The sequence below is a fragment of the Haliotis rufescens genome, unplaced genomic scaffold (genome assembly GCF_023055435.1).
Source record: "Haliotis rufescens isolate VD_foot unplaced genomic scaffold, xgHalRufe1.0.p SCAF_7, whole genome shotgun sequence".
In the NCBI taxonomy this organism is placed as follows: Eukaryota; Metazoa; Mollusca; class Gastropoda; order Lepetellida; family Haliotidae; genus Haliotis; species Haliotis rufescens.
This window is the reverse complement of record NW_025964361.1, coordinates 25,459,168-25,588,286: the sequence shown is the minus strand read 5'-3', so window position 1 is coordinate 25,588,286 and position 129,119 is coordinate 25,459,168. Positions and strand designations below refer to the sequence as shown.

Below are 129,119 nucleotides of genomic sequence, written 5' to 3'. Positions count from 1 at the left end.
CAGATCTTCAGCATCAACAACAGAAGAATCCAAGATCTCGTCATGTGAACTCTGGTCGGGATTCTTTCAAGCCTCTACATGGAAGGACAGATCTTTCCACCCTAAGTATAGGAACTCCAAAGATGATCATCCCACTTCACAGAGAGGAAGAGGCAGAGGCAGTCTCCGAAGGGGATACCGCCGGAAATGACTCAACCAGAGATCTACAGATTCCTTCAGATCCTACCGACATTGCCTGCCCAGTGGACAACGATTTAGAACTACAGAAGATCAACGATACAACCACATTGGTTCCAGTCGAACTAGCCCGTCTCACAGACATCGACCCAAGACTGTCCAAGTTCAGCACTCCCCCTACTCAGGGACCAGGAGGTCGCCTTATGCAGTACGCATGCAGGCAACTGAGAAGCCCTCACAGACGACTCATGGCTGCTCGAAATATTTCAGATGGGGACCTATCAAGAAGTTGAAGAATGCCTTAAGACAAGCAGATTGGATGATAAGCCTGGACCTCCAGGACACTTATCTTCACGTCCCCATCCATCCAATTCATTGTCGATATCTGCGCTACCCAGTTAACGGCTAGAGATACCAGTTCAGGGTACTTCCATTCGGCATCCATCACCTCATGATATCTAGCGCACTCGACCAGCCCATCAAATCAAGACGCTAGTGGATGTCTTGCCTGGGCACGCTCACCTCCATCCAAGATCTGACCTACAGAGGCAGACTGCAGTTAAGGACCCCTGCAAACTGGATGAACATCACCAAAATCCTAGAGCTAGAAAACACCAATTCAATCTCCGCCAGTTCGAATCTCAGAGCTAACTGGTGGCTTAATCGTCAGAACGTCATGCCCGGTAATCCACTCTCATATCCACCCCCCTCTCTACATTAACTCTACACAGACGCGTCAGGAGAAGGGTGGGGTGCCCATGTGGACGATATTACAATACAGGGAAAATGGTCCACCCAAGAAAAGGAGTTACACATCAACTGCCTAGAAATGAGAGCGAGGTATCTAGCTCTAGAAGCATGACTAGATCGCCTGTACCACTCGTCAGTAAAGATTGCTACAGACAACTCGAACGTGGTTGCTTACATATAGCACCAGGGGAGCACAAATGAGCACCTGGTGGTTAAAGCGTTCCCTCGTCACGCCCAAGAACCGGGTTCGTCCCCCGACATGGGTACAATGTGTGAAGCCCTTTATCTGAGTGATATTGTTGGAATATTGCTAAAAGATGTGTAAAATCAAACTCACTCACTCAACAAAAAACTAGCAGTCTACGTCAGCCCTGTACCAGACACGCTAGCTCTCCAGGTCGACGCTCTTTCTATTGACTGGGAGAGAATGTTCGCTTACGCATTTCCCCCATGGATTCTTCTAGACAGATCTCTGAAGAAAATAGAAGAGACAGACTGCGTCATAGTTTTAATAGCCCCGGCATGGCCAAACAGGGCTTGGTTTCCAAGGTTACTACCCCTCCTAATGGAAGAACCTCTGAAACCCCCGGTACGTCACGATTAATGAGACAACCGGAATGGGACATAAAAAATATATAATCAGTGAGTTGCAGGATCGAAGCAAGACATATACCGGGCAAGTTAAATATCCTAGCAGATTACCTATCCCGGAAAAACAAGATTGTACCCACGGAATGGTCACTACATCCCGAAATATTGAAATGGATAACCTGCCTATGCGATACTCCAAAACTAGATCTATTCGCCACATGTCTCAACAACAAACTAGCAGTCTACGTCAGCCCTGTACCAGACCCGGTAGCTCTCCAGGTCGACGCTCTATCTATGGAATTGGAGGGGATGTTTGCGTACGCATTGTGATGTGTGAAGATTTCAGTATACCTCATGAACTCAGGGTAAGTTGACCTTTGTGCTTAGTTTGCTATTGGATAGTAGACAAGTCAAGTGGCAACACTGAAATCAGAGATCGAAGGATTTAGTGATATACGGTTTCTACATGATAATTTAGGATGTATTATGTACATATTGCACCGGAAGTGACGTCATGGGAGACCTCGCGCCGGACCAACGTCAAAATACGTTAAATATCACTATCCAAAAAGGGCATAACGGAAAACCACGTCATAAAGTGATGAGATCATAGAAGACATATACCACAAACGTGGGCATTGAATGACAACCGGAAGTGACGTCATAATATGTCTAAATATCACATTGGTGGCTATATACATGGATATTATACCCATTATATGACGCTTGTTTTTTCACTATGTCTAGCCTTGTAAGTAGACTATTAGACATATTCAGTTTGGCTACTTTTTGGCATACAATCCTTGGGTTACCACTTCACAAAGCCAAATATCTAAGGGATGCTAGATACCAGATCCCACCGGTCCCTCTGGTGTATACTGGCTATGATGTAATAGAGGTAGGGTATTCACAAGAATTATCAAACAATAGGTATCATTGTGTATAATTCTAAGTGAGTGAGTGAGTGAGTGAGTATGGTTTTACGCCGCTTTTAGCAATATTCCAGCAATATCACGGCGGGGGACACCAGAAATGGGCTTCACACAATGTACCCACGTCGGGAATCGAACCCGGTTCTTCGGCGTCACAAGCGAACGCTTTAACCACTAGGCTACCCGACCGCCCCGTATAATTCTAAGAATAATACCTCTATTACATCAGGAATTAATCCCTCCCACCTCCCCAAATGTCTGCATGTAGTTGTTGAGGATAATGGGATGAAAGAAGTGAGGTGAATCCCGCCTTGCGCATGCGCAGTGGCGCCCCTGGCGAGGGATAGGGTTTCCCTCACAACTATTAGATATGTTGGCAGTGAAGGGGACGTCTGTTGAAAATTTATTTAAAAAATTGGTAGTGTGGTTCTCAGCATAAACAGGAATTTATGGCTATGATGTAATAAAGGTAGTATTCTTAGAATTATACACAAAGATAACTATTGTTTGATTTATGACAGCTGTACTGCTGAGTCCGCTCTGGGGAACATACTCTTACAACTATCTATTACTTGATAGAAACTTGATGACCATTCTTTTCCATTTCTGTGTCCATTTGGACTCCTATCACCTTCAACTGTCTGCCACTGATATACAAACGGCCTCAACAGAGTAAATACACTTGCAATTAACCACACAAACAATGTACTACATTGACTAGTTCACTTTGTTATGGCTCAAAGTTGAAAGTTAATCAGATTTAGAATTTTTTGACCAGCCCTCGTATAAATGGATCTTTACCTCCTATGTCTTTGCTTGACTGACCTTTGTAAGATTGGTTGCACAACGTCCGGTGGTCAAAATATAACTTGGACAATATTTTAAAGAACGCAAATAGTAACCTTGAGAGATTCTGGTATGTCATGGAAGAATGTAACATGTTACATGTTAACAGGCACAACGATTGCTTGGTTTCAGTTTAGAGATTGATGAATCTGATGGAGAAATTCCAACTGACTGGCACTGTTAACGGCGGTAGGAGATCTGGAGACAAAATGTACCACATGGCGTGAAGACAAACACATCAGAAAAGTGTGTCTTAGAAAACGGTACGCTGTCCTCGACATTCTGCGTTGACAATTACGTAGCACAATAGGAAGGCGTATAAGTAACTTAGTATTTGTCTCTCGGAGACTACATCAATTTGGCATCCGATGTAATGTTTAAAATAGGAATCCTCTTCTTAATAAGATATTTCTCTGGACAAGACAACTTATGGGTGAAGAGTTGGAGCAAGGTTCTTATATAAGACGAATCAATCTTCAGATATTTCAGTAACCGTATGAAAAGGAACGCCATTTCTGTCTACAGTCTACTGTAAAACACCGACCCCAGGCACCCGTTTAGGTGGTTTGTGTCACGGTCAAGGAATTCTGAAGAGAAAGTGCCGGGTACAGCTAAGAGCGAAATATATCTGCAATTTATCATCAATGATATCAAACAGTATGGATCTTGTTTAGATTTTTCGGAGAAAGATTTCAATTTCCAGACCCCGGTCATAATTCACGTTCAACTCGTGGGTATTTGACTGCCAACAGTGTGAAACTGTTTGATTGAAATTCTCTGTCAAGATTCCTATTGAATCCTTTTGGGATTTTATCGGAAAGAAAACTGCAAGGGATATGCCAACATCCAGCAAAGAAATCTTAAATCACTGGTGTTTCCTCACAAATTGCACCCTCCAAGCATTTTACGACGACATGCCCAGAGGAATCAAGGCTGTATTGCATGACAATGGTAGAAGTACTCAGTACTGATGTGGCAACATGGTGTACTATTCTCTGAAACTATATCCTGTAAAAAATAAAACCTCATTCCAAAAGGCTGTTGGCATGCTTCAAGCCGGAAGAACTTAGCATGAGGTGGCCAATATGTTCAGTGTGTTTGCAGCCACAAAATGTTAATGATAGGTCAGGATCGATTAATTAGAATGAAGGCTTTATGAAATCGAGTCCAAACTGCCAATCACCTGCACCAGTCCAGCGGAGTTCCAATTACTTACCAGACGATTAGAATTCGCCCACGTGTTGACAACCGTTAAGAAATCGACACATTCTTGCCGAACGCCAATGGTGTTTAGAGCATGAAACTGGAGGAATCGCCGATTGTCTCGTGTAAACTTTTCAGATGAGTCCAGATTCACTCTGGACTTTCAGGAGAGACTGACGTGAACGTGTCTGGAGGCGTCCTAACGAACGTCATGGGAACATCAAAGTAAGGCACCATGACTAAACTTGGGGTGGGTCGATATGGGTCGGGATCACTGACTGCCACTGCATATTGTCCATGGAATGGTCACAGAACAATACTCCCGAGACAACATATATGCGCCAATAGTTGTACCGTTTGCGCGCCATGTTGTTTAAGGTTTTGTCTTTCAAGGCGATAAGGCTTGTGCCTATTGTGCACATATCGTAACTGATTACCTTCGGAAGACGTGTACGCTGACGTGAAAGGCCACACTCTACGATTGCCGAACTGAGCCAGACTGCAAGATTTTGTTTGGTGTTTAACGCCACACTCAGCAATATTCCAGCTATATGTCGGCGGTCTGTAAATAATCGAGTCTGGACCAGACAAACCAGTGATTAACATCATGAGTATAGATCAACGCAATTGGGATATGATGACATGCATCAACCAAGTCAGCGAGCCTGACCACCCGATCCCGTTAGTCGCCTTTTACAGCAAGCATGGGTTGCTGAAGACCTATTCTACCCCGGATCTTTACGGGTCGGCGCTGCAAGAAGGGTGGACAAGACTCCCTCAAATTGGATTTGGGAGATTGATTCGGACAATGCCACGCCGAATGTCACGAATGTTTGACCAATCGAGGAGGCATAACTCATCTTTTGTCAAGTCATATCAAACGTTCGTGGACACGTCCCTGTCGTTTTCCTTGGTTGTTACACCCTTACAATACACAGCCATCATGTTCTGTCGAATGTCATGTTCCTTCCTTTTCTTATCGACCCGTGAAGATCCGGGGTAGAATAGGTCTTCAGCAACCCATGCTTGTCGTAAAAGGTGACTATGCTTGTCGTAAAAGGCGACTAACGGGATCGGGTGGTCAGGCTCGCTGACTTGGTTGATGCATGTCATCAATCCAAATTGCGTGGATCAATGCTCATGATATTAATCACTGGATTGTCTGGTCCAGACTCGATTATCTTCAGACCGCCGTCATATAGCTGGAATATTGCTGAGTGCGGCGTTAAACAACAAACCAACCAACCAACAACCCTTTTCTTATCCATCCATTATCATCACTCGATATTGGTCTTCAGCAACCCATGCTTGCAAGAGGCGATATACGGGATCAGGTGGTCCAGCCTCTCTGACTTGGTTGATGCATGTCTTTCGTATCCCAATTACGTAGATTGATGCTCATGATGTCAATCACTGGATTTTCTGGTCCATAATCGATTATTTACACACTGCCATCACATAGCTGGACTATTGCTGCGTGTGGGGTAAACAACAATCAAATAATGTAATTTCGAATATGCCCTACTTTTGTGTAACCTTGATCAAACAACTTCGGAATAAGAGTCATATGACGCTCTTTGAAATCTTGGGAGAAAGATAACGCTCGATTGTACCTCAAAGGTTGTGAAATATAGACACCAACGACTGGAGCTGCAGGAATATTGCTCGACATGAAGGTAAAGTTGACTATTGGAAAGTTGAAGTCATCCCTCTTGGCATACAGTCTTGTGGAGAGTGTTTTGTCACTCTGAATCTTTATGCATTGATCTAAATATGAAACAGATGAGGCGGTCTCACTGGTGTCCTTTATTTCTAGTTCAGGGTAATCGGAAGAAGGGAATTGGCTACTTGATAGTTATATATATTATTGAACGATGTCAGATCATCGGTAAAGTTAAACTTCTAGGCCAAATTACCTTGTTTTGACTTGCCCATCCGAGCTTTATGGGGTGTTCCGAGGGTGTTCCGAGGGTGACGGGTAGCCTAGTGGTTTAAGGGTCCATTCGTCACGCCGAAGACCCAGGTTTGAATCCCAACTTGGGTATGTGTGAAGCCCATTTCTGGTTTCCCCCGTCGTGACATTGAAGGAATATTGACAAAAGCGGCGTAAACCATTCTCACTCTTCTGTGCCGTCTAAAAATAGCTCTGTGTCTTCAGCATATTGTCCAAGTTTGTTTTCAACATCATTCAGAGTAATTTCGTAAATGTTACTATTTTTCACACGTTAGTAGTTTTACTCTAATGTTATTTTTGTTTTTAGTTAACATGTAATTACTCCTCTTTTCATTGTTATGGTCATATATTCTGAATATATGTTTGCAGGTTACGTACGTATGTTGGGGGCGACCACATGCAGTAGATGTTGGCGTGGTTCTCTGTCCTTCACCTGTCTCTGTACCACCCATAATCTACTGGTGTAGTTTCTATTCTCTAAGTGATAAAAAAAACAAGATGGTTTCCCCCCTGCTCTTACCATTGTACTTGTTTCTTATTTGGAGTCCTCTAATTCCCTTTTCTGTTCCAAATGAGCTTCATATTGTGATACTTCTGCAAGTTTAGCCTCGCTAATATTTTGGAAATCTTCTCTTATACAACATTATAGATATATATTTTATCATCTAACGCTTTACATTTATTATGCTTGGGATTAAAAAGAGATTGACATCTTATTTTTATAAATTACATTTCAAGAAAAAAGCGGTTTCTAAATTTGAAGTTAGATCATTTTCGATGTATTTTCCAATCACTTCATATTCATTTTCTGTTTCTTCAGTATTGGCCCATGTTCGAGTATTCGTCGTGATAAAGAAGTGACGTCACATCTTCAGTATCCCTTCCTCTGTTATGACTCATGGATTTGAGTCAGTATAAGTACTTGCTGAGTCATCAGATTTATAATCTGGTGAGTCCTCAAGAGCGATTCGCTGTGCGGAGTTGTGTCCCTTGGGCACGCCAGAAACCTATGATTGTGGGTTTGAATCCCGGTTCGCCCCGATTATGTTTCTTGGTTTGTCAGCACCATACCCGTGCTCGTGGGTTTCACCGAAGTGGTAAACGTCTGAGACCTGCATCACTTCGGGCTTTCCTCCCACATTAAGCTGACACGCCGTGATGTAACTAGAATACTGTTAAAAGCGGCGTTAAATCCAACTCACTCACTCACTCACTCACTCACTCAAGAGTTATATTATAAGTGTCTTGGGACACAATGTATTTTGTTTGTTTCTGTATTCATCTCTCTCCATACAGGTGCGGTCGGGTAGCCTAGTGGTTAAAGCATTCGCTCGTCACGCCGAAGACCCGGGTTCGAATCCCGACATCGGTACAATGTGTGAAGCCCATTTCTGGTGTTCCCCGTCGTGATATTGCTGGAATATTACTGGAATATTACTTAAAAACGGCGTAAAACCATATTCAGTCTCACTCACTCACTCCATACATCAATTATATTGTACGATTCCCTGTTTTGTTTCTTGTTTTTTGGGTTCTTCTAGTTTTGCAGATCTATTAACGGGTTCAGGGCGAAATTCCATTCTCAACAGGCCACAGTGGAATTATTTTCGAATTTGTCAGTATTTCCATAATAAGTTTGGTCCATAAATATTCACTAAAGTTATTTAAATACTATCTATAGTGACGTTTGTCAGAATATGATCTTCTTCGATCTCAACTTTATGTATTTGTATTTCCAAGGTATTACCAAATGATATTGTTATTCCTCCAGCATTAGATAAATACAGTGTGATAATATTTTGAGACATTCCATAGTTACAGATATCATTTATTCATGGACATCTTTACTGACGTACTTGATTCAGTGGTGAAATCTGAACAGCTTGCACTCCATCCTTTACTATCTCAGCCCCTGGCCATCCTTTACTATCTCAGCCCCTGGCCATCCTTTACTATCTCAGCCCCTGGCCATATTTTACTATCTCGGCCCCTGGCCATCCTTTACTATCTCAGCCCCTGGCCATCCTTTACTATCTCGGTCCCTGGCCATATTTTACTATCTCATCCCCTGGCCATCCTTTACTATCTCGGCCCCTGGCCATCCTTTACTATCTCAGCCCCTGGCCATACTTTACTATCTCGGCCCCTGGCCATCCTTTACTATCTCGGCCCCTGGCCATCCTTTACTATCTCAGCCCCTGGCCATCCTTTACTATCTCAGCCCCTGGCCATCCTTTACTATCTCAGCCCCTGGCCATCCTTTACTATCTCAGCCCCTGGCCATCCTTTACTATCTCAGCCCCTGGGCATATTCTACTATCTCAGCCCCTGGCCATATTTTACTATCTCAGCCCTGGGCATCCTTTACTATCTCAGCCCCTGGCCATCCTTTACTATCTCAGGCCCCTGGCCATCCTTTACTATCTCAGCCCCTGTTTATACTTTACTATCTCAGCCCCTGGCCATATTTTACTATCTTAGCCCCTGGGCATCTTTTACTATCTCAGCCCCTGTTTATACTTTACTATCTCAGCCCCTGGCCATCCTTTACTATCTCAGCCCCTGTTTATACTTTACTATCTCAGCCCCTGGGCATCCTTTACTATCTCAGCCCCTGGCCATCCCTTACTATCTCAGCCCCTGTTTATACTTTACTATCTCAGCCCCTGTTTATACTTTACTATCTCAGCCCCTGGGCATCCTTTACTATCTCAGCCCCTGGCCATCCTTTACTATCTCAGCCCCTGTTTATACTTTACTATCTCAGCCACTGGGCATCCTTTACTATCTCAGCCCCTGGCCATAATTTTACAATCTCAGCCCCTAGGCATCTTTTACTGTCTCAGCCCCTGTTTATACTTTACTATCTCAGCCCCTGGCCATATTTTACTATCTCAGCCCCTGGGCATACTTTACTATCTCAGCCCCTGGCCATCCTTTACTTTCTCAGCCCCTGGGCATCCTTTACTATCTCAGCCCCTGGCCATATTTTACTATCTCAGCCCCTGGGCATCCTTTACTATCTCAGCCCCTGGCCATAATTTTACAATCTCAGCCCCTAGGCATCTTTTACTGTCTCAGCCCCTGTTTATACTTTACTATCTCAGCCCCTGTTTATACTTTACTATCTCAGCCCCTGGGCATACTTTACTATCTCATCCCCTGGCCATCCTTTACTATCTCAGCCCCTGGCCATATTTTACTATCTCAGCCCCTGGGCATCCTTTACTATCTCAGCCCCTGGCCATATTTTACTATCTCAGCCCCTGGCCATATTTTACTATCTCAGCCCCGGGCCATATTTTACTATCTCAGCCCCTGGCCATATTTTACTATCTCAGCCCCTGGCCATCCTTTACTATCTCAGCCCCTGGCCATATTTTACTATCTCAGCCCCTGGCCATCCTTTACTATCTCAGCCCCAGTTTATACTTTACTATCTCAGCCCCTGGCCATCCTTTACTATCTCAGCCCCTGTTTATACTTTACTATCTCAGACCGTGGGCATATTTTACTATCTCAGCCCCTGGCCATCCTTTACTATCTCAGCCCCTGTTTATATTTTACTATCTCAGCCCCTGGCCATACTTTACAGCTCAGCCCCTGTTTATACTTTACTATCTCAGCCCCTGGGCATATTTTACTATCTCAGCCCCTGGGCATCCTTTACTATCTCAGCCCCTGGCCATAGTTCACTATCTCAGCCCCTGGCCATACTTTACTATCTCAGCCCCTGGCCATATTTCACTATCTCAGCCCCTGGCCATATTTCACTATCTCAGCCCCTGGCCATACTTTACTATCTCAGCCCCTGGCCATACTTTACTATCTCAGCCCCTTGCCATATTTCACTATCTCAGCCCCTGGCCATACTTTACTATCTCAGCCCCTGGCCATCCTTTACTATCTCAGCCCCTGGCCATCCTTTACTATCTCAGCCCCTGGCCATCCTTTACTATCTCAGCCCCTGGCCATCCTTTACTATCTCAGCCCCTGGCCATACTTTACTATCTCAGCCCCTGGCCATCCTTTACTATCTCAGCCCCTGGCCATCCCTTACTATCTCAGCCCCTAGGCATCTTCTACTATCTCAGCCCCTGGCCATACTTTGCTATCACAGCCCCTGTTTATACTTTGCTATCACAGCCCCTGGGCATCGTCAACTTTGTCAGAACTTGAGCACCCCGTTTTTGTCCCAAGGGTCAGTTGTTTATGCCACTAAGCCATATGGTATGTAAGCAAAGTGGAAACATAACCAAGTCATGTTTGTAAGACAAATAAGTTTAATCATAATGAAGCAACTGATTATATACAAACAATACTTTCTCTCATTCATGACCTCCGCTTTCATGTGTAGCAATTAAATATCAACATGATTATAAAAATACATGCACTTATCCAATCCATTTCAAACTGTGGTAAACAAAAACAAACCTTTAACAAGTTCCACAAGTTGGACAAGTTTATTCATTGTTTGGACATCCTTTGAGTAATGTAATCCTATCTCAACATTCTTCTGCTGGTAATCAAAGTGAGTGGCACAGACACTTGGTTTCAGGAAATATCTCATGAAAAGAGAGGTGTCAACAAAACGTCCAACTACATTAAATATCCACTTCTCAATAGTGATGGCAAGTCTACACAGTACCAAGACATCCAAGCACCAGTCATTTAAGACATCTAATTATTGCTCATCAATTATATTTGTATTCCCAATAAATACTTAAGGAATATTTTCATGTCTACACTGATTTTGAAATGTCTCCCACACAAATGTATGAACTACTGACAATACATCATGTCAATTTGTTACAGCTTGTGACTCTCTATCTCCATCAGGGCTATAAAAATTGGATCCTACTATCCAATATTCCAAACATGACATGGGACTGTTGACCTACCTGGAAACTGTTACATAGCCAAACAGCCTAGAAAACATCAAGTTATGGAGCATGTAGATTTACTGGTGTAATATTGAACAAGGGAGAACGTTCTCTGGATATACGTCTTTATCTACACTGAAACGTCGCTTTCATTGTAACAATGAAGTTGTATCTCCATAGACCTATCTCCTTGTTCCTCATACCACTTTGTAAATGCCACTTACAGACAATGGAGTGATGTTGGCAAGAAAAAGGAGCAGAAGACAAAGTAGACACAATTTATGGATAACAACTTCTTTAATACTATAAAAAAGCGACATTTTGGTATAGATCCTTATACTGTTGTCAAGCAAGACAGATATAAGGATCTATACCGAAATGTTGCTTTTTTACGGTATTAAAGAAGTTGTTATCCATAAATTGTGTCTACTTTGTCATCCGTTAACTTCTAAGTAATGCCTTGCAAAACAGCACTTTGACACTAATTGTCGCCGACTCCGTTCTTTACTACATTTGACAGTGCACTTAAATAACATCCATTCCTGTTGCCCATTCCTGAGGTGAGATGAATGTCTGTTTGTCCAATTTAATCATAACACAATCTAATACTGAAGACATTAAGTAGCAATAAAACAACAACTTCTCCTGGAAGTGATAACTCAAGATTTAGCTACACATACTAAGGAACTCGAAATATCAATGTGATTCCACTCTTTTTTATTTCCTGTGAGTTTCAGAAAGGATGACAATTTCTTTATTATGCAAGTTCATGCTAGTTGTGACATCACCATTCGATGTTTGTAAAACAAGCATTCAATTTACAATAATGAAATCATTACATGTCAACATATATTGACACAACAGCAGTTTTAATTACAAAAGCAGTATGAATACTCCAATAACTATCAAAACAAATATACACATAAAAAGATATAATAAACTGATCAGTAATTTAAAAATGTATAAAAGCACAGGAGTGAATGATACAAAACTGCCTTAAAGAGTCTCTAACCTGAGAGATCCTCAATTGATTACAGCAGAAAAACGCATAAAATCCTACAGAATTGTTGATTTTGTGTATTTTACAATTTGAGTAAGCATGATGCTATACAGAGGCTGCCATTTTGTGTTACAATTAAAAAATGACATTTTGGAAGAATTCTTTAAACTCCAGACAAAAATCTGATAGCTTAAGAACTCAAAACCTATAACATATATGGAACATCTAACTTAAGTCCACATGATAACAGTTGTGAAGGTACAAATTATCAAAATTAGTTTGATTTGAAATAAATATGAATACACGTCTTTGTAATAGAGTTGTTGACCATGTGCTTGTGGATATTACACTTTAGTTGAGTGAGGGGTGAGAATAACTTCAAATTCAAAGCAGATGCATTTATTGCTAAAATATTCTGCAAATTCAGTTTTGGTTTTGATTTGGTCTACTGGCAATTTGTGGGTCAGTGTAAAACATTCTACATTGGTGTCGTAAATGAAGACATGTTCAAACGTTGCTCTGTAAAGAGAACCATGGAAGCCCAGGTGAGTTGGGAGTCGTATCATTCAGTGATAACTATGAGCTGCATCCAAGTGGGTGGACACTCCAGTCACTCTGACAACTCTCAGAGTTCTCATAACTGTATTTCATGACATTTTTATGACATTTTACTCCTAGCAAGAAGAAGCCGAAGTTACTTTTTTCAAGACATTGTTTGCATATTTTGTGTGTATGCCTAGGAAAGATTTCTAACCCAAGAAGACTTGTGTCAAACAGCTATCACTGATCTGTTTTCTGGTGTTGAAAACCTATACTACAGAGGCTCTGAGAAACTACTTATAAAATACCAAATACATAATTGCCAAATATATGATGATGGTCCATAGATTCTGTGATAGTGTCTGTGTAGCAAACTTCTCAGCTCCCTGGGAGTTATACAGTTTCTTGTGACTAACAAGCTGGAGCTGTATAACACTTACATGAATATGTAGTACTGCTTTCATGAGTGTACAGTACTGCTTTCTTGTTTACTTCAATCAACCAAACCCTGGCTAACATGTTGAGTACACAGCTCGAAGATCGATCAATCTGTAAACCCATAATCCATCATAGGCTCCTGGGTTAGCGTCACCTATCAGTTAACATATTTACATGATGAGTTATTTTTGCCTTAGAGCATACAGTCAAAACAATATTGGTGGAAGGAACATGCTCTTTGGCTTGGCTGGAAACAGCAAGACTTCTCATTTCACTGTAGATATGTAGTACGAAAGTCAGGCCTCGTTTTTACTGACTGGAAAACCGTTGGGAGGATAACAATATTTCAAAATTGAAATTCTGATTAACCTGTCAAATATATGTCATGTTTTTCATTCCAAAAAACTGACAAATATAATTCCTCGACCTGTGATATTACTTTTCTCACTTGTGTAGATATTATAAAAAAAAATCAATTTCACCAATTTCTGAACTTTCCCTTGCTGTTTTAGAACACCAACATGTAACTGTTCTCTGCTCCTCAATGTTTTCATTGGTTACAAAGCAACAAGAATACTCAGCCTGACGGTAATTGCGAAACACTACAATACGCTCAACGAGAAACCTTCCTGCCAACAAAAGTTGTAATTCTCTGACTTCCAACACCAAAGTTTGAAGATCTAATGAGGTAGAACAACATCTCTGGAATTATTGGAGTAAAACAACATGTCTCCACAGCAGGAATACCAGCTCAAAGTTCACAAATGACTTCCCATCTCCGCAGGAGCGCCCTGTCTTGACGATCTACATTCTAGCTGCTACTGCTATGTCTTGGAGTGAATTCCCCACTGAAGTCTCCCAGCTGGCCATCTGAAGGTGGGTAATAAGAGCTGAGTCTGCAGTAGGACTGGGGAGAGGCTGATGGGAGTGGGGGACACAGTGTTTTGTCACTTGTTAGTGGGAAAACAGGTTCTGACTTCATTAGATGGCTGTGTTCACACTCGATGATATTGACAGTGAGTGAGTGAGTGTGGTTTAATGCCACTTTTGCCAATATTGCAGGGGACACCACAAATGGGCTTCACACATGTGGGGAAACAAACCCAGGCCTTTGTCCTTGAGTGATAACGCTTTAACCACAAGGCTACACTGCTCCCAGCTAACAGACAACTCCTGACAAGAAATGAGAACTTGGTTGTAACTGTTCGCTTGCCATTTGCGACTTGGTAGAGTTTTGATTATACATGTGTTAAAGATTGCTAATATCTAGTGAGAAGCCTTAATCTATCAAACCAGTACAAAATAGTACAAAAGTAGCTGACTTGACTAAAATGTAAAACATCATTAATGCAACCATACACAGATCATCAACACTGTCATCTTCTTCATACAAGGGACTTGTATTTACACAGCGTATTCAACCTATACTGACATACTTACAGACAGTCATACAGTCAGTTTGTGGCACAATACACCAAAACATGACAAATTACTCTTTGTTTCAAACTATCATATTAACATGTATTTTTCCAAAGTTGAGTCAGTAGAAATCAAAAAGTAAAAAAGTAAATTGAGTTATGTGGTCATCAAGTATTTTGAATATTGTCCTCATAAGGAAAACCTGTAAATGTATAACACTAGCAATATTCCAGCTATATGACAGCGGTCTGTAAATAGTCGAATCTGGACCAGACAATCCAGTGACTGACATCATCAACATCGATCCACCCAATAGGGTCATAACAAGGCACCATCTTAACTCCAAACAAACGAAGATACTTGGCTCCCCTGTTCTACAGATGTACAACAACCTTAAAGTACACAAGACCCCATAGTAACCTTCTATTACCATATTTGACGTAATAAGCGCCCAGGGCGCTCTCAAAATTAGAAAGAGGGGGCTCTTATTAGAATATTATTTTGGTGAAATAAACAGAGTTGGAAGATAAATTTTGTGGTTTATGCTGACAGCCTGAAATACGTTTATATACGACAGATATATCTTTCCAGAATTTAAATGCCCATAATTAAGGGTGCATATAACACACGAGTGCATATTATACACGAATAAATAAGTCTATTGTACATTGACCAATCGGAAGGGGTGCTAATTGGGATTGTTGTTCACTAGCCAATATATTTGCAAATGTCGCCGTGGGCGCTTATTAGAGCAGGGCACTTATTACGTCAAATACGGTACTTGTCTGATGATGCCCTGAGCCCTAAATTCAAACCACTCAGTCTGCAGTCAGCAGATTTTATTGAGAAAAAAAAGAGATCATATCTGAGATAAAAATACTGGTCTTTCTCAAAACAATGTAGAAGCAAAAGTATTATCAAAACATTGGAAAATTGAAAAATAAGGTTGCTACAAAGGTGATTGAAGCTAGCCATTATAGTGATATCACAGCAAACATGTATAACTCATCCTCATCCTATCCTTAACAGTGTACCAGCATGTATTGGGTCATTCGGAGTAACATTCCACTACGGTAATTACATTTTGAGCACAACTTCTGTAAAATGTAAGCACTATAGCTAAAACCATAAAACTGATGATGAAGCACTTTCTGATTTTGACAAAGAGATGAAGTACTACAGCCTTACCTGTTCCTACACAGCCCTAAACAAGCTGCTATCAACATAACAAGTGTAAGATATCATATATTAATATTATGTAGGAAATCTATTTACATTATGTGCAGTACTAATAGTAACAAGTGAGACGTTATACGGTACCAACTGAACTAACATGGCCGATGCATACTTTGACTTTGACAGTTTCATTTCAAATAACCCGATGTACGCAACACAAAGACGTATACAGTATTTACAATTTGCTAGAGTGTAAAATGAACATAAGAACATAATGAGTGTAAGTTTGTGAACGTAATGCCTCAAATTTGGATAAAATGATTCTCCTTAATTTAATCCTGAAGACTTATTGTGATTAAACGTTTGTTTGATGCATCTTGTACACAATCTAGTTTAATTCCAAGTCTGGGTTCTTTACATGGATAATTCCCCTCAACAGACACAGCCAAGTATTGTCAGGTTGAGGAAGTTTGTTTCAACTTTCAAGTTCCATTTATGGAAGTTGAGGATACCATGATCTGTACATTTCATCCCAGACTGAAGTCTTCATGTATATCTCCACACGGGAGAAGAAAGCTCTGCATCGGCCACGCACCAGGTACTAATGATGCATGTGTTCATCCTTCCACTTCTTGGTGTTGCTGAGAGCCTGCGTCTTGACAAAGTCGATCTCGCGGTACTCGGTGGGGGTGGAGTGGGGGAGGTGGACGGAGGATGGGGACCGGGTGTTGGTCTCCTGGGTGTACTCATCCAGTTCCAGATCCAGGTACTTCAACTCCTTGTCCTCCGACACCTGGGGCGGCGGCGGTACCGCACGCATACCCTTCGGCAGCTGGAATATACAAGACAACAGTTGGACAACAGGCACTGGGTTTCTTTTGTCTCCTACAGTCAGTGATAAACGCCCACAAGTGTCAGTATAGCTGTGACCATTATAACTGTTACAGGTGGAACTAACAGGCTGTTTGAATGGATGTTGTTTAGTGCCACCATCAGTGATATTCCACCTCTATCACAGCCACTAACAAAAACAGCGACGTACACTACGGGACACCATGACAAGATTCCAGGCCTCTCTTGCACAAAACGATCTTTGCGCTAAGACCATTGTAAGCCAATGTTAAAGTATCGGAGTTAAGATTATCTTAGCGCTAAGATCACTTTGAGCAAGTGGACCCAGGTGACTTACATGAATCCCTCCATCAGCATCCTCCTCTTCATCAGAGCTAGAGACGGTGTCATACTTAGAAGGCAGCTGCAGAATTGGCTTCGACACTGACAATGACTTCCTCGCATTACTGTAGAAATGGTAGAAATAACAGTGAGATGACATCAGAATTAAGGCACTGTCATGGAAGGATCATTTAGTAAACAGTTGGAATTAATTTTTCAAGGAAAATATTTCTCTAGGGACAGCATGACGCACCTGGGACTGCCATGGTTGTTGATCCGATTCTGCTCATTGCGTTTGAAGCTCTTGGTCCGAGTAGAGCTCCAGATTTGATTCTCGTAGGTATCTGAATCTGTGAACAGATACAAAGCGAAGGTCAGCACAACTCAGCAAGGTTATAGTCAATGAAAGTTCATTCTGCAATATACATGATGAATCATGACGACCTGATGCATGCAAACTAGTGGTTGATGTTGTGAGCATCGATCCACACCACAGCTAGGTTGACACACTGACTCAGTCAGGTGATAAGTAGGTCTTCCCCGGCATGTGTGTGGCTGCTTGTACTTGTACTTGACTAATACCAGTCTTATAGAGCTAGCTCACTGTGATACCATGCTGTAGTTTAACATGAACGCACATTCAGTATACTGAGTGACTCCAAGAAAACCAGTCCTTGTTTTATCCACTTTAAGCTGAGCGTCATTTGGTATGACGCAGATAGGGTATCAAACAACCCACCTTCCACTCTCCAGACAGACACTCTACCCACTTTCCCCGGGAGGTGGTCAGTCATACAATGATAAACATAACCAGATATAGCCATCATCAAGGATTGGTCTTAGTCAAATATGTAATGGATGTCTGCCGTCATGTATTGAGAGTACTTAACAGCGTCTAAGATGGCATCTTTCAAATCTCAATGATTTAATCTAACCTTACAATTGTAAAATGAAGGGTTAGTGTGCATTCTAGCGCAGTTATAACGTAGCATGCCAACTTCCCACATTACTACTGCAGCATGCCTGGTGCAGGGAAACACTGTTGACAGCAAAGCATACAGATAATGAGGAGATAGCGTAGCATTGTATTCAAATATTCATATCGCAAGGGTTTCAGCACATATTTTTCTGCTAAAGACTTGCTCTAATACGACTACACAAAGCTTCTTATTCACATGCTTATACTTCAAGTGTTTCTGTAACAAATCTTCATGGAGCTATCTTGAGATTTATGACATTCTTACTGTATCTTAAGTCTATAATACTTTCGGAAAATTAACTTAGTATGATTTCCTTACAAAAGCTTTATTGGCTAAACCACATTATCGGTGGTTCAAAAAGGGAGTTAGCTCTGCTTGACCTAACAAAAGTTTGAGATGGGCCATAATTCAAAACTAAACGCACTTGTTGTAGAAAATATGTGCAATGTCCAAGAAAATATTGAATTACAAACTACTATTTTGTTTATTTAATATCATTTTTGTGACTTTTAATTGGATTAGAATGTACAAATGTGTAGAAACTACAGCACAACTCATTTCTACGAACATCACAAAACTAAGGAAAAAGGAGTTATTCCTTTTATGGACCAAGTTCCCAGGAAAAGTTTGAGGTAATTGGTCATAGGCTTGTCAGACATAATTTTCAGGTTCATATAGCCAACGTCTTTTATGATCAGATTGATGTGTCATATTGGAAAAAGAAGACTGACTGCTATTGCTTCTAAAAAAACTAAGTCAACCAAATGAAGCCTAGAAATTACAAACGTAACCACTGAGATGAGGTTTCAACGCACTATTCATGTACTAGTATTGTTATTTTAGAAACATATCTCAGAAACCTAACATCTTCTTTATGTGTTTGGAAAATGGAAACTTTTCCGATATGTCCAACATTTTCCTTTTGATTCAAACAAACTGAAATTCACATCACGTGTTGCCCAGCAAGTATAATGTTTTGTACAATATCTGGGTAGTTTCCAACTATTTGTCCATGTCCAGTTTGGAAAAACGACATATTGAGGCATAACCCTATCTTAATTATGCCCAATAATGACAATGATTCAACAAAGTCTCATAGTGGTACTCAAAAATAATAATCATTAAGTTATTAATAATAGTAACACATTTCTGTTGTTGATATGCATTACCATTTAAGAAATTTCATCAACAACATTTTACAAAACAAAGGTTTGTACTTGACAACATTCAGTACACTGACAGGGTAAGGAGAACATGCATGCAGAATTACCTCCCTTAGTTCATACAAATGCAGTTGTTACCTCCCTTAGACCATACAAAGCAGTAGGTAGGTAACCCCCAAGAGTGAGTGAGTGAGTTGGGTTTAACACCGCTTTTAACAATATTCCAGTTATATCCCGGCGTGTCAGCTTAACGTGGGAGGAAAGCCCGAAGTGATGCAGGTTTCAGACGTTTACCACTTCAGTGAGACCCACGAGCACGGGTGTAGTGCTGACAAACCTAGAAACATAATCGGGGCAACCGGGATTCATACCCACAATCATAGGTTTCTGGCATGCCCAAGGGACGCGACTCTGCACAGGGAATCTCTGTGCCTTAGACGACTGGGCCACCCGTGCCCCCTGAAACCCCTGACAGCCCACCATTATACCTTGATCTGCAGCCATGCCATGTACACCTACAACATGCTTTGAAAAACAACATGCCTCTACACTAAGCACAACACTGAACAACAGAAACATGCCCTAGACAACAACATGTCTTGAACTACAACAACATGCCTTGAACTACAACAACATGCCCTGGACAACGGCAACATGCAATGTACATGCCATGAACAACGGCAACATGCCTTGAACTACAACAACATGCCTTGAACTACAACAACATGCAATGAACAGCAACATGCCCTGAACAGCAACACGCCCTGAACAACGGCAATGTGCCATAACTATAACAACATGCAATGAAACAACAGCAACATGCCTTGAACGGCAACATGCCCTGAACTACAACAACATGCCCTGAACTACAGCAACATGCCCTGAACTACAGCAACATGCAATGAACAACAGCAACATGCCCTGAACAATGGCAATGTGCCATGAACAACACCATCACATAAAGCATCTGCAGACAGTACCAACCTGTACAGAGATGTTGTGGGAGGTGATGGTGGTGCATATGATGGGGATGACGATGCTGATGCTTGTGGTTATGACCTGTTGACAGACAGCAAATTCTCCGACATAAGTACATCCCCACAACTACAGGAGGTCGGACAAGACAGGTGACCATCTACACCTGGCTGTCAACTCAACTAATACCAAAACAATCAACATGTCAACCGACCCTTTCAACTGCCAAAATACCCAGCAAACAGCAAATGTCCCCTAAACAACTCCCAACCTTCAAGTACCCTAGCAACCCCGCAAACATTCAAGTACCCTAACAACCCCAAACTTTGAATTTCTCTGACAATCAACAACCCTGAATATCTCTAACCCAAACCTTGAATTTCTCTGAAAATCCCTGACCTTGAATTTTTCTGAAAATCCCTGATCTTGAATCTTTCTGACAATCCCTGACCTAGACTTTTTCTGACAATCCCTGACCTTGACTTTTTCTGACAATCCCTGACCTTGACTTTTTCTGATAATCCCTGATCTTGACTTTTTCCAACAATCACCAACATTTAATTTCCCTGACAACTCTGACCTAGAATTAAGCATGACCTGAAGGAAGTCTGCTCTCCATCAGGTCCACAAGAACTGACAGACAGCTCTCTCTGCCTCACACACTCCACCAGCTTCCATTATCAACATTACTTCAACTTCACATACAAACATTTATCATCATGGATAAGCAGGCTGAAATGAGCAAGATGATAGTCAAATCCTAAATATTTTTATACTATTAAGAAAAGAAGAAATCTTAATTCATTTCCAATTTGGTAACTTTTGTCAGCTGTCAATTTTCATTTTATTTGGCTGTATCGACATAGAAAGAATTGTGCTTGAGTACTGCAATGAGAGGTTATACCGACATGAATGTATAATGCAGACATGAGCCTCACTGTGAGCATGAAAGTGTAAATACTGTTTTCTGACAATATGTACAGGAGTTCTCATGTTTTGTCATACGGGTTACCAACCAATGTTTCTGGGTCTCCTATGTCCCATATCTCGACCTATATTGTTCACTAATGTGCCACTACAGTACTAATCTAAATCAAACCTCATTAAATTTGGTTTGTTGTTTAACGCCGCACTCAGCAATATTCCAGCTATATGATGGCGGTCTGTAAATAATCAAGTCTAGACCAGACAATCCAGTGATTAATATCATGAGCATCGATCCATGGCAATTGGGATCGATGACATGCATCAACCAAGTCAGCAAGCATGACCACCTGATCCCGTTAGTCGCCTTTTACGGCTAGCATGGTTTGCTGAAGACCTATTCTACCCCGGATCTTCACGGCAAACCTCATTAAAGAAGACCCAAAACTGTTGTAATATAATTTGTTTGTTTGTAGTTTAATGCCACACCCAGCAATATTTCAGCAATGTGACATCCACCTGTAATTAATCAAGGCTGGACCAGACAATCCAGTGATAGAATTGTGAGCAACGATCCATACCATCGGGGTATGAGGACACACTATCAACCAAGTCAACGAGTCTGACCCCCCGATCCATTTGGTCATGTCTTATTATGACATGCATAGGTTGCTGGAGACCAAAGTTCTAACTCGGAATCCTCCCCTCAGGAGATGTGAAAACTTTGGTAGGTAAAGCTCACCTGGGTTGGGGCAGTGAGGGGCTCGGACGACGGAGCTATTTGTCCTGGGGGGTATCCGACATGGGGGTGGAGACTGGTACAGACTGGACATCCTCTCCGACATCCGCATGTCCGACATCTTCATGTCTGTGTAAACCACGTCCATGTCTGTGTACACAGTCTCCTTAGTGGAGTCGGATTTGTCCATTGGCACATACGTACTATCAGTCTTTGGGCTCTGCATCACGCCCTCTGCAGCGTTCATGTATTTGTGAACATTCCGGGTGCTGCAGCTCTTGGGGGGTGGGGGTGCCACATTTAGAGAGGTGACACGAGACCCCACGGAACCTGAGCGGGGGATGTCGTAACTGTCTAACGGAAGAGGCCGCTCAGGGGGTTTGGGGGCACTAGGCACAGCTGAAAGATCTAAATTATTGAATGATTTGCTATTCTTGGGCACATTCATATATACAGTCTGATTCAATGTTGCTGGTCTTGGTGGCCGGGGAGGAGTCTGGTCTGGTAGTGACCCTGAGCCAGACCCTGAGCCACTGGAGGTCGGCCGGGCTGGAGGTGTATCGTAGGTAGGTTGTAAGTCTTGGGGTGTCACGGGGCGACCCATGGATGCTTTGTCACTTCCGCTGGACCTTGGGGTGCTCGGGCTTCCACGTCTTGGCGGCACATCGTACGCCAGGCCGTGGCTGAAGTCCTCCATCTGCCCGCCGCCGTACGGACGACGAGGTGGAACCTGGTACAGGTCGTCTGCATTGTGATTCGGTGGTACGTCGTAGACATCAGAGATGAATACACTGTCTTCCTGGCTGTCCCGAATCCCATGGGATTTACCTCCCTTGTCTGGGGGAGGGGGCGCCACCTCCTCAGGCACACTGTCCACACTTTCTCGCCTTTCATATTTGGGCAGTGTCTGCCGCTGTTTCTGTGAGCCACTTCTGCAGGTGTTGAGGGGGATGTAGGAGGGGGAGGTGGAGACATTGGTAGGGGCGGGGGGAGTCTTCAGGGAGGCACTGATAGACACAGGTTGGCTGGTTGCTATGTGGTGAGCAGTGGTTGCTATATGGTGAGCATTGCCGTTAGACGACACTGTAGGCGGGGATGTTCCTGACAAGCTGGATGTCTGCTGTTGCTGCTGCTGCTGTTGCTGCTGCTCGGGGGGTATATCAGTGGCTGAAAGATACAAAATTATAGGTCAGGATGGGACACTACAAGTGGCCCTTGGTTACTTTTAAAAAGCTATTGTTTCACATGCCCACAGGCAATAAAGATTTTCCACCGCTCCACACACTAATGTGTAAACTGAAGCATGTGAGGTGAAATGGGGCTCAACATCGCGGTCAAGACTATTGCACTTATATAGCGATGTGCATGTACATGTGAGTGTTGCTGCTTGTACTAGTTCGGACTGATGCTGATTTTAAAGTACTAGCCCACTGAGACATAATGCTGCAGTTAACATGAATAACCCACTCAGACAGAGTATACAGACTCCGAGACGAGCAGTCCTTGTTTTAGCCCCTTAATGCTGAGCGCCAGGCAGGGTAACAAGTACCATCTTTTTACATCAAAACCTGGATCTTCCACTTTCTGGGTGGACGCTCTACCACTTGACCACGGAGGTGGTCTGTACCCATGTGCTGAATAGTGTACCAACCATGTGTACACTGAGGTCCATGTGACCATATATCAACGTTCACATTCATCATTATCCATCAACAGCCACAGCAACCACCAACCCACACAACACCAACATCTACAACCACACAACACCAACATCTACAACCACAACATCTACGACCACACAACATCCGCACCAACAACCACACAACAGCAACATCTACACCCACACAACAGCAACATCTACACCCACCCAACAGAAACATCTACATCCCCACAACAGCAACATCTACAACCACAACATCTACACCCACACAACAGCAACATCTACACCCACACAACAGCAACATCTACACCCACACAACAGCAACATCTACACCCACCCAACAGAAATATCTACACCCACAACATCTACACCCACACAACAGCAACATCTACACCCACCCAACAGAAATATCTACACCCCCACAACAGCAACATCTACAATCACAACATCTACACCCACACAACAGCAACATCTACACCCACCCAACAGCAACATCTACACCCACCCAACAGAAACATCTACACCCCCACAACAGCAACATCTACACCCACACAACAGCAGCATCTACAACCACCCAACACCAACATCTACACCCACACAACACCAACATCTACACAACAGACACATCTACAACCACCCAACACCAACATCTACAACCACAACAGCAACATCTCGAAGCAAACAACAGCATCTTCATTCACACAACAGCATCCACAGCCACACAACAGCCACACCAACAACCACACAACAAACAACTGTAGAACAACTTCACACATAAACAGAGCCCTACCACACAGAGCTGGAACAATGTTCCTGTGATTACACATTCTGGACACAGTGGTTCAAAAGGGAAGCATGTAAGGGAGACAACTCACGGCTCTCTTCCTGCTTGAGGTCACAGGCTCCACACAGGTTGCGTACCCAGGCTGTCATGTCTTCCTCAGAGTCTGCAGCTAAAAAGTAGGTGCGTTCCTTGCCGCGACAGAATGTCTTGATGGCCAGCAGGTAGTTGAACTGGTCGGAGTCCAGAGACTCGATGATCTGTTCACACTGGTCCAAGTCGATGGAGCCCTTCTTTTTGCTACAATGCTCATCGTTGAAGTAACTCAACTCATACTGGCCCGGCAAGCTACCTGATGGCTTGAACAGCACAAAGAACCGACGTTTCCATTTCTGAAACAGACAACGTTCAACTTAGTGTCAAGCATGCCAGACAAATCCGGAATGGCTGAACAGACTGCAACCACAATGTTCTCAGTTCAAGTCTTCATACAGCTGATAACTTGCTGGCATTGGTGACATGAGTTTTGTGAAACAATCAAAACTAGACGAAGTAGGCACAATTTATGGACAACAACTTCTTTAATTACTTTAAAGGCGATGTTTCGGTATAGATCCTTATAGTTATACTGTTGTCAAGCAAGACACAGTCCATCCATAAATTGTGTCTACTTTGTCATCTGCCAACTTCTAAGTAATGTCTATCAAACATTAAATCTAAACAAGATCACATCAAACAGTGCATATACTGCATCTTCCCATCTCACCCGGCTTCCCATCTCACTTTTTGTCTTCCCATCTCACCCTGTCTTCCATCTCACTCTGTCTTCCATCTCACTTTCTCTTCCCATCTCACCCTGTCTTCCATCTCACTCTCTCTTCCCATCTCACCCTGTCTTCCCATCTCACCCTGTCTTCCCATCTCACTTTCTGTCTTCCCATCTCACCCTGTCTTCTCATCTCACCCTGTCTTCCCATCTCACCCTGTCTTCCCATCTCACTTTCTGTCTTCCCATCTCACCCTGTCTTTCCATCTCACCCTGTCTTCCCATCTCACCCTGTCTTCCATCTCACTTTCTTTCTTCCCATCTCACTCTGTCTTCCATCTCACCCTGTCTTCCCATCTCACCCTGTCTTCCATCTCACTCTGTCTTCCCATCTCACTTTCTGTCTTCCCATCTCACCCTGTCTTCCCATCTCACTTTCTGTCTTCCCATCTCACCCTGTCTTTCCATCTCACCCTGTCTTTCCATCTCACCCTGTCTTCCCATCTCACTTTCTTTCTTCCATCTCACTTTCTTTCTTCCCATCTCACTCTGTCTTCCATCTCACCCTGTCTTCCCATCTCACCCTGTCTTCCATCTCACTCTGTCTTCCCATCTCACTTTCTGTCTTCCCATCTCACCCTGTCTTCCCATCTCACTTTCTTTCTTCCCATCTCACTCTGTCTTCCATCTCACCCTGTCTTCCCATCTCACCCTGTCTTCCATCTCACTTTCTGTCTTCCCATCTCACCCTGTCTTCCCATCTCACTCTGTCTTCCATCTCACCCTGTCTTCCCATCTCACCCTGTCTTTCCATCTCACTCTGTCTTCCCATTTCACTTTCTGTCTTTCCATCTCATCCTGTCTTCCCATCTCACCCTGTCTTCCCATCTCACTTTCTTTCTTCCCATCTCACTCTGTCTTCCATCTCACCCTGTCTTCCATCTCACTTTCTGTCTTCCCATCTCACCCTGTCTTCCCATCTCACCCTGTCTTCCATCTCACTTTCTTTCTTCCCATCTCACTCTGTCTTCCATGTCACCCTGTCTTCCAATCTCACCCTGTCTTCCATCTCACTCTGTCTTCCATCTCACCCTGTCTTCCCATCTCACTTTCTGTCTTCCCATCTCACTCTGTCTTCCCATCTCACTTTCTGTCTTCCCATCTCACTTTCTGTCTTCCCATCTCACCCTGTCTTCCATCTCACTTTTTGTCTTTCCATCTCACCCTGTCTTCCCATCTCACCCTGTCTTCCATCTCACTTTCTATCTTTCCATCTCACCCTGTCTTCCCATCTCACTTTCTGTCTTTCATCTCACTTTCTGTCTTTCCATCTCACCCTGTCTTCCCATCTCACCCTGTCTTTCATCTCACTTTCTGTCTTCCGAACTCACCTTGTCTTTCCATCTCACCCAGTCCTTCAAACTCACCTTCTGTCTTCCCATCTCATCCTTTCTTCCCATCTCAACCAATTTTCATACATCAAATCAAACCCTACACATCTAAACAATTTCAATCTTATCACAACATTCCAAATTTCTGTAACTGTCAATTTTGTTACAATAAGATTTACGTTTTACTTGTATCAAAGTCCATTGTCCATTACCCAACAGAAGGCATGACAAACTTCCTTGTAAGAACATAGATACTGCCTTCCAAACAACCGTACACACACACGACAAACAATACAAGCAAACATGAGAAATCCAAGGTTACAACATACTCTTCAAACAAAGGCAAGTGGAGCCCAGTCTGGTCAGAATATCACAGCCAATGTCACAACTCAAGTCACATAATCTATTGCCACATCGCAATAGCACAGTACCATCAAATCTAACCAATTAAAAAATGTTGACTTCCAAATCCTTAAACAGATTGTCCCCAGCCTGACAAAGTCTCACTAAATATAACACATTCCTCGGCTGAAATAACCCCCCCGAATGCTTCACTCATTATTTGACAGTCATCCACAACACACATCTTATGAGAAAAACTTGCAGCAGCATTCAATCGTCAAAAGCTTGTCGCAAAGTTACCACAAACAGTTTACCACCATCTTTTTAACAAAGAGTTTTTCGCGACAAACATAGTATTTGTTTTTGTGTATGTGGTGTGCTTGCCGCGACTTTAAGCAAGGTCAGGGCGATAGCGTATTGGAGCCTTTTCTTCTCTCCTGGAGAACGGACATGACTTTACACCCAACTTTGCGGACCTCGACGCCATGAACATCATGCACCAACACTTGGCTACTGCACTCACAGGCTCTTTGCTCTTCAAAACGTTTGCCTTTGTGACTCCCATATGATGATGAACTTTTTGAAGGGGAGAAAAAGAGTTTACACAACATGATTATACCCCCTGCAGTGAGTTTGAATAACATCATCACATGTAGTCTCTTTCAGTGTGGTCGCAGCAAACTATAACAGCCCTACATGCTGATTGTCAACCAGAGTATCAGTAAGGTTCTCTATCAGTAAGACTCACTACAGAAAACAACAAATAATTTATGTTCAAGATGAGGCTGTATATAGTATACCTAAATCTTTAAACTTTAAACTTCGGGCAATGATGAGGTTTCATCTGACCCTATCTTCCCATCTCACTTTGTCTTTCCATCTCACCCTGTTTTTCTATCTAAACCTGTCTTCCCATCTCACCCTGTCTTCTCATCTCATCCTATCTTCCCATCTCACTTTGTCTTCCCATTTCATTTTCTTTCTTTCCATCTCACTTTGTCTTCCCATCTCACCCTGTCTTCCCATCTCACCCTGTCTTCCCATCTCACTTTCTTTCTTCCCATCTCACTTTGTCTTCCCATCTCACCCTGTCTTTCCATCTCACCCTGTCTTCCCATCTCACTTTGTCTTCCCATCTCACCCTGTCTTCCCATCTCACTTTGTCTTCCCATCTCACCCTGTCTTCCCATCTCACCCTGTCTTCCCATCTCACTTTCTGTCTTCCCATCTCACCCTGTCTTCCCATCTCACCCTGTCTTCCCATCTCACTTTCTTTCTTCCCATCTCACTTTCTTTCTTCCCATCTCACTTTCTGTCTTTCCATCTCACCCTGTCTTCCCATCTCACCCTGTCTTCCCATCTCACTTTCTGTCTTTCCATCTCACCCTGTCTTTCCATCTCACTTTCTGTCTTTCCATCTCACCCTGTCTTCCCATCTCACTTTCTGTCTTCCCATCTCACTTTCTGTCTTTCCATCTCACCCTGTCTTGTCATCTCACCCTGTCTTCCCATCTCACTTTCTGTCTTTCCATCTCACCCTGTCTTCCCATCTCACTTTCTGTCTTCCCATCTCACTTTCTGTCTTTCCATCTCACCCTGTCTTCCCATCTCACTTTCTGTCTTTCCATCTCACCCTGTCTTTCAATCTCACTTTGTCTTCCCATCTCACCCTGTCTTCCCATCTCACCCTGTCTTCCCATCTCACTTTCTTTCTTCCCATCTCACCCTGTCTTCCCATCTCACCCTGTCTTTCCATCTCACTTTGTCTTCCCATCTAAACCTGTCTTCCCATCTCACTTTCTTTCTTCCCATCTCACCCTGTCTTCCCATCTCACCCTGTCTTCCATCTCACTTTGTCTTCCCATCTCACCCTGTCTTCCCATCTCACTTTCTGTCTTCCCATCTCACTTTCTGTCTTTCCATCTCACCCTGTCTTCTCATCTCACCCTGTCTTCCCATCTCACTTTCTGTCTTTCCATCTCACCCTGTCTTCCCATCTCACTTTCTGTCTTCCCATCTCACTTTCTGTCTTTCCATCTCACCCTGTCTTCCCATCTCACCCTGTCTTCCCATCTCACTTTCTGTCTTTCCATCTCACCCTGTCTTTCCATCTCACTTTCTGTCTTCCCATCTCACCCTGTCTTCCCATCTCACTTTCTGTCTTCCCATCTCACTTTCTGTCTCTCCATCTCACCCTGTCTTTCCATCTCACCCTGTCGTCCCATCTCATTTTCTTTCTTTCCATCTCATCCTATCTTCCCATCTCACTCGTCTTCCCATCTCACTTTCTGTCTTCCCATCTCACCCTGTCTTCCCATCTCACCCTGTCGTCCCATCTCATTTTCTTTCTTTCCATCTCATCCTATCTTCCCATCTCACTTTCTGTCTTCCCATCTCACTTTCTGTCTTCCAATCTCACTTTCTGTCTTCCCATCTCACCCTGTCTTCCCACTTTACTTTGTCGTCCCATCTCATTTTCTTTCTTTCCATCTCACCCTGTCTTCCCATCTCATTTCCGTCTTCCCATCTCTTTCTCTCTCTCACACACACCACTCGCACACATACACACACACAAAAGTGGTAGGTAGGTAGGTAGGCACGTTCACAAAGTAACAGGAAATACCCTCCCTTGCAAGTTGTACCGCCCAGAATACCGTACATACCATACCTGATACCTGCCCTACCTGAGATTACTCGTGTGGCATAACCACAATCTTCACCTGACAATCAACTGGATCCTTCAGGTTTATTGACACCGGAATTTAATAACCCCAGTATATATTTAAGTTTTAACATCATGGCTATGCCAGAGAGCCTTCTCTGCGAGTGTGTGAGCTGGTGAAGCTCCCCCTGGTCACTGAGGGTACATTGTTATTCTTCCCTAGATTCTGAAACACTGTTGTTACCATTAGCATCACAGCGCCACACCCTCCACCAGGAAACAATAGCACCGAAATATGGTTAATCTTTAGACTTCATAGCTTTCATAGCTCTGAATTTCCTAGAAACTCATACTTACAGTTATTCTCGATCTCAGGGAGTCAAGCATATGTACTTACACCGGATTCAGGAATTAAACATTCCTTCACTTTAAGAATTTTAGTTACGTCAAACAGCCTAGGATTCAAAATTGCTACCATCTGTTCCAGCCTAAACAACACATCCTCCTAGACCTCCTCCGACACAATGGAGGTGTTCTGTGGAACGATAAAGCTGTTCACATGCACCCATCCATCCACAAGCCAGCTGAGGAATGTCCACGGTCTTATGTAACAGTTCTCATGTTGATGTTGTAAGTAACATTGTCTCAGTTTTAAGAAATATTGCTACCAGACTCGTCCAAATAACCACTTCACATTTCAATAGCAACCCAAATAAAACAAACACCCTTCAACATGTGACCACACACGGAAAGTCACCCATTTACCTCCAAACTGTCCGAGGTAACACCTGACCTCACACACGTACCTTGCAACAGCTCTGACCTCGATATTGGTGAAAATATCCCAAACTGACAGAACCCACAATACACAATCAGCATATAAGTCACAATAAGCGCTTCACATTTCCACATAATCCTCATTCCCAAGCAGCGATGACCTATCTATTTCCTCACAACTATCCCAGGTATTTTCCCGACCACTTCCTTATACCTGGGCTGTGATCATCGCGAGATGGGTGGAAATGGCATCAGTCATGAGTAATACAACCCATCTTGCACTGGTGGCTATATCCCCCGTGCCACACTGTTTGAAATGGGACGCCATTTCCTCGCGCGGCTATAAGCAAGGCTTGTGAGGAGCAAGCACACCTGAGTGCCATCATTCTGGCAGGCCTTCCATGACAGGAACTGAGACACACGTTAATCATACTCCTCATGGGAGACGTATCAAACTGTTGCATGTCACCAGTGGAACAACATCTGGGTCCAGTGTTAGTGTTAAATTAGCATCTGCTTAATTACCATGTGATTACTGGATATTTATGCAAAGGATTTCTAATATCTACTAAAAACATGTCATGGACCAAACCATCCACTAAAAGGTTCGGTCCACTAGATCAGTTCACTTTTTCGGCCGATTTTTCATTGGGGGATTTTCATCTGAAATGTCCTCAGATTTTTTTTCAAATAGGTGATGATACAGAAAGTCCTATCAAAATGTCCCAGTGATGTTTGTGTCCAGAAACATCACGTACATTTCATTCATTTCTGATGAGTATGGAAAGGGTTTTGCGCTAATATTTACATCAATTTCAATGACATTTGAGTATAAGAGTCAATGGATCTTTATGTAACCATGGCAACACCTGGACCCCCTTTCATTCCAACTCTGACATGGGTAGTGATGATGATCCTACTTCAGGAGATCCTGCACTGAGACACGATTCAAGTATGTGAGTAACAAGGACATTGTCAGTGAGAGTGAGAGAATTAATGGGTCATCCTGCCAGCAATGGATTGTCACAGCAACATCTGTCAGTACTCCACCCATGACACACTAACCAGAGGTCAACAGTCGCAGAGAGGAGGCACAAGAAAATTACAAAAAGGAAACTACCTGTGCTTCACCATGTTTACATATCATATTGTCTCCATTACTTCACATACCACAGTCAGTCTTCTTACTTCACATACCACAGACACTGTCTCCAATACTTCACATACCACAGACACTGTCTCCAATACTTTACATACCAAAGTCACAGTCTTCTTACTTCACATACCGCAGGCACTGTCTCCAATACTTCACATACCACAGTCACAGTCTTCTTACTTCACATACCGCAGGCACTGTCTCCAATACTTCACATACCACAGTCACAGTCTTCTTACTTCACATACCGCAGGCACTGTCTCCAATACTTCACATACCACAGACACTGTCTCCAATACTTCACATACCACAGTCACAGTCTTCTTACTTCACATACCGCAGACACTGTCTCCAATACTTCACATACCACAGACACTGTCTCCAGTACTTCACATACCACAGACACAGTCTTTTTACTTCACATACCACAGACACTGTCTCCAATACTTCACATACCACAGTCACAGTCTTCTTACTTCACATACCACAGCAATGGCTCAATAATTCAGATACCACAGACACTGTCTCCAATACCTACATACCTTAGACACTGTCTCCAGTACTTCACATACCACAGTCACTGTCTCCAATACCTACATACCACAGACACTGTCTCCAATACTTCACATACCAGTCACTGTCTCCAGTACTTCACATACCACAGTCACTGTCTCCAATACCTACATACCACAGACACTGTCTCCAATACCTACATACCTTAGACACTGTCTCCAGTACTTCACATACCACAGTCAGTCTTCTTACTTCACATACCACAGACAATGTCTCCAATACTTCACATACCACAGACACAGTCTCCAATACTTCACATACCACAGTCAGTCTTCTTACTTCACATACCACAGACAATGTCTCCAATACTTCACATACCACAGTCACAGTCTCCAATACTTCACATACCACAGACACTGTCTCCAATACTTCACATACCACAGTCAGTCTTCTTACTTCACATACCACAGACAATGTCTCGAATACCTACATACCACAGTCACTGTCTCCAGTACTTCACATACCACAGTCACAGTCTTCTTACTTCACATACCACAGTCAGTCTCCAATACTTCACATACCACAGTCACAGTCTCCAATACTTCACATACCACAGACACTGTCTCCAGTACTTCACATACCACAGACACTGTCTCCAATACTTCACATACCACAGTCACAGTCTCCAATACTTCACATACCACAGACACTGTCTCCAGTACTTCACATACCAAAGTCACAGTCTTCTTACTTCACATACCGCAGGCACTGTCTCCAATACTTCACATACCACAGACTTCTTACTTCACATACCGCAGGCACTGTCTCCAATACTTCACATACCACAGACACAGTCTTCTTACTTCACACACCACAGTTTTCTATACTCCACAGACAGTGTCTCCTCTACTTCACAAACCACCAGACTGATCTCTATCTACATCAGAATCCCCCCACATCAGCGAGTAGGTGGCCAGGCATTTCCTCTGGGTACAAGTCACACATACTCCTTACATACAATCTCAAGCATGACTCACTTCCGTGTTCACCTAGTTCTAAAAACGATGTCATATGAAATGTCGTCTTTGTGTAGACAATCTGAGGCTTATCAATCTCCTTTTCCCCTACACTCTCATCTGACACGATTCTCTTATTAACCTAGTTCAGTTACGTCAGGTGGAGCTCACATTGGGGTATTGATTAATCATGTTATTGTTGGGGGCACTGGCATGACTTTCCATGTCAACTCTGTCACAAGATCTATCTGACGAAATAAAGCAGTCTGTTTGTTATGTAACATCCTTTATCAGATATGTATTGGTTCATATTTGTTTATAAGTACTGCTTACAGGCGCGAAGTGAGATTTGGAAATATGGACTAAATGGGTTACTGTTTTCATCCAGTCCTGACCAGTCACGATAACTTTCAAATCTCACACGAACAAACAGTTGTGAATATTTGAAAATGATATGTTTCCAAAGATTAACTTAAACTCTAGCTAATGGCTTAGTCACGATCATGTCAGGCAAGTAACAAGAATAGTGTACAAATCAATTCCATGTTAGTAGCGACAAAATTGTGAAAACAAAACAAGAAACATTAAAAAACATTCGTTTTTTCAGACTACCTGTTTTTTCCTTCTCTTTCGTTGTGTATCTTTGATGTACGCTTAAGGCAACCAGAATAAAGGAATTTATACAATCGTCGTTTCATATTATGCTTCAATCATTTTTCTTGACAATTTTGAAAAAGTTGAAAAAATATTATTTAAATACTGTGCACTTGCTTGATTGGAATTATATCTATAAAAAATCTTTTTGCTTGCATTTTAGTCAAAGTTTTTGTTTGATGGGCACATAGCTATTTACTTTTCCTCCTCACTCTTGTTGTTTTCCATTGTGCCTCAGAAACTATGTAATACAACCAAATGATTTGGTTTGAATATCTCTAACCAATCATGTAATTAGCATTAAGAACAGCCTTCAATATTTTTGCATTTGTGGAGTGAGCGAGTTTCATTCAACGCCAATTTGAACACTATTCCAGTTATATCACAGCGTGTCAGCCTAATGTTGGAGCCCAAAGTGATGCAGGTCTCAGACGTTTATCACTATGATGAAACCCACAAGCACAGGTGTGGTGCTGACAAACCTAGAGAAGAAATCAGGACAAACCAGGATTCGAACCCACAGTCATAGTGAATTACGGCGCCTTAGAGGACTTGGCCACCTTGGCCCCTTGCATTTATGGAGGTTAAACATAATAACTAGTGTGTAAAAAGCAGCAATAGAAACTGTTTTAGTCTATAAAGTCCTTATAATGATAACACATAGCAATATCCTTAAAAATGGCAAATTTCTACTAGTCCTAATGATACCTTAACTATTGGGCAGTTTGGCAAGGACTGTTGGACTAATGCCATTGTCTAACGCTGAAAAAATGTGTAAAACAAAAACAAATTGGAGTCGATTATCATAAATAGATATGTCAACAATAAAAACTTCACAGACTGCTTATTTAATCATTACCATACAAGAAAATATAGACAGACTTACGAAATCAGTGCCAGCGTTCAACCCATTAATGCAACACAAGCCCCGCCCATTTGGTCATCAACCTTTCAGTAGTCCACTGGTGGGCGTGGCCTTCACCCCCACCCCCCACCCACCCCCCGATTTGGGAGCATAAAAACACACCAAGTCGCTTGGTTACTCAATCAAATGCTATGGAATCACTTGCAATTTATTTATTCTTGAAATTCTCAACAAACGGGGACAACAAGAATCTCTTTTTAAAAGCAGTTAGCAAAGATTCTCTCAATTCAACATTTGATAATAATTTGATCTATTTCTTGCCAGCACACTTGCTGCGCATATGACCATGATGACAGAGTAGCAATAAACGTACACCATGTGTAGCCAGCATTGGCGGAGTCAAGGTGAGTGTACACAAAGTTGACAAACTAAATTGTCGCTGTCGCCGATGTTGACATTCATTACAGTCTGTATTTTGATGACTGTGGGAATGTATACATAAATGTTCCCGGGGGGGGGGGGGGGGGGGGGGGGGGGGGAGATCCAGCTTTGCAACACATAACATGGAAGACAACACTGTTGGTTTAAAACTGATATGCTTAGATTTTCCTGTCACTTTTCTGACATGACAATTTGCATTTGTATTTGTTGAACAAACAAGATAGGAACAAGATCAAAAACAAAACAAGTCGACCCTATATATCTGAACAATATCACACCATTATATAATTCTTGACCTATATGACCCCATGTTTCTGAACAATATGACCAGATATTTCTGGTATTTCTTGACCAATAGTAATGAAAAGTGATGATGATGATGATGACGACGACGAGGCTGGTAATGTATGACTGTAAAAAGTGTTTCTCTAATAGGTCCATAGTGTCATCAAATCTACGTCAGACCATGATTCATGATAACGATCACTGGATCGTCTGGTCCAGATGCAATTACTTACAAGAAGCCCCCATATGGCTGGATGATCGTGAAAGTGGAGCAAAACTTAAAACAAGCTGTGAACATAAACAAATTAAGTCTTATCAATCAGTGAAGAGTGAAAACAGTTTACAAACCAACGCTGCTGCATCCAACTGCCATCCAACACAACACTTATTACAGTAAGCTACAACAGTCCCTTTAACACTGTACTCTCAACCTGCACATACAGCTCTCCAAATATTAGTCCGTTTGTCCTGACTGTCATTCAGGCCGTGAACAAACTCATTACTCCGACACAACCTCGCCTTCATAACCAACACATGTAATCACTTTGATGCTAACATCCTTGACCAGCGGTCAGCTGCAAAGGCAAAGCACTGCAAGCACGACACTGGTCCAAACAATGAATGAACCTACAAAGGTTGTAATTGCCTTTGTAATGAGGCGTACATCTCAGTTGTTAGCTCTGACAAGCAGGTAGGCAAGTATGTGCTATATATACACATAGGAGAACACTTTCCCTTTGCTGCGACATGCATGACGGAGGATTGGTGGGTCAAATGATACGCAAATTGTTTATTCTTAAACGGGCGAGTGAGTGAGTGAGTGAGTGAGTGAGTGAGTGAGTGAGTGAGTGAGAGAGAGTGAGAGTGCTTTTTCAGCCATATCATGGAGAATACAAAGAAAAAGAGCTTTTTTGTTGTTGTGACAGGCATGATGGAGGATTGGTAGAATGTTTGTCAAATTGTTGATTCTTGAAAGGACGTTCTTACCTTCTAGCATGTTCTAGATACACAATTATTTAGTGAGTATGGTTTAACATAGCTTTTAGCAATATTCCAGCAATATCACGGCAGGGGACACCAGAATAAGGTTCGCACATTGTACCCATGTTGGGAATCGAACCCGGATCTTGGGCGAGACGAGTGAACGCTTTAATCACCAGGCTACCCAACCGCCCAAGGGTGAGGTGAGGTGAGGTGAGGTGAGGTGAGGTGAGGTGAGGTGAGGTGAGGTGAGGTATGGTGAGGTGAGACGTCGCAGATTATTGCACTTTTACAGCATCATGAATGCATGTATGAGTGTCGCTGCTCTACTACTAGTCTGGACTAATGACGGTTTTATAGTGCTAGCCCGTTGAGATACAATGCTGCAGTTTAACATGGATAACCTACTCAGACACAGTGTACGGACTCTGAACAAACCAATTCTTGTTTTATCCCCATAATGCCGAATGCTTGCCTGTCAGACACTCTATCCACTACACCATGGAAGCGGTCCCTAAAATGGATTTCACATTTTAACCATATTTAGAACTGAACCTGGGTCTTCTGTATGACAAACCTAAACTTTAAGCAAAACCTTTAAGATAAAGATCAGTTTCTTCTGTCCTTTTCAATACTGTGTTTTGGGGAATTGTGATTTGTTAAATTTTATGCCATAGAATTGCATGCATCTTAATCAGTAGGCACTCAACTGAATCTTTCAAACTACAATCTGTATACTTAAGGGGAGTGTTTATTTGATGGTCAAAACGAGTAGATCATCTACTCTTGACACCGTCAAGGTCAGTGAAGGTCAAATGAACAGCCATCCAGGGGAACACTCATTCCCATGGCAACTGTTACACTCCCACCCCCACAATACAAAAGCCCCAAAAGCAAAACAAATCCACTCTGTTAACTCTCCCTCAAATCTGATTATTCTGCAAACGATATGTTGTTTTCACTTGGTTTATTTTTTCCCACACTGACATTCAGTGACTGATGATTAGATATAAGTAAACAAACTCTAGCATCAGTTACACGATATTGTTTTATTGGTATGTACTTGAAAGATTCGCTATACAGTTTATAGTAATAAGTGAATATGTCAAACTTCAAATAATGCTCAGGATGTGAATGTTTTATCAAAATCTCAAGTGTTTCATCTTTATGGTTAAAATGATTACTTAACCATCAACCCACATCCTTGTTCATGCTTGTTTTCTAGAACTTTTGCAGGAGTAGATAAATACTGCGGACTACAACGTAATGTAAATATAGCTTACGTCATAACGTGACACTGCATATACAGGATCTGTGGGACGATCTGAACTGAACAAACTTGATGACGATTCCATTTAGAGTGACTTATTAGGTGGTGTGGAAACTCGAATCCAGTGAAACAGTTGATGTCATACTTGCTGAGATATTATTACATCTTGCACACTGGCAATGGTTATCAAATGTAATGTATTACTGTGACTGCATGTATTGTAGTTTTGATATCACAATCTTTCAAAGATTCTAATTAGGAAAACTATATAACTTTACAGCAACAATTGATAACAAGTTAATATGCTATTAAACATATTTTATAATAACACCACAGACACTTGAGACAAGGATATTTAAATACCAGTAATGGATTTACCTTACATAAAATTTGGAAAATAAATAAAACTTCATAAAAGTAAAAGTTGGATAACAAAGATCAAATTAATGTAATAGAGAAGAAATATAGCAATAGAGTGTCACCATTTTGAAACTTTAACTAACAAAAAAAATTCAGCTAACAGCTAGAAGGAAGGGGGCAACTATTTACCCTGTGCAACTCCTGTTCCGTATCAGTTGTTTATGCAACATTTCTCTTCAGCTATCTCGACACTTCCCTACCACACCTGCACAGTATCCAGTATGGAAAAATATTTCTAAATTAACTATTTAGTCACGTAGGTATGCATGAATTTCACGTATGCAACCCCTGGGTCTTGCAATCAGATGTAACAACTCGTTGGCTCACGGGCAGTGTGACTGTTGTTCGTGTGTCGTTTGTATAAACAAAACAAAGACATAACATCAAATGAGCGGAGTGTAAAGGGCCTTAGAACAAACACTTCCACTTGATAACGGTGTTGACATTCACAACCATCAAGTAATCATTCGACTCCACCCTAGCACAACATGATGTAAGCTGTACATTCCTAGTTATTGACATGACACGTTGAACACCTTACAGGGCACCTGTAACTCGTGATGACAAACAAATGTAAACAAATTCACAAATGTTTTGATGAGACTGATGTTGAATAGCTTCATTCAGCAATATGACAGCGGCCTGTAAACAATTGAGTCTGAACCAGATGTACCAGTGATTGATGTTACAATGAGTCCAGACACCCAATCAACCAGGTGGGTGAGTCCGGACACCCGATCAGCCAAGTAGGTGAGTTTGAACAACCAATCAGCCAAGTAGGTGAGTTTGAACAACCAATCAGCCAAGTAGGTGAGTTTGAAAACCCAATCAACCAAGTGGGTGAGCCTGAACACCCAATCAACCAAGTGGGTGAGTCCGGACACCTGATCAGCCAAGTGGGTGTGTCTGGACACCCGATCAGCCAAGTAGGTGAGTTTGAACAACCAATCAGCCAAGTAGGTGAGTTTGAAAACCCAATCAACCAAGTGGGTGAGCCTGAACACCCAATCAACCAAGTGGGTGAGTCCGGACACCCGATCAGCCAAGTGGGTGTGTCTGGACACCCGATCAGCCAAGAAGGTGAGTTTGAACAACCAATCAGCCAAGTAGGTGAGTTTGAACAACCAATCAGCCAAGTGGGTGAGCCTGAACACCCAATCAACCAAGTGGGTGAGTCCAGAAACCCGATCAGCCAAGTGGGTGTGTCTGGACACCCAATCAACCAAGTGGGTGAGCCCGAACACACAATCAACCAAGTGGATGAGCCTTGACACCCAATCAACCCAGTGGGTGTGTCTGGACACCCAATCAACCAAGTCAGTGAGCCCGAACACCCAATCAACCAAGTGGGAAAGCCTTGACACCCAATCAACCAAGTGGGTGTGTCTGGACACCCAAATGCTTAAGTCACCTTGTATGAAAGAATTAAATAAATTAGTGTATGTATGAGATTAGTACATTTATCCCGATACAACATGGTGGACATTTCCTTCTAGAATGTAAGGGCGCTCCGCCTATTACTGAGCATCTCCCACTGTGTCTTAATCTTACATCCCCCAAATCCTTATCTGTTATCGTCAGGGTTGCGACAAGGTTCCCTTAATTTACAAACTTAGTTTCTACCAATGAGGTCCAGGTAAGGCTGCAGGTCCCAAGCAACCTATGCTTGTCGTTAGAGACGACTAAATGGATTGAGGACCCGTGAGGATCCGGGGGTAGAATAGGTCTTCAGTAACCCATGCTTGCCGTAAAAGGTGACTATGCTTGTCGTAAGAGGCGACTCACGGGGTCGGGTGGTTGGGTGGTCTTGGTTGATGCATGTCATCGATCCCAATTGCGCTGATCGATGCTAAGGATATCAATCACTGGATTGTTGGGTCCAGACCGCCATTACATTGTTTGTTTCACATTGCATCCATAGCACCACGGTAGCAAAATATAATTCTAACAAAATATGGCTTCATCACCTAATCACAGAGTGAGTGAGTATGGTTTTACGCTGCTTTCAGCAATATTCCAGCAAAATCACGACGGGGGACACCAGAAATGGGCTTAACACATTGTACCCATGTGGGGAATCGAACCCAGGTCTTCGACGTGATGAGCGAACCTCAAGGCTACCCCACCACCCCCCCTAATGACAGAACTTTAGCCTGAAACCCGGCATGATGACCAACTGCCTTAACCACTAGACTACCCCGCTGCCGAATCCATCGAGTGAAGCAAGAAAGACATCACTTATTTCAGGATGTATTGCAAATGGCAATATATTTTAAGTGTCAAAGTACCACCTAACCTTTCCCCTTCCTCAGTAATAGGGTATCAACTAAGGCTCATTTTCCAATAATTCTGCTTGACCCTTGATGCTGTGATAATGACCCATAATGGCCACCTTGTCATTGTACAATCCACCAGAAAGTCACATTCATGAACATACTTAGTTAAGGTTTGTTTGAAAAAAGCATGGGCCTTTATCTTGTCAAAGGTTATGTGTTTGTTTTTTTAAGGCATGTATTTTTCTGTCACTGTTATTACATTTGAATTGCTGGAAATATTTCAAATACTTTTCACAGTTTAGCTTCAATTATCTTTTTTAAAAGCATGACCTTAGGAAGTCAAACTATTTCAGCCTGTTTAACCAAAACAATTTGGTAAATTTTCTAAATCACCTCTTTATTTCTATTGTGTTATATTTCGAATTCTGACTTGAAAAAAAACAAAACAAATTGGGCAACTGAATACAACATTGAAATCATTCTGTACAAGAGAGCTGCATTAACCACATTTCACAACTACGCACCTAGACTTTTCAAGCCCATATTTCAATTGACACTCACAAAAGTCAAACAAAACGAAGAAATAAGCGGATATGAAAACCCCGTACAGTAGACCCACCTGACAGTGAGAGAAGCTAAGCACACTCCTAGCGTGTCCTACAAATCTATATCATGTAGTGTAGCCACTAGATAAAGCGCTGACAAGGTGGCTATTGAGGTTGATAAGGTATCGGGGCCTGTGCTGGTTGGTGTGTGGGTGAGGGAGGGGCCCAGAACACACACTGGAGTGGTGGATATTGTTGTGTTTATCTTCAACACTCACCTACAGGTTGCGGTTGAGTAATACAAGGCTGGAACGTGCAGTCTCACTTGTCATTGCCACAATAGTGGAAATTGTTTAAGAAGTAGGGGTGCGCCAAGGTGGTGCTGTTCAATCGATGATTTGATAGTTTCAGATTCAAAAGGATTAATTATATTGTTTTTTAAAAGTAGCTGGAGTAATCTGGTGCTGTTTAATCGATGATTTGATAGTTTCAGATTCAAAGGAATCAATCATATCGTTTTTAAAAAGTAGCTAGGTTAAAAGTGGAAATTGTTTATGAGGTAGGTGCGCTAAGGTGGTGCTGTTCAATCGATGATTTGATAGTTTCAGATTCAAAAGGATCAATTATATTGTTTTTAAAAAGTAGCTCGATTAATCTGGTGCTGTTGAATTGATGATTTGATAGTTTCAGATTGAAAGGGATCAATCATTTCGTTTTAAAAAAGAAGCTGGGTTTATCTGGTGCTATTCAATCAATGATTTGATAGTTTCAGATTAATAGGGATCAATTATGAAATCTGTGATTGATTATTTTAGAACCGCATATATGTTCACATCAATGAATTTATGGAATAAAAGCATGGGTGGTATGCATAGGCAAATTTATCCCAGGGCCATTTCTGTGACAAAGAAAGACCCCAGTACACAATGTTTCTTTCAAAATCTGACTTAATCAAGATCTGGTGGTCACAACATGTGCCCTGTCTGTGTGTCATCTTACCTAATGCAGGGGACAATACTCATTATATCAACCACTGGTTTGGCTAGTCCAGCCAGTTGTGAACAGACATGATGATGCCAAAACAAATAACCCCAAGAAAGGGAGTCGAACCTTGAAACAACTTTCTTACCTACTGGGACCTGTGAATAGGTCTTCAGCAACCCATGCTTGCCGTAAAAAATGACTATGCTTGTCGGGAAAGGTGACTAACGGGATCGGGTGGTCAGGCCCGCTGACTTGGTTGATGCATGTCATCGATCCCAAATGCGTGGATCGATGCTCATGATATTAATCACTGGATTGTCTGGTCCAGACTCGATTATTTACAGAACGCCGTCATATAGCTGGAATATTGCTGAGTGCGGCGTTAAACAACAAACCAACCAACTTACCTACTGGCCTAAACACACTCAGGGTTTTAGTGTATATTTTGTTACTCTCATCAAAGGCGATTCTATGCTATCCCAGCAGTCACCGTCTTCCGCCAATGTCAATACAACTCAAGGTGAAACATTATCACACCAAAGTAACACAAAGAACAATGACTTACTGAACATCATGCACTTTCTCAAAAACTGTTCCTGAAATATTTTTTCATCCAAAGTGCATAAAAAGTTAGTTTGAACAACAGGATATGTCTGAAGGACTGAGACAACATGTTTGTGAAAGGGAATGGCCATGTCTTTACCCTGCAACGGTTAAACCCCCCAAATCCTGCAGCACTTTCTGTTGACATGTTATACTTGACAGAGTCTTGACAATTCCAAGGGGAAAAGGATTTTGAGTTTTAACAACTCAAGTATTTCCTTAATTAAGCAATAGAGACATGTGAAATTAGTAACCTTCGTCATTGTTGTATAGTCTTTCTCCTTACCTCAGTACTTAGAACTCGCCTAATTACTACCACAAGGTCATAACAATCTTTTCATTTCATTATGGATATAATACATTCTATTTTTCTGAATTTAACAAACAAATGTTGACTAAGAGTATTTTTTCAAATCTCAACTGAGATTTCTAGCATTCCACATCTTCTTTACGATCTATTTCTAGACCAGCTGCATAAGATCAACAGCATCGTACTCGTTGGGAAACGAACTATTTCGCACTGTCACATTATTTCTAAAATTATCTCACAATTGTTAATAAAGTTTTAAACTATCTTTCATGATTTTGCAAAACTTGTCATAAACAAAAACTAATTTCATATATCATTATATAAATATTAATTCATTGAAAAAACTATATGGGAAATTACAACTTCTTACTTAGTCTGCATGTCACAACCATAACGCTGAACTAAGCATGCTAAGTGTGTTTGTTGTTAACAGTAAATTCACAAACACATGAAGACCATAATATCCCAAAGCCCCAGATGTGGACATAATTACAATAATGACCACAACACCACAATGAGTAAATGAAGGTCACTGTAACACAGACACACTGTATTTCTGTAACAAGTCACATCTACATCTGGGAGTCGAATCGCCCCAAGTAGGAATGCATCAACAAGAGTTGGGGGTTGGGGGGGGAGTAAGTGGAGGGGGGTCTTGGAGAAATGTTACGTAAATGTTAATCTCACCTTATACCACTTGGAACGCGTGATTCTCGACCCAAAACACATTCAACTTGTATGGAAGATCCGGAAGGGAAGAGGTGGTTGACAAACACCCAAATGACACTGTAAAATTCCGCAACTTCTAATTTCACCGTGTCATTCCAAGTTGGGAATGATTGGCACGATACTCTGGCAATCTGTACCACAGCCTGCAGCTAGAACTAATGCCACAGGTGGAATCTTGTTTTACACATTTCAGGCCAAGGGCTAGATCCTCTAGTTATTCAGATGCCGCCTTCTCTACACCTCTACAACTGACAATGTGTGTGTGAACGTCAGCTGGACAGAGAAAAGCTATTAACAGGCTTGACTGTTTCTCTGCTTGAACAAACGCATGGTCTACACAAAAATATCACAGTATTTATACTCCCAACATGACATCACAGTTCAGCCAATCAGCTGCCACCAGACTGGGCTCCCGAGGAGCGGGCTTGCAGCTTGTGTTGCCCTGTTGTACAGCACTGCGTGGCACGGTGGAAACTGTTAGGTAGTGTTGAGCCCCACTACAGAGACATTAAGGGAAGGGTTTAAATATGACATTGTCAATCAGTGGGTCACTGGGCATCAATCCCTTTTTATCTTTCTTATCAGGGACCAAAAAATTAAAACAAGTAGGTCTTATTCATGTCATAAATAAAAGAAATTGGACAAAAAATCCTATTCCAAAATTCTAAAATGTTTATTTAAATTCTTTTCAAAAAAAGAAAGAAGGCAAACATCACATTGTACAATTTAACCTCCATTTTGTCTACTCTTGACATGTTTGTCATAAGAGGTGTTTAAAAGGTATCTCTGCCTTGGTTGATGTATTTTGTATCCCAATTGCATAGATCGATGCTCATGATGTCAATCACTGGATTGTTTGGTCCAGACTCGATTATCTAAAGACCACAGACAAATAGCCAGAACAATGCCTGGTGTGGCATTAAACAACAAACAAACAAACAGGGCCAATTAATGGAGCCTGAAGATGGCCACCATTCCAGTCACAGAAATCAAGGCTTTTAGCTTCAGTATTCAATAACAGGACATCCTGTATCTTGAAAATGGAACATTAGGGACCAATATCTTTAACTAATGTTCAACCCTACCCCCTCACGTCCATGCCCCACCCAACCTCAATCAATGCCAACCCAACTCTTGGTGTCAACCCCACCCCCTCACGTCCATGCCCCACCCAACCTCAATCAATGCCAACCCAACTCTTGGTGTCAACCCCACCCCCTCACGTCCATGCCCCACCCAACCTCAGTCCATGCCACACTATCTCATGCAATCAAGCCACCCCCCTCACGTCCACCCCCCCACCCAACCTCAGTCCATGCCAACCCAACTCTTGTTGTCAACCCCACCCCCCTCACGTCCATGCCCCACCCAACCACAGTCCATGCCAACCCAACTCTTGGTGTCAACCCCACCCCCCTCACGTCCATGCCCCACCCAACCTCAGTCCATGCCAACCCAACTCTTGGTGTCAACCCCACCCCCCTCACGTCCATGCCCCACCCAACCTCAATCAATGCCAACCCAACTCTTGGTGTCAACCCCACCCCCCTCACGTCCATGCCCCACCCAACCTCAGTCCATGCCACACTATCTCATGCAATCAAGCCACCCCCTCAGGTCCACCCCCCACCCAACCTCAGTCCATGCCAACCCAACTCTTGGTGTCAACCCCACCGCCTCACGTCCATGCCCCACCACTTCCTTGTGCCATCCTCACCTCTGACCAGCGTCACCAGCAGGTGCTACAGTTCACACATCAGTAACCATAACGACACATCATTGTCCAACTCTCTCCACCGTTCAGCCTTCACTGGAAAATCATCTTTGCATGGAACTTTATTCAAAACAACCCGCTCGTGCGTCCCGTCATTCCACATCTCATCAAACACGGCTTTATCAGAAAATGAATTATCATCTCTTTAATGATACAGCAAAAAGTTTGAATCAAAAGAGACAACTGAACTGATTCTATTTCCCCCTTAATGTTCCTCTAAGCAAGTGCAGTGAAATGATTACAGGAGAAAGACCTTTATTTCTGTATTGTGCCATGAACACTAGCCAAATGTTTGGGCCTTCGTGACATAAAACCATCACTGTTAGGTACAAACAAGTAGCTCTGTCAGTACATGTATAATAATCATTATCTTGCAATCAAATACATCAAAGTAAGAGTAGTATAACCCATAAACAAATACAGACACCTGCCATCATGTAATTGAAGAGCGGAAGGTCGGTGGTTTGATCCCCTGGCCACGGCATATCACAAAATGTTAAAAGATGGTACTTGTTGCTGCCCTGTCTGCCAATTGGCATAAATGGGATAGGACTGGAATCTCAGTTGTCTAGAACTATAAAAGCAGCATAAATCTAGACTAATATGGCCAGCGACTCACATGAATGCATTCACGTCACTATATAAATGCAACATGAAACCTCACCTCACCCTACTAGAGGTGCACGGTATTATCAGTATACAATAGTTTGAAATACTAATGAATACATATCACAATACGTTTGGAAACTACCTGTATATTGCGTTTTTCAAACTCATGCATATTTTCATTTTGTTGGCAAAATTTACATAAGTGACGGGTCGAATTGAAATTATGAACTTCAGAAATTAGAAACTAATTCCTGTGATTAAAATAGCGAAACTATTTGCGACTAGCCTCCTGTACAGAATGAAGTTGTCAAACTGTGCAGGGAAAGGCTACTCTGAGAATATTCCCTACCTTATCATTCAGATCTGGCTTGTTTCTCACCGGTTACTCTGAGAATATTCCCTACCTTATCATTCAGATCTGACTTGTTTCTCACCGGTTACTCTGAGAATATTCCCTACCTTATCCTACAGATCTGGCTTGTTTCTCACCAGCTACTCTGAGAATATTCCCTACCTTATCCTACAGATCTGGCTTGTTTCTCACCAGCTACTCTGAGAATATTCCCTACCTTATCCTACAGATCTGGCTTGTTTCTCACCAGATACTCTGAGAATATTCCCTACCTTATCATTCAGATCTGGCTTGTTTCTCACCACATACTCTGAGAATATTCCCTACCTTATCATTCAGATCTGACTTGTTTCTCACCAGCTACTCTGAGAATATTCCCTACCTTATCATTCAGATCTGACTTGTTTCTCACCAGCTACTCTGAGAATATTCCCTACCTTATCATTCAGATCTGACTTGTTTCTCACCAGATACTCTGAGAATATTCCCTACCTTATCATTCAGATCTGACTTGTTTCTCACCGGTTACTCTGAGAATATTCCCTACCTTATCATTCAGATCTGACTTGTTTCTCACCGGTTACTCTGAGAATATTCCCTACCTTATCATTCAGATCTGACTTGTTTCTCACCAGCTACTCTGAGAATATTTCCTATCTTATCATTCAGATCTGACTTGTTTCTCACCAGCTACTCTGAGAATATTCCCTACCTTATCCTACAGATCTGACTTATTTCTCACCGGCTACAGATCTGACTTGTTTTTCACTGGCTAAACTGAGAATATTCCCTACCTTATCATTCAGATCTGACTTGTTTCTCACCGGTTACTCTGAGAATATTCCCTACCTTATCATTCAGATCTGACTTATTTCTCACCGGCTACAGATCTGACTTGTTTTTCACTGGCTAAACTGAGAATATTCCCTACCTTATCCTACAGATCTGACTTTTTTCTCACTGGTAAACTGTGATAATATTCCCAACCTTACCTTACAGACCTGACTTGTTTCTCCCCGTCTACAAATCTGACTTGTTTCTCACCAGAGACTCCGAAAATATTGGATACCTTATCCTACAGATCTGACTTGTTTCTCACCGGTTACTCTGAGAATATTTCCTATCTTATCATTCGGATCTGACTTGTTTCTCACCAGCTACTCTGAGAATATTCCCTACCTTATCCTACAGATCTGACTTATTTCTCACCGGCTTCAGATCTGACTTGTTTTTCACTGGCTAAACTGAGAATATTCTCTACCTTATCCTACAGATCTGACTTTTTTCTCACTGGTAAACTGTGATAATATTCCCTACCTTACCTTACAGACCTGACTTGTTTCTCCCCGTCTACAAATCTGACTTGTTTCTCACCAGAGACTCCGAAAATATTCGCTACTTTATCCTACAGATCTGACTTGTTTCTCACCAGCTACTCTGAGAATATTCCCTATCTTATCCTACAGATTTGACTTGTTTTTCACCAGCTACTCTGAGAATATTCCCAACCTTTTCCTACAGATCTGACTTATTTCTCACCGGCTACAGATCTGACTTGTTTCTCACTGGCTAAACTGAGAATATTCCCTACCTTATCCTAAAGATCTGACTTGTTTCTCACCAGCTACTCTGAGAATATTCCCAACCTTTTCCTACAGACCTGACTTGTTTCTCCCCGTCTACAAATCTGACTTGTTTCTCACCAGCTACTCCGAAAATATTCGTTACCTTATCCTACAGATCTGACTTGTTTCTCACCAGCTACTCTGAGAATATTCCCAACCTTTTCCTACAGACCTGACTTGTTTCTCCCCGTCTACAAATCTGACTTGTTTCTCACCAGAGACTCCGAAAATATTCGCTACCTTATCCTACATATCTGACTTGTTTCTCACCAGCTACTCTGAGAATATTCCCTACCTTATCCTACAGATCTGACTTGTTTGTCACCAGCCCCTTTGAGAAAATACCAACAGTACTAGGTCAAACCTACAGTCAGTTCCCTCAGTCCGGTCTGGTCTGGTCCAGTTCAGTTCCCTACAGTGCTTGCGTCATCCCAATACCTCCTGCATGGAGGGTCAAGATGTGTCACTGCATTAAGTAGAGTCAACTCGTGACGCTTGTCTCATTACAGAGTCTGTGCACACACGACATGTCTTTATTGCCCAATCTCACAATGACCTTAACCTTGCACTGTTTCCAAGAAGGAAAGTTTTATAATTTGGAAAAGCAATGTAAACAAGTTCATTGTACGCTAAAAGTGTGAACCTGATGGATATCCTGTGTATGTATTGGGTGGTTTGAGCAAAATATTTCAAGACAGCAATTTTTCAGTTATATTTCATGTCACACCAGTGATGTCTCACATGGACAGGGTAGGATGACACACGTTCAGGCAAGTCACTGAGTGACCACCTGCTCCATGTAGGCGCCTTGAACAACAAGCATTGGTTGTAGGGTTGTAGCATGGGTTGTAGGGTTGTAGCATGGGTTTTAGTGTTGTAGCATGGGTTGTAGGGTTGTAGCATGGGTTGTAGGGTTGTAGCATGGGTTGTAGGGTTGTAGCATGGGTTGTAGGGTTGTAGCATGGGTTGTAGGGTTGTAGGGTTGTAGCATGGGTTGTAGCATGGGTTGTGGGGATGTAGCATGGGTTGTAGGGTTGTAGCATGGGTTGTAGCATGAGTTGTAGGGTTGTAGCATGGGTTTTAGTGTTGTAGCATGGGTTTTAGGGTTGTAGCATGGGTTGTAGGGTTGTAGCATGGGTTTTAGTGTTGTAGCATGGGTTGTAGGGTTGTAGCATGGGTTGTAGGGTTGTTGCATGGGTTTTAGTGTTGTAGCATGGGTTGTAGGGTTGTAGCATGGGTTTTAGTGTTGTAGCATGGGTTTTAGTGTTGTAGCATGGGTTTTAGGGTTGTAGCATGGGTTTTAGTGTTGTAGCATGGGTTTTAGGGTTGTAGCATGGGTTGTAGGGTTGTGGGGATGTAGCATGGGTTGTGGGGTTGTAGCATGGGTTGTAGGGTTGTAGCATGGGTTGTAGGGTTGTAGCATGGGTTTTAGTGTTGTAGCATGGGTTTTAGTGTTGTAGCATGGGTTGTAGGGTTGTGGGGATGTAGCATGGGTTGTGACGTTGTAGCATGGGTTGTAGGGTTGTAGGGTTGTTGGGTTGTAGCATGGGTTGTGGGGATGTAGCATGGGTTGTAGGGTTGTAGAGTTGTAGCATGGGTTGTAGGGTTGTGGGGTTGAAGCATGGGTTGTGGGGATGTAGCATGGGTTGTAGGGTTGTAGAGTTGTAGCATGGGTTGTAGGGTTGTGGGGTTGAAGCATGGGTTGTAGGGTTGTAGCATGGGTTGTAGGGTTGTGGGGTTGAAGCATGGGTTGTGGGGTTGTAGCATGGGTTGTAGCATGGGTTGTAGGGTTGTAGAGTTGAAGCATGGGTTGTGGGGTTGAAGCATGGGTTGTGGGGTTGAAGCATGGGTTGTGGGGTTGTAGCATGGGTTGTGGGGTTGTAGCATGGGTTGTAGGGTTGTAGCATGGGTTGTAGCATGGGTTTTAGTGTTGTAGCATGGGTTTTAGTGTTGTAGCATGGGTTGTAGGGTTGTGGGGATGTAGCATGGGTTGTGAGGTTGTAGCATGGGTTGTAGGGTTGTAGCATGGGTTGTAGGGTTGTAGGGTTGTTGGGTTGTAGCATGGGTTGTGGGGATGTAGCATGGGTTGTAGGGTTGTAGAGTTGTAGCATGGGTTGTAGGGTTGTGGGGTTGAAGCATGGGTTGTGGGGTTGAAGCATGGGTTGTAGGGTTGCAGCATGGGTTGTAGGGTTGTGGGGTTGAAGCATGGGTTGTGGGGTTGTAGCATGGGTTGTAGGGTTGTAGAGTTGTAGCATGGGTTGTAGGGTTGTGGGGTTGAAGCATGGGTTGTGGGGTTGAAGCATGGGTTGTAGGGTTGTAGCATGGGTTGTAGGGTTGTAGGGTTGAAGCATGGGTTGTGGGGTTATAGGGTTGTAGCATGGGTTGTAGGGTTGTAGCATGGGTTGTAGGGTTGTGGGGTTGAAGCATTGGTTGTGGGGTTGAAGCATGGGTTGTGGGGTTGTAGCATGGGTTTTAGGGTTGTAGCATGGGTTGTGGGGTTGTAGCATGGGTTGTAGGGTTGAAGCATGGGTTGTGGGATTGTAGCATGGGTTGTAGGGTTGTAGCATGGGTTTTAGGATTGTAGCATGGGTTGTAGGGTTGTAGCATGGGTTGTGGGGTTGAAGCATGGGTTGTGGGGTTGTAGCATGGGTTTTAGGGTTGTAGCATGGGTTGTGGGGTTGTAGCATGGGTTGTAGGGTTGAAGCAGGGTTGTGGGATTGTAGCATGGGTTGTAGGGTTGTAGCATGGGTTGTAGGATTGTAGCATGGGTTGTAGGGTTGTAGCATGGGATGTAGCATGGGTTTTAGGGTTGTAGCATGGGTTGTAGGGTTGAAGCATGGGTTGTGGGATTGTAGCATGGGTTGTAGGGTTGTAGCATGGGTTGTAGGGTTGTGGGGTTGTAGCATGGGTTGTGGGGTTGTAGCATGGGTTGTAGGGTTGTAGCATGGGTTGTAGGGTTGAAGCATGGGTTGTAGGGTTGTGAGGTTGTAGCATGGGTTGTGGGGTTGTAGCATGGGTTGTGGGGTTGTAGCATGGGTTGTAGGGTTGAAGCATGGGTTGTATGGTTGTGGGGTTGTAGCATGGGTTGTGGGATTGTAGCATGGGTTGTAGGGTTGTGGGGTTGTAGCATGGGTTGTGGGGTTGTAGCATGGGTTGTGGGGTTGTAGCATGGGTTGTAGGGTTGTAGCATGGGTTGTGGGGTTGTAGCATGGGTTGTGGGGTTGTAGCATGGGTTGTAGGGTTGTAGCATTGGTTGTAGGGTTGTGGGGTTGTAGCATGGGTTGTAGGGATGTAGCATGTGTTGTAGGGATGTAGCATGGGTTGTAGGGTTGTAGCATGGGTTGTGGGGTTGAAGCATGGGTTGTGGGGTTGAAGCATGGGTTGTGGGGTTGAAGCATGGGTTGTAGGATTGTAGCATGGGTTGTAGGGATGTAGCATGGGTTGTAGGGATGTAGCATGGGTTGTAGGGATATAGCATGGGTTGTAGGGTTGTAGCATGGGTTGTGGGGTTGAAGCATGGGTTGTAGGATTGTAGCATGGGTTGTAGGGATGTAGCATGGGTTGTAGGGATGTAGCATGGGTTGTAGGGTTGTAGCATGGGTTGTAGGGATGTAGCATGGGTTGTAGGGATGTAGCATGGGTTGTAGGGATGTAGCATGGGTTGTAGGATTGTAGCATGGGTTGTAGGGATGTAGCATGGGTTGTAGGGATGTAGCATGGGTTGTAGGGTTGTAGCATGGGTTGTAGGGATGTAGCAAGGGTTGTAGGGATGTAGCATGGGTTGTAGGATTGTAGCATGGGTTGTAGGGATGTAGCATGGGTTGTAGGGATGTAGCATGGGTTGTAGGGATGTAGCATTGGTTGTAGCACACACACACACACACACACACACAACTTACTTCAAGCACATATTTCCCCTGTGCAAAGTTGCATTAAATTGACACCCATACACAGCTAAATTTAAATACATGTGTACTATGACAACTGTCTGCTCCATTTTTCATGTCAGTGTCCCAAAACTAGGTCCATGCCCTCAGGACATCAATGATCAACAATTTACAAACTATTTCATACTAATACAACTACTGTCAACACAGACTACCAAAACCATAAACTGTCATCAAAGCAACACTGACTAAGAACCACACAATACTCCACAAACATGCAGTCCTCTATAGAAAACCACGACAGACACCAGATTGCAGGCGAGGCCTCCCTACAATAGCCCGGAGAGCCCCCATCCCCCCACCCCTAACACAGGTATCACAACCTCATCTCAGACACCTCCCTTGTAAATTTCAAATTAAACAGTTTAATACGAGGAATACATATTACTGAAAAACCCAAACACGAGATGAAGTCTGGAGTTATGATCCAAGCCACCTGCCCGGCATCAAGTACAACGCTGTGAAGAAATGTGGGTTTACGGTCGCTGAAGCACATCGTCACCTCGCCTACCATATGGTGTGCAAGTCATGTGACGGGTATCCTTGCATACAATTGGGCTGTGATTGTCGTTATTGAATCCAATATGATTACCCGCACTATCCATAGTATCAACATCTGATGTTTTCTCTTCTGGGGGTTGGGCTAGACGTTCAAACACATTATGTAAATTGCTACTTTCTACATGAAAGCTTGGTAGTTATCAGGCGCTCTGCTGTCCGCAATCTGTTGCTGAACTGAAACATTTTTTTCAGATTTATTATCTCTACTTTTATAAACCACATTTTTATCAGAAATATATAATATGTCATTCATAGTAACGCCGGATTGTATTTACAAAAGGACAAAGTTTCCAGAGAGTTGTCTTGGCCACGCTCAGCTTCGCCACGCTCAGCCTCGCCTGCTGGATCTAATTGCAGGGATGTTTTAACTGTTCCATTGAGGAAATAATTGGCCATAATCTATAGAAATGTGAACAGGTGATTCCATTCCACACTAAGGAACCAGCCAAATAATATTGGAGACAGGGAGGGGGGAGGGGGGAGTGGGGGAAGCAGATTGTTTTGAAGCAGTGTCTGATAAAATATTGGGGGTGAAACGATACTTTGGTGCATCGCGAGGTTTCATGCCCTTAATACGATACACAAAACAAATTCTGTATCGATACAAGACGATACACTTGCTGAAATGAACGATGTAGCTTGTTTTCATAACAGTGAGGGAGAACCTGTCGTACAATGATGCATGACGATAAGAAAACACACAACTTTATGGATAACAACCTCTGGTTTGTGTATTTTTTGCTAAATACAATAAACCACAAGTTGTTGTCCATCAAGTTGCATGTTTACTTATTTACTCACCAACTCTTGGAATGCCAATCAAACAGATGCATGAGGATTCAGAAACATGCTCTGAGATATATATATTCAAGAAGTTAAATATCATATCATGACCTTGTATCGTTTCAACCCAATAAAATATTCTGTCCCAGAGGAGTGAGTGAGTGAGTATGGTTTTACGCCGCTTTTAGCAATATTCCAGCAATATCACGTCGGGGGACACCAGAAATGGGCTTCACACATTGTACCCATGTACCCCGGGCCTTCGGCGTGACGAGTGAACGATTTAACCACTAGGCTACCCGACTGCCCCCTGTCCTAGAGGAGCAGATGAAACAATTGGAGGGTACTAAGTAACCATTGCCATGAAACAGTTGCAAAACCTCATTAACATTATCATATAGCTCATTTCAGTTCTGATCCGTGAAGATCCGGGGTAGAATAGGTCTTCAGAAACCCATGCTTGCCGTAAAAGACGACTATGCCTGTCGTAAGAGGCGACTAACAGGATCGGGTGGTCAGGCTTGCTGACTTGGTTGAAGCATGTCATCATATCCCAAATGTGTGGATCGATGCTCATGATGTCAATCACTGAATTGACTGGTCCAGACTCGGTTACCTTCAGACCACCTTCATATAGCTGGAATATTGCGGTGTGTGGCGGTAAACAACAAACCATCACCATTTCAGTTCTGTATTTCTCACATTGAAATCCCCCAAATATATATTTTGCCATAAAATGAAAAAAAAAGTATAAAGGATCAACAACATAATACTGGCAATTTTATATGAACACATTTAGCAAGTTGGGCTAAAAGTCTTCTAGATGTATAGAAAAAATATACACTGACACTGAGCGAGTGAGTGAGGGAGTGATCCATGAGTGAGTGAGTCAAGCTCCTGTTGGAGAGGGAGTGAGGGAGTGAGCATGGTGATTATGGTATAATGCTATTTGAACAGTATTTCCCAGCATAGATCAAAGAGGTATGTACGTAGCTGAGAGTGGGGACAAAAAAACTGCAGTTAAAACCAGAGAAACAATCCCCATCATCAGCGCATCGTCAGGGCATTGTCAGGGCCATGGTGAGTGAACAAGCCATTGGTAGGTTGGCAATAAGAGGGTAAATAATGACAGAAATGAACTCAGTGTTGAATGAAAACAACACCAATTTATCTGACTTTACTAAATACCTTCCCCTGTCAGTCAATGTACACTTAACAAGAAGACAAAGTCATCAATATCCCCTGCAATGGTAAATATATTTTGTTGCCACGGAAACTTGAAAAATATTGTATTTAAAAATCCTAATTTATCAAAAGGCACCAGTTCACCCATAGACCTATCTATGTACCAAATTTGGTGAAGAAATTTTGTACGTTTTTCAAGATCTGCTCTGTTAATGAGCACTACCGCAATTTCCAGCCTACATCAAAGCTGTTGCCATGGAAACTCAAAAAACATTTCATAAAAAATCCTGAACTATTAAAAGGTACTAGTTCACCACTAGACCTATCTATGTACAAAGGTTGGTGAAAGAATATTGTACGGTTTCCAAGATCTGCTCCGCAAACAACCTTTGCACGGACACATTCTAATTTATTTTGTTAGTCCATTTTAATGCCCCCGCCTCCTCAAAAACAAGCGACGGGGGATAACCGAGGAGCAATCTTGGTGTTAAAAACAATAATAATCAAGACACGAAAGTCTTTGCAATGGAAATTTCTTGGTTCTTCATCAATTCAGAAGGCATCACATTTAGGCAAGGAGAATATTACACTCTGCTAAACCAATCTGTCTTAACTGATGACCGTGCGAGCCATAGGGAAGTGTAAACCAAACAGATAGAAATGCATCTCCATGCCACAGGGCACTCGTAAAGATACCTAGATGTGCCGTTTCAAATTGAAGTGTGTCAACAAGAACAATACATTTTATGTGACCTCGGTGACTATCATTTCACCATGAGCTAGTTTCCCACCTTCCTTTCTTTGAAAAAGATAATACCCTTTTTCACTTTGTGAATCCCTGGATTACCTTCTGAATCATAATGTCCATTAATCATACTTATATTTTCCTCGTTCATGTGTATCAAGTTCACTTTTGTGAAAGTAGCTTTGCCACTGCCCTCATAAAATGATAAATCTATCTCCTAAAGCAATAGGATTTCTACGTGTGTGGTTCAAGCACAAAGAACTTATTTTAACTGTGCCATTAAGATTGTAGCTGTGCTATGGCACTGTCATACAAGGATTTTTGAACTCTGCCAAGTAATTCTTCGTTTCAGAATCCCATGGGAAATCCGGGTTAGAACTGGCACCCACCGGCCTATGACTGTCGCAAGGGGACTTAATGGATCAGACTCTCTGACTTGGTTGATCATGCGTCATCATCCCCCCATGGCGTGGGAGGTTGCTCATAATATCAATCACTAGTTTGTCTGGTCTAAACATCACAGCCCCCTGTGTTCCAGATTCGGGCCTGCATGTTGGAGTGAGGGGAATACCTTGAATACTGTATTTCCTCTATTAGATGCCGGGCCTCTAATAGACGCCGGGTCGATCAATTGATACAATTAATGATCCCTTTTTGGGACCTAAATTCGTGGTCATAGTGAAATGGGGGTTTAATAGAAGCCGGGCCTCCAATAGACGCCGGGTCTCTAATTGACGTCGGGTCAAAGGCTTGTCCGAAATAAATAGAAGCCCGGGCGTCTAATAGAGGAAAAACGGTATTCAGAAAGACAAACCCAGGCCTCAATTTCATGACAGCCGTTTATTTTCTCATCCCAACATAATCGCTTGTTGTTTTGGTAAAAGGTTTTATCTTCCGATAACCCGACAAATAGTATAAATATTAAAATAGACATACAGAAAATTTAACTGACCTTCAGAATTAATTTTTATTGAATTTTTGTGAAATTTTGTTGTGAACAAGTATTTGTCACAAAGTGACGAAATGTCCCCCGCCGCCTTATGCGATATGTGTTTTTTTTCCAAATATTTTATTCCTTTTGAATAATATTATTTTCTGTGTTAGATACGTCCATGGAACTATTTGTCGTAAATTTTGGATATATCGAGGCAACACCCGTTTTCCAACTCCAAAAGCCAATATCATCAAACATGAAGGAATCCAGAAATTAGTTCTTGAGATATCGCAGCAACACTGTTTTCCATCTCGAATAACAGATTTCCCTGCTGTTACCTTGAAAATTAAGTTAAGGTCTCCAAAATCGACTGGTGTCTGCGGAGTCTGTATATACACCATAGTACCAAATATGAAGACAATCCAGCAATTAGTTCTTGAGATTATGCGGCAACACCGTTTTCCAACTCCAAAAGCAGATTTGCCTGCTGTGACCTTGAAAATGGGGTCAAGGGCACCAAAACCAACTGGTGTCTGCGGTGACTTTATATACACCATAGTTCCAAATATGAAGACAATCCAGCAATTAGTTCTTGAGATATCGCGGCAACACCGTTTTCCAACTCCAAAAGCAGATTTGCCTGCTGTGACCTTGAAAATGGGGTCAAGGTCACCAAAACCGACTGGTCTCTGCGGAGTATGTATATACACCATAGTTCCAAATATGAAGACAATCCAGCAATTAGTTCTTGAGATATCGCGGCAACACTGTTTTCCAACTCCAAAAGCAGATTTGCCTGCTGTGACCTTGAAAATACTATTGCGCTTTCGCGCGGCGGGGGACAATGAATTCATCAAGTAATATAATATACTCTTTGAATTAAGTCCAACTTGTCCTTCAAACGTCAAACAACATGTTTATGTTCATAAACAGCAACTTTAAAAATGGGTTGTTTCCATAGTAACCTCAAAGAATTTGATTATTTGCATAATTAATTCCTTTTTCTCATGACAAAGAAAGTCATTTTCACAACCAAACTAACACTTGGGGCATTTCATTTTTTCACACGATGAGGCTGAATTTCCGCAATCGTGAACTGAAATGACATAGTGCCTTGGTATTGACAGATTAAAAATATGGATTGAATAAACATGAGGTTTCATGAAAACTGGGAAACATGAATCATCTTTATTTCATGACATTACCACTCAAAAGTAGTTAAAGAACACACAGTTCTTTCTAATACTCTAGTTAATCTGTCATGCCATGTTAACGCAGAAGAAGTTAAAGAGCACCCGATTCTTTCATATTACTATCATAATCAGCCATGCAATGTTTACTCAACAGAGGTAAAAGAGCACCCGATTCTTTCATATTACTATCATAATCAGCCATGCAATGTTTACTCAACAGAAGTAAAAGAGCACCCGATTCTTTCATATTACTATCATAATCAGCCATGCAATGTTTACTCAACAGAAGTAAAAGAGCACCCAATCCTTTCATATTACTATCATAATCAGCCATGCAATGTTTACTCAACAGAAGTAAAAGAGCACCCGATTCTTTCATATTACTATCATAATCAGCCATGCAATGTTTACTCAACAGAAGTTAAAGAGCACCCGATTCTTTCATATTACTATCATAATCAGCCATGCAATGTTTACTCAACAGAAGTAAAAGAGCACCCGATTCTTTCATATTACTATCATAATCAGCCATGCAATGTTTACTCAACAGAAGTTAAAGAGCACCCGATTCTTTCATATTACTATCATAATCAGCCATGCAATGTTTACTCAACAGAAGTAAAAGAGCACCCGATTCTTTCATATTACTATCATAATCAGCCATGCAATGTTTACTCAACAGAAGTAAAAGAGCACCCGATTCTTTCATATTACTATAATTATCAGTCATGCAATGTTTACTCAACAGAAGTAAAAGAGCACCCAATCCTTTCATATTACTATAATTACCAGTCATGCAATGTTTACTCAACAGAAGAAAAAGAGCACCCGATTCTTTCATATTACTATAATAATCAGCCATGCAATGTTTACTCAACAGAAGAAAAAGAGCACCCGATTCTTTCATATTACTATAATTATCAGCCATGCAATGTTTACTCAACAGAAGAAAAAGAGCACCCGATTCTTTCATATTACTATAATTACCAGTCATGCAATGTTTACTCAACAGAAGAAAAAGAGCACCCGATTCTTTCATATTACTATAATTATCAGCCATGCAATGTTTACTCAACAGAAGTAAAAGAGCACCCAATCCTTTCATATTACTATAATTATCAGTTATGCAATGTTTACTCAACAGGAGTTAAAGAGCACCCGATTCTTTCATATTACTATAATTATCAGTCATGCAATGTTTACTCAACAGAAGTTAAAGAGCACCCGATTCTTTCATATTACTATAATTATCAGTCATGCAATGTTTACTCAACAGAAGAAAAAGAGCACCCGATTCTTTCATATTACTATAATTATCAGTCATGCAATGTTTACTCAACAGAAGAAAAAGAGCAACCGATTCTTTCATATTACTATAATTATCAGCCATGCAATGTTAACTCAACAGAAGTAAAAGAGCACCCGATTCTTTCATATTACTATAATTATCAGTCATGCAATGTTTACTCAACAGAAGAAAAAGAGCACCCGATTCTTTCATATTACTATAATTATCAGCCATGCAATGTTAACTCAACAGAAGTAAAAGAGCACCCGATTCTTTCATATTACTATAATTATCAGCCATGCAATGTTTACTCAACAGAAGTAAAAGAGCACCCAATCCTTTCATATTACTATAATTATCAGTCATGCAATGTTTACTCAACAGAAGTTAAAGAGCACCCGATTCTTTCTTATTACTATAATTATCAGCCATGCAATGTTTACTCAACAGAAGTAAAAGAGCACCCAATCCTTTCATATTACTATAATTATCAGTCATGCAATGTTTACTCAACAGAAGTTAAAGAGCACCCGATTCTTTCTTATTACTATAATTATCAGTCATGCAATGTTTACTCAACAGAAGTAAAAGAGCACCCAATCCTTTCATATTACTATAATTATCAGTCATGCAATGTTTACTCAACAGAAGTAAAAGAGCACCCGATTCTTTCATATTACTATAATTATCAGCCATAGAATGTTTACTCAACAGAAGTAAAAGAGCACCCAATCCTTTCATATTACTATCATAATCAGCCATGCAATGTTTACTCAACCCCTAACCCTAACCCTAACCCTAACCCTAATGGTGTCTAGGGACTCAAGGCTTATTGGCTGGTATACTGGCCTGTGGTGTTGAAATATTATTATGCCATGACACTGGTATATTGGCCTGTGGTGTTGAAATATTATTATGCCATGACACATTAACTATAGTAATATGAAAGAATCGGGTGCTCTTTTACTTAGGCCGGTAGTCACCTCAAAATAGTTTATAATTTTCTGAACCTACCAGTCATATAATGCATTTATTAAATCTATCAGATTTCACAATGTCTGAAATACATATTTTATTTCAATTTATCATATTTTATGGATAGATTAAAAAATTATTTACTTATTCTCGCAATGTTATTGCAAATAAAATTCTTGGACACACACTTCGACAACTTTGACAACGGATCCACATGTGAAAGAGCAAAACAAAGACGTTTCAAGAAAATCTTTAAACGTTTTATGTAAAGTAATAAATAAATCAACAAAAATATATCTAAATGCTCTCAAACTTATATCAAAGTTATTATTTCCATCTTTTCATACGGTTGCGTGTATTGTAAGTCAAATGACATCTCGGCTTTCATTTTCTTGATTTCTTGGCTCGTACACAATGTTTAATGCCAGAATATGTCCATGAGAAATTTTTTGCACAGCTCTAGCCTAGCAGAATAACATGATTTACCCCAAAACTTTCACCAAAATCGGAAAATGATCACCAGGTACCATTGCTGTCATTTGATTGGCTACTTTAGGTCACTTGCTTAGATTTGACCAATCACAAACCTTGTTGCATATTTCGGCAAGAAAGCATCATTAGAAACCAATTTCCATCCAATAAAATCGCTTGTTACAGCTACAAAAAGACTCCAGGCAAGGTTACTATTGTGTAGATGGAAATTTCAGCTTTCTAATTGTATGTGATTGCAGTCTTCGATGCATGTGTTATTCATACGTAGCTTTGAAAACAGAGGTATTTCTTCATGTTACTGGGTGAAATTGGTGATGACATATATTATTTATAATTCTTTTTAAAATAATTTTCTGATTACATAAACAATGAAAATAACAAAGAAATAGGTAAGTAGATTTAATGAAATCTCATATTTGTTGAAAATCGTCAATTTTTTTATTCCTTGGTCCTTAATCTGGACGCTAAGAATGTGTCAGCTGAATTTTTTTATTAACAACAAAATTAATTAAGTTGTAAATGCATTATTTAAATAATGTGATGAACATAACTGTCATATTTATAAACAGTAGGGTTAAATGTTTCAAATGGTGTATAACATGTAGTAGCAAAGATGTTTTACAAGTAGATAATTCCCTTGATAAATATAGGCTTCATCTATCACCCTGAGTTTCTGGGAACTCAGTGTCACAGCAGTAAAAGCTTCTGGTTGACAGGTGTTGAAAGAGTTAACTCAACAGAAGTTAAAGGAACCTGATTCTTTAATATGATTATAATGATCAGTCATGCCATGTTAACTCAACAGAAGTTAACTCTTTCAACCCGAAAGAAGCCTCGGCCAAGCGTAGTCACGTCAAAATAGTATATCATTTTATGAACCTACCTGTCATATCATTCATTTATTAAATCTATCTCATTTCGCAATGTCTGAAATACATATTCCATTTCAATTTATAATTTTTTATCGATAGATTAAAAAATGATTCACTATTTCCCGCACTGTTATTGAAAATAAAAGTCTCGGATGCACACTTCGACAAAGGATCCACATCAAACATGTGAAAGAGCAAAATAAAGACGTTTCAAGCAAATCTTTAAATATAGTAATTAATAAAGTCAACAAAAATATATCTCAAAGTTGTCAAACTTACATCTTAATTATTATTTCCATCTTTTCGTGCGATCGCATGAAATGTAAGTCAAATGACATCTCAGCTTTCGTCACCTTGATTTCTCGGCTCGAACACAATGTTTAATGCCAAAATAAATGCATGAAAAATCTTTGTCACAGCTCGTAACCTAGCCTTATACATCCACGAAGCTCCAGATGTTTTACAAGCAGATATTTTCTTTGATAAATGTTGGCTTCATTTATCACACAAGAGTCTCTGGGAACTCGGTGTCACAGCAGTAAACGCTTCTGGTTGACTGGTGTTGAAAGAGTTAAGGAATACCAAATTCTTTCATATCACTACAGTTAATCTGTCATGACGCTCTCCGGTGGACGCTCTACCACTAGACCACAGAGGTGGTTGGTTGACATATGAAAAGTCAACATATTGCAATAATAAAATCTTCCCCCCAAAAAAAGGCTTGGTTTTCTGGCAGAAACTGATGACTGTGTGTACTTTTTTCTGAATATTTCATATGAAATATACCTTTCAGACTATTAAGTGAAGTTTCATAAAATCTCAGAATTTTTCAGATGATGTCAAACTGATGAATCAGGTGAAATGGAACTGAATTCTTTCAAACTATTGAATGGGGATATTTAGTATCAAATTATATTTAAAAAATTAAAACATCAAAATCAAAATTTACATGTCAAATAGCTAATTTACCAAGTTCCAAGCTGACAAGAGTTATTTCCCTTGTATCATAAGCTGAGCTTTTGAAACCAGCTTGGAAACAAAAACAACAGAATTATTGGGACCATCATACACCCTACCTGATCATGTCCATAAGTCGCCAAGGGTTGGAGCCATGATATCCTCAGAAAGTGCACAATGCAGGGATCGAATACACATCATATGTGTGCATGTTTGAGTAGTGGGACAGTATTCACTTACTTTGTTTGTTTGTTTGTTGTTTAACGCCGCACTCAACAATATTCCAGCTATATGATGACGGTCTGTAAATAATTGAGTCTGGACCAGACAATCCAGTGATTGACATCATGAGCATTGATCCCCGCAATTGGGACCGATGACATCCATCAACCAAGTCAGCGAGCCTGACCACCCGATCCCGTTAGTCACCTCTTACGACAAACATAGTCGCCATTTACAGCAAGCATGGGTTGCTGAAGACCTATTCTACCCCGGATCTTTACATCCCGTATTCACTTACTATCCTATTTGGTGACTAAAGATATACACAGTGTAAAAACTATACAAAAGAAGTTAAAGAACACCTGAATCTTTAATAAAACTATAGTTAATATATCGTGCCACGGCAGATTGACAATATAATACACCTTATACAGTATCCTGCAGGAGTTTTATGTACCAAACCATTTGCTGGATCACTCAACACTAGCACTGTTACAATTCACTCACGTATTCGGTGAATCGAACCGTATCCATTCATGAATTGAATTCATTATTTGTGGCCACTAGAATCAAATATTTATGAACATGCAATCATGTGCATTTACATACCCTGTACCTAAAAATATCCATAAGAACATATTATATGCATAGATGTCTTCAAAAGACAACACTCTCATAATATTTATTGTGGTCAATGGTCATTGTCGCATTTGTGCAGGTACTAGTTCCTGGATAAGTGCAGTATATAAATGTATAATATATTAATAATTAACAAACCATGTCAACTAATTTATGTTGTTATTGTTTCACTGAATATAACAAATAATACATCAACTGCTGACTTGTCATTGTGTTCATGAATTGCTATTCGTATTCGTTACCCTATATTCGTGATAAGAATCGTATTCGTCTCATAGTGTATTTGTTGCAACCCTACTCAACACATATCTAAGTAACATGGTGTCCAAACATGTCATACTATTTAACAAAGTAAAACTGAAATTGTCAATAAATAATACAAGTAGGATGTGTTAATGACATTTTGTTCGCCATTTAAACTTAAAATACATGTGTCAGTATCACAACAAAAAACGATAATACTGTTTTTAACATTACCACTGATATTATTGGAACACGGCTCAACAATTATTCCTATGTTGCACTTAATGTAGTATTAGAAGTCTACTGATGAAGATGGCGTGAGAGTTCCAGGAATATGCCATGAAGGAAGACAGCTGCAGATGAAGCTTACATTTTACATACTGGAACTGTATACTTCAAAAGATTAACCATTTACGTAAGCTGGACACAAACAGGCGACACAACAAGGGAGAATAATAGTATGACGCTATTTTATCTCGGTATCGGTAAATCTCGTAATCCACACCCCCTGTTGACTGTTAACTCATGTAAATCTAATCACGATATTTCATCACTTGATCGAATACAGGATTGTTGTGGTATGTCACGGCTACTCGAAAGTATACACGTTAACATTTTTGTGATAGTTTCTGGAATATTTTTGAAGTCAGATTTTCCCTTCGTCCATACGGAATTGATTAGAAAAGAACCCATTTGTTTCGACAAAGTCCCTTGACCAAACCTAGGTCGTATGCATACTTAGAAACCTGAAGTGATGTAAAACAGTGATACTGCGATAATAAAGAGTTGCCCGCCCTTGAATCGCTAATGACACATACTTTGTTTACCGTACTCAGTAAAAAAATCAGCATCAATCAATCCTAATTGATGTGTCATAAAAGTTGAACAAAGAACAAGAAACATTTTGCGTTTGACATTTAAAAGGTTGTGTACACTATTAGGATCCATCATAAACTAACTACCGCGATAATATAACATACCATGCTACATCACATGACTGGCAGAATACGCTTTCTAAGTAACTATGACAATAGTTTCCTGCTGGATGTGAGATACTTCTTCAGCAACCAGACCATCAACATTACACAGCTTAAGGCCTATTTGGACATCATCATGATTTCATGCACTGTCCAACTATTAATACACTGCCCTATCTTAAACAAAAGGACTTTCGTAGCTATCATATATCGTATTACAAACATATTAGCATAGTAATCAGTAACGGGATAGCCATTGATTACCATGATTAGTCATTTATATAACCGTATTCTATGTAATAAGCGCCCAGGGCGCTCTCAAAATTAGAAATAGGGGGCTCTTATTAGAATATTATTTTGGTGAGAAAAACAGAGTTGAAAGATAAATTTAATGGTTTATGCTGACAGTCTGAAATGTTTATATACGACAGATATATTTTTCCTGAATTTAATTGCCCATAATTAAGGGTGCATATAACACTCGAGTGCGTATTATACGCTAACAAATAAGTCTTGTGTACATTGATCAATCGGAAGGGGTGCTAATTGGGATTGTTCACTAGCCAATATATTAGCAAATATCGCCTTGGGCGCTTATTAGAGCGGGGCGCTTATTACCATGATTACGTCAAATACGGTACTTGACTTTCCTTCCGAGCTGGATCAACAGTCAACAGACAGAAGAGTCGCCATTAGCCTTTTTCCTAAACATGGCTGGGTCATAAAGATTTGAACACTGATAATAACTTAGGCCTATACTTGATTATCATTTAGTTTACAGATCCAACAACCTACATTTTCACAAATGTGGAATTGAAAACAAAATAATAGTTGTCTTCATACCTGTGCAATGAGAGTTGACAATTGATAATGTTAGAATCTCCACAGTGGATGACATTGGAAGGGAAGTAACTCTTCACATCATCATTCCAAGAAACACTTCAAGCAGTGATGTTCTGCAGGTCTCAAAATACAGCTATGACGTCACTCAAGGTCAAATGCAGCACGCAGATCGAAGCATGGAGTAAAAGATTTTCATGTATTACTAATGTACTGCATGAAATTTCCTTGCATCATATTTGTGTTATATTTATTTTTTTAAATTTTATATACTAATTTACTTATTTTAGCTTTCAGGTTGTATTTTAAATCTGATAACACAGTTTTTTGTTACTTTGATGCATTTTAGTCTGATAATACACTAAAAACTTAATCTTTGTTACAAAAAATGACACTGGCCAGCTTCATAGTACATTGTTTGTATCGAATGTCCAGTTACACAGTGACATGGCCCATGTGATCACATCCTCGAAATGTTTTTCAATACAGGGTTCAAATTCCTTGTATTTTAATGAAAATGGTATGGCTAAAATCATAAAGGAACGGGTGAGACAAGTCCCCAGTACCTGAAGGGCACACTAAGAAATCTTATACCAAAACCTGGGACACTGTTTATTTATCATGTTTATAGGAAACCCCACATAAACACCACGAACACAGGACAATGATGACCATGTGACCACAGTGAGTCTGAATGCATTGTCTACTTCACAACCTGTATCAGTGGATTCAGGTACTGAAAAGGGCATCAATATCAATAAAAAGAAAGGGGGTAAACTTTCATAATTACAGATGCTTATTACATGTATTATCTAACCGTGATGAAATGATATTCACTGAGTTTGAAGATGGATCAAATTATTATCTTAGTTGACACACTAAATTTCCAAAAGCCACATAAAGATCTAGATACTACTGTGGCCTTCAAAACAAAAACAATTCTATCCCTGCAATAAATTCCTGTTTCTATTCCAAACATCACTTATTCCAAATAAATTATAAAGCCCCAATAAAGGCAATGAAATATATTTATACACAGGTTGAAAGGTTAAAACAATTGTTTCACCCAAATCCTTAACTCAAGTCTAAGTCATCATGGTCATAGAACTTGCACTCAGGTATATTCTAGCTGTTTGATGCCGGCCTGTAAATAATCTAGTCTGGGCCAGATGATCCAGTGATTGATATTGTGAGCAACATTCCACGCCATCAGGGTATGATGACCCACAATCATTCAAGTTACAGAGCCTGACCACCCCATCCATTAAGTCGCTTCTTATGACCAGCATGGTTTGCTGGGGCCCATTCTAGCCCAGAATGCCTACTGTTCTGTTCCACCAGTGACCCTTCAACTACTTTCAACACTGCTCCTTCAAGCCTTCTGTACATCAACTACAACATGACAAACTGACTGGAAGATAACAGTGTTAAGGCAAGAGCTGTCAACAGGAAAAAGCAACTGATAGTCCTGCAATATTTCCTGCTATTCAAATGCATTACAGAAGCCAACTCAAGATAGAGAAAAGACACTCACCCAAGCATAAAAAAATGGATCCTTCAAGGCAACAATATTTCTTGTTCTCAATTGGATGCCTTTCTGTTAATCAAAACAACATTATTGCTGAGATGTGACTGACACCTCTAGTCTGAAGCAAGAGTCTAGCAGGTTTTTACCTGACACAAACTATTGCATGGTACAGTCAAACAGCGTTGTGTCGAAGTTGAAGGGACCTGCTAAATACATTGAGTCATCCGAGGTTCGACACAACCAGAAATGATGAATACTTCGAGTCATCCAAGGTTCGACACAACCAAAAATGACGAATAAAGAATGAATACGCATGGAACGCGTTTTTACTTCAAGACACCCGTAAGTTCGACCCATCAAAGTTTGACACAACAGTGTTTGACTATATACACACACTATTGTGAACGGACACAAATACTTTACAAAATAGTTTAGCTGTTTCAATCATCAATTAATCAAAACTGCAGGCTGCTTGTATATAACTGACATGTCTGTTCTAGTAAGAGACACACTCAGACAGTCAGGGTGTCAGTGGTTGACTTTCTCCAGTATAATATTGAAATCACCATCAATAATACCCTGGAAAGCTTTGAGCATGTCAACTGACACATCAGTAACATTGATGGAAATCTAGTAAAGCATGCCCCATGTCACCAGCCTGACATCCACTTGTTCATTCCAGAGCCCCGATATTTCAACTGCGAATCCTCTGGACTAAAAAATAAACTGACATAGGTAAATATCTGGTCTAGTAACTTCTTTCTGTTCACTGAGCTCAGATAATGACAGTTTTTATCTAGGGTATGCTTACCCTTTTATGTATTGGAGAACTGGGAATTATGCATAACACAGGAAGGAGGGATGGCAATCGATAAGACACTCTGTTTTTGACCATTGTGAAAGTTAAGGGCAGTTGAAAATGAAATTCATTTCGGTCTTGTTTGCCCTATTTATGAAGAAATTCGCTCAAAATATTTCCCATATTTAGACTTCATTACTGGTAATAATCGTAAAGACACACTGGTTAGAATGTTAAACTCTTCTGATGTAAACCGTCTTGAGAACTTAGCCAATTATGTTAAAGATGCTATCTGTCTTCGTTCTTCTTACATGTAAATATTATTTCATGCAGCACTTGATGTGTAACTAAATTGTATATATCTGTACGTGGGCCTGAGGTCTTATTACCGAATAAACTGATTGATTCTGAAAAAAATGACCAAATGACATGTTCAGGCAAGCAGATTTAGATGTAAGAATTCAATCACCTAGGGCACAACTTCCCATCAACCTTGGCATCAAGATAATTTCACAACTGCAATAAACATTTTGTTAAAAACACCTTTCATTTTTTTTAGTTATAGTCTCCATGGTCATATTTCCTTATCCTCCAAGTGTCATTCTATTAAACTAGAATTCCATATATACATTTAATCCTTCAAATGAAACATTCCCCAAGTGACTTGACTATTTATACTGGCGTCATAACTCTATCCATGGAACAGACAAAGCTTCTAATCTCCATGATGGAAGTGTCATATCCCAAATGCTAAATTGAGACATCTAAAAAAGGCTTTGTAAAACATGAACTTGACCATGTTAAGATAAGAACATTTCAAGCTTCACACTAAACAAACAGGTTTTCTGGCATTGTGTTTGTTCAAAGCCCAGTGACAATTCTATTGGGATGTATTCAACATTGAAATGCCAGGTGTCTTAAGAAACTAGAGCAAGTGCTTGCTTGTGTGTTCGTTGCTAACGCCACACTCAGCAATAGTCCAGCCATATGAATCTTGATAATCAATAACATATAGTACATGAAATTTGTCAATAAAACTTAAAAAAAGCAAAAACTCATGATTTCTTAAAAATATTAAACTACAAAGAAATTAATATATCATTTAAGTGAAAGATTCATACAAAATTAAATGAATATCAGAACAATGTATTTATACATTAACTATAATGTGTTTTTACTAAAAAACTGTCTTCCACATCCTTTTTTTTGTAAACATTAGTTCAAGAACTTTGTTACCATGGTTACTGTAAATGTGTTTGCAAATCCAAAACACAATACTAGCAAATTATAGCCCGGAAAGATAATGGTTTCATGCAGAACTATTCATTAACTGCAGAGTTGTGGCGGGAAACAAACACTACTTATTGAGACTTAGTTAAAAATTGTTTCCATGAAAAAAATAAAATAAAAAAAAATTGAAAAATTTCAAAATAGCAAAAAGCACCAGTTAAGCTGAAGAGCAATGCATATGGCAATATGGTTGAAAAAATCGAACTGTTATCAAGTTAAGAATTGGAATAGGATAGGAACGCCAATCCGAGCCAGCAAACACTATGTCTCTGCTCCAAGGGGGGGGGGGGGGGGGGGGAGGAGGAGGAGAGAGAGAGAGAGAGAGAGAGGAGACATAACAGCGGTAGAAACACAACATTTTCCGTCCACTAGTCCTTATATTGATAACATATAGAAAAACCCTTACAAATGGCAGATTTCTACTAGTCCTTATGATACCTTAACTATTGGGCAGTTTGGCAAGGACTACAGGACTAGTGCCAATTTCTGCTGCTGCATAACTATCTGACAAAACAGAATTTATCAAATCTTATAATGTTCCAGATGTCATAAAAGATGGTAAGCTTATTGTCTGAATCAACTTGTCAACATTCCCAAATACCCACCTATGTCTCCCCAGTATACTTTGTATCAGTACTAGGATGGCCAACAACATAACTTTCATCCCATCTTCATTGTGTTCTAGCAACCAGATGGATTACTTTTGCATCTTAAACAGTTATAAGCCATGTCAAATCCATATGCCCTGGAAACTAATCATGTTTCAATCATACTTCAAAGGCCTCAATCCTCTTTCAGCGGATGTCGGGACAGATTCATTCTAAACATCTGTTAAGGAAGCAACTTGAGGCTCAACTTAAACCACTCGGTCCATTGAAATTTGGAGACTTTAATGGATTAACTGACAATGTTTGTCAGCAGTTATTACTGACATATGTTTATGTCCTTTGAAAAAACCGAAACATATATAAACAAACTTAGTTTTATCTGAAACGGCATCTCAGCAAGGTTGACTTGGATCCCATTCCCAGACATTTATAGGTTAAGAACGTAAGCTCATTATATTTGTTTCCCCCGCTGTCATCAATTACCACCTCGACAATCATGAATGAACAGTCTTCAGTTGTGGACGGAAGTTTGAGTGAGATGAAACTCTTACTCGTAGAATAAAATACGTCAGAGGGTTTAAATGAGATCTAAAATCAGAATCCAGCCCTGAAGTTTTATCCCAAGGATGAGGGTTTTAAATGTCATAAAAACCTGAGGGGAAGTGTTTCATCCAACTTATATATGAAAAAAGAAGCTAAACACAACATTTACTCTGTACATCACTTGCTTGATAATGGGATTAGAACCTACACCGAAACATTGTAATTGTAATAAAGAAGTTGTTAATCCATATATCTTATCCTTACTTAACATTTTTATGTTTCAAACATACTTTCCATGAACCTAAGGAGACAGGCGTAAAATATCTGTTGCTTGCGTACAGGTACTTGAAAAAGACATAATTAAAAGCAGTGTGAGTTATCAGCGCCTCTGTAGCCTTGTGGTACACTCACTGGGCTACAGATACGAAGGTTTGCATGTTCAACCCTTGAGAATATAAAGAAAACATTTGCCATTTGATTTTACATTTCATAACATTGTGTTCAAATGCAAAATAATTTTTTAGCGAGAAACATTCATACGTTACAATATAAAGGGAAGATGTATTAATAAAATCCCCAGGATATTATTCTAATTATATAATAAACATCCCCCGGAGGTTTAACCAGACTGGAGAACAATAGGATGATGTCACTAGATTGGTTGGTTGGTTTGTTGTTTAACGCCGCACTCAGCAATATTCCAGCTATATGACAGCGGTCTGTAAATAATCCAGTCTGGACCAGACAATCCAGTGACTAATATCATGAGCATCGATTCACGCAACTGGGACCGATGACATGCATCAACCAAGTCAGCAAGCCTGACCACCCGATCCCGTTAGTCGCCTTTTACAACAAGCATAGTCACCTTGTACGGCAAGCATGGGTTGCTGAAGACCTATTCTACCCCGGAATCTTCACTGGTCTGATGTCACTAGAGATTTATATTACTACTTTAGACAGGACCTTTATTTTATGAAAGAGCCAATACTAACATTTACAAAAGTAAAACTGGAGTGTTTAGTAGGAAGTAAACCGCTGATGGTGTCAGATGCCTGAAATTTTGGTAGATGTTCAGCTACATCCCAGCAGTCAGTATAACCAACCCAGTATAAAGCAGTAAAGCCAGTGAGTGAGAGCATGAGCAACAGTCCACCCGACAATGTCACAGTGCCTGACTCCAGGTCCTCTAAAGTCCTATTTATCTTCTACTGCTGACTGAAAGTTTATAGAAACAGCTCTGCATACATTGTACTCCCGGTAACTTAATTAATTTCTTGAAGAACAAAAAGGAAATCTTAACTTTTTCCATGCTACATTTTCAAAAGAATATCCACAAACCAATGACTAACAAAGATCTGGTCTTGTAGGACTTTACTTAGAGCAGATACCATTGTTGGTATAAAATATTTCACAGTGTTAAGTTTCACAATAATGACATCAAAATTTACTTATTTAGACACTACTGGTCACACTGAGAGTTGAGAACTATGTTTCATCCTTAAAATCACATCATAAAAGCGATTCCCTTAAAATGATGTTATAAGAACATGATTATTTTGCTTTGGACAACAGAACAGACTAAAGTTTAGCAGACTGTTACACATAAGATAATAATTTCAAGCAGTCTGAACGCAGAAATCGCCAAGTACGAAATACTTTCTCAGTATGCATGCGAAATTCATCGCTTAAAAATATTGATTACTTGTCATACATGACAGATAATAATTACCATCTGATAAATCAATTAACCCTGATTATATCATTAATCACTCACACACAGTTATGAAGAATTCAACGTGGTGACCGATTCATCTCCTCCAATCTCCCAAACCATGGAAAATAATCCTTTTACAATAACACCTTAAAAAACATCACATTTCCTAAGCACTGAGTATTCCGTATCCAACGCTTAGAGTGTTTATTAATGGATTAAAAGACTTCCAGCAATGCCAAGATAAAAGTCAAATCCTGAAACTATATTTTCTAATTACATGTAACTATGGTAACCCAGCATAAAAGACTTGCAAAAACAAGAAACTGCAATCTGCCACCATTCTGTTCTGATGGAAAGAGTGGTGCAGTGCTAACAGAGGCTGGTGATAAGATGGAGAAAGCATCAGAGGGTGTACATGTGCTGGAGTCTCATCACCAACGATGCAGCCGCACTCCAACAGCCACCGCGGATAGGTCAAAGGTTAAGAATGCGATTCTTGTACTGGGCTTCTCCCTTGATTCCCCGGACTGCGTACTGATTCAAGATGAACATACAGTGTTATTATAGAAAAGGGTATTTGTGACAGGGAGTATTGTTTTATGTTGCTTTTAGCAATATTTCATCAATATCACAGGAATAGAACTCGGGCCTTCGGTGTGACGAGTGAACATTATAACCACTTGACAACCCCACTGACCCAAAGTTTATCTGTTACAACCCTAAAGATTCCCTAAAACCTCAAAGGCAGCGTTAGAAATTGGCACTAGTCCTGTAGTTCTTGCCAAACTGGCCAAAAGTTAAGGTATCATTTGTTTGTTTGTTTGTTATTTAACGTCGCACTCAGCAATATTCCAGCTATATGACAGCGGTCTGTATATAATCCAGTCTGGACCAGACAATCCAGTGATTTATGTCATGAGCATCGATCTACACATTTGGGATACGATGACATGCATCAACCAAGTCAGCGAGCCTGACCACCCGATCTTGTTAGTCTCCATTAAGACAAGCATAGTCTCCTTTTATGGCAAGCATGGGTTGCTGAAAACCTATTCTACCCCGGATCATCACGGGTGAGTTCAGGTATCATAAGGACTAGTAGTCCGTCTTAATGATAACAAATAGCAAATTCCTAAAAATGGCAAATTTCCACTAGTTAAGGTATCATAAGGACAAGTGGGAAATTGCCATTTTTCAGGAATTTGCTATATGTTATCATTTTAAGGACTAGTGGACTAAATGTTAGTTAAAATTCCAACACTGACACATCAACAATAGTGACATTAGTAGTCAGCAAGATTCCAGCCACATCAACAATAGTGACATTAGTTAAGTAGTCAGCAAGATTCCACCCACATTAACAATAGTGAGATTAGTAGTCAGCAAGATTCCAGCCACATCAACAATAGTGAGATTAGTAGGCAGCAAGATTCCCGCCACATCAACAATAGTGAGATTAGTAGTCAGCAAGATTCCAGCCACATCAACAATAGTGACATTAGTAGTCAGCAAGATTCCAGCCACATCAACAATCTACATAATTGGGCTACAATGACATGCATGATCCAAGTCACTGAGTCAGACCACCCTTCCATATCCTGCAATCTTAACTCTTTAACATTATTGTCATTATGTAAAAAAATATATTTTCAATTACACTATCAAATTAATCATCACTAATGATCCTGAGGCAAACATGGCATGATTAAATTTGATCTTGGCAAGCAAAAGGCAAATATTTATTTTTTTCAACTTCCGATTACAACAACTGTGATTTCAAGATAAACAATCAACATCCGGATTTCTCACCATGACTGAACATGAGGCTGCTTTGAGAAAGTGTAATCTGATTACCCATTAACCCATAACCCTTCCAGCAGCAAGGGAGTTTTAAGAATCAAACTGCACATAATGGCTTGTGTCACACACAAAATGTAACATTTACAAACGCATGAGTCCTGGAGGTCAGTCCAAGTTGAACAAGAGTCAACGTGGCTATATCCCCCGCCCCTGTTGCAGAATTTATGACATAATTAAATCTAAACAAACCCTAACATTTTTTAACCGAGGTGGAACTTGTCATGGAAATTGTAAAAAAAGAAGAGTTTGGAACTTAAGTCCATCTTGCTGCCATGGAAACGTAAAAAATAAAAATTTCTAAATTATCTAAATAGCAAAAGGTACCAGTTCAGCATGTACCTAACAGACCTGCAAAGTTTCATGAAAAAATATTGAACGGTTTCTGAGTTATGCTCCGGAAACGAACCCTACCATCACAGAACCTAAGTCCATCTTGCTGCCATGGAAACGTAAAAAATAAAAATTTCTAAAATTTCTAAATAGCAAAAGGCACCATTTCAGCATGTACTTGACAGACCTGCAAAGTTTCATGAAAAAATATTGAACAGTATATGAGTTATGCTCCGGAAACGAACCCTACCATCACAGAACCTAAGTCCATCTTGCTGCCATGGAAACGTAAAAAATAAAAATTTCTAAAATTTCTAAATAGCAAAAGGCACCATTTCAGCATGTACTTGACAGACCTGCAAAGTTTCATGAAAAAATATTGAACAGTATATGAGTTATGCTCTGGAAACGAACCCTACCCTCACAGACCCTAATTCCATCTTGTTGCCATGGAAACGTAGAAAATAAAAATGTCTAAAATTTCTTAATAGCAAAAGGCACTAGTTTCATGAAAAAATATTGAACGGTTTCTGAGTTATGCTCCGGAAACAAAATGTGACGGACGGAGCCCGTTTCTATATCCCCCGCCAACTTCGTCTGGGCATTTTGACAGGGTGAACATGTGCGGCTTCATGCTGGTGATGACGCGACGGTGTAACAGTACATTAACACATTACAACACTGCAAAGCTGACACATCTATTTGCCAGGTTACAATGTCTCCCTTTCACTTTCATAACTGTCTCATTCATAAGACAACAAGGAAATCTCCAAACTGGGTAACATTCACAACATAAAAGACCCATGACGATCCAAGTTAGAATAGGTCTTCAGCAACCCATCCTTGCCGTTTAAGGGGACTATGCTTGTTGTAAGAGGCGACTTACGGGATCGGGTGGTTAGGTGGTCATGTCATCGTATCCCAATTGAGTGGATTGATGCTCATGATGTCAATCACTGGATTGTCTGGTCCAGACTCTATTATATACACACCGCCGTAAAAAAAGCTGGAGTGCGACTTTAAACAACAAACAGTTAATAAAATCTTTGGTTTTGTGTCTACATTTCACAACTTTTGAGGTACTATCAAGCATAATCTTTCTACGAAGATTTCAAAGAGCGTCATACAACTCTTACAACACTCAAGGCCTCAGAAACTTTTAAAAAGTTTTATGGTAGACTTGTTGAGGACATGTCCAAAATTTACATACCAGTGACAGAAATGATGTCCGAAGCAATTCACAAGTTTGTAATGTATGTTCCCGTGTTTTTTCAGGTGAACAATTGGCTTGCCTTCGCGTGTTTGTTTGTGATGGGTGCCATCGGTCAGGCAGGGTACACTTACCTTTTCACGACCACCTGGTATCATCCCTATATGATAGTGATTAATTAACACATGCTTATGATATAGTTGGAAGAGTAAAATGGACGATTCAGCAGAGATTTCAGCCTCTGGGAATCCCTTGATAAATCGTTATCAAGGAAGAGGCTGACAAGCAAGGTTTAGGCTACTTGTCCAAATACTCCAGTCACATGAAGGATGGGTACATCAAAAATGGGCTTCATACATCCTTAAACTTGACCTAAAGTGACAGTTTTTTATCAGTCTCCATCAAAATCAATTACAAAACTTTGTATCACCGATTACTTGGTGATGACATCAAAGTCCCTGCTATCAGTATATGAACGCAATCAGATGACCATCAGTACTTGAAAGATGCCATTTCCTCTGATCCAACTCTTTCCAAACCTTCCCTTTAGGCCATCATTATGTTCATCGTGTTCATATGGTGTTCAAGGTATCAGCACAGTAGGTCTCTCTTCATGGTAAGGGAAAGGCCATTTGAAACCTGTGGGGAGGGTTGGGGACGGTTTGGGAAGCTGTGATTTTGTATAGGGACTGAATATGTTTTCAGCTACAACTGCAAAACCAGATATTTTTTACTTGAAAGTATGAGCCAAAATATTAATAATTTTTGTTTGAAGCATAATTATTTTTTAACGCATATTCTGGGACTAATCCCAGGCCTCCTGCCAGAATATCACAGGGTTGGTCCCTCATCAGTGTATGCAAATCAGCCCAAGTACTTGAGAGGTCAAATGATTCTTTATCGTATGGCTTATACATATATTGCTAACATTATAGCTTGAGTAGTTCGAAATATTTGTTTGTTTGTTTGTTGTTTAACGCCACACTCAGCAATATTCCAGCTATATTATGGTGGTCTGTACATAATGGAGTCTGGACAAGAAAATCCAGTGACTGATATCATGAGCATCGATCTACGCAATTGGGATACGATGACATGCATCAACCAAGTCGGCGAACCTGACCACCCGATCCCATTATTTACCTCATACGACAAGCCTAGTCGTCTTTACGGCAAGCATGGGTTGGTGAAGACCCATTCTCTACCCGGATCTTCACGGGTCTAAGATTATTAAACAACATAAACTATTTGTATTTATTTTCCTGGTCTGGGTTCTCTATGCTTTAGTTGTTTAGTTGCTTAAATATGAAGACCTAACTTGGGAAGTGTCCCCTGACATCAAGCAGTACACACCAAGGCATCAGGACCACTGGCCATGCTGTCCAATATTTGATTTCCAAAATGACCTTTTTCAGGATGATAGTCAGGAAGGATTTCTTGTTAAAAATAAAGATGTGGAACAGTCCATTTGTCTTGAACAAAATTACCTTCAAGTTATTGCCTGACATAGATCTAGTTGCCTTCTTCAAATTTTACAAAAAGGATATTTGCTTAATTACTAGACTCTAACACAATGATTTTGCACTATTAAACATCACAACTCCTCTACATCATCATTCATACTTATAGTCACAGTAGAACACAGACTGCTTTGTGCAACAAAACCCTACCTACTACCGTATTCGATGTAATAAGCACCCCGCTCTAATAAGCGCCCACAGTGATATTTGCTAATATATTGGCAAGTGAACAATCCCAATTAGCACCCCTTCAGACTGATGAATGTACACAAGACTTATTTATTCGCGTATAATACGCACTCGTGTGTTATATGCACCCTTAATTATGGGCTATTGAATTCTGAAAAAATATATCTGTCGTATATAAACATTTCAGGCTGTCAGCATAAACCACGAAATTTATCTTTCAACTGTTTTTTTCACCAAAATAATATTGTAATTAGAGCCCCCTATTTCTAATTTTGAGAGGGCCCTGGGCGCTTATTCGTCGAAAATGGTAATTATGAACAAAACCTGATACTGATAAACAGCATTGAGCATGTCCCTCAATGATAAGGAACTTTGCACTATAGAAATAGCATTTTCATTATTGTTGTTGCTGTTGCTACTTCTATTATTATTATTAATGGTATTTGTATTTAGACCATCAACTGTTACTTTGATATTACCTATTGTCAATCAAGTCTATGATCTGCAAAAACATAATCATAATAATACTGAAAAAAATCATTTTGAGAGAAGAGAATTCCACAATGCCTTAGATATGGCAACTGCAGATTTCTGGTCTAAAATAAACCAATAATCATCAGGCAAGTTAGCTCTGGCTTGGATTCTACAAGACACAAGTGTAAAATACCAGCCTCTTTTTCTTGGCCACCATCCCTGACATGGGAAGCTCTGGCACAAGTCATTACAAAAGCCTCTGATCCATAGCGCCTGCAGACTGGGGGTTTGTGGCTGCTGATGAAAGCAGATGCTGCATTCTTGTGAGAAAGCCGAGCTATTTACGCTACACACAGCTCCGCTCTCTCATTCTGCAAATGACAAAGGTTAGAAATCTGCAAATTTGGGATTTTTATGTCGCAGAATAATTGGAGCTTTTTATCCCCAATATAAGTATTCTTGCTGAAGGTCAAGCCGATGAAGCCCTCTTTGGGACTGTGGTATTCCCTCCCGCTATCAAATGATCCGACTTTCTTGCCCTGCCGTGTAAACATAGTATATAAAAGACAGACTGATTCACAGACAGGTGGTCTGCTGTTACCTGCTCAGAAATGTGGGGAGCCCTGTTCTGTAAACAGACGTTCTTGGAAAACGTTCTTAATCACATTAACACTGGCAAAAAGAGAAGTTAAAGAATTGTTGGTATTCAGCATTGTGCCTCATTCCGTTTTTGTCCAAAGATTCACATATTTGGGTTTCCAAACCAAATAATCATACTTAAAACAAGTTGTAATCAAGAGGAAGGGGTCAATGCAGGGCAAGTGATAATCAAGTGAGTTTGTTAATGCAGGTGACACACAAGTGCCTGTCTCAAAGAAATAACCATATTCAGGGTAAGTCTGGGATTGGAACTGCGAGCATCGGTTTCTGGCGTGTCCAAGGGACACAACTCTACACATTGCAATTGATTTCAGACAGACACACCACTATTTTCATTTGAAAGCTACAGACTTGACCTATATTTAGTCCAGAAATAGTTATCTTATTTATCTACAAAATAACTATTAAATGGAGACCAGAACAAAGCTAACCTGAGACAATTTAGACTTGCCAAATTGTTCTAGACTTGAGTTGGATTCATATTTTTAACTTATTTTCTAGGGTCTGGGAGGCTGACCAGTCAGAATTATGTTCACAAATCTAAGTCAAAGCTCAAATACAAAATAGAGGACAGAGTAAAAGTAATTTGCACAAAAGAGAACAGAACCTAGGTGGGGCTGAGATGTAAGGCACTGCCTAGGGGAAGATAACTCCTCCTTGTATTTTGATATACATCAATCAGGCATTGCAGAGGACCAGATTTTGGTTTTATCAGTCAGCAAGCTAGAATAATTTTACACCACTTTTTGCAAACTTCCAGCCAATCCACTTCTAAGCAACACAAGAATGGGGACCTGTGAAGATCGGGGTAGAGAATTGGTCTTCAGCAACCCATGCTTGTCGTAAGTCGCAAATAACGGGATCAGATGCTTGTCATCGTATACCAGTTGCGTGGATTGATGCTCATGATATCAATCACTGAATTGTCTGGCCCAGACTCAATTATTTACAGATCGCCGCCATATAGCTGGAATATTGCTGGGTGCAGTGTTAAACAACAAACAAACAAGAATGGGCCCTACCCAAATGTGGGGAAATGAAAACCTGGCCTAGAGTGAGGCGAACAAACACTTTAATCTCTAGACTATCCCTTCACCCCAACAACCCTTAGTCAAGTTCAAGTAATAGTAATAGATTTCTCTTATATCAGTATGTAGCCAGTTTGATGTACAAGACGATGGCCGAGGAAGAAAGTGTGGAAACAAACTCAACACTGTTGCGCTTCAATAAAAGTATGTATTTTGATGTCTGTATTTGTAACAACCCAAACGAATCGCAAACAAGGAAGCGTGGCTTAATTAGCACGGACAGGTAGGCGTGCAAGATGATTGAGATATTACCATCAGCTGGGTACAGAGTATACGCGATTAATTAGTCATTAGTTGTCGGGAGACCTGTATTGTGTGTATAACACCAGTATATTGATCTTTGTAGCCAATTAGTATTTGTCTCACCCACAGTCCCCCTTATCTCACAACTGATTGTACTTATTATTGCATGATAAATGCTGGCAGTCAGTCCAGGCATCATAAATCACTCAGCCATGTGTATAGTGTCATGCAACACGTTAGCAAGTGACACAGATTCAGAGTCTATGACATGGCGCTTCCTCTTTGTTGTGCTATTTCAAGACTACAGCAGGATATTGGGATTTGAAGAAAATATACCAAACAAATTAACCAATCTATGTTTTGCAATCCCTTGTGATCCATGCCAAGATGCGGATCATCCTGGTTATCTTCGTCACTATTGACAATCACAGGCTCAAACATGTAGGGGTTCTTTTGTACTCCTTCCTCGGGGTTCACTTGTACTCCTTCCTCGGGGTTCACTTGTACTCCTTCCTCGGGGTTCACTTGTACTCCTTCCTCGGGGTTCACTTGTACTCCTTTCTTGGGTTCACTTGTACTCCTTCCTCGGGGTTCTCTTGTACTCCTTCCTCTGGGTTCACTTGTACTCCTTCCTTGGAAATCACAAATTCATGTTCCGAGAAACATTCACATTCCATAATATATCAAAAACTATTGCCACTGTCAGAGTAGAACATATTGGCAAGTTCTGATCTATTTGAGCTCACGAAAAGGAAAAAAAAGTTACGAAGTAGCATGATCGATGCTTCCTCACTTTATACACAGATCAGCAAATATTTTAAACAAAGAAAAGTCTCAACAAAATAAATGAAGTACAGAAACCAGAAGAATAAACGTAATTTGAGAAAGAGCATATTTCGCACATCGTTTTCTCGTGGAATAGTGAACTCAATTTGTAATATAAATAGCTCTTAGCACATTTCCTTTGTTAAAAGAAAGGAGTACATATTAATTCTTTAATCCCACTCATACGAAGGAAAGTACAGTGTACAAACGGTCATTGCCTTGCCAAGGATGTGTTCAGCCAACTATGACCATGAACGGAAGCTTGCTTGCTTGGGTGCAGAGGGTCAAGTATGTTGTGCGATCAATCATGAAGTTTGGAGGACATTTCCTCCACCATAACCATATATGGAGCCTCTGTATAGAAAGGCTCCCCTTTGCCGTACATGCGTTTCAGTCTTTAAAATTGACAGACAGGACTAAAGTGCAAACAAACTTCATTAAGCGCTGCTGATAAGTTTTTATACGAAATCTGCATTAACGATGTTATGATCTAACCAATTCTGCAAGTTGCATATACCCATGAGACTTGCACTTTAGGCATGTTAAGACAAGAGCATAAATATAGTCAAACTCTATGTTTGTTTATTTGGTCTGTAAATAATCAAATCTGGACCATACAATCCAGTGACTGGCATCGATCCACCCAATTGGGATAAGATGATATGCAACTAAGTCAGCGAGCCTGACCACCCAATCCTGTTAATCACCACCTCTTAGTCACCTTTTACGGCAAGCATGGGTCGATGGTGACCTATTCTACCCTGGATCTTCATGGGTCCAAACTCTATGAAATACATCTGATATGTGTATTACCTGGCTGAGGAGATTCAATGAATACTGACCCGGTAATATTTTATTGACCTCAGGATTACTGCAGGCAGCTACTGGGACATTGGGTGGGGACAACATCCTGTCAACTCCAGAAATACAACCGAACAACTGCACCAGGCCTCAGTACTAGCGCCTTGTAACATGGCTCTTTTGAAAGATTAAAACTTTCCTTTATTCAGTTCCGCTGACAAGGCGACATTGACAAACTACAGCCTTATACAAGGACCTTCTAAAGGTCATGGGGTCAAGGTTCTTATAACTGCCGTCAGGTCAGGGTTTCTGAAGTACAAGGACTCACCTGTCTTTTTATAATGAGGCCTGGGACAGTTGGACTTAAGCATTACGTTTCGGGGCCATGAAAATGTAGGTCCTAGGTTGACCACTTCACCTAAAGAATATAAATTATTTGTGAAGCCTTATGCTTTTTATAAAAAAAAGAGACAATTTCCTTGTTTAAAAATACATTGCCTACACTTGATTGACTTTCTATCAGGAAATTATCAGTTAAATTTAACATGGATTGTAAACTGAACGAATTTTGATGATCTCAACATCCACACTCTGTTGTTCCCCATGGGTCTCGCTTTGACTGCTATCTGTGTCAATGGTCCATTAATCATGTTAATATGCATATAGGCTCCAATATCTTGTGCAAGTGAATCCCTAGAATGAAGCAAGTCTTCCTCAGTCAATTCAACACCCAATGGGTCAAATCATATTCATTCATAATTTTGAACCTGGCAATGTCATACAAGTAAAATGAAAGGCTCAGATATAATAGGGTAGCAAGTCTTGTTAGTATTCTGAAACTTCATAATAACAACTCTAAACCTTTCATGTAAACAAAGTACATATTCTAGGCTTTTCTTAAACAAAGTGATGATATGATGTGTAACCGTATCATTTTGCTCATATCATGCTCGATTATACACTTTTTAACGCACAAAATCAATGAGAGAGTTGGGTTTAACAAATCTTTGAACAATATTTCAGTACTGTCCCAGTGTGTTTGGAAAGCCCAAAGGATTGCATGTCATACGTTTACCATATTGGTAAAATCCACACTTCAAAGAATGGGGTTTACAGTAACTGTTGAAGGATCATAATGTGGGATTCAAAACAACCAGTGGATCCTGGTACAGCAAAGGGAGGCAACATTAAACAACAACAAAACAGAATGATAGCATCATATTATTCAGTTCCATGGAGGACAATATCATGGGATCAAAAGTCAATAACAAAGCACTTCCTTTGTTTTTTTCATGTATATTAATAATAAACAGAAACCTCATTAGCCATGAACCAGCCTCATATATCATACAGGGTTAGAAATTGGCACTAGTCCTATAGTCCTTGCCAAACTGCCCAATAGTAAAGGTATCCTAAGGACTAGTAGAATTTTGCCATTTTTAAAGGTTTTGCTATATGCTATCATTATAAGGACTAGTGGACTGAAACTGTTAGTTTCTACCGCTGTCATACATATTATTATCAAGGTATACTGTAACACAAACAGCATATTATCAAGCCCATATATAGACACATACACCACACACATATCAAGTATCATATATTATCTCATAAGCAATCTAAAACTGACATAGCAATACTTGTGTTGTCATATCCATCAATATCCAGAGCTCCAGATAAGCTTTTGGTGTTGTGGGTATTTTACCCATGCATTTTAAAATCATTGGGTATCTGTAATTCTATCTGGGTATTCCAATTTCTGTTACCCACTAGTTTTTACACATGTGGGTATATAAGTTAAATATTTAAAAACACTATTCATCTAGTCTATGCAAACTGGTGTCGTGTGGGTTCGAGAGCTTTATGGGACTCAAAAATACCACGACACTTCCACAAGAAAGTGTGATGGCAAATGATCGTGATGTAACTGTCATCGTGGAGTTTGGCAAGGTTGACGGAATGCCCGTTTATAATTTCAAAACAAGTTACTGATTTGCTAATCTAATTCGCATGGTTACTTCACAATATTTTGATGATACGCACAAGTTTTATTTTTGTAGCTTATCTGTAATGTTCATTGCGTATTTTGATACGCTGATTTTATTTTACTGCGTATTTCTGCATTTCTGATGTGTATTTTACGCAGATATGCAGCTTATCTGGAGCTCTGATATCCGTGTCTAATTTAGAGATGACAGCTTCAGCAGTTAAGACATATATTGATAGTTAGTTGTGTGACCTATAGCCTGCAGCCATGTTCCAGCCTGAAGCAGGAGACACATCAACATGATGACTACAACTCCCACTGACCTGTGCTGTGTCATCTCGAACCTGCGGTCATCGCAGGGCAAACTGCAGGACATAAGCTTCATAGTTTCAATAGGTCAAATATAACACTAAACTCTGATAGGGATACTTAAAAAGACCTCAAACAAGAACACTTAGAAATTAACAAGAGAATCCACAATACTTTGGCCAGTCTAGATGTCTTCAGTTTCAGGAAGATCCGGGGTAGAATACCTGTAAAAGGCGACTATACTTGTCGTAAAAGGCGACTAACAGGAGTGGGTTGGTCAGGCTCGCTGACTTGGTTGATGCATGTCATCGGTCCCACAATTGCGTGGATCGATATTCATGATGTCAATCACTGGATTGTCTGGTCCAGACTCAATTATTTACAGACTGCCGACATATAGCTGGAATATTGCTGAGTGCGGCGTAAAACAACAAACCAACAGTTTCAGGAAAACTTCTGATTCCCTCAGTTCCCTTCTATCATATACTACAGGTCAGGGGTCCGGAAACCGTCATATGCGCCGGACATGTCCGATTGGGAATCTCAAATGTCCGTTTTAAAATATTGCTTACCGGACATTTTAAAAAGTACAGGTACTCAACATATGAGAGGGATAATGGGCTATGTCATGCTGTTACGGAGCTAGAAGACAGCAACTGGTGTACTTGAATAGTGACTTGCTATTGTAACTTTAAATTAAGCTGACGATGCTCCTGCTGCATGACAATATAGGACACTATTTGTATGACTGTATAGACACCATCATTTCAGAGACTCAATGTCAGTCAAAGGAATACTTACAAATAAGAGTTACCAAGAGAAACCAAAATCATGAAATTCACATAGTCGTTTTAAACTTGTCCTGAAGAATGTTTACCCTTAAGTCTTAATACATAGATAGTTCATACTATCAACAAATAATATATACAATGTCAGTAACCAACGGGGTTCCATGGGTCATGGAAGGTTTCAGCTAAAAATACTTGTTATCTTTTCTAAAGACCTCATCAATCCATGGAACATTATGGCGACGTACGTCAGACTATCATACAAGCACACACAACTGGGCAATGTCCAACACTTGTGACAAAGCTGTGACAACTTACACTCCCACTTACATGCAATTATACTGGCACCCTACATTTACCAGCGGTAGAAACTAACAGTTTCAGTCCACTAGTCCTTATAATGATAGCATATAGCAAAACCTTTAAAAATGGCAAAATTCTACTAGTCCTTGGGATACCTTTACTATTGGGCAGTTTGGCAAGGACTATAGGACTAGTGCCAATTTCTAACCCTGTTTACTAATTTAGGCCACACAGTCTTATGTAATGGTTAACAGACTTAATCCAAACAACTTGGGTTGGTTGAAATCAAAATTAATTTGTGAGGCTCATTATTTTTTCATTTTACTTGTAATAAACTTGTTTTGGGGGGATGGTTTATTAGGGAACAAAAAACGCTAATTTTGTTTAAAGTGTAGGGTATTGCTATTTTCAGAATTAAAAACGTGTATCGTTCTCTGTCAGACAACGCCTGTTATGTGTATCAGGTGCATTTCGTCAAATATTATTTAAATGTTGACAGTTACTATATTTACCACAGTTAATAATCTGATCTAATTAGTTTTTTAATCCTTCGATAAAGCTGTGGGGTAAATAAAATATATTTATACTAGTTTTATTTTTGTACATTGTGCCCTTAAGCTCCAGTTGGTTGAATTTGTCAACAGAAACAAAAATAGTGTCGCCTAAGGCTCAGTGATGTATACTCTCCATTCACTGTCATCTGGAATCAAATATGATGCATGAATGCTTCACAATCATCTCCCATATTAAATGAGTTGGAAAATACCATTAGTTACCTATTGTTGTGTCTTCTTAAGGGGGGGATGGGTGGCCCAGTCGTCTAAGGTGCTGCAATTCTCTGTGCAGAGTTGCGTCCCCTGGGCACGCCAGAAACCTATGATTGTGGATTTGAATCCCGGTTCGCCCCGATTATGTTTTTAGGTTGGTCAGCACCATACCCGTGCTCGTGGGTTTCACCAAAGTGGTAAACGTCAAAGACCTGCATCACTTCTGGCTTTCCTCCAACATTAAGCTGACACGCTGTGATATAACTGGATGGAATACTGTTAAAAGCGGTGTTAAACACAACTCACTCGCTCACAATTCTTAAGGAATAATGAACTATGAACATGATGCATAGTTATTTCATTAATCATGTTTAAATAACCATTTCAGACTTAAACTGTATGAACCACAGATGTAAAGGCTACATCTCAGCAACGTAATTACAGTTACAGGGTATTAATATCTTCTGTATCAATTCAATTTGCAGAGTATAACACCATGTTTGTCAGGATTTATTAGTCACTACAGATGTAGAGTTTGGGTCATATTTCTTCTTGGAAAGGGAACTACTCAATCTAACATGAGAAATAATATTGGCAATCATACAAAATATTCAACACAAGCGCTATGAGGCTGGTCTCTAAGAATTAGGGGCAGTTGGGTAGCCTAGTGGTTTCAGCGTTAGCTCGTCACGCCAAAGACCCGGGTTCAATTCCCGACATGGGTACAATGTGTGAAGCCCATTTCTGGTGTCCCCCCCACTGTGATATTGCTGAAATATTGCTTAAAGCGGCGTAAAAAAATACTCACTCACTCAAAAAATTTAAACTGGTTGATAAACATGATAAATATGCGATCACAGGCAAAATGACAAAATGAGTTCTTAACTGGTTGAGAGCCTAGCATGGTATGTGACTACATTTCAACTGTTATTAATCCAGACAAGAGTTGCATTTTGTTTGCGTTTTGCAGTCGTACTGTTTTTCTAATTCATAAAAAAGAATGGACAGGCATATAAAATTAATTTCAATCATTATTTTTTGTTGTTGGCTTCTAGCTCTGACCAGTCAATGAGTCGATCAAAGCAGTGACTGGGTGTACATAACATGTCTCATGCCTACACATGTTTGACATGTTTGATATGTGTCACCTCATTACTTGTGAGAATGGCATCCTCCCGTCCATCAAATCTACTCTAGCCAGGAATGTAGGCTAAAGATAACGTTGTATCATACTAGTGTTCAAAATTTCAGATAAATCAGAATCCCCTGTGACAATGAAACTGAGAGCACAAAATGTCATTTCTGACAAGTTGTTTTTAAATATTAGAACCTGGGAAATTTTAGGTGCAGACAGGTCATGAGAAATGTATTCCAAACAATAACTGTAGCGCAGTCTACCTTCTCAGTGATTCCAGAGAGATATTCCATTAAAAACTGAAAAGGACTAAATAAACCTTCAAAAGAAAATAGGTCTGTGACTTTACATTCAGAGTTTCAATTTTACTCGAACACAAATACCACTTTGTATGTCAGGTAATTAACTCAAATCTATTCGGTTTATCAGTCTGGCAGATGCTGATGACTCTAATTCTACAGATACCATGTCTCTCACTGGGCACTGAAGTGTCTAGACCTACTCTGGCAACAGACCACAGAGAAAGTCATGACAGTTCCTCTATATGTATACACAACAGACTTACCATGACTGGCAAAGACAAGGAGAACATCAAATAATCATATTATAACATATTTCCTTCAATCGATATGATGAACCAGATGTGTGAGGCAGATCAGAGACAAAAGTACAATTTTGAATCTAAGTATAGTAAAAAAATAAATTGCTTACAAAAATAGAGTTTGAAAGAATACTTCTTGTAGCAAGGTATACATACAACCTAGGTTTGGGTCAACAGAGATCATCCAAAAAAACGTTTGGGGTAGTGCCACATAAAAAGACATTCCAGAAACCCGCTATTATGAACAAACTAATATGTTTACTTACAAGAAGCTGTGACATTCAGCAGCAAGACCTGTATTATATCAAGTGATGAAACATCATCTTTAGCATTGTTAGAAATTGGTACTAGTCCTATAGTCCTTGCTAATCTGTCCAATAGTTAAGGTATCATAAGGACTAGTAGAAATTTGCCAATTTTAAGAGTTTTTCTATATGTTATCATTGTAAGGACTAGTGGACAATAACTGTTAGTTTCTACCCCTGTTTAGATTTGCATAAGTCAACAGCAGACAGGGGGCTTTGATTACAAGATTTTCCTATACTGTGATAATATAGAGACCACAATAATATGGATTTCAAATTTACAAATATAACTAAAACTTCACCTCATTGTCAGCAAAAAGATTGTCTTATAATGTGTTAGGTCATGTTTACAAAGTGGCATTTAAAGCTCAAGATCTGCAAGTTGAATTTATTAAAAACAGACCAATTCCTGCTTAGATGTGAAATTATTACAAGTTCATATGATTTTCACATTTGACAGGTGTGTGATTCTTTACATCTGGGGGATAACTGACAAATTACAGGTCAAACATGCATGGGATGAGAGGATAATTTTGATATCCTCAACCTTAATCAAGATGAAAAGTTGCCCACACGTCAATCAACAAAATATTGTTAGCATAGTTTCATACAGAAGAATGGTAAGAATGATCACCTCTCAACTGTTGGACTTTGTAACACAGGACTTTCAATGAGATAGTTGAACTGAGATAAAGTGCAAAGGGTATTATAATATCTAACTTCATTACGACATACTTTTCATACTGAATTCTTTTAGGCTGGTATGGAAGTCAGAATTCCAGAACCCATTCTTTCTGTCTGTCTGTGCGTGACTTCATGAATGGAATGTAGGTCAAGTTTGGAAACGATTGCCCGGGTCATGCATTTGCTCAATAAAATGGGTCATTCAGTGAAATCCCTCCATGCATAATAAACATAATGAAAACAAGAAAGAAGTTCCATCCCATTCAGTAAGCTCTGATCAATAGAAGGTAGGTGAGAAGGTGGTTGATAACTTGATATGTCAAATTTTCTCATAACAACTTACCGCTCGGAAGATTTTCCAAGTTGTTTTTCTCTCTGGGGGAGACTTGATCAACCACCCTGAGTAAACTACATTTCCTATCTTGTTCATTTTCGCTTGCCCCATATTATCCGAGGCACTGTAAAATCCGTTCAGAAAATCATGTCGACGAAGTCTTCTGATAAATGTTACACAAGTTTGACATTATCAACATGTTCGGTTCTTTTCACATCAATGCAGGAAGTTTCTGACAACTCGGGAAACGTAAACGAGACCTTTTCCGATTGACCGCACTACTCCCCTAACAACTAGTCAGAGCACGCTGAGCAGGTGCCCGATTTCAGATGAAATGAAATCCTAGTCTCTCATTCCATATTCACGTTCCAAAATCCATATGTGTCCGTATGACCGTGAATATGACAGCTCAGTAGTATCCCGAAAGAGTTTAGATGTATTCTCAGTGAATCAACTGACTCAATAATCACCCATTTATGAATTTCACTTCCACCTATCAAGGCCCACGTCTCAACCATCGGAAGTGTCAACGCCTACTTTTGTCGGTGCATATCAAGTAACCACACCGTGATTGTATTGTTTGACATCTTGTCGACACTGCATGTATAGGATATATGCATAGTTAATAGATAATTAGTACGATATTTGCTCCGATTTCATAACTATTTAACCGACAGCGTGGTAGATCTGAGCAGAGACCATAAAATCTATTATATGGTCTCTGATCTGAGCAAACATATATCTGCAGAATCCCTTGAACTTCCTAGAGATTCATATTGATATAAAATAACTCTGAACCAAAGAAAGACGTAACTATATCTACATGTATATTTATACTTTATTTGACACAGATTGTACAACATTTGATGGGATTTGATCGTGTGATCACGCATGACTTACATCTATTTTTATACTCTGACAATGAACAAGCGTGACTACAGACAGTATATATACAACTGCAACATACCCGGAAGAAATCCACGCGTCACAACTTGGCGATGCTGAATAGCATGCAACTATATCAACAACGAATTCGTTGTTTACATTTCAGATCAACAAGATTAGTTGTTTTCGAGACAGTCAAAATTAATATTTCTCTCTGCTGGTGTTACTGATCGATGATTGATCATATGATTGATTTCAGAATGGTTTACTCCTGCTGAAAATAAGTATCGCCTGTGTTGTCTGCAAATATATATGTGGAATGTAGGTATACTCAAGTATATATTAATGTAGCCCCTGCATCTTGGAGAGAGATTATTTCTGATAACTTTAGATTTATACCCCCGTGGAGATTCAGAGGCAGAATTATTCCCAGTACCCTGCCGCATCAGCTATTGAGGATCGGGTGGGCACAATGTCTTCGGTCCCCGACGCGTGGATCAACGGTTTGTCTGGTCAAGACTATTAATTGTTGACTGTGACGTAATTGTAAAGTAACATTCTTTCACTTATGGGATTAGGAAAGGAAAGTGATCATAACCCTCATTACAAGGTCGAACATAAAAGAATAAAACCATCTCAGATTCTCAAAATTTCAGATAATTTTACTGCCTTCACAAGTTATTACGTTTTTGGCTTCGTTCCGTTTCTAAAGTGGAGGGGGTGGTAGTTCGGACACACACACACACACACACACACACACAGAGAGAGAGAGAGAGAGAGAGAGAGAGAGAGAGAGAGAGAGAGAGAGAGAGAGAGAGACACACACACACACACACACACACACACACACACAGACACACACACACACACACACACACACACACACACACACACCGCTCTTGATACCCCTATGCCATCTATCACTGATACATTGAACGTCTCGAGTTTCCAATGCGGAAATTACTGAATTGGCACGCTACTTAATACATTGCAAACACAGTAAGATGACCTCATATGATTTCGTATTGTGATCAAGTATAGACCTGGTTTTTTGGTTTCGCCGTTGTATGTATCAATGACTTCCGAAGAACGGTGTGTCATCACACGATCTGAGTGAAATGTCTCAATACATGACCTCGTATTAGTCACGGAAATCACGCTACATATAATCATAGAATCAATACGGAGTACAGAACATTCTCCTTTAATATAATATTGTGGAATTATATCGTGTGACATCCATCTGTCATTTATTTTCTCAAATTTCGAGCAGATAATTATGACAAGTAATTTCGATGTACAACAAACGGTATGCAGTCGCGATACTGTTGAAGCTGGGTTCCGTCTCTTCATCTATAACAACGTAGCTGACAGCGCACATAGGGGGCCGGGAACCAGATTAGAAACGTAGATGAACGGATGCGGGTGTAATTATTTTCACTATCGCTGGACGTGATCAGTTTTCTTTCATGCTAATTGTCTAGTTCATGTCAATAATCCCATTGTTTCCATGCTTGCGGGCCCGCCTCCGTGGTCTCGTGGTAGGGCGTCAGCCCGGAGAGCGGAAGGCCCGGGGTTCGATCACCGACCGCGTCATACCAAAAAACGTTAAAAATGGGAGTATACTGTGTCTGAGTGGGGTATTCATGTTAAACTGCGGCATGGTATCTTAGTGAGCTAGCACTATAAATCGGCATCAGTCCGGACTAGTACAAGCAGCCCCACACACAATCACGTGCATTTACGTCGCTATATATATAAGTGCAATAAACTTGGACGCGACGTTAAACCCCATTTCACCTTACCTCACCATGCTTGCGAAGGGGTCCATTGCAACATGACATATCAAAGCACATTTCCCTGAGTGTCCTTCATTTGCATGACGTCACAGACGGTTTTATGACAGTTCGGTACAACAATGGATTGACTGAGCTGTATTTGTAATTATAAACAAATATTTTCTCAGAAAACGAGAAACCGATATATGTATCGCCTAGCAGAAAAATAATCCACGGCCGCGTCATACCAAAAGACGTTATTGTTTGTTTGTTTGTTGTTTAACGCCCCGCTCAGCAATATTACAGCTACATGATGGCGGTCTGTAAATAATCGAGTCTGGACCAGACAATCCAGTGATTGACATCGTGAGTATCGATCCACGCAATTGGGATACGACATACATCAACAAAGTCAGTAAGCCTGACCACCCCATCCCGTTAGTCGCCTCATACAAGCATGGGTTGCTGAAGATGATTTCTAACCCGCATCTTCACATTCACTCACTTAATTCACAACACAGCATTATGACCGTGAAATGATCGCATAAAAAATGTCAGCCATCTGGGACTTGCAGAGGACACGATTCTTACATTTTTGTAAAGTTTAAACTTATTCCCATGTCTCAGTTTGATTTGTATCAGTTACATAAATAGCACTCAGCAGATGAAAATATACAACTGAATCTGTCTATTCATTGGTTACACATGTTAACACAAATAGTCTATCCTAATTAACACCTCTCCACTTTAATTCGTTGTTTCATTTAATTTTGAAAATACAAACACTGAATTTGAAAAATGAGATTACGGGTATCACAGAAGCTGCAGTCGTTCGTTCGAATCCCAGATCCGTGGTTTATCAGCACCATACCTGTGCCGTCTGGGTTACACGACCCATGCTAACCTGACTAGTCCTGCACCATGACCGTGGAATATATTTATTTTATGAAAAAAACATAATCTAGAAATGCATGCAAAAGCAAGTCTAGCTAGCTCAAGCTAGCTCTATTCCACAGTCTCTGAAATCAGCATAGGGATTTTTTTTAGAGTCAAGAAGGATATTGTGTAATATAAGATTTCAGAGACTAAATGTTAGTCTATAACCTGACACGCCATGATATTACTGAAATATACACCTGTTTAAAACGGCGTTAGTTTCATAACTTGTTCGGGTCGATATGTTGCTTCTGCGCCCTTAAAATAACATTATTTAAACTAACACACACGAAAGTGTATTTTAGAAACATATGTTTTCTTATACATTTCAAAATCCTTTTGGAAATGTGCACCGCACAAATATACCATCTGTACATGTGTATTGGTGTGAATTCTCCCTGATCGATGTCCCATCCATCACTCATCTACCAACCTACTGCATTCTCCAGTAAACAAATCGTTGATTGACATGATTAAGATCGACACCCGTGCAATTTACATGCAACGCACATAAGCTATTACCGTTCTGCCCACGTGTGACGGTGGCCCGCCGGCGCTAATTGATGTCGTTAGCATGTATATTTCCTCCTGTGTGCACCTGCTCGCCACAACGAATTACCGTTCGGTGTGAATTCCCAGTATGTGGTGAGTGTACTTGGTGAGTAAATTGCTGGTAATAAACTTCATTTGTGTTTAGTGGCGTTTCTACATATAGAGGCTGTGTTTTTTTAACACAATACAGAGTGGTGTATATATGGAGCCCGTTGCAGTTAAAACGTTAGTCCGCCACACCCATGACCCGTATTCGTGTTTCACATGGGTATAGTGTGTAAATGTGTTTGGGCCTTAAAATTATATTCACTCACCCTATCAAAAGGGGAAATCGGTCAGCTGTAGCTCTCGTTAAAGTAGAGACGATAAAGCGATATATCGGTATATGGTCTCTGATAGAAAACAATGCCTAGCAGAACAGGAAATATAATTGAAATGGTAAATAATCATATCTAGTGATGTTATATTGCAATTTTCATTTATTCATTGATATATTCATATTCAAAATCATGGGTCTTGGAAGTAAACCCCCGAAAAACAACCAAAGTGGGCGAGAAGTTGTTCTATGTTGAAACAAAGGTTGGAGGGCCTAGATTGGAGTCGTTGATAGCAGAGCATACTAGCAGTTTACTATTGATGAAAAGTAGTTTCAAGGCTGGAAGGCAACATTTGCTTTATAGCTTTATATACATGCAATACTACCAAGTCTCAATATCAAGACTCTACTGTCATTGTTCGATAGTTACACTGCTAGTGTCTTATGTTACGCTTCAGCTAACTGGGGCTACCGCAGAACAGATAATGGAAAGCGATTACATCTTGATTTCTTTAATCGATTTTTAAGTGTCACTAAATCTACATTTGACTGAGTGACGCCGCTTTAAGCAATATTCCAGCAATATCACGGCGGGCGACACCAGCAATGGGCTTCACACATTGTACCCATGTCGGGATTTGAACCCGGGTCTTCGGCGTAACGAGCGAACGCTTTAACCACTAGGCTACCCGACCGCCCCTAAATCTACATATAATCCAATGGTTTATGCAGAGCTAGGTCGCTGCCCATTACAATATAAATGAATGTATATTATTATATATTGGAGCAAATTGTTTTTTAACTTATAACCGTATCCTCCGTGGCTGCTATGAATGTCTATACAACGATGTAAAATCCCGTAAAGTACAGAATTGAGCATATCAGGTAAAATATAAACTGACAGCCAAAAGAAACTTTACCACTTTATAAATGAAACTGCAAAAAAATTAAAAACACAAGTTCTAACTAAATCAATGTAAAACACATCGTCCAAACACATCAATTCTTTATGCAAAATGTGATACACATCCACGGTACGTTTTTTGTGTGTGTAGAAAATGCGAAAGAAAACAGAAAAGTGAAACACGTGCCGTGTGGGCAGACGAAACTTCATGTGCAATAAAGGCATATCATGATACGGACGGCATGTCAGATACTCACACTGATAGAAAAAAGGCCACAGAAATACTACGACTGTCACCCGAACAACGCGAGCGGGCCCTGGGTATGATACAGATGGGAGCCACCCACGCCCACATTGCTTGAACTTTGACCTGCTCCCGTGTTGCTGTCACTTATCTGATGAAACGTTACAGATAGACCGGGCAGACGTCAGACAGGCCAAGAACAGGCATGCCCAGGGTAACTACGCCCAATGAAGACCGGTACTTGCGTACTTTGTATCACCGAAATAGATTCCTGACAGTGACGTTATCACGACGATGCCTTAGGGCAAAAGGCAGTTACCAGGCGACTTAGGGCTCGGGGAATTAGGGCTTAGAGACCTGGCAGCTCAACCTCGACGTTAGAAATTACACCAAAACAGATGCCAGGGCATTGTCGTTTAAATTTAAATAAATTATCCTGGGTGGAAGCGGGCAGACTTGGCGCCGACCGATCGTTGAAATTGAGCAGCGTGACAAACACCGGGAACCCGTTTTAACCCCAGTGGTGGATGCTTTCGTTTGGGCGACGATGTTTTAATCATTTGCTGTCGTTTTTCAAATTTAATTTTGGTAGAGCATTTATGATTAAGTATGCCCTAAAGTATTAACATCTGCAAAGTTGCTGTGTTTTGTTTCCTTGCCCTTTAAACAAAGTTACATGCATAAATTAGAAAAAAAAAACAATTAAATGTTTAAACTGATCAAATGTGTAGTCAACTCCAAATGTATTTTTCAATGGCTTTGATTAACTTGGTTTCGTGTCGTACAGATGCAAAATTCATAGATAAACAAAATTAAAAACGGTATTTCACTATTTCAATAGAAATGAAAGCATGCTTTACTTCCGATGCCACTTCGAAATATTTGCCATTGTCACAGTGACGGGACAGGGATCATGTCAAAAAAACTCTCAAACGTTTGAAAACAGGCATTAGAAGTACAATGATCCAGCAACGTCTCAACAGCATCATGCTGTTGCACATTCACAAAGACAATACTGAGGACATCTACCTCATGGACATTGCCAAGGCATTTGCACGTGCAAACCAGAAACGTGGTACCTTCTTTGGTGACTATGTATAGGATCTGTCCTACCCAACACACACAGCGATGAAGCAAACATGTGAATATGGAAGATAATGTTTGATAGATTTCAGCTATAAAACCGCTTGAAAGGTGTCACTAATTGTTGTATTTTTAAAAGAAAGATGGATTTATACTAAACAACCTGAACACAACTGAGAATACTGTCCTTCATTTCGTGATCGTATGAACTGGGTTGGACTCTTAATTTCTTAAACAAGCATGTTTTCTCTCTACCAAATATTTTACTTGACTGCACGGTTGGTGTATTATTATGTCATCGTCATACTTCTTATCCTGTCTAAGGTATGAAAAATTACCAGTGGTAATCGCAGTTCACTAGACACAATTGGTTACCTATATAATTGGCTAAAGAGCAATAAGTCTTCCTGAACAAACGTTGTCGTTTGTGTTTATTTTGGAATTTGCAAAATGGCTGTTCATACGTACCCACCTGAATTAGGTCTATAAGGCAATATGAGTTGTTTTTTTATTGTATTGTCACCACACACACACACACACACACACAAAACACACCCACAAAACACACCCAAAACACACACACACACACACACACACACACACACACACACACACACACACACACACACACACACACACACACACACACACACACACACACAAAACACACACAAAACACACACACACAAAACACACACACACACACACAAAACACACACACACACACAAAACACACACACACACACAAAACACACAAAACACACACACACAAAACACACACACAAAAAACACACACACACAAAACACACACACACAAAACACACAAAACACACACACACACACAAAACACACAGACAAACAATCAAACACGCACTCACATACTACTGGCCTTCTGTCACTCAATACATATGGGCCCACCCTGGTCACAATAAACAAAATATGCCCAGCAGAAACAGGGTCTTCAAAGTGCAGCAGGTGCAACAATGTGCATCACACCCCTTGCATGTATTGTGTTCTAGTCGTATCACCCGATCCAGAGATAAGCCCGTGATGCATATTCATTTTTAGTGTTCGAGGTTCGATACCCCCCAGACGGGTACAATGGCGAAAGCTCATTTCTGGTGTGACATTTCTGGACTATTGTAAAATATACTCACTCTCTCTTTGGATATACCGTATTGACTTGACCCATTGTTGTTATACCTCTTACCTAACATAACATACAGTTGTCACAATGTGGGATAATGATTAAGTTAACGATGGAAGCGCTCGTAAAATATCCATATATTCTCTTTTAAAATGTCTTCTGAAGACTACGAATGCATTCATAATTTGAGTTTCGATGAAATCATCGGTTACGATTTAAATGAGGCACTCCACACACACACACACACACACACACACACACACACACACACTAACACTAACACACTAACACTAACACTAAAAACACAAACACACTAACACACACTAACACACTAACACACACTAACACTATTATATCACGCATTGGTTCGTCTGAGGTTATTTACATGTCATCACCCTGTAGCTGTATGGATGGAATCTGGAATATTGCGGAGTACGGCGTTAAATTCCGGGGACACTCTGACTTGCGAGGATGTAAAACGCCGGACAAAAGAAAACATACACGTGTATGAGTGGCAACATATGAAACAAACACGAAATGGTTAGTCGATGGTGATGTATTTGATACGGATATCATAGTTGTGTTTTGAGCTGTTTTCAGCCAGGTAACCATTTTGATAACATTTCTAATGTTTTGGTCAAATCCAAGTTTCAAATGTTTTAGTTTCTTTTGACCGGCAGTTTAGTTTTAACCATTGCTAAAAAAATAATAACAACATTTACTGTATTCATACTGCACAAATTCAAAGAGAACACAGAATTTTTTATTTTTTTTAAAAGTATTTCAGTATATTTTTCAAGGAATCTCGGTATTCGTGCGTATAACAGTTTTGATCTATATTACTAAGTAAACTGAACTTCACACTTCTCGTAACTACTGGCCAACTACGACTCCCATTGTATGCGCGGAATCGACTGAACATATATAAGTAGTACAATCCACATTAAACGTCATCCTTATTGTGTATTACAAGTTGCATCCGTAACGAGAGTAGTGGCGCTTCCTGATGTATCTGTCTTGTCAACTAGGTGCGTAGTTATTTATTTAATGTTGTTTTACGCAACAGTAAGCTCTAGTAATACCCTATAGCTATCATATCACGGCCTGAAATCTAAATCTGTGCCAGACAGACCTGAGCTTACAGCCTGATCTTACCAATATAACTGTGGTGTTTTGTATGTTTGTGTTTGTTGTTTAACGCCGCACTCAGCAATATCTCAGCTGTATGACGGCGGTGTGTAAATAAGCGAATCTAGACCAGCCAGTCCAGTGATTGACATCATGGGCATCAATCTTCGGAAGTGGGACACGATGACATACATCAACCAAGTCAGCGATCCGGACCACCCGATACCGTTAGTCGCCTCTTACAACAGGCATGGGTTGCTGAAGACCAATACTAACCCGCATCTTCACGGGTGCCAGTATTACTATATGGTATCTGAATGCATGTGACAGGTTTTGCAGATTGTTTTGGTAGTTAAATATGTCACTGGCATAAACTGAATTTAATGATAAAACGCCTTTGTACAAAATATGTATCTACGGAAGATAGTAAACGTCATCGACAGTGCATCTGTATGAACTGATGTGTTTATTAAAAACTGTAAAACTTTAATGAATATGTTATATATACTTACAATAATCACAAACATTTTTTATGAACATTTCATGATATATTATTTACATTATCCACAAACTACAAATTTGTGAAGGTTATGATACGGTACTCCCATATAATGAAGTAAAGATTCTGAGAATCTTTTAATATTGTAACGGGAGCAGCATTTACTGACATTTATTTGCCCTTTTTATGTTGGAAAGTAACTAAGTTTTGATCTTTAAAGGGAATATTAATATCATAAACAACAAACTAATGAAGATTCTTTGTCTCCCAGAGACATCAAGAAGATGGCAGAATGTTTCGAGCACAATTGTGAACGTGTTCTATATACGCTGAGTTTAAAGCATAAACTGCAAATGAGAGGGAAAACTAATATCGTTTCTTGTTGATATCTATTTAAAATGTTTTAAACTATTTGCCAGTAATAGACTTGAAGACGTCTGTTCAAATACAAATGATGCTACAATTAGTTTTTAGGCAAACGGTATACATGTCAGTCGGACATGTTATGTGTCTTTTGATTGGCTGCTAAGTAGGAAGTAAACCAATGACGACCAATATTACAATTGCGTATATGTTTTGGGTAGATAAGTGCAATCGGAACATAAATTCGTGAAGGATATCGCCCAACACTGTAAGTTTTTGTGGCCTAAATGGATGTTTGTTTACATTTATGCAGTTCTCTCTCGTTTAACCATTGACAGGCTCACGATATATGTTGTACATCGACGTAATACCCTCAGATAATGTATCCAGCTTGTCACGAAAGCTGTCAGTCAAGGCAAAAGAAGAAGAAAGTGAAATTTGTAAATTTGAAATCAAGCTGTACTGTTTGTATTTTCAGATGTTCTTTTCTGATATTCGGTGAGTTATGAATAATGTAAACGTGTAATACCTAGTATTTGGTTAATAATTCTTCTACACAGTGAGTATTCATGTGCTTATCGTTTTCAAATTGAGAAATTTCACTAAAATTATGAATATTAAAAGAAACATATAAGATCTCATCTCTAGGTAGCTGACTGACAAATTACTACCGTTTCCTGTTATAAATATTTATTGAAAGTCCATACATCATACAACATGGGTGTCCCACTTGTCAAACAAGGCTACAAGTCTGTGCAGAGGATCCATGGTTGAGGCTTGAATCTCATTTATGTTCTAATTATGATCCTTGGTCTGTTGGCACCCATGTTCATGGTTTTCACCAAAACTCTTTGGGTTTCTTTCCACGTTATGCAGACACGCTACCAGGTTTCAGATCGGTTCATTTTCAAGGATATTGATTGATTGTTATTAAAATGTCCAGAATATATTTTTCTAATATGGTAATGATATAGAAGAATGCCCTGTCAAAAATGCTGTATTGGTAAATTTTGTTTGTGCAAAGACAAGAGCTACAGCCAAGACAATAACCATGATGACTACTTCACCCTCTATTTCCCAAGCATCCTGGTTTACAATTTAGAAAATTCCTTCAGATAAATTGTTGGGTATACAGGTTAACTCAGTATTTTGTGAGAAGTGAACCTGAGAGACAGGTTGAGAAAAAGTGGGTGTTTTGTTGTATTGAAAAGGAAGAAGGCAGCAGGAAGTGTTTTCTTTTTTGCTCCAGTTTATAAACAGGGCCAGAACTGTTGAGACCTTGATTCCCATAATATAAAGCACATAAGGCCAGGAACAACCATCATAAGTGACTGTTGGAAGGCGTACTTGTACCTGTTTCTATGAAGAGGACTCTACCCACCTAACAGTAAATCATTCCCTGCAATTTAAAGACCCGGAAATTGGTGCCCACACAATTGAAAACACAAATCGTCATGGTGATGTAAGATGTGCTAGACCCGACTCCTCTAAGTTCAAGTCAGGGATTTTGGCCTAATTAATAAAGGAGCCAAAGGTTTAGTGACTTTAACATATTTAGTCTAGGGGTGAAACGATATATTGTTGCACCAGTGCGTTGTGAGTTTTCATGCGAGGATATGATACACGATACTTTTTTTTCTGTATCAATACAAGACGATACACCTGCTGAAATAAATTACTTACTACTTGTTTAGTGAACCTGGCGTTTTTGTCAGTCAGATATAGCAAAATGTGTTGTAATTAAGAGTTTCAAATTCACTACTAAAAATAGCTGCTATGAACATGTGTCTACAGCTAGCTTTTCCTTTTGAACCTGCTCTGAAATATCTATTGTCATGAAGTTTCCATGCGATTTGACGTAAATATGAGTATTGCACTACGTATTGTATTGTGACCTATGTATCTTGATACGTATCGTATCATGACCTTGCTGTATTGTTTCACCATGAGGTTTTACCCTCCTTGTGGTGTAACCATAGTAACCCTGAAAACACTATTCCTCAAGGCAAACTGCAGGATTTCAGAAATATAGAAAATCAGCACTATCCAATATGCCCACATTATTTAGTAGCAAATTGAAATTGTTATTATCCAAGTTTGAATAACACTAGCCTAATGTGCAAAGCTTTACCATCATGAGATGTGGTACGATGTGCACTGACTGGCATGTACTACCGTAATTGACGTAATAAGCACCCCGCTCTAATAAGCACCCACAGCGATAATTGCTCATATATTGGCTAGTGAACAATCCCAATTAGCACCCCTTCCGATTGATCAGTGTACACAAGACTTATTTATTCGCATATAATACGCACTCGTGTGTTATATGCACCCTTAATTATGGGCAATTAAATTCTGAAAAAATATATCTGTCGTATATAAACATTTCAGGCTGTCACCATAAACCACGAAATTTATCTTTCAACTCTGTTTTTTCAACCAAAATAATATTCTAATAAGAGCCCCCTATTTCTAATTTTGAGAGCGCCCTGGCCCTTATTACATCGAATACGGTATGCTGTTTGTTACAACTGACAGCTCTCACTCATCACTCAACATGGGCTGGGTGTTTTCAGGTTTAGATTAACCAGTAACTGTGTATGGGTATACATCTGTGTTGGTAGAAACATGACGGTAGTCATGGTAGTGGCCAGGATCATATTACACTACCATTTGTCTCATTTCTGTCGATAATTATTTAATAAGATACAAAACAGAATTTGGCTATGTTAATGATAACAACCAGTACACTTATTAATGAATGTTTTTTATTTGTAGCAGTATGTTGTAACCAATGTTTTTTCATGTAACATATTATTGTCCATGGTAGCAAAATCCAAACATGCCAAGCAATTATATAAAAGTAGTGGCACTTAACACTTTATTCGGTTATTCAGCCTTGTGTGACTGAAATACTGTCGAAACAACTCACTGATTCACACAAATACTAGTTTGTTCTGATTATGGGTATACGTCTGCCCCGTCCAGACTTGTGCTCCTGGTTCAAAGTGGTGTTAAACCCTACTCACTCACTCACCTGAACTCTTGGGTTGTTCCAAAGTGGAAAAAAAGAGTCTACAGCCTGTTTTTATCTTTCACTAAGCTGTCACCTGAACACTATAAATAAGGTTATTGCTATTTCAGAATTGATGTAACCTCTTCCAAGAAAGTCAGAATGGATCTTTAGTGTAGCTGAAGTAGCACTGCTGTAAGCATTAGCCAAGCATGGGAGAACCTATGGACTATGATACCCTCCAAGACTGGAAGTGTGACACATGTACTCTCATCAATGATATCAACACCATTGAGTGTTCAGCTTGTGGAACATCTTTTTCTAACTCAGCCAATGGGGAAGACCAGCCCACGGAAAAATCCAATTCGAACGGAGTGGCAGCATCTGGCAAGAGAGACTCCAGAATATCCTCAACTTCAGATGATGTCTTTGAAGATGGGGAACGGGCGACCAAGGAGAAAAAACCTTTGAAACAGAAAAATTCCAAGGATGGAAAAAAATCTACAAGCTCATCGACAGGGTCTGTTTCCTCCTCTCCAATCACAAGACCGAAAATGAAACTTGACATCCAAAATCAGGAGCGGGAAAGCATTTTGGTTGGTGAAGAAAATCAGTCTCAGGTAAACGGAGCGTCCGGTGGGAAACAAAATGGCGACAAGGAGTGGAGTTGTAGTAAGTGCACATTGTTGAACGGTGCTCCTGATAAAAGATGTAGCATGTGTGGAGCTCCACGAGTATCTCGAGTCCCGACCTCAGTCCCAGACGTCATTGACCTCACAGACTTTGTGCCGTCTGCTCCTCGAGGTGAGCCAGACGGCGAGGAAGTGATGAAAGCAAATAGTAAGACTGCACCGGTGACAACTACCCCCAAACCAAGTGGATCTAAACAGGTTATAAAACCATCTACAAGTGGACAGCTTGACGCAGGTAGTGAGTGGACTTGTAGGCGATGCAGCTTTTCATTCAACCCTTCCTGGGCCAAGCAGTGCGATCATTGCAGTTGCCCAAGAGATCAAACCGACACAGCTCCAAAGACTCCTATAGAATTTAAACAAGATTCAGTGAGATATTTTCACCGATCTCCCCGTGGGCCTCTCTCACCAGAGCCAGGTCCGTCCCCGAGTTTGGGCACAGAGGTGTGGTCGTGCACGCGGTGCACGTACGACAATACAGACCAGCATCATGTGTGTTTCATGTGTGGGTGTGCCAAAACTGCTGGACACAACAGTAAATCTAAATGGCAGTGTCCGCAGTGTACTCTACTGAACAGCAATGAGTTGGCGGAGTGTGGGGCTTGTGGGCATGCTCAACATGAACATGGGTCGAGCAGACGCGAAGGGGGAGTTGGGGAGGGGCTGACTCCCACAAACTGGCAGTGTTCCATGTGCACATATCGGAACGATGCCACTGCTGTGAAGTGTAATATGTGTAAGTCGGCAAGAAATAAACGTTCCAAGGCTCTTGTTCCTGCTGGTCCAGGAACACTGATGAGACAGGAAAGCTCCTTGATGGAAGAAATGAGGAAATCGGAAGAACATGAGGCTCTGGAACTATGGGAAACTATAGTTCTATTCTGCAAGCAGGTTGGTTTCTTGTTTCACTGATTTGTATTATGAGTGTGGGTCAAGTATATAATGAATATGTTCAACTCTCAGGCTTAAGATAATTAAATAGTGAAGACTTGAGAAGTGCTCTCAGCTCGGAGTGGCCTCATCAGGCCATTACAATAACAGATTGATGTTGCCACGCAGCACTGACCAATTTTGGGATCAAAACTATTTCAAGTCTCCACTATTTTATTATATGGGCTTGCAAGCCCCACGCACAGCACACACCAATAATGGGGTCCACACTACTCCAAGTTTGCAGTTTTAATACATATTTTTATATGACTGATTTAAATTCATGCTAGGAGGCTCAACAGCTTTTGACACAGGACGGAAAATATTCTTTAATGGGTTTTTCATATTCAGCAGGTTCTGGGTTTGATGCTTTCTATATAAACTTTGTCTGAGAATTTCATTTGAATGATCAGTGGTTTGGAAAGTCCTCTTAATCTTGTTAATTGTGATAATCATGTTCATAAACAAGATGGGGGCACAGGTGGCCCAGTCATCTAAGGCACAGCTTTTCGCTGTGCAGAGTTACGTCCCTTGGGCATGCCAGAAACCTATGATTGTGGGTGTGAATGCTTCTAGGTTTGTCAGCACCATACCTGTGCTCGTGGGTTTCATCGAAGTGGTAAACGTCTGAGACCTGCATCACTTTGGGCTTTTCTCCCACATTAACATGATTAAGCTGACCTGTCGTGATATAACTGGAATACTGTTAACAGTGGTGTTAAACCCAATTCACTCACTCACTCATTCATAAACAAGATTGTTATCATAATCATTACTGTTTGCATGGTTTACTAAATTAAGGGATGCCTGGTGACTCTTTCCAATTTGAGATTATGCATGCAGTAATGGTTATTGTGCAGTAATGTTTGTATGACTGGACCCTAACCTATGTCTCATCAGGACTTTCAAATTAAATAACGGGGTATCTGAACCATGGTTCCCCCATTATTTACTTTTAAAAACTGGATAGGGGAAGGTCCAGTTTGGAGTCATTACTCAACATCATAGCTAAAATGGATAGAATTATCATTAAACTGCCCGCATGTTATCAGAAATGAGCGGGCCACTGTAACTTGATAATGCCCTCATATTGCTTGATGACGGGCCATTATCACGCCCGTTGTTCGGTGACGTCATAGGGATAGGATAGGTGACGTCACGTTCAATTGTGATGTCATCTGGTTTGTCTATGACGTTTACGTATTTGTAAAGGTGGGTCAGTGACATTCGTGTTGATTTCAGTAAATGTTTCAAAACCGATATTGTTGTTTCTTTTTATTTGATAACAAATTCCATCCATTTTAGCTATAATAACAGTAACACTATTTTTCAGGGCATTATCATTTGCAAAAGCCCTCGGTCTTTTCAACTGCACTCCTTCGTCGGGCAGTTAATGGAAAACCTGGGGTTTCTGCAAATGATAATGCCCTGAAAAATAGCGTTACCCTTATAATAGCCATGCTGACATGTATAAGCTGGGTTAGAACGTAACACTAGCCTGCTAGCCCGGGGCTAGTACAAGTTACCCAATTTTCCCTTTGTTTTAACATTACAAGGGCATTTTAATCTTCTAACCTAGTTAAGCTGGTATTCTAGACCATGGACCCCCAGTAAAACAAGTAAGTAAAGCCCTGTTCTGCTTTATGTGCTGATCATGCCAGAATGTCACTGATGTGATTGACCATGTTGTGATTTCAGAACAAGACGCCGTTTGTGGATGACTCCTTTCTCCCTGCCCCAAAGTCTCTGTATATTGAACCTCCCAAACCTTCAGCTAATATGGAGATTCAGTGGCTGCGTCCGGACAAAATTGCACCGTCTAGCAGAGCTGAGATGAAGCAACCCTGGGTGGTTTACAGGACTCCGATGCCCGAGGACATCTCCCAGGGAATTCTGGGAAATTGCTGGTGCGTATTTTCAAGTCTGGATAGCTTCCACAAACCGATAAATGTGATGACACTGATGAGAATGTAAAATACTGCATGATACTGCATGTTACTGCATGATACTGCATGTTACTGCATGATACTGCATGTTACTGCATGATACTGCATGCAAGGCTGTGTGTGCCTGTGTTTATTCTTTCAGGCTGTCATTATATAGCTGGAATATTGAGACAACATTGACTCACTTTGAAAATGTCATTGTCGAAGAGCAGCGATGCCAGTGCTCAAAGGCCAGTCTACATATAAATATGTCAGATTTCAAAGACGATCCAATTATTTTCAGGTTTTTGAGTTCCCTGGCTGTGCTGGCTGAGAGACCCGAGCTTGTGGAGAAGATCATTCTGACGAAGAAGTACTGTGAGGAGGGGGTGTATCAGGTGCGCCTGTGTAAGGACGGGACTTGGCAGATTGTCCTCATCGATGATCTGCTTCCCTGCAATATGCACGGCATGCTCATCTACTCTCAGGTAAGTCTGAACATTTTGGATGAGGATGAGGATGAGGATGATGATACATGATATATTTTTGCATGTTTGGTCAAAGTATGTATGTATTGTTTGATAGGCATTACTTAGAAGTTGACGGATGACAAATAGACACAATTTATGGATAACTAAGGTGAAGTTTCGATATAGATCCTTATATCATTGTCAAGCCAGACTGACAATTGTCTAACTTTCCTTTTATGATATTTTTCTACCAGTACTAATCAAAACTAGGTATGGTCTTTGGTAAAGACTAACACCTGCATCCTCTGCTTGCATATTTTACCCCACCCTCCAACTTGTGATTTTCAGGCCAAGAGAAGACAACTCTGGGTTCCTCTTATCGAGAAGGCAATGGCCAAGTTACATGGCAGCTATGAGGCCATGGTTGCGGGGAAGTGTATCGAGGGACTAGCCACACTCACAGGGGCACCTTGCGAGAGTATATGTCTGCAGCGTGAGTAGCAATAGCTTCAATCTGATCACAGGAGCACCTTGTGAGAGTATTTGTCTGCAGTGTGAGTAGCAATAGCTTCAATCTGATCACTTGGGCACCTTGTGAGAGTATATGTCTGCAGTGTGAGTAGCAATAGCTTCAATCACATCACAGGGGCACCTTGCGAGAGTGTATGTCCGGTGTGTGAGTAGCAATAGCTTCAATCACATCACAGGGGCACCTTGCGAGAGTATATGTCTGCAGTGTGAGTAGCAATGCTTCAATCAGATCACAGGGGCACCTTGCGAGAGTATATGTCTGCAGTGTGACTAGCAATAGCTTCAATCTGATCACAGGGGCACCTTGCGAGAGTATATGTCTGCAGTGTGAGTAGCAATGCTTCAATCAGATCAGAGCGGCACCTTGCGAGAGTATATGTCTGCAGCATGAGTAGCAATGCTTCAATCACATCACAGGGGCACCTTGCGAGAGTATATGTCTGCAGCATGAGTAGCAATAGCTTCAATCTGATCACAGGGGCACCTTGTGAGAGTATATGTCTGCAGTGTGAGTAGCAATAGCTTCAATCTGATCACATGGGCACCTTGCAAGAGTATATGTCTGCAGTGTGAGTAGCAATAGCTTCAATTACATCACTTGGGCACCTTGCGAGAGTATATGTCTGCAGCGTGAGTAGCAATAGCTTCAATCTGATCACAGGGGCACCTTGCGAGAGTATATGTCTGCAGCGTAAGTAGCAATGCTTCAATCACATCACAGGGGCACCTTGCGAGAGTATATGTCTGCAGCATGAGTAGCAGTGCTTCAATCTGATCACAGGGGCACCTTGCGAGAGTATATGTCTGCAGCATGAGTAGCAATAGCTTCAATCTGATCACAGGGGCACCTTGCGAGAGTATATGTCTGCAGTGTGAGTAGCAATAGCTTCAATCACATCACAGGGGCACCTTGCAAGAGTATATGTCTGCAGTATGAGGAGCAATAGCTTCAATCTGATCACAGGGGCACCTTGCGAGAGTATATGTCTGCAGTGTGAGTAGCAATAGCTTCAATCACATCACAGGGGCACCTTGCGAGAGTATATGTCCGGTGTGTGAGTAGCAATAGCTTCAATCAGATCACAGGGGCACCTTGCGAGAGTATATGTCTGCAGTGTGAGGAGCAATAGCTTCAATCTGATCACAGGGGCACCTTGCGAGAGTATATGTCCGGTGTGTGAGTAGCAATAGCTTCAATCAGATCACAGGGGCACCTTGCAAGAGTATATGTCTGCAGTGTGAGGAGCAATAGCTTCAATCTGATCACAGGGGCACCTTGCAAGAGTATATGTCTGCAGCATGAGTAGCAATAGCTTCAATCAGATCAGAGCGGCACCTTGCGAGAGTATATGTCTGCAGCATAAGTAGCAATGCTTCAATCACATCACAGGGGCACCTTTCTGCGAGAGTATATGTCTTCACCGTGAGTAGCAATGCTTCAATCACATCACAGGGGCACCTTGTGAGAGTATATGTCTGCAGTGTGAGTAGCAATAGCTTCAATCAGATCACATGGGCACCTTGCGAGAGTATATGTCTGCAGCGTGAGTAGCAATAGCTTCAATCACATCACAGGGGCACCTTGCGAGAGTGTATGTCTGCAGTGTGAGTAGCAATAGCTTCAATCAGATCACATGGGCACCTTGCGAGAGTATATGTCTGCAGTGTGAGTAGCAATAGCTTCAGTCACATCACAGTGGCACCTTTCTGAGAGTGTATATCTGCTTGGCTTCAGGGCCTCTTAATTTGATTTTTTATAAATGTATTCTACTATCTCTGTCTGTCCATGGGACACAGCGGAGTCTGATGATCATGTGTTTTATGTTTCAGCAAACCCCATACGGAACAAGCTGGTGGAGCCGGACCTTATCTGGGCCAAACTGCTGAGCTGTCGAGATCTAGGGTAGCTTGTTTTGTCCCATAATGGATTGAATTGTTGATGTGATAAACTTAACCTGAAAAACTTGTATAACAATCTGAAGAATATTCAAATGAGGTTTCCTAGAAGGAACTACTTTCAATAAGCTTCATACATCGATGTGATGCCGACATGTCTGGTAAATTATTACATCACATTCCAAAAAGGTTAGAGGTTTCCTGATGTGGTAGTGCTTCTGGAAACAAACTTTTGGATCTTTATTATAAATGGCACGGTTCCTAGTCACACTTACCGATATGTCTAAAGTTTCAATAATATTAGAGGTTTCCTGATGTGGTAGTGCTTCTGCAAACAAACTTTTGGATCTTCATTATAAATGGCATGGTTCCTAGTCACACTTGTTGATATGTCTAAAGTTTCAATAATATTAAAAAATAATATTGTTGGATAGTGTGATGATTTCCTTATGTGTTTCTGTAACATGAATATATTAAGGGTTTTCATTAAGAAAGATATTATTCAAAGACATTTTCTCGTCATGAAGAAGTTATGAGAGTTTTGGTTTTACTGTGAGTATGAAGCTGATAAAACAACATCTTGTGTAGTTGTTGTTCATTCATCAAGGAGAATCTATACAATGTGAGTGTAGTTTGTCAGAATATACAGAACAGTGAAATTGCTCTCAATATTATCAAGAATGCGTCATGAGTTTCTGTCATGTTAGTCTAGTGACCTTCACCTTCATGTACATTTCAGATTCTTGATGGGTGCATCGTGTGGGGGAGGAAACATGAAAATAGATCCTGCAGAATACGAGAACAAGGGCCTCCGCCCCAGACATGCGTACTCTATACTGGACGTGAAGGTGGTCAAGGAAAACAAGTGAGTTTACTACTTTGGTATGTTAGAAGTTCCCCAGTAGTGTATATTGCCAGTCTCCAGTACTCTGTGTGTGGTCCCCTGTGGGGAGTCTCCAGTACTCCGTGTGTGGTCCCCTGTGGGGAGTCTCCAGTACTCCGTGTGTGGCCCCCAGTGGGGAGTCTCCAGTACTCCGTGTGTGGCCCCCTGTGGGGAGTCTCCAGTACTCCGTGTGTGGCCCCCTGTGGGGAGTCTCCAGTACTCCGTGTGTGGTCCCCTGTGGGGAGTCTCCAGTACTCTGTGTGTGGTCCCCTGTGGGGAGTCTCCAGTACTCTGTGTGTGGCCCCCTGTGGGGAGTCTCAAGTACTCTGTGTGTGGTCCCCTGTGGGGAGTCTCCAGTACTCCGTGTGTGGTCCCCTGTGGGGAGTCTCCAGTACTCCGTGTATGGTCCCTGTGGGGAGTTTCAAGTACTCTGTGTGTGGCCCCCTGTGGGGAGTCTCCAGTACTGTGTGGCCCCCTGTGGGGAGTCTCCAGTACTCCGTGTTTGGTCCCCTGTGGGGAGTCTCTAGTACTCCGTGTGTGGTCCCCTGTGGGGAGTCTCCAGTAGTCTGTGTGTGGTCCCCTGTGGGGAGTCTCCAGTACTCTTTGTGTGGTCCCCTGTGGGGAGTCTCCAGTACTCTGTGTGTGGCCCCCTGTGGGGAGACCACAGTACTCTGTGTGTGGTCCCCTGTGGGGAGTCTCCAGTACTCCGTGAGTGGCCCCCTGTGGGGAGTCTCCAGTACTCTCTGTATGTTGCCATGTGGGGAGTCTCCAGTACTCTCTGTATGTTGCCATGTGGGGAGTCTCCAGTACTCTCTGTATGTTGCCATGTGGGGAGTCTCCAGTACTCTCTGTATGTTGCCATGTGGGGAGTCTCCAGTACTCCGTGTGTGGCCCCTTGTGGGGAGTCTCCAGTACTCTGTGTATGTTGCCATGTGGGGAGTCTCCAGTACTCTGTGTATGTTGCCATGTGGGGAGTCTCCAGTACTCTCTGTATGTTGCCATGTGGGGAGTCTCCAGTACTCTGTGTATGTTGCCCTGTGGGGAGTAGGCAGGTTAATACACTGTCTGATACAGCTGGTGTACTGTTGTCTGCCTATGTTGAATTCAGGAGGTGACAAGTGACGAGTGTGACAAGTCACATAACCTAGACACAGACACATAGTTGTTGTTGAACCCTTGGCTACTGATATTGAAAGCGGGGATACAGACACGCTTGTGGTCTTTTTTGTTGATGGATTTATTGGTGATTTTGGTAGCATAAAACATAATGTTTTCCCCCAAGCTATAACAAAGTAGAGGTTTCATTTTGAAAAATTCAAAAAGGCTCCTAAAGTGATACATTTCATTAAGAAAATAGTCTTTGTTTCCAAGTGTTTAGAGGAGATGTTTGTGATATCAATCATGAAGAAACATTTTGATTTTAGTAAAACACAAATATGACAAGTAGGGTGTGTCATTGTTTGTCACATGAGGTGAATGTCCAATGCTCAGAATACTTTTTTTTTCAAACTTGAAACAGCGCTTACTATGGTTGGCGTATCGGCACACAAATTGTATTGCAATAGATTGCAATACAGCGAGCTGTATTGCAATACATATTGCAATAAGTATTGGGGCCCAAATTATGTATATATTTGTACTGTTCAAATGGTACTTCTTCATTCAATAATCCAGATTTCGGATTGCGAGATGGGTAGTATGGATAAATGAGACTACGTATTCCGTCATCAGTATGGAATGTTAATGTAAACAGTGTGTGCTGTTTTCATGGGTTAGATAGGAATGCCTCCAGATAGTAGATATAATTTATATAACTATAAAATAATTCCTCTGTGACTGTATCAGAAAATATCAATATCAAGGGTTGTATTGCGATATGTGTATTGCTGAAGGACATACTGCAATATACCGGTATGCCAGTTATATTGCACACTGCTATAATTACATGTGTTTCTGTCATGGAATTATGCTGTAATTACCAGCCTATGGGAGAGATCCAATATCACAGTATAGACACAGAAAGTTAGCACAGAAATAGCTGTGAAATTCTGGGTGTGGTAGGGGATTTTAAAACAATTGAATAATAAGTTCCCCAAAAGGCTTTAAAACTAACAGATTTCAACACAGATATCATTCAGTGGACATCCTGGAGGTTCTAAGAATCTTAGAAATAATGTGCGTCCGTCTCTACCTTTCAGAGAGAACAAACTGTATGTCTTGCAGCGCTGACTGAAACAACTTTCTGTCCCTTGAATATTATTTTATCAGTGCCCAAGACTGTATCAACTTTATTAGTTTGGTAGTTAACACATTGTCATATTAACTCTCTATTTTATAAGTTTTGTGTGAACTACAGTAAACTGTTTTGCTGCTAGATTGATTCGGCTGCGGAACCCCTGGGGTCGGTTCTCCTGGAAGGGGGACTGGTCGGACAGCTCCCCACTATGGAACACAATCGGCAGCTCAGTCCGACAGGAGCTGATGGTCCATGGTGAAACGGAGGGGGTCTTCTGGATGTCATTCGAAGATCTACTCAGGTCTGTACAGCTCTAACAGCTTTCATTCTGACATAATCTTTTATTGTTTCAGTTTTTATTCCAACTCAATTATCATTATGAAAAGTCTTGAAAAGTTCTTGATCTTGTAGTCCTGGATGCTGGTTTGCTATGCATGTTGTGAGAGCCAAGCAGCATGAGGATTGGATGGTCACAATGTGTGACTTGGCTGTTTGTAGTCCTGGATGCTGGTTCGCTATGCATGTTGTGAGAGCCAAGCAGCATGAGGATTGGATGGTCACAGTGTGTGACTTGGCTGTTTGTAGTCCTGGATGCTGGTCTAGTATAGCTTGTTTTAGCTGTGTAAAACATGCACCAATGCAGCCTTTATATTATCCCCTGCCACCAAGTGCATGTAAAATATATTCAAAATTGTGTCTGTCTTGCCTTTACTTTTCCAAACAACTATCTTTGAACTCACTCAATACCTCTAAGCTTTATATACTATATGTCACTAATCCCTGTGTTATGTGTAATTTGTCATGCTTTCTTACTGTGGGTACTTCAAGATTATGTCAATAACATGTCAATAATTTGTGTAAAATCGTGCCACCGTAACCAAAGATCTGAGGTTTTGTTTCTTCAGACTAGTTTATGCATCAATGTTCGGTGCAAGTTAGTTTTCATATCAACATGCACCTCGTGCAAGTTTAATCGAGTTCCTTAGATCAAACCCTGGTATAGGTACCCATGCATGAGTGGAGTGGAATGAGGATCGGATGGTCACAATGTCTGACTTGGCTGATGATGCCAGTATGCTGCAATGGCATGGTTCATTGTTCATCCTATCAATCAAAAGTTGGCCTGGCAAAATTTGATGCTTTACATGATGCATTTACAAGGAAAGCCTTGAAATAAAACAATCATGATGTGAATAGAATATGTCTTGAACAGTACAGAAACACAATGTTTTCAGCGAAAGTATAGATGCTTTTTGTATCATTACAGCTGCAATTTAGTTAAGTCTGTCCTGTTACTAAATAAAATGACCCGTGAAGATCCGGTTTAGAATAGGTCTTCAGCAACCCATGCTTGCCGTATAAGGCGACTATGCTTGTCGAAAGAGTCGACTAACAGGATCGGGTGGTCAGGCTCACTGACTTGGTTGATGCATGTCATTGTGTCCCAATTGCATGGATCGATGCTCATGATATCAATCACTGGATTGTCTGGTCCAGACTCGATTATTTACGGACCACAGTCAATATATATATATTGCTGAGTGCAGCATTAAATAACAAATAAACAAAACAAAAAAACAACATACTAAATAAAACGGTTGTTTCTAGGTACTTCGATAGTGTAGATGTGTGCAAGATCCGTCCCAACTGGCGCGAGTCCCGTCTGGCTGCAGAGTTCCCAAGTGACGCGTCGCAGCCCATGAGTGTTGTGAAGTTGACGGTGTTCCACACAACGGAGGTGGAGCTGGGGCTGTTCCAGGAGGGTGTCAGGTCAGTTACATAGTCAACAAAACTAAATAGAGATGTCTTTGGTTTGAAATTTTAGTGTCGATATGTTGACTCAAAAGTATTATGATATATCAATTTATTGATTAATAATATTTATCATGCTTTTTAAGAATCATATGATTGAAGTAACAATAATATTTGGTGAAAACATCAAGGGATGTGATTGTGGTTGTCATGAGGTGTGTTTTGTTGACCAAAATTCAAGAGTTAGCATCTAGGGTCAGTATGTGAAATTCTAGTCCTCATGATTTAAATAGATCAGTGCCGGGCTCGTAGGCCACTAGCAGACGAAAATACCAGTCCTGGGTAAATTGTATCGGTCCAATGATTGCTTGTAAAACATCCAAGACTGTACGACACCTGTTTTCTGACAGCCATATTGAATCATTCATAGTGATTTGACATGTCCGACTTGTCAACACCTGAGTGATGTGAAATACTGTACACTTGTCAGAGCAGTCTGTTGTCATTCAACATTTTTGGTGTCATGATGAAAAGGAAGAGTAAATTAGAGTGAACACTATAACTTGACATGGCTATGGCTGCTGAAACAGTACGTTTCAAACAGAGGTGGTTATTATAATTTGCAACCTCTGTTTAAATAGTATTTCCCGAATTCATGGCAAAATATGTTATATGTGTGTCTAGTTGAAACTTCTTTTATTTCTCACGTGACATGTATCCAATGTTTCAGAGGGAATGACAACTCGGCTAAATCTCCTCTCGACCTGTTCATCCTGGTACTCCAAGAGTCCAAGCATCCCAACTTCTCTGTGGGCAAACTGATTGGCCACAGTCAGAGACAACTGCGATGTTTCATTGGCTGTAACCTTATGCTGGAGCCGGGAGAGTATGTCGTCCTCTGTCTGGCCTTCAGTCACTGGACAACAGGTGAGGACATTAACAGTAATTGTGGCTGGGAGAGTATGTCGTCCTCTGTCTGGCCTTCAGTCACTGGACAACAGGTGAGGACATTAACAGTAATTGTGGCTGGGAGAGTATATCGTTCTCTGTCGGACCTTCAGTCACTGGACAACAGGTGAGGACATTGACAGTAGTTGTAGCTGGGAGAGTATGTTGTCCTCTGTCTGACCTTCAGTCACTGGACAACAGGTGAGGACAATAACAGTAGTTGTAGCTGAGAGAGTATGTCGTCCTCTGTCTGACCTTCAGTCACTGGACAACAGGAGAGGACATTAACAGTAGTTGTAGCTGGGAGAGTATGTCGTCCTCTGTCTGGCCTTCAGTCACTGGACAACAGGTGAGGACATTAACAGTAATTGTAGCTTGGAGAGTAGGTCTCCTCTGTCTGACCTTCAGTCACTGGACAACAGGTGAGGACATTAACAGTAATTGTGGCTGGGAGAGTATGTCGTCCTCTGTCGGACCTTCAGTCACTGGACAACAGGTGAGGACATTGACAGTAGTTGTAGCTGGGAGAGTATGTTGTCCTCTGTCTGACCTTCAGTCACTGGACAACAGGTGAGGACAATAACAGTAGTTGTAGCTGAGAGAGTATGTCGTCCTCTGTCTGGCCTTCAGTCACTGGACAACAGGTGAGGACATTTCAATGCAAAGCTATTCCATGAGTATCTTACACTGGAGATAGCTTGTCAGCAATCCTGTTTGTTCACTAGTTTTTGACTGTGTACAATACATGAAATAGCAATGTTCCTGAAACTTGTACCCAAGAATAAGGTGTGCACATTATACACAAGAACATATGGTACCTCATGCTCTTAATTTGTCTAAGTGTTTTGTTGCTCATGTTGTCCTCATGGATTGTCTGCCCTTGTTCCAGTCCCCGGCACCCGGGTCAGCCACCGCTACGTGTTGTCAGTGCACAGCTCCAAGGCCCTGATGGTAGACCAGATCAACACATTCCGCAACAGGCAGTACGAGAACGTCCTGGCCGATGCTCTCATCCAGCTAGCTGTTGCCAAGGGAACAAAGGAGGAGGTGGGTATCGTGGGGAGTCTAGGTTTGAATAGGTTCAGTGTAACCTATGCTTGTCATGTGAGGTGACTGAATGGATCTGGCGCCCCATGGGGATTCCGGTTTTAATTGGGGTAACCTAACCTATGCTTGTCATCTGAGGTGACTGAATGGATCTGGCGCCCCATGGGGATTATGGTTTTAAATGGGGTCCCCTAACCTATGCTTGTCATGTGAGGTGACTGAATGGATCTCGCGCCCCATGGGGATTCCGGTTTTAATTGGGGTCCCCTAACCTATGCTTGTCATATGAGGTGGCTGATGGATCTGGTGCCCACAGGGGATTACGGTTTTAATTGGGGTCCCCTAACCTATGCTTGTCATATGAGGTGGCTGAATGGATCTGGTGCCCACAGGGGATTACGGTTTTAATTGGGGTCCCCTAACCTATGCTTGTCATATGAGGTGGCTGAATGGATCTGGTGCCCACAGGGGATTACGGTTTTAATTGGGGTCCCCTAACCTATGCTTGTCATATGAGGTGGCTGAATGGATCTGGTGCCCACTAGGGATTACGGTTTTAATTGGGGTCCCCTAACCTATGCTTGTCATATGAGGTGGTTGAATGGATCTGGTGCCCACAGGGGATTACGGTTTTAATTGGGGTCCCCTAACCTATGCTTGTCATATGAGGTGGCTGAATGGATCTGGTGCCCACAGGGGATTACGGTTTTAATTGGGGTCCCCTAACCTGTGCTTGTCATATGAGGTGGCTGAATGGATCTGGTGCCCACAGGGGATTACGGTTTTAATTGGGGTCCCCTAACCTATGCTTGTCATATGAGGTGGCTGAATGGATCTGGTGCCCACAGGGGATTACGGTTTTAATTGGGGTCCCCTAACCTATGCTTGTCATATGAGGTGGCTGAATGGATCTGGTGCCCACTAGGGATTACGGTTTTAATTGGGGTCCCCTAACCTATGCTTGTCATATGAGGTGGTTGAATGGATCTGGTGCCCACAGGGGATTACGGTTTTAATTGGGGTCCCCTAACCTATGCTTGTCATATGAGGTGGCTGAATGGATCTGGTGCCCTCACAGGGGATTACGGTTTTAATTGGGGTCCCCTAACCTGTGCTTGTCATATGAGGTGGCTGAATGGATCTGGTGCCCACAGGGGATTACGGTTTTAATTGGGGTAACCTTTGCTTGCCATATGAGCTGACCAGATAGATTTGTGGTTCTTGACTTGGTTGATTGCATGTCATCATACCCCCAAATCAAGGGACATGCTCATTATATCAACCACTGGTTTGTCTGGTCCAAACTTGATTATTTACATGATAAACTCTTAGATTGATGCTTACTGACTGCAGTGTTAAGCAACAAACATCATTCAGTGCTGTTGATTATTATTAGCACCTCTGATGTCTTAGTGAACTTCATAACCCACTGATCTGACACCATACCCGTGCTCGTGGGTTTCATCGATGTGGTAAACGTCTAAGACCTGCATCACTTCGGGTTTTCCTCCCACATTAAGCTGACATGCCATGATATAACTGGAATAATGTTAAAAGCGGCGTTAAACCCAACTCACTCACTCACTCACTGATCTGAGGTGCTTCAGTTACTACAGAGTTGTAGGCCTTAGATGTCAGAATCATGGGTTTGAATCCAAGATTCATTTTTATTCATATTGCTTTGCCTAAATAGATGTATATGAGTGCCTTGCCCAGTAACTGAGAATTGTTATATACTTATCTTTGTTTTAATTATTAAATCTAGCTTTAAACTTCAGAGATTGTTGTGTGATTCTTGTAATTGTTGTTTGTGCTATTAGCGGGAACACCTGCCGTTCATACCACATGTAACAATGTCCTTGGTTTGTCTGAACCATATCTGTGCTTGTGTGTTGCACAAAAGGGGTCCACCCAAGGTCACTTTTGTAGTTTCTCCCTCATGGTGATGTGCTGTTTATATTAACTAGGAAGAATGCAGAGCTCCAGATAAGCTTTTGGTGTTGTGGGTATTTTACCCATGCATTTTAAAATCACTGCTTATCAGTAATTCTATCTAGGTATTCAAATTTCTGTTACCCACTAGTTTTTACACATGTGGGTATTTAAGTTAAATATTTAAAAACACTATTCATCTAGTCCCTGCAAACTGGTATTTGATACGCTTGGATATTATTTTACTGCATATTTCTGCATTTCTGATGTGTTTTTTACGCAGATACGCAGCTTATCTGGAGCTCTGAGAATGTATTGATTTTCTAAAGTTTGTGTTCATGAGAAGTATTTGCTATCCTCTTTCATCTGTTTCATATGCCGTGATATGATTGAAATATTTTGCAAAATAACATATTGAAAAAATGATAGGATAGTTGGAAGTGAGGTGTTAAATACTGAGAATGACATCTAACTTGTGGTGGATTTATATGAGAGGGGGCTCTTTGCACTCAGCACTGTGGCATGGTATCTCAGGCACGCATGCACGCACGCACCTACACACACATCCCTATGGAATTGCAGTAAACTTTAATACAATGTTAAACCCCATGTGACCTCAGTCGTCTATTCCTTTCAGGTCTTAGGCAATCCATGCTTGTCGTAAAAGGCGACTATGCTTGTCGTAAGAGGCAACTAAAGGGATACGTTGGTCAGGCTCACTGACTTGGATGAAGCATGTCATCGTATCCCAATTGCGTGGATCGATGCTCATGATGTCAGTCACTGGATTGTCTGGTCCAGACTCGATTATTTACAGACCGCCGTCATATAGCTGGAATATTGCTGAGTACGGCGTTAAACAACAAACAAAACAAACAAAAAATATTCCTTTCATTGTAAGCTGCTTCTGTTCCAGGTTCGGAAAGGCATCACAGTTTACAGCCTCCTCAACGGATGGGCCGGGGGAATATTTGTTGCTGAGAATCGTATGCCGGGCAACAATGTAGTAATGTGGTGTGACTGCACGGAGAGCTCTAACGTTGTCAGCACAAGGGGCTCACTGATCAGCAAGGATGTGATCCCACCACTACATAGGTCAGTACTTGGGTCCTGGGTTTGCCTGCACCCATCTTATGATAGACAACTTATATATGGATTGGATGGCCAAAATGGCATCTGTATGAGTGCTTGGAAGAGGACCCTGTTGGGCGTCCAGATTAGAAGAGGTCCCAGCAGCCTATAATGGTCCTAGGAGGAGACTTGGTTGATTGTGTATCTTAGTAACTCGATGGTGTGGGTCGTTGTTCACAATATCGATCACTGCGTTGTCTGTTCAGACTCAATTATTTACTGCCTGCCACCATATCGCTTGGATATTACTGATTGCAGCGTTAAACAACAAACACACAAACACACATACACACACACACACACACACACACACACACACACACACACACACACACACACACTTGAAAGGGGAATAATTTCCTATGGCATGTTGCAGACTTCATGCAAAATGAGTGTCCAAATGTTTGTATTTCCTAGTGTGAGAGAAACTTGTGAAGGTTTGTTGCTTTAGTCCACTTGTGTTGATATATTTATTGAGGAAATAAAGACATTCAGTGGAGATTCTTGATGTGTTAGTGTATTTAGAGATTATTACATGGGCATGTTTGTCTGATTTACAAAATGAATGTCAAAACTTTGTATTACTTGTGTGAGCATGAGAGAAATACATGAATTCTGATAATGACAAGTGTTGATGGTATTCTGTTACTTCTGTTGCAGACAAGTGTTAATGGTATTCTGTTACTTCTGTTAATGACAAGTCTTGGTGGTATTCTGTTACTTCTGTTACAGACAAGTGTTGATGGTATTCTGTTACTTCTGTTACAGACAAGTGTTGATGGTATTCTGTTACTCCTGTTACAGACAAGTGTTGATGGTATTCTGTTTCTTCTGTTACAGACAAGTGTTGATGGTATTCTGTTACTTCTGTTACAGACAAGTGTTAATGGTATTCTGTTACAGACAAGTGTTGATGGTATTCTGTTTCTTCTGTTACAGACAAGTGTTGATGGCATTCTGTTACTTCTATTACAGACAAGTGTTGATGGTATTCTGTTACAGACAAGTGTTGATGGTATTCTGTTACAGACAAGTGTTGATGGTATTCTGTTACTTCTGTTAATGACAAGTGTTGATGGTATTCTGTTACTTCTATTACAGACAAGTGTTGATGGTATTCTGTTACTTCTATTACAGACAAGTGTTGATGGTATTCTGTTACTTCTGTTAATGACAAGTGTTGATGGTATTCTGTTACTTCTGTTACAGACAAGTGTTGATGGTATTCTGTTACTTCTGTTACAGATAAGTGTTGATGGTATTCTGTTACTTCTGTTACAGATAAGTGTTGATAGTATTCTGTTACTTCTGTTATGACAAGTGTTGATGGTATTCTGTTACTTCTGTTATGACAAGTGTTGATGGTATTCTGTTACTTCTATTACAGACAAGTGTTGATGGTATTCTGTTACTTCTATTACAGACAAGTGTTGATGGTATTCTGTTACTTCTGTTAATGACAAGTCTTGATGGTATTCTGTTACTTCTGTTACAGTGTTGATAGTATTCTATTACTTCTGTTAATGACAAGTGTTGATGGTATTCTGTTACTTCTGTTAATGACAAGTGTTGATGGTATTCTGTTACTTCTATTACAGATAAGTGTTGATGGTATTCTGTTACTTCTGTTACAGACAAGTGTTGATAGTATTCTGTTACTTCTGTTATGACAAGTGTTGATGGTATTCTGTTACTTCTGTTACAGACAAGCGTTGATAGTATTCTGTTACTTCTGTTAATGACAAGTGATGATAGTATTCTGTTACTTCTATTACAGACAAGTGTTGATGGTATTCTGTTACTTCTGTTAATGACAAGTGTTGATGGTATTCTGTTACTTCTGTTACAGATAAGTGTTGATGGTATTCTGTTACTTCTATTACAGACAAGTGTTGATGGTATTCTGTTACTTCTGTTACAGACAAGTGTTGATGGTATTCTGTTACTTCTGTTACAGACAAGTCTTGATGGTGTTGTCGCACCTGGAGAGGTCCCAGATGTACCACCTGTCTAGATGTCTCAAGCATCGCATGACAAACCCCAGTTTTGGACTAGGAGACTGGGGTCCCACCCCCCACAGCCAGCACGAACCCAGCCTCATTCCCCCCGTCGAGGCTCTGCACATTCCTCGACCTCTCTGATCTTGGGGTCACACCAACAGTCGTGGACCAACAAGTTCCCTAACCAGAGGAGGGACATTATTGTGATAAACACTCCAGGCTCTATGGTGGGCAACACCACCAGAAGACTGTCCTACTGTGGACCTCTATACTTACCAGGGCTCCACTGGGGCTCCACAGGGGCCCCACAAAGAGCTGTGTTGTGTGAATGGTTAGCTAATGTGCAAATGTGAAAGGGTTATACTTTAAAAACATATCAAGTAAAGGCAAAAATAGGCTTTTACGCCATCCTTGTTTTTTACTGCAGTACTCCCTAGAGTTCACACACAAGAATTATTGTGCAGGTCATTTCTCTTACACTGAAGCAATAGGGACATTTCAGTGACGCTAGAAAGTGTAACTGGAGTTGCTATACAGTGTACTCAATTAAACATTTGGATTAAAGAAGGAACAGTTTCAAAATGTATTTGTTTCATGGTTTCAGATTGGTTTGTTTTCTAGGATTGTCATCCAAAATATCCCAAAGATATTTCAAAATGGTAAAGATAATGTTTTATCAAGAGTTGATGAAATCGTGCTAACAATTTACCTTTGAGCTACTGGGGTTACTCCTTAAGATATGTGTGATTATTCCAGTACTCCTCTGCTGCAGGTTTAAGGAGTGTGTACTCCTCAGGTTGAAAAATGAACTGCTAAATTCTTACTCCCCTTTGTAAATGCCAGTTATTGTTCTATTATTTCTGTGTGAGCTTGTTAGCCTCTGTATAGATGTGTGTGATAAACAAACATCCTGAGGTAGTACTGATCAAATCATCATCTTGAACGTGTCGATGATACATGTTGAATATTTTGAAACCATAACGCGTTGTGCATCCCGGTACAGTCAGACTGTTTGTTATGGATCTCAGGCCCCCTGTATCTGTACACACACCTGTTTCTGGCAATATACTACTCAATGTTTGCGAGGGGTTCATATATTTCATTCTATTTACACATATTTAACAACTGTTTTCAGCTATTTTTGTATCTTTGAATAATATGAATATCCCTATAAGAAGTTGGAGCTGTGAGGTAGGCCAGTGATAATGGTCCTCTGCTGAAGACCTGCTTCCCATGTTGTGAAGCCAGTACTTCGTGTCCCGTGTTGTGATATTGCTCTACAACCAGCTACTTGACATCCCACCTACCTTGCATTATCCTGCTTTTCAACAATATCATGGAAAAAGTGGTTCCAAACATTGTACCCATATGGGGAATCGAACCCGGGCCTTTGGACGAGTGAACCCTTAACCACTAGGCTACCCTACAGCCCCTATAAACAATTGAGTATTATGGTTAAAAGACTTCTAAATACCACATTTTTCAAAATAATTCTGTTTTAAAAACATTAACCCAGGCCTCTATTGTTATCACGAGTCACTTCCTGAGGACTGTTGCTGTGAATACCAACATGCAGTTGTATGGGGAAATAGAGGAACCTATTTATTGAGGGAATTCTGATCAGAAAGCAAATTTCCATTTTCCTGTCTCTCAGATTTGGGCTCTGTCCCTGTCCCAGGTCATAACCACGTGTACATGTTTATACAGTTTGGGGTTGCCGAGGTCGTGATGGATCCTCCGTGACAAACTGTACTGCTGTTAATGATCTTTCAGACAACAGGAATTTATAGCCAGACATGAAGAATGGCTGCAGTACTTTGGTAATGAAGCTTGATATATTTCATATAAATATGAATCCCAGTATTTCAAAATGAAGCATGGTCGTCAAGGGGTCATGGTGATGACCCTTATGTTTAGAATGGAACACAAAAGGGTTATTTCATTCTTAATTCATAGCAACCGGCAAAGACAAGACCCAATAGATTTTGAAAACTATATGTTGGAGGATATGTGTGTCATGAAACCTGCTGTTTCTGATGCTGTTCCAGTAAGCGATCTAAGCGCTACGACTGTCATATGTCAGTGCTATAGAACATAGTTACGATCATCTTGGCGGTAAGATCGCATTGTGGAACAGTTCAAGGATGGCCATGAATTCCTGTTGTATGGATGTTATTGTATGTTCGAATGATTTATAGGCATTGTTACAATATATAAGTTTTTAGTGATCTATCATCATCATAAATCATGCGTCCCTTGTTGAAGATGTACTTCATCTTTTTGTGATAAGATCTCTTGCAATATTTTTTGGTTTTTAACTTTTTTTCTTTCATAAGTCTCTGTTTACAAATATATAACTACCGACAACACATTTCATGTAATCAGTAAGTGGTTTGTTTGTCAACACAGACATTGGGAGACACATGTTGTTTAAACTTCAAGGTTTAATGATTCATTGAACCATCAATGCATTGAATTTAACCAATCACCACCTGTCAATAAAACCACAAGATTGACCAATCAGAAAGTTGTGTTACAGAATCTGCTGTTATATCCAACAACATCAAACCAGTCAGACTTTAATCAAAGTGATAGATACATATAGATAGATAGCAATAGATACATATATATCTGGTCAACTTTTCAGCAAATTTGTTTTAATGATTATATTTATTTTGCACAGTGCAATTAACCATCGTACATGTGTGAAGTTCACATGAAGATGTGAAAGACAGAGGATACGTACCTAGATGTGTTTATGAATGTATCTAGGATTAATCAGTATCTGTGAAATGTAACCCTCCATGCTCTCCTGTCTCAAGAAGTATACAGATTTAACCAATGTATGTGTGGAGACCTAGATCCCTGGTTGTTGGTTAACTTTGTCAATAGGTTGATTTTGTCTAGTGGCAATACATTGATGACTGAGTAGAGTATCGGTAGTTGTCATGGATACCACTTTTAAATGTTGCTATAGTTTCCATAGATGCTATGAAGACACAGTATAATGATAATCAACACCTCATTAGTTTTAGGAAAAATAACTTTTGTTTGAAGATCCATGTTCATTTGGAAAATGTTTGAGACTTGTTATTAGACCATGATCAGAGTTACCTCCCTTAACTTTGTAACAACAAACCAATACCTCATACCACGGATGGCCCAGTCATAAAAGGCGCCGCGATTTGGTGTGCAGTGTTGCGTCCCTTGGGCACGCCAGAAACCTATGATTGTGGGTTCGAATCCCCGTTCGCCCCGACTATGTTTCTAGGTTCGTCAGCACCATACCCGTGCTCGTGGGTTTCACACCGAAGTGGTAAACGTCTGAGACCTGCATCACTTCGGGCTTCCCTCCTACATTAGGCTGACACGCTGTGATATAACTGGAATACTGTTAAAAGCGGCGTTAAACCCAACTCACTGTAGTCGAAAGTATCAGGTTTAGGGGTCCCTACATTCAAATACTGCAGCAGCAAACCTCAAGGAGCCCTTCATTTCCAACACTGCATGGGGGCTTTAGTGACCTAGTCGTCTTAGGCAATACAATTTGCTGTGTAGAGTTGCATCCCTAAGACAGCCCATGACCTATGATCATGGGCTGGAGTCCCAGGTTCACGCTGATGGTGTGTGTAGGCTTTATTTCCAAGTATACCCATGCTTGATGGTTTAACCAAACTGGTAAACATCCAAGACTTGCTTTTCTCCCACATGAAGCTGATCGCCATGATATATGTGTGAATATTGTACAAAACGGCATTCTACCTAACGAAACTGAGCCATGTTTGCTTCCCCATGTCTACTATGCCTACAGTTGCAGTAGTCCGTGTTCTCCATTGATCAGTGATTGCTACGTACTGGATATTCCAGTGAGATTTCTGGATACTACTAAATGCATCCTGTTACGATGCCTGTGTCAGCTGTGTCAAGTGCTGAGGTAGTCGGTATGTTAACATTTAACAAACTTACAACAGCACGCAAATCTTCCTGTTACCTTTGTAAGGTGATGTCCACATACACTTGACAGTCCCTTCTTGAAGAGCTTGAAAATTGCCAAAATATGCCACTCAAAAGAAGTTAAAGAACACCCTATTCTTTCATTATTGTTTTAGTTAATGTAACATGCCATGTTCTTTAGCTTCTTTTGAGTAGTATAGTTAAATATAACACAATTGTGACTAACACCTGTGTGTTAACTTTAACCGAAATTGATGGATTTGAATCAAATTAAATTGTAGAAAAGCCATACGTTAACACAGGACAATAACGAGCAGATTAGATGTCACATTATGAATGTTGCAATACTTACTGGTACTCACATTTTAGCTTATGTCTGAAAAGGTTTCTGTTGTCTCATTTATTCTTTTGTATTCAAGAATGAGACCTCTGTGTTTTAATAGTCTATTCTCCATATGTACATATTTGTATAAACCACAACCTACTTAAGACTTCAATAATGGTTCTAATTATGAATTCAAGAATAACTTTTGAATACATTCCCATGTATGAATATTGAATTCTCTGAGTGTCAGTGTATTATCAGACTTAGATTTACAAAATGTCAAGAATTAAGCTTTCATCATCCTTCACTTTGATTATGAGTTTTTAAAGTATGAAAATATATTTCTTATTAGGAAGGAAAAATATAAGCATAATCGAAATATTGTCGTTCAGGAATTTCAGTTGAGATTATTTCACGATAATCTGTCAAATTTGATTCCATGTATGGAGCCGAATAACCGTCTTACAAATCCCCTGTCCCCCATGCTTGTCACAACAGCGAGCTAATGAGGATTGGGTGGTCATGTGACTTGGCTATTTGTGAGTCGTCGTATCGGGATGGTGTTGGACATTGATATTGTTATCAATCACTGGATTGCCTGGCCCAGACTTGATGTCTTACAGGCTTCCATCGAATGAGGAAGAATATATGGATGTCAACTTCTTTATTATGAGGAACACAACGTTTCGGAGTATATGCTTACTCCTTCATCAGGTGAATGAATGCCATGAGGCAGAGAGCATACCATCCTATGGTTGGAATATTGAGTATGGCAATGGGTCCATATTAAACAGGATCCAGATAGACAGGGTTTCACAGTATGTCAAGGGAGTCATGAAAAGTAGGACTTGATCAATCAGTATTTCCCAACAATGTTATCACTAACCATCATGCATATTTCGAGTGGCCATTTACAAACCCATCCCCAAACCCACCTTTAATAAAGACAGATGTCTAAGATAGAAACACAACAGGAATGAGTGGACTTGCCATTCCTAATGTTCCAGTTCATGCAGTCATTACCTTCATTACAGACACTGTAAGAACTTTTATCACCCGGAACTGACTTCCACAGAAATAGTACTTGCTGGAATGGTTTGCAGACCATTGTGATATCATTGTTACCATGAGATCACAGTAAAATGACATGACTATTCTTTCTGCCACTGAAGCTGGTTAGCTGTATGGCCGTTTACTGACTGAAGGTTTGTGCGTCACATGGTCTGATTGTGTAGTTACTGTATTGGATGTGTTTGACTGTAAGGTAAACTTGAAGCCCTTTCAGGATCTGCTTGTCATGGGTTTGATGCAATATTTGACTGATTGTGATCCTTGGTCTGTAGACCATGTCTCGTGTGTGAGGTTTCCACCAAAGTGGTAAGTGTCTCCTGCATGACTTCACGTGTTCCTGGGGGGCACAGGTGACCCAGTCGTTTAAGGCGCCGCGATTCGCTGTGCAGAGTTGCGTCCCTTGGGCATGCCAGAAACCTATGATTGTGGGTTCGAATCCCGGTTAGCCCCAATTATGTTTCTAGGTTTGTCAGCACCATACCCATGCTTGTCGGTTTCACCGAAGTGGTAAACGTCTTAGACCTGCATCACTTCGGGCTTTTCTCCCACATTAAGCTGACACGCCGCGATATGACTGGAATACTGTTAAAAGCGGCGTTAAACCCAACTCACTCATTCACTCACGTGTTCCTGACTCAATGTGGACCTTGGTTCCTGTTCTTGTAGAATGACCAAGGTTGTTGTAAGTTACTTGGGCATACATGTTATGCTTAAACACATAATATATATTGGCATCTGATGTAAGATGGCGGTCCATGCTAGTCAATATGGTTGAATGTACATGATGAAGATATAACTCAACCATGTTATGCAAGTAATGGAGTATCAAGGTCAGAAGGTCAGTTAAGGAATATATCGAACTCCAGAACCAAAGAATTCATTATTTTTTTACAATTTATGATTTTCTTCAAAGTGTTGATAGTGGCAACCCAAATGAAGGAAATGGCTGAACAACGACAAGTGTAGCTTCCAAGCAGATGTTCTGTTCCAGGAACCTCGCAGTGATGTGTGAACGATGTCCTGTAGAATTTCTCTTGTAATTACACATATGAATTCTCAGCACACTGATAGTCCGTTTTCACATCAACCCAAGTTAGAGATAAGTTATTGTTCGTACAAATTTCTATTTTATTCACTTTACCAGGTTAATGAAGCAAAGCTTCAGGCTAATTATTTGAAATTGGTGTTTAAAAGTTTTGGTTTGAAGTTCAGGATCAGACATTCTGCAATGGACTGTGGCACCCTAATGGAAGTTATAAGGTGTGTATTGTGAGTTGCATCTGTCAGTTTTCTGTGTTGTTACTTCAGTGCCCCGCATGTTTGCAATGACAGGTTTGTCAAAGAAAGTTGTCCTGTGTACAGGATGTTGTTAGCATTGTACTATTAACATCTCGGCTTCTTCATCTCAGAGTCTACATATGTCAGTATTAACGACACAAATACTCTATGCACAATATTTTTTTATATAATCTCTGTTTCACAAAGTCTCTGCAAGTTCTGTATTATACCTTAATGTCAACCTGTAGGCCTGTAACGGTTTGCTTTTACACCATAGCAGTTGAATTCAAGATGGCTGAAGTTAAATCCAAGATGGCCGACATGACCAGCAGGGAAATGTTTTTCTTGCTGTCAGTTCAATCTCAGGTTTTGATCCAGTCTGAAGCTTACTTGTTACGGATTAACTGATGGTAACATATTTGATATCATGTAGTTGTTTTGCAGTAAGTCGAGGTTTTCTTGCTTGCACAAGATGTAGTCTTGTGATTTGGTCTGACCTGAGCTAAATCATTTTCAGCTAAGAAATGTTTATAAAATCTTATAAAGCAGAAGATTGTTCTAACTTGTGAATTTTGTAGAAAATTTAATTGTTTATCATCTCTATGTATGATTTTAATGTATGCAGTTACATATATACCAATACAAATGGGTTTTTTATCTCAGGATTTTTTGAAAATGTAATCACTGAGTGAAGCACTTGTTTAGTTGCAGTGACACGTTTGTTCATGATGATCTCTCCAAATCTTTTCAGCAGACTACGGGTTAAAAGTATCTTTTATATGATTGTTTTTTAGTTCTTGAAGTTAATGCCACTTGAAATTGATTATTTGTCCGTACACATGAAAAGCTGGTTAAGATTTATTTCTTTGGGTTTTTTAAAAATGAAAAATAAGAATAAAGACGTAACCAGTAGATGTTTGCATTATACGTAGTAAGCACCCAGCTCTAATTAGCGCCCACAGCGATATTTGCTAATATATTGGCTAGTGAACAATCCCAATTAGCACCCCTTCCGATTGATCAATGTACACAAGATTTATTTATTCGTGTATAATACGCACTCATGTGTTATATGCACCCTTAATTATGGGCAATTAAATTCTGGAAAAATATATCTGTCGTGTATAATACGCACAGACTTTTCTTTTGTATCATTTCAGGCTGTCAGCATAAACCATGAAATTTATGATCTTTTAACTCTGTTTTTTTATCACCAAATTTTTATTCTAATTTTGAGAGTGCCCTGGGCACTTATTACGCCGAATACGGTAAGTACCTGTTGACCCAAACAACCCATGAATGCTACACCCACCAATAGACATATCGGAAGATTCCGATTTCCTTTTTCAACTCTGTGATTGGAAGGAATTTCCCCCATTTGGTAATTTTGTCGTACAATGTGGCATTTTGAACCTCAGAACCTCAGCACAAAAAAATAAATGTGAATTAGCAGCATATACTAATGAGTTTTTAAAGTCGATTTTGATCCTGTTTGTTCAGAATCCTATGGAAAAACTGACAGTTGCTATTAATCATGTTCATCAGCTCTTGATGCCTCCAGTGTACATACAGCTAACACTTGAATAACACAATACTTCCACGTCCTCGTCCCATGTATATCATGTTCTAATATTGATTCATGGTTTATTCTGTACAGTGTTTTACAATGTTGGAGATACAAACACAAGTCCCATCTGTCCTGTTCAGTGGTTCTGTGGTCAAAGTGGACACATGCATTGTACAGAGTTGTGTCCCTTTGGTGTCAGGATCCGATGACATGAGTTTAAATCCCAGAATTGTTCCATTTATAATACTTGATCATTCGGTACCAAGCTTGTGGGTGTCACCAAAGTGGGAAACGTCTACGACCTGTGCCACTTTGGGCTTCTTCCACAACGTGTCCACGGTTACAAAACTAACAGCAGTGTACACGTGTGTTTGGTGTTTGGTGTACACTGCATCATAGTAAGGTGAACATGTCCCATACGTATGCAAGACGTATGTGTTGTATGTGTTTTATTATGTGGATGTACAAATGAGACATTTTCGTTGTGGATTTAGATCCAGGTTTATCACAAGAGTATTACATGACATAATACACTTGCCTTGGAGACACATGTAGGTGTGCTTTAAGACACTGTTGAGATTCTGCTAGGTATGCAGATGTGGATCAGTGCCATTGTTCAGATACTTCTTGTGGAGAGTAGCTTCCACTGACTTTCAAGAGGGCCACTGCTGATGTTTGTGTGAATGGAACGTTACAGGGACACTACCATACATATTGTGTCATTGTATGTAGATTGATAATAACGCCTTCAAAAGGTTCTTTTATCCTAAGAATTTCTACTCTGGTTGTGGATAATTTTAACCTTAGTTATATTTTTTTCAATGATGTTTTTTTCATAGATATATTTGTTTAAATAGTTTCAGGTGAAATTATGAAGTTGTTTCTCACTATAGTTTGAAGTTTTTCATGTTTGTTAAAAAAATAGTTGTCCAAATATTTATCCCCTAGTTGTAGACTTTGATGCCTGAAGATGTGAACTGATTAAAACAATTTGAGTTTATGGAACGATCATAGTTACTACCTCTTATGGTTTGTATTGAAGGATATATGTGTCGTTTTGTAAAATATCAGATTCAGAAATAATTGGCATTTATTAGTGCTGTATGGTTTTTAAGGTAGGACTTGAACAAAACAGTTGTTGGATCTGTAAATATACAGGTCATATTTTTCCATTGTTTTTCTCAGTAAATTTTGAGTGAATTTGTGTAAAGATTTAAACTGATGACACGACCAAGCGGGTATTCAACAATCTATTCCTAATGGCTTTTATCTGATTTTTGTAGACTTGGAAGACGCTGTTTGTGTTGCAGTGTATATGCCTTGAAATGTACATTGTGTTTGTGAATGCTTGTCATCCATGCTTGCATGTTTCAGTGTGAGTGACAGATCTTGTAACTTTGATTTGCTTGATGGAAATATTAGGTTACAATGAATACTCGCACCTACTGGGAGACAGTAAACCCGTGTCTGCTTCACACGGCAATGTTAAACCAGTAGTTCAGAAATGTTGAGATGGTCCATGCTTTACATTTTTAACTGATGAAGACTTCATTGTGAGTTAACTGCTAAACTGACAATTTCCCCTTGGTTTTAAGGATTCCCTTGTGTTAAATTTTGTATAAAATCAAAGAAAATGAACATTTCTGTGAATTCAGTCAATTGGATAAAGAATTTGTTCAAATAGACTTTTTATCAACCCCATACAATATTGCCTCTTTCATCTTCATGATCTAAAGGACTGAGGGACTTAATTAGGGACTCCAATATGAAGAACAGATAGTTGGTAACTTGTCCTTGATATGCCAAAGTGGAATTCTCTTCAGTGCGTCCTGATTAATTGTATCTTTTGAAATAAACAATTCATTCAGTGATATCTTTTAAGGCCTTTTATGAAATGCCAGTGATAGTTACAGTTTGTCCAATTTATAAGTCATTTACTTTGTGGTATACAGCATGACTACTAGCTCAGTCAGATGTTGTCATGGATACAAGTACACAGCAAGGGCAGATAACTCTGAAATTCAATAAGCTCACTTGGATGGTGACTCGATGCCTCAATTTCTGTAAAGACCTTTACTCATGTGACCAACAGAAGACAACCTAGATATGTATATGCTCCTTCTTAACAATGAAGTCTGTGTCAAAGTTAGATATATCTCTGTAGAAAGATGTAGGAACAGCGCCAAATTTATCACGAGAAGGTGAATTGTCGGCAGCATGTGAGGTGTGTCACTGCCGACAAGGGTTTACTGGGTGTCGGTAGGTCTTCATTTGTTATACTTCTACAAGATTTTATTCA

General features: G+C 40.6%; 2 protein-coding genes across 7 annotated transcripts; one reads left to right on the top strand and one right to left on the bottom strand.

The window, feature by feature from the left end:
• Positions 1–10,718: 10,718 nt before the first annotated feature.
• On the bottom strand, positions 10,719–87,896 carry LOC124137487 (GRB2-associated-binding protein 1-like). Of its 6 annotated transcripts, none has more exons than XM_046503803.2 (7): positions 87,411–87,896; positions 24,399–24,696; positions 21,867–23,030; positions 20,210–20,284; positions 17,336–17,432; positions 17,099–17,207; positions 10,719–16,741 (listed from the first exon to the last, which is right to left on the bottom strand). In XM_046503803.2, exons 1-7 carry the CDS (start codon positions 87,510–87,512, stop codon positions 16,511–16,513), a joined length of 2,076 nt encoding a protein of 691 aa, XP_046359759.2. In that variant the 5' UTR covers positions 87,513–87,896; the 3' UTR covers positions 10,719–16,510. The 6 variants fall into 6 exon arrangements, with proteins under 6 accessions (XP_046359759.2, XP_046359760.2, XP_046359762.2 ...); XM_046503804.2 differs by lacking the exon at positions 87,411–87,896 and adding an exon at positions 43,249–43,634; XM_046503806.2 differs by lacking the exon at positions 87,411–87,896 and adding an exon at positions 35,521–35,849.
• Positions 87,897–97,403: 9,507 nt separating this feature from the next.
• LOC124137485 (calpain-15-like) lies at positions 97,404–121,152 on the top strand. Its single transcript, XM_046503800.2, has 13 exons — positions 97,404–97,504; positions 100,384–101,835; positions 103,573–103,781; positions 104,104–104,287; positions 104,618–104,762; positions 106,631–106,703; positions 107,436–107,561; positions 109,955–110,116; positions 111,424–111,585; positions 112,298–112,494; positions 113,405–113,562; positions 116,411–116,589; positions 118,583–121,152. Exons 2-13 carry the CDS (start codon positions 100,465–100,467, stop codon positions 118,764–118,766), a joined length of 3,150 nt encoding a protein of 1,049 aa, XP_046359756.1. The 5' UTR covers positions 97,404–97,504; positions 100,384–100,464; the 3' UTR covers positions 118,767–121,152.
• The last annotated feature ends 7,967 nt before the right edge of the window (positions 121,153–129,119 follow it).

What these genes read in the sequence shown, in the direction of transcription:
- LOC124137487 (XM_046503803.2), bottom strand. Translation starts at nt 87,512, where the DNA reads ATGGGGCAAGCGAAAATGAACAAGATAGGAAATGTAGTTTACTCAGGG. An exon ending in CTTGGAAAATCTTCCGAGCG is followed by an intron (nt 24,697 to 87,410) that starts GTAAGTTGTTAT and finishes TGTCTGTTTCAG; the next exon opens with AAATGGAAACGTCGGTTCTT. An exon ending in CCCTCACTGCCCCAACCCAG is followed by an intron (nt 20,285 to 21,866) that starts GTGAGCTTTACC and finishes GTCTGTCAACAG; the next exon opens with GTCATAACCACAAGCATCAG.
- LOC124137485 (XM_046503800.2), top strand. Translation starts at nt 100,465, where the DNA reads ATGGGAGAACCTATGGACTATGATACCCTCCAAGACTGGAAGTGTGAC. An exon ending in AAGGTGGTCAAGGAAAACAA is followed by an intron (nt 107,562 to 109,954) that starts GTGAGTTTACTA and finishes TTTTGCTGCTAG; the next exon opens with ATTGATTCGGCTGCGGAACC. An exon ending in CTTCAGTCACTGGACAACAG is followed by an intron (nt 112,495 to 113,404) that starts GTGAGGACATTA and finishes CCCTTGTTCCAG; the next exon opens with TCCCCGGCACCCGGGTCAGC.